This window comes from Monodelphis domestica, chromosome 1 (genome assembly GCF_027887165.1).
Source record: "Monodelphis domestica isolate mMonDom1 chromosome 1, mMonDom1.pri, whole genome shotgun sequence".
NCBI classification, from domain to species: domain Eukaryota; kingdom Metazoa; phylum Chordata; class Mammalia; order Didelphimorphia; family Didelphidae; genus Monodelphis; species Monodelphis domestica.
The window spans coordinates 596,049,858-596,194,036 of record NC_077227.1 but is presented as its reverse complement, the minus strand read 5'-3'; the positions used below and the strand labels follow the sequence as shown (position 1 = coordinate 596,194,036).

Sequence of the window (144,179 nt, the reverse complement as noted above, 5' to 3'; positions counted from 1 at the left end):
CTGAGTCTGAGACATTAAGTGACTTGACCAGGGTAGCAAAGCTAATATTTGAGGCAGGATTTGAACTCAGATTATTTTCTATGCTAGGTCCCCCAGCTCGTGTTCTTGAGACCTCTAAAGTCTATGGCCACAGTTCTTCATTACCTCCACAGCTCCAATAATCTTCTTGTTGGGAACCTTAGTGGTGGCAGGTCTATCACAAAACTGGATGCCTTCACTGGATCTGTTTTCCAACCCAGATTTCTAGCCCACAAGCTCCTGCTCCAACATGTCTTCAAATGCCCCTGGTCTCCTACTTTCCCTCCGCTGCCCATAGGAATTTTAAAGAGGTGCTCTCTGACATTGACCCAAAGGGACTCTTTCTTTAGGGTTCCAAAAGAACAAAGGATTCCGAGCAAATTCAGATTGCCCCATGGACCAAGGAAACTCCTGCTTCATTGGGGTCCTCCATTGGTAAAGTGGTTTTTGAAATCTAGAGAGTTTTACAGTCATGGGGGAGGGGGTGGTACTCCTGAAGGGGGAGATGCTTTGATTATATTTTGGTCATCTCCCTGTTTCCTGCTCCAAGTCTGAGCCTGGGGACAGAGGCAGGAGCTGGGTGGAGGGAGGGAAGCTTGGGAGCAGCCACACTATCTGGAGCTGTTATTTTTCTCCTTAGCTGGCCCCTTCCCTCAGAACAGCTCTCCCCTTGAAGGTAGGCTCTGAGACCATAGATCCAGCGGGAGGGGCTGCCTTATCAGGCAGGAAACACTAGGCTCTGGACACATCCTGCCCCTCTCCAAAGTAGCTCCCATCAGCAGGCCCCAGCAGGAAAACACTCAGCAGCTTGTCTCAATCCTCCACCCTCTCTGCCTCCCCCCTCCTCCACTCCTTCAAAACCTAGGAGGGCGGAGAGGGCCCCACACTAAAACAGGTCCACCTTTGGTCCATTCTGGAGTGGCAAAGGTCCAGTGTGCTCCCTGCACCTCTGTTTTAGTCACTCTTGTTTCCTCTTTGTCTCTGCCCTCCCTTAACCACCAATCAATCAAAAAAACATGTATTAAGTGCCTACTGTATGCTAGGCACTGTTCTGAGGATCTCCAAAACTATCAGTTGTCTCAGGTCTGTCTCCTATTTTTCCTCTATGCCTCTTAGATGCCCTCTTTGGCCCTGCTCATAAATGGAGTCTGACCCTCCCTTGTTTCCTGAGGGAAAGGGGTATGCCAGGTTTGGCAGGAACATGAGACAAAAGGCATTTACTCCATAGGCTTCCTCTGTGAATAAATCTTGCTCAGAGGGTCTAGATGCCCCCTCTAAAGAATGTGTTCCAAATTTTAATCAGAGTCCCCTTTTTGCCACTGGGCTGACCCCTGGGCAGGGTTTGGTGGCAGGAAGGGAAGAGGGAACAGGAGAGGAGGATGGAAGAGAAGGAAGAGACAGCCTTTCCTGCTTACTGGAGGCTATGACTGACCACAGAGGCTCCAACTAATTGGTGCCATCCTGAAGAAAGTCACCACCTGTTCCCTAAAGCCATGAGGAAATGGAGTCTCCTGGGAGCATATCTAGCTTCCAGACCAAAATTCAAAGCCATCTGGGAAGGGTGAGGTAACCATTATTCAATGGACATGGTATTTCAAAATGGTGTCATTATATTTAGGAAGCCATCTCTGCCTCACCTCCCATAAGGCATAGTGGCTATCATCCAACTGAGACAAGCTAACACCTTGTGGTCCCTTGAGGAAGAATAAAAGAGCTTCATTTGTCCAAAAGGGTCCATTGATTTAGTTAGCTGTTGTCTACAGAACCCCAGGTGATTCCTTTTCAGCCCTTCCTTCCTCAATCAGTCCATTACCTGGTTCATAATTTTTCTCTCCTTTTAACTCCTGCCCTCATACCAAGGGACTTCAACATGCATATTGACTATCCCTCAAATACCCTAACACTCAGTTCCTTAATCTATTCACTTCCCATGAGCTAAGTCTTCACTCCACTTCAGCAATATACAAAGAGTACCCCACTCACATTCACGAATCTTGAACTCCCCTTGTCTTATTATAATCTATTGACTTTTCACCTCTCCCTCTTCTTTCCCTTAAAAAAACCTACTCTTCATCCACATGGGGACCTCTAGTCCCTGGACCCTTCCATTCTCTCTCAAATCATCTCCCCTAAGTAACCATTCTCTTTTCTTTCCCCCTTCTTGATTCCTTGGCCAACAAACTGACTCATTGATGAATGGGAGAGAAGTACTCATTCTCTTATCATTTCACTAGTTATAAGCCGCAGTCTCTCACCATTAGCTTCCTTCACTCCCACACATGCTACTGAATGAAATCACTTAAACATTCTGATTGGGTCCACTACAAATTTATGTTACATAATCTCAACTGGGCCCTCACAGCTGCTAGGCAATAGCAATCCTACTATAACTCCCTTATCAGCTACTCTCCCCAACAGCTTCTACAAACCCTTTCCATCCTTCCTCAAATCACCCATGCTCTCCTTGCCCAACTCCACTCTCTTAGAACTTACTTCAGAATTTAAAGAAGAAATTGATGCAATTCTTGGTGAGCTCCCTCTTTTCCTCCTCTTATATCACCCAGATGCCTTTTGTCTCTAACTCTTCCTTCATCCCTATATCACAGGATGACGTGGCCTAAATCTTTATCAAGGCGAGCCCTTTGACCTGCTCAAGTGATCCCATTATATCTCACCTCCTTTAACATATTGCTACTTCTGTCATTCTCATTCTATCACTTATTTCCAATCTCTATAAATCTCCTAGATCCTTCTCTTCTCTCTGAAAATATGTCCAGGTCTCCCTCACCCTCAAAAAACTCATGGCTTGATCCTTCCATTTCCACTATTGTCCTATATCTCTTCAATACTTTATAGCTAAAGTCCTCAAAAAGTCCATCTAAGAAAGGCACTATAATTTTTTCTCCTCTCTCTTACAATCTAGCTTCTAACATTATCATTCCACCAAAACTGCACTCTCCAAAGTTACCAATGATCTCTAAGTCGCCAAATCCAATGATCTTTTCTCAATCTTCATTCTCCTAAACTTTTCTGCAGCCTTTGACACTGTTACTATGGTTACTTTCTCCTCCTTACAACTCTCTTCTCTAGTTTTTTGGGACACTATTCTTCCCTGGTTCTCCTCCTACCCATTTTATCACTCTTCAGTCTCCTTTGCTGGATCCTCTTCCAAGTCACATCCTCTAATTGTAGGTATCCCAGAGTTCTGCCCTGGACCATCTTCTCTTTTCCTTCTATACTACTTCACTTGGTGAACTTATCAACACACATAGATTTAATTACCATCTCTCTGCTAATGACTCAAAGTTTCCTTTCCTGCCCCAAGCTGTCTGCTAACCTCTAGTCTCACATCTCCAAATGCTTTTCAGACATCTGGAACTGGATGTCCAGGAAACACATTAAGTTAGAGATATCCAAAATGAAACTATCTTTCCCCCTAATCCAGAGAGGGCAGCACCCTCCTCCCAGTTCCCAGACTCCCAAGTCCTCATTATCTCTCACCCTCCCCCTGCCCCATATCCAATCTACTGCCAAGATGTATCCATCTTACCTTTGCAACATTTCTTGAATATGCCTCATCTCTTCTGACAGTGCCACCACTCTGGTGCAGTCCCTCATGGTTGGACTTTTGTAAACAGCCTGCTGGTGAGTCTCTTTGCTTCAAATCTCTTCCCACTCCAATCCATCCTCCATTCAGTCACTAACATGATTTTCCTAACCATGCCACCCTCCTGCTCAATAAATTCTAGTGGTTCCCTATTGCTTCTAGGATCAAATACAAAATTCTCTTTTTAGCAGGCAGGTCCTTTATAATCTAACCTCCTCTTACTTTTCCATTCCTCTTTCACCTTACACTCCTCCAAGCAAGATACTTAATTTCTCTATTCTGGCCATTTTCTCTATCTGTCACCCATGCCTGGAATACTCTTCCTCCTCAGCTCCATCTTTAAGTCCTAACTGAAAAAGACTTTTAGAGGAAATCTTTCCCATACCCTACTAATTCTTAATTAAGAGGCTTTATTCAGTTCTTAATTCCGTGTTTATCCAATATATTGCTTGTTTGTACATAAATGTCTTCATGCTGTCTCCCCTATTAAATTTTGAGCTCCTTCAGGGCAGGGACTGTCTTTTGCCTCTTTCTGTATCCCTAGCACTTGGCACAGAGTTTAGAACATAGTAGATACTTAATAAATGTTTACTGACTTATTATTATCTATTCTACAGGTAGTGGGGATCAAATGAGACCAAATATGTGAGAGCCCCTAGATACCAGAAGTACAAAACCCATAGGATCAATTTTGTTTAAAGAGAGGCCAGCTGGCATAGTGCCAAGAGTGCTGAACATAGAGTCAGAAAGACCTGAATTCAAATCTTACCTTGAATACTTACTAGCTGTCTGATTATGAGTACTTCAGGTCTCCAAGCTTTTTTTTGTTCATCTATTATATGGGAATAGCACGTAGTAGGTGCTTAACAAATGCTTATCGACCTGACTGACATTTTTTGGAGAGAATGTAAGCTCCCTGAGGGCAGAGAATATTTTCCTTTTATGTCCATGTCTCCAACACCCAGACACACACATAGTAGGTACGTAATAAATGCATGTTGTTTGAGGGCTGAATGAGAAAATGTATGTAAAGTACCATATAAATGTCAATGATTACTCTAACCCATTGAGGTTCCCTGTCCAATCAATTTAATTTTGGGAAAAAATCCTTTCTTGAATCAGCACCCTACAACTTTTCCCCTTTTGACCCAACTTGTCGATCATGACTAGGCTCTAGATGTACAATGAGTCACTTTTTGGAAGCTCCTACAATCTCCTTTTCCAGCATCTCTCAACTAAATCTCTTGTTGCCAGAGCCAAAGCAAGAGTATCATGAGCCCTGATATTGAAAATGGGTCTCATGATTCATATATGGCTTAGACTAGAGGGTCCCTGATGGCCTATCCATCTCAGATTCTAAGATTCTATGATGGCTATCCCAGGAGTGCTTTGGCTCGCTGTAGCTTTTCATTTTCAGGAATCACAGGTATGTATAGTTTCTGGCCAATTTGCCTAAGAAGAAGAAAATATTTGCCAGGGCTACAAGGTCCTCGCCGAGGGATCCATACCAACTTGTACTGTCCAGAAAGCAATGCAGAAAGAGAGGAAAATATTCTGCCACTGACACTCTAACTCCTAAGTAAATTAGTCACATTTAACAGAATATACCCTTTAATAAGGAGTTCATTACCATTCTCTTACAGAGCTTTATGCAACAAGCATTTGTATGAGTTCTGAAGAACCAAGGGTTTGAAAACTTAGAAGTATATTATATCTAGAAAAGTTGGGGAGAAATAAAGACAATCCACTGCTAAATTTTTTTTCAAATGGAGAAATAGAAACACAGAAAAATTAAATGACTTTAACATCATCAAAGGCTGACAAAACCAGAACTGGCACATAATTCTCATCTAAGATCTTCCACTTAGTTATCTTGGACAAGACATTTACCCTCTCTGTATCTCAGCTTCTTTACTTGTAAAATAGAAATGATTTTACCTGCCCCACCTCACAGGGATGCTAGAAAGCTGAAATTAGAAAAAATGGATGCACAGGTACTAGGTATAATGATGATGGTGCTGGTGATGGTGGCAACAATGATGGTAGGGTAGTGTTGATGAGGTGATGGTGATAGAGATGTTGGTGAAGTGGCATTAATGGCAACTAATTGATGGGAGAGATGATGATAAGGTGGTGAGGGTAGTAGAGATAATATTAGTAGGGTAGTGTCAGTGGTGATGTTGGGAGGGTAGTAACGGTGGTGATGATGGGATATCATAGTGGTATTCGTGGTGATGGTGAGAGTGATGGTAAGAGTGTTAGGAGTAGCAGTGATGATTGTGATGAGGGCAGTGATACTGATGATAATGATGATGATGATAAGGGTGATGGTTATGATACTGAGAAAGAAGAGAATGAGGATAATGGTGAGGACAATGACAATAAAGAGGAGGAAGATGGTAATAATGATGATAATGATGAAGAATAGGAAAAGGATAATGGTGGTAGTGGTGATAATCATTATGATAATGATTTGTTTAGTTGTTTTTTACTTTGTAATCCCATTTTGAGTTTTCTTCATAGAGAGATGAGTGGTTTGCCATTTCCTTCTTCAATTAATTTTTACAGTTGAGGAAACTGAGGCAAACACAATTAGGTGATTTACCCAGGGTCACACAAATGAGTGTCTGAGGCTGGATTTGAACTCAGGTCTTCCTGACTTCCATACATGGTGTGCAATCCACTGCATTACCTAGCTGCTTCAAATAATGAAGATATCTATTGCCTATATATTCCCTCAGGAGAAAGTAACTACTATTTCAATTCAATTCTCTCATAAACAAATGCTCAAGTTACAATTGCCTCTCTTCTCCAAATATCTTGAAAATCTGCATTTTACAATCTGCCTTCTTTGTCACTCCATTTTATTTTTCTAATTTTTTATCTTTTTTTAAATTTTATTTAATTGATTAATTTAGAGCATTTCCCCAGGATTACAATACAATACAATACAATACAAAATCATGGTCTTTCCCTCCCCTCCCTCCAACCCCCTCCCATATCCAACGCACAATTCCACTGGGTTTTACATGTGTCTTTGGTCAAGACCTATTTCCACAGTATTAATATTTGCACTAGGGTGACACTCCATTTTAAAGAGATAATAGAAAGGACTTGGAGAGAGTCCCAAGAAGAATCACCATAACAGGATTAAATGATCATTCCAGGGACTTGGAGCTTTGTGAGAAACTCCCGCCATAGAGGCAGGCTGCAATGGGTCCATCACGTATCATCTTAAAGGGTTAACTGAGTCTGAGGGAGGTCAAGTGGCTTTTGCTCGTGGTAAGTGTCCGAGGAGGGATTTAACACAGGACTTCCTGACTTCAAGTCCAGCATTTTAGGCAAGTCTAAAAGGCCCGGGATGCAATATAAATAAGGAAAGGGGGTAAAAGACCAAAAATGACAGTCTGGCAGACAGATGCTAAGAACTGACGAGACTCCAACTGCGTAAGAGAGAGAATGTGGAGTCCTGGTTTCCCCATCTCCAATGAGGATGGAACAAGAAGAAACAGGCTTATACTGTGGCAAAAAGGATTAATACTAGCTAAAAGGCAGAACTTCTTGACAATGGGACCCATTAAGCATTAATCTATCTTACTGAGGGAAAGCTTCCTTCCCTGGAGGCTTTAAAAAGTAAAATGGAAAGCAACCCATCTGCCCGGAATGGCTTCTAAGTAGCAAGATGGATTAGAGAGGGGAAAATCAGGTAGTTCAGTAGACAGAGAGCCAGGCCTGGAATTGGGAGGACCTGGGTTCAAATCTTGCCTCAGACCCTTCCTAGCTGTGTGACTTTGGGCAAGTCACTTAACCCCCATTTGCCTAGCCCTTACCCCACTCTTCTGCCTTGGAACCAATATTTAGTGTTGATTCTACGGCAGAAGATAAGAGTTTGGAGATGGAATTGCCTGCCAGAACTAGGACAAGGGAGATAAGTTGGATCATATAACTTAGTTAAACTTGTGTGGAAATTTATTACAAGGAATTGGTAAAAAAAAAAATTTTTTTAAGAAAGTAAGGGTTTTAAAAAAATGATTGAATGACTCTTTGAGGACTCTTTCAGACCTAGAATTCTAGAAATCTACTTTTTTCCTGTCAATCGGTCAATAAAGCATTTGTTAAGCATCTCTCTTTTATGCCAGGAAGTGTGCTAAGGCAGAACAGCAAGAAAAGTCCCTGCTCTCAAGGAGCTCTCCATCTAATAGGGGATACAATTACGTCAAAACAACTAGCTACAGAATAAATAGGAAATCATCCACAGAGGGAAGGCACTAGAGTGAGCAGAAACTGGTAAAAAGCTTCCTGAACAAGGTAGGATTTTGGCTGAGACTTGAAGGAAGTCAGGAAGTGGAGATGAAGGAAGGAGAGCATTCCAGAGGGAGAGCATTTGGGGGGGGGGGGGCGAGTTGTAAGAGGACTGGAAGGGAAGGGGAACGGGGCAGAGGTGCACTAGGCTTTGAGTGCCCTTTATATTTGTATAGAGTTTTGTATTGGATCCTGGAGGTGACAGGGAGCCACTGTAGCAGTAGCACCCAGTAGCAGGTGGCATGATTGGACCTGCCCCTTACGATAATCACTTTGTTAGTGGAATAGAGAGGATAGACTGGAGTGGGGAGACACTTCTGCCAGGCAGATCTCCCAGAAGACTATTATTGTGGTGTCAGGGCCAGCCTGCAGTGGTAGCAGCAGCACAGGAAAGAAGGGGACATATTTGAGAAATGTTGCAAAAAAGGGTACATTGAGACTTTGTTCAGTGGCTGAAGTCCCATTTTACAGAAGATCAAACTTGCATTTAGTCAGCTGGCATTATCACACAGAGCTGCTCTCTCACCATATTTTATTCATGGCAGAGTAACCCTCTATTTTGTGATAGATTATGGGAGCAATCTGAAGAAACTTGTGGACCCATTCTGGGAAATGAAGACTCCAGCTGATGTCCAGGAGGAAGAGCAGGGACATGCCACCCAGTGGGGGAGGTACGACTGGGAGCAGACACGGAGAAAACAAAGGGAAGGCATCCCTCTCTAGAAGACATTGGCAGCCCAGGGCACTAGAGGTCTGCCTTATCCCCTCCACACATGGGCCCTGGTCACATAGGTTCCTCCACACTCATCCCCATAAACATATTACCTGCACGAATGTCCCTCTTGCAGGATCTTTACTTGAGTCTGCTCTTTCCACGGATAGTTCACATATTTGCAAGAGAGCCCATTTTAGATTCTATGGCTACTCTTCTTCCTGCTCTTGTTCATTTGATGCCTTTGCATCCAATGGTGTCCTCTGACTAATAAAACTAACAAAATTAGTGTGAGCTCATGAACTCTACTGCTGAGGGGATGCACAGCCCCTGAATTCACTGAAATTGGGGTGATTTTTCTAGGTGACCTATGTGAAAGACAGAGATGACCCTGGGGACACAATATCTCTTCATTATTCCTAGTTTTTTCTTCAGGTTACAAACAGAACAAGTCTAATCTCTCTTCTAGGTACTGAGATAGGGATACAGCTAGGGGGGCTAAGTGTATTGAGAGCCAGGTCTAGAGAAGGGGGTCCTGGGTTCATATCTGACCTCAGACACTTCCTAGCTTGACTCTAGGGGAGTCACTTAACCTCCATATTGTCTAGCCCTTACTATTCTTCTGCCTTGGAACCAATACACAGTATTGATTCTGAGATGAAAGGTAAGGGTTTAAAAGGGGGGGGGGGGGGGCTCGAGCCAGCAATCCTATCCTTCTTGTTTGTTACACCCAGGCTAAACATCCATTGTAAATCAAGTTCCTTCTTCAGCTGATCTGCTTATGGTACAGTCTCCATGCCCTCAACACTCTCTGGTTGTCCTCTGATGAATGCCACCTAGTTTGTCACTGTCCTTCCTAAAGCATGGCATCTAGATTGAAACACAATGACACTAGATGAAATGTGAGCAGGGCAGACTACAGTGAAAACATTACATCCTTGTTCCTTGAAGCTATCTATACCTCTCTTACGCAATCTAAGATGGCATCAACTTCCCTGGCTGCTGGGTCATACTGTTGTCACATATTGAATTCAGTCCACCGAAAGTCCCCGTTCTTTTTCAGACAAACTGCTGTCCAATCACGTCCTGTCACACTTCCTCCATCTTCTGCTTAAAAGATAATTTTTTAAAACCCAAATGCCAGACTTTACCTTTAGCTCTATTACATGCCCTCGGATTTGATTCAGCCCTTTAACTTTTGGAATCCCAACTGTCTTAACTGTCCTCGAGTCCTTCCTAGCTTTGCGTCCTATTATAAACTTGATGAGCAACCATCTATCCACTTAACCAAGCTGATGATAAAGATGTTAAACAGCACAGGGTCAAACAGAGATCTCTGAAGCCAGAGGGTCTCTACTAGAGGCCTCCCATCCAGTTGTATGGAATCATTAAATGACTATTCTTTATGCCTAGGCACTTACCCATTTCTGAAGTTATTTGATTATACTATAATTTAGTCCACACAACTCTCTTTTGCACAAGAATCTCGTGAATTTGCCAAATATTTTCTTTTGGTTTTATGCCACCTTCAGTTCCCAAAATATCCCTCTCTCTTATTATAACAAAAAAAAATTAATAGTTTAGCAAAACTAGCTAGCACACTGAGAACAGCAACAGGAATGAACTTCTATGTATCATCTACTATGTGCTTTATAAAATATTCTTTCATTTTATCCTCACGAAACCTTAGAAAGTAGATTGTTATGATTACCCCCATTTTGCAGATAAGGAAACTGGGGCACACAGGGTTTCATCTTGCCCAAAGTCACAAAGCTAGTCAGTGTATGAGGTCAGATTTGAATCTTCCTGACTTCTAGACCCAGAGTTCTATCCACTGAGCAACCTAGCTGCCCCTCACCAAACCCAGCACTGTAGACAGTATTCTAAGCCCATGGTTCCCCGAGCTCTGCAAGGTGGGGAAGCGACACCTTCTCATAGCTCTTCTTTGGGGAACTGTCCAAGGGTTCCTATTGCTCCTTCCACCTTGCCCATCACCAGCAGAGTACAGTGAGCATCCTCACAAGGCGTGGATGCATTAGCCCATTATACACTGTTGTAATCATTGTGTATATTATGTTTCTGGTTCTGTTTACCCCACCATATAGTTGTATACCTGATTAATAGCTTTGAAACCACTTCAACAGTCAGTGAGTATCTCATCTGATCCTCGGTCATCTTAGGAAGAGGGCAGACATATCATTATTTTTTCCCATTTTAGAGATGAGAAAACTGAGGCCCAAAAAGATCAAGCAATTTGCTCAAAAATCAAACAAATGATTCAGTGGCAAGGTCCGCATTAGAACTTTCCATTTTCCTGGCCCTCTTGTACATGACCATTTTCTGCAGGATGTTTCTTAAATAAACATACGAATTCTAATCATTATAAAATAGCCCACCAGTCACTCAAGCCATGAGCTTCTGTGGTGAAAGGCTTGGACTCCCTGCCATTGGACAAGGTACAGCGATGACACTGGCCACTGCAAGGAAGGCTGGGGAGATCTGGCCAGCCCAATTAGCTGTTTTGCAACCTGGGAGCCGGCTGAACTTCCTTCTGAGGTTGGTGCTGGGCGGAAATGTAAAGAATATGCACGAGCAGACACACACGTGCGTGTGCGCGCACACACACACACACACAATTAGCTAAGAATAGTCAGTAAAGATTAGAAAGGAAGTTGAACAGAGCAACAGAATATTAATTACATTAATCACATATAAAAGAAAAAGGACCCTCCGGAGTTGGTCATAGAAACAAGCAGGGAAAACTCAATCATCCTTCACAGAAAGGCAGGATTCAGTGAAAACCAGAGAGAGCTGTTCAAATCTGACCAGCTTTAGGAAAGAATCCAATCCTAGCAAGGGAGGCCACCTCAGAGGTCCCCCAAGCACGTTCTCCTCACTGAACAGATGGGGAAACTGAGGTCCAGACAGCATCGGTGGCTTCCCTAAGTCCTTACATTTATACAGAATTTGAAAGATTTTAAAGCACTTTCACAGATATCTAAGTTTACCCGGACAGCAACCTAATGAATAATAACAAATAATTATAACAACTGGCATTTATATGGTTCATGAAGCAGTTTGCCAATGTGATCTCATGTTTTCCTCACAATGACCCCAGAAGGGGAGTGTTTTTATTGCCTCCACTGTACAGATAAGGAAACTGAGGCAGGCAGAGGTTAAATGGCTTGTTTCTTTTCCCTTGGCATCTGCTTAAGTGTCAGTGTTAGTATTGGAGCTCAGGTCTCCTTGACTCCAGGACCACAACTCTATCCACTAAGCAGGGATGATATTATTGTACCGATGGGGAAAATATAGTCCTCTAGCACTGAAATGACTCTCTGATGGTTATCTGTGCAACTAATCAGTAGCAGGATCCCAACCTGAACCATGGGCCCTGGCTCACGCTCTTTCCTCTGAATCTGGCCTCCTCACGAGGGATTCTGTTGGCTTTATCCTCTCTCTTCAAGTCCAGAGACCTCCTGGAAGAGGAGGGCAGGAAGGCAGATGTCTCCTCTATTGCTTAAAATGAGTAGTTGACAGAGATGCCTTTTTTTTTTTTTAAATAAAAATACTAACTTCCATCTTGGAATCAATACTGTGTATTGGTTCCAAGGCAGAAGAGTGGTGAGGATTAGGAAATGGGGGTCAAGTGACTTGCCCAGGGTCACACAGCTGGGAAGCATCTGAGGTCAAATTTGAACCCAGGACTTCCTGCCTCTGGATCTGGCTCTCAATCCACTGAGCTACCCAGCTGCCCCCCAGAGATGCCTTCTTAACAACCCTAACAGACTAACAAGAATCTGCTCCCTCCCACTGGAGGAGGCTGTTACCCTCCAGGTCCTCCAGAGACAAAACAAGGGAAGACCTTCTGGAGAAGGGCACTTTCCCTTCAACCTCCCCCCTCCTCAACTTCATTACACACAGCTGGACCCTGCTCTGGTGCCTGGAGGGACTTGAGAAATTGGGAAGAGGGATCCTCCTTTGAGATGTTGTCTTCCCCCATCATGGAAGCAGCCAGGTGATGCAGCAGCTAGAGCACAGGGCTTGCAATCAGGAAGACCCATCTTCATGAGTTCAAATCCATCCTCAGACACTAACTGTGTGACCTCCCAGGCAAGTCACTTAATACTAGTTTCCTCAATGAACTGAATGAAATGAACTGAAGAAGGGAATGGCAAACCAGCCCAGTATCTTTGCAAGCAAAATAACAACAACCCTGAGAGCAGAAACTATCTTTGTGCTTGAACTTGAATTCCCAGTTCCTGGCACATGGGAAGCATTTAATAAATGCTGATTGACTAATTGATTGACTGACACCACATCAGGAACCCGCCCCAAGGCGGCTAGGAGTTCAGACTGGTACATAACTAGTTCCTTCTTGATTATTCAAAGGCCAAGAAATGAGACATTTTTTCCCTTGTGGAAATTGGGTCAAATAAAGCTACCAAGGGATGCTTCAGTGAGAAGGGATCTACGCCAAGAGATGGGGCCTCAGACGCTTGCTCTCTGGGTGACTTCGGGCAAGTCACTTAACCTCTTTTAGCCCCAGTTTCCTCATCTGTAATAGAGGAATAAGAAAGACTACAGTTCTTATCTCTCAGATGAGATAATCTCTATTAAAATGCCACATAAATGTCAGCTATTATAATCCAGAATAGGTTCCTATTCCTTAAAAGGCTCCCCAAACCAATTGAGTCTGTACAGGACACAATCTGTGTTTAGTGACTGCACACATATGAAGCCCAAATGAATCTTCTGCAGTAACACAGGAGAATGTGTTATTGGACCAAGACTCTTCCTAGGATCACCTCTCACTAGAGGCCTCGGTGCTCCTGACCCTCCCAAAGCGTTGTTACAAAGGGAGAGAAGACTGCAGTGGGGCTCCAACACCTAGGAAAGCCTTGGGAGGGCTGAGAGGAGTGGCCTGGGAGGCTGCCTTGAGAGGGTTCTATTGTGCCCTGGCTCCTGGGGGCCACCTGCCTTCAAGTGAGTCCTGGGAGAGCTCTGACCCCTTGGCAAGCAGCCCTGGAAGCAGCAGCCAGCTGAGTCTGTCAAAGATCCAAGAGCTATCCATCTGACCCAGCAAACAGTGGATTGTCCCATCCACTAGGATTGTCCCATCCACTAAGACACAAGGAGCTAGCCCAGGAACTAGCCCTGACTGAAAAAGCCAGAAGCAAATAAGCTGCAGATTCTAAAAAGAGAGAAAAGAAGGCGCCCCTCTATCCCCTCTTTACTCCCACGTGTACGGCTGCCTCACTACCTTCATAACTTGAGTTTGAGCTACTCTCCCCAAGAATCCTATGGGGATCCAAGAGACACTTTGCCCCCAAGGTTGGGGGAAGGAAGAGTTATTTTTATAACTATCATTCTTTCGATAAATTCCTGTGTGTAAAAATTAATTGATGTCAACTGATTGGTGGATGTTGGAGAAAACACCAAATGGAGACATGGGAACAACTGCCTTAGAACATTTGCTCAGAAGAATGCTATCCACCTCTAGAGAAAGAACTAGCACTTGTTTAGTTGGGTATATGACTTGGGGGTTTGGAACAAATGTGGTAATAAGTTTTGTGTGTTAATATGCTTTTAACCCAGATTGAATTGCTCATCAACTCTGGGAGTGGGGAGGGAAGGAGGGAAGGAGACAATATAGATCATATAACTTTGGAAAACTTAAGTGGAAATTTGTTATTCAAATAAAATAAAGATAAAAAAATTTTTAAGAAAAAAAAAGAAACATTAGCTTCTTGGGGCCTTCTCTACAACCCTGAAATTTTTTTTTCTAATTTGTATAATATAGTGGCAATATAAAGTCAAATATGTAGTTCATATTATAAATTTCATATTTTAGTGCTTTTGATTCTATGTCATTTGTCATACTCCAGAAAATTGATGTGTATATAGGATATGAAATTCAACACAATTCACTTTCTAATACAAATTCTGATGAGACAATCACTGAATTGGCTTTATTATGAAAATCCTGCCAGCAAAACATGTCTAAAGTGTATTTTTATAACTAAATAAATAGCAGCATGTGTTTTATTTTCAATCTAAAAATCATGAGACCCAAGATGGGGGGAAAAAAGACACTATAAAAGAACACATAAACCAAATACACTCATTCTTCTCTGGGAACCAAAGCTGCTAGTCCAGAGTAAGTCCAGAAGGTGTGCTGCATAACAATCATACACAAACACAAACATTTCAACAAACAAAGAAAAAGAAAGAGGATTGTGTCTCCTTTGATCAGTTTCCTCATCTGTAAAGGGGGGATGATAACAGCACCTACCTCCCAGGGTTGTTGTGAGGATCAATTTAGATCATTGTAAATTGATGAACGCAGTGCCTGGCACACAGTAGATGCTCTATAAATACTAGCTATTTTTGTTGTTGTTATTTAAGAAACCGCAGACTTCTGTTAGATACAATTTATTTTTCCAGAAGTACATATATAGATCTATAATACACATACAGGATGTCCCAAAGGCCTGCACTAAGATCTTTGGGGCATCTTGTCCTTCTGTATATACGTGTGTGTCATTTAATAAAGTAATTAAAAATTGTCCTATTCATGTTCCCTTCTGTGATCCCTTTTTGTTTTCCTCTGTACATTGGAAATGTTTATGGATGGTGATTTTTCCTGGATGTAATACTATATTCATCTTTCTGAGAATTGATGGAAGGGGAAGGAGGACCAGGAAAGGAAGGGTGGAAGAACAAAAAGAGAAGAATAGTCTGATTGTCCCCCATTACCTCCAGTCTACCCTATGATTTCCCTGAGGAGCAAAAGAACAATGCAATGGCGACCACCATCATTAATATCATCAACCCCACGGGGAGCCCCCAGATCAGAATAGATTTATCTGGAGAAGGAATAACTTCTAAATGAACAAAATATTTCAATATCCTTTCATCTGTCTTTCCCGACCTCCCACTACCACCCTAGACCTTGACTGAAAGCATGAACTGCATGAAGTGGACATTCAAAAGCTCTTCTAGCCAGCAGGTGGTGCTGTAATTTATCCCTGTTGGCCAAGGGGGCACCTAATAATGACATTAATTCATTTGATTAGAGTTATAGGTTTAGAGCCAGAAGGGCTATCTAATCCAACCTTCTCATTCCAAAGATGGAGAACGAAAAGGTCTAGAGGTGAGGAGTGATTTATTTATGGTCACACAGAGGCAGAATTGGAACCCAGATCCTCTGCCTCCCAAACCACTGCTTTTTCTCCAGTGCCATGATGCTTCAGAAAGAGAACACTTTAAATTCAGTAAAATGCTTTGCCTTCAACAAGCCTTTGTGGCAGGCATTATTGTCACCCCTTATTATTGTCTTCATTATTTTTATCATCATTCCCACTTGGCAGAAATGAGAACAACAAAAAAAAAAAGGGCATGAACAGAGCTAAGAAGTGTTGGGGTCCAACCCATGTTGTTGGATCTCAAAATCATAAATTTAGAGAAAGAAGAGATCTCAGAGGCCATTGAATCAAATCCAATGTCCCCATTCTAAGGATGAGGAAAGGGACTCCATCTTCAGTGATCTTTCGACTCTATGCCACCTCTCTTCCCAATTGTTTGCTAACTGACTTGATTTACACTTTAATTTTAGAGCCCTCATTTCCTACTTATTCTCCCTTGCTTTCCTTTTAGCTCGATTTTTAATTGTGCGTTCCACTAGGCAGTCCTATACAGCCATAAAGTGCTCTGTAGAAATCCTAAGCCAGGACTGGCTGATCTCCACAACAGACAAGCCTAGTTTTGAGTTCTAATTCTGGCTGACTCATTACGTGACCCAAAGTTGGCCACTTCCCTTCCCTAAGTCCCAACAGGATGGAAGAATGATTGATTTCCTCCTGGGGCTGTGGGCAAGAAATGCCCTATAAAAATGTCTGCGGAGCTCCTGGAAGCCATAAAGGGCTATTAAAACGATGAATGATTATCATAATTGAATCCTAAGCACAATGCCAGTTTGGGCCCTCCCAGGACTTAGCTCTTAGCGCAGCAGGGCCTGAGGAAAACAAGTTACTGAGTTCAAGTAGGTGACATCTAAGTCACTAATCTGTGGAAGAGAAAGACTCAAGGCCTCACCTAGTTGGATTGGGTCATAATTTCCCCCAAGAACTCTTCTCCAGATAATACGCACTTCTTAACAATTGGAGTAAGATGGGGCAAGAGGAGACGATTTCCCAGGCTAAAAATACTTTCAACTGATCATTTCAATCAAGATGACTTGTAGTTTGTTTTATGTAGAATTCAATTCACTCTGAATGTACAAACTCCCTCTCAGACCTTACAGGAAAGTTTCTTCCCATGTGTTACTCAATATTCCTGTATTTCCAGCTTATGACTAAAACCGTTCTTTCTGGGAGAATGTGCTGGGATTTCTAGTTTTCCCTGGCCTTGTAAAATACCACAGCAGTTGTAAATATATCCACAAATAGTTTATTTTTTGAAAAGTTAACGTAGAAAAGATTTTGACTAATATTACATACAAAAGTTGCACATATAGATACAATAAATGTTTCTCTCATGAAAACCTTTTTCTTTTTGCATTTTGGAGAGCAAAATTATGATTCAAATGATACAATCATCATGGTAAAAAAAATGTTTATTTAAATTAAATATTTTAAACAAACTCATATCTACACAGCTGTTCCAAAGCAAACATTTCCCTTATAAAAGATGGAACATTTTAGCTTAATAACTGTAGTGTTTGACAAGATAATTAATACACATTCAAGATTGCACATCAGTCAATCATAACTACAACTATTTATTATTTATTATCAAATTTCATATGCAGTAATAACATGAAGATTAATCATGTTTTTATATTTGATTTACAATAAAACTTTTCATGGAAGGAAAAATGAGAAATTTTAACAATACAAAATACAGGGAGAAATGGGGGAAGAATATATAATCAGTTTACAGGTTCCTGATAAGCAATAATACACTGAAATTGAAAGACAGTCAGTGGTCTTGTTGCTCAGGGTTGAGTATATTCCTTCAAAAGCTTTGGAGAAGGCTGGAAATGTCTATAGGATGGGAGCGGGGCTCATAAAATCTTTCAGGGTGAGTGTCTATATTTCTTTGAGAGACAAAAGGAAGGACAGAAGTAGAGAAATAAGGAGAAAAAAGCAAGACAGGAGCAGAGGCGGAGATAAGGGACGAAGGAGGAACCTTCCTATAGAGCGAGGGCTACAACAAAATATGGTACATAGATCCAAAAAGCCCCAGTATTGGAATAGAGTGAGTCTGTTTGGTCCTAACCTGCTTCAGGGCCCTTCTGGTTAAGAGAAACTTTGGGGTTTGGTGGGAATATTCCAGAATAGTCCTGTATATATATGGATGGATGGATGTATATGAAACAATTCAAGTGTATCTTCAGATATAGAAGTGATTACAGTTGTTTTCGTGTATTTTTGACTAGAAGTTTGTAAAAATGTCTTTAGTTATCTTCCTTTCACCTCTACATTCTTATTTTCCATAACCCTTAAACTAAAAATTTCCCAAATCATGGGAGTGGTTGTTTTAATTTGGTTTCTCTTACAGATTTTTTTTTTTAAAGCAGCAATTAAAAAGGAAAAAAATTGGCAGAATGCAGAGAGCACTATTGAAAGCATAATCAATTTTTGTTTCCCAAGAGGATGGAGGGAACTTTAGAGACCACCTAGATTAATGGCCTTGTTTGACAGAAGAGGAAACTGAGGCCTGGAGATGATCAATGCCATCCTGTGTCACATAGCTTGTCTGGGAGCAGGACTTTTCCTGACTCCCTGTCCCCAGCTCTTTCCACTAGGCTGACCCAGCAATCCAAGCTTTTTGTGCCAACTTCTGCAAGCTCGTGCCTGGGGCATGCAGGAAAAGAGTACAACAGAAGGACTCCCAAAGATGGAGTAAGAGCAATTATATTTCATAGGATGAGGAGAGTCTAGAGGAAAGTCAGAGGGAAAAAAAATTCAGTCTTAAATGGCAGGAGGAGACTTCCATTGACATGTCCACCTCGTAGAGAGAATTAGGAAGCGAGATTCTCAGAGAACAGGTTGAAGGGAAGTGGCACTAGTTGTCAAGAAGGGAGCGTGGGTCCACCAAAGTCCATTTATTTGTCAGATGAAGTAGATCCCAATCCGCCTGCTTGGACTCTGACACGTTCTGGGGAGCGCTCAGGGGCATCGTGTCGAGCAAAGCCAGCGGTAATACTGTTTCGTCTCTCCGCTGAGTTCGGAGGACCCGGAGGAGAAGGAGGAGGGTGTCCGGAGGCCTAGGAGACACTATAGCTGTTGTAGTAGGTGGCGGTGGCATCGGCCAGCACCGAGATGAGGCTGGTCTCCGGGGGCCCCCCCGGTGTCCCCTGGGAGGCTGGGGCATGTCCACTGAGAGTGACCGTAGAGTCTGGATGGCCCGGAGTGTTCAAATACTGGTCAAATTCATTCCGGTCCATGTCCCCCAAGAGTTCCACCTGGCTCAGTTGATCCAGGGCATCAAAAGCTGGGTGCTCAGGGGGAGGGGAGAGCTGGCCCAAGTGGGCCTGAAGGTTGGGGTGGAGAGCATGGAAGGCAGGGGGAGAATAGTATGCTGGGGAAGGCGAGCAGCTGGTCACCGAGGGGATCATGGAGACGCCTGGGGATTGGGTGAGGGCGATGGAGCCCAATGGGTGATTACAGTGGAGGGGGCTGGGCATGTATTCTGGAGAGTACGTGGCTCCTGGCATGGGTGGGAGACGGTGGGAATGAGGGTGCTCTTCCTGGCAGGAGGAAGAGAAGAAGGTCTGCTCAGGTTCCAGGACATCCAATGGAGACATTTCTGGTGGGGTGGGCAACCCATACGGGTAGGCATCCACGCTGCTAGTGGAGCTGCTGCCACTGGCACAGCTGCCATTGGGCACCTCCTGGTAGCAGCCCCGGAGGCTGGGAAGGGCTGTAGCTGGGGAGTACTCACCATGTTCCTCCTTCTCCCCCACAGAAACCCTGCTGCCACACCTCTTGTCCGGGAGGGAGTTCTGGTCCCGAGACAGGCTGCTCAGCAGGAAACCTGGGTCCACCCGTTTGCAGATGCGCTTGAGTTGCTTCTTTCGACGAGGGCGGTACTTATAGTTGGGGTAGTCCTGCATATGTTGCACCCGGAGCCTCTCGGCTTCATCCACATAGGGTCTCTTCTGGGAGAGGGTCAGAGCTTTCCAGGACTTTCCTGCTCACACAGGGGAGAAAAGGCCACTTTTAGAGTCCTTCCCAGGGCCGGAGGGCTGGTCGGATCCTGGACAATCCCACTCCCACACAGTTTGCACCAGAAAACTCCCATGAGCCCTCCAGTGCATCACCACCCAGGACTCAGTCACACCAGGCTCACACAACACAGAAACACAAACAACGCGCTTCACATGCCCTTCCCAGATGCCCTACGCACACTTCCCACCTCAAATTCTTCACCTGCAACTACAGAACCTTTTATACACTCTTCCTCCCACAAACACTCCACTGCAAATGGTGGATGTGCACGCACACTGCCTTACACATCATCCCATATGCAAATGTAGAGGGAGTACCACGCTTTGGTGCTTAAAGACCAGCTGAAACGTCTGCAGAAGAAATTATTCTTATAGTTCATTTCATTATGGTCTTGCTTATGTTCAAGCATCAATTCTCAACCCTTGAGACTCTAAATGAAAATCACCTCCTGTCTTCATGATGAAATGTCAGTGACTGTGTGCTTAGATTTCCATCAAAATATAGAAATATCAGGAAATTGCCAACATTCTACAAACAGGAATTAAAAACTCAGTCAAGGCAGAGTCCTCCTTAAGTAAGAGGACTTTTCTTCAGGACTCCACTGGATCTGAGAATCTCATTAAAGTGGGCACTTCCTCCCAATAATATACCTCCTGAAAACTCCTCCATGCCACCTTGAATGTAATAAATTCTTGTTTCACGGTTGAAAGATAAACAGGATCCTCATTCACGAATGTGCTTGGTCATTCTTCCCAAACAGATTAGGTTCTGTCTAGTCATCAACCATGACCTATATGAAGACTGCAACCTGCACTCCAACCTTCGAGATTGCCCTTAATGTGTGGGCTCAGGTAGCTGAATTGGGGACACATTAATTCCATAACCTACTCCACAAGTAGCTAGATAGTTGGCTAATAAGCAGTCGTTTCATCTCCCTGGGTTGACTTCCCTCGCTATAAAAATTGAGCTACTGAAATAACATCCAGTTCAAAAATACACTTCTTGCAAGAATGCTTCCCTGATTAACCTGACCCCACCCGGTCCAATCATCTGATCTAATCTCCTAATTTTACGGATGAGACCAAGTTCCAGAAGAAATTAAGTGACTTGCTCGATCGAGATCACACAGTTGGTTGACAACTCTGTAAGGAAACAGATTGGGTATTGACATTGGCAGGCAGAGTCTGACCAGGAAAAAGTCTTAGGAGAAACATGACCTGCAAAAGTCAATCAATAAATATTTATTAAGATCCTGCTCTGTGCCAAGCACTGGGCTAAGTGCTGGGATTTCTTTGCATGAGATTGGCAAAAGACAACCTCTGCTCTCAAGGTACTCATAATCTAATGAAAAGAACCCCATGTCTCAGATTGCAGCAAGCCCCTCTCTGCCCATCAAAGAGCAAACTGCTCATTTTTCTAGTCCCTCCTCCTGCTCCTGCCTGGCAGAAATTAGGTTTGTGGTGGAGGGCACCATCAGAAAATCTCATCTTCAGATACAATAGTTTTGTTTTTAGAGGTCTGAGCCCTGGGCAAAGGCATGCGGTTTATTGTAAATATGGTCTGGTACAGTGATTTTATTGGCAGAGGAGGGGAAATCTCACAGTGAAGAAGAAACGCCCTCTACCAATGAAAATTGACAATTTCTGCAATTTATAGTTGCAGAGTTGCCTGTGACAGACACTGAGAACTTGTGATTTATCCCAGGATAGCCTTCCCAAATCTGGTGTCAGCTCCAAATACAGTCTGAACCATATTAAAATGGAATTAGGAAGTAATTAAAATAAATGAAAATACTATAAAACATAGATAATATTACATTTTAAAGTTAATATGTAATTCACAGAGATCCATATGCACTGATTAGTGAACTCCATTTCTATCTTAGTTGACGCCATTGCTTCTAATTGTAAACATAATTACTAAAACAAAGATACTGAGTCCTATTTAATAAGGAGGAGGTAGTGTTGTATGGATATGAGAGCCCTGGTATGGTAGAAAGAGCTCTGGACCTGGAGATGAGAAGTAGATATTTGCCTATCACTCCTAGCTCTATCTCTAGCTAGGTATATGATATAAACAAGGTATTTGATCTCTCTGAGACTCAGTTTCTTCAAATGCAAAATAAGATGATCTTTAAGATCTCTTTGAACCCTAAAATTCTGTTTCTAAAATAGCATTTTTATTCTATTGAATGACACTGCTTTGATTCAAAATTCTGTGAATTCTGCTATTCAAAGAATACTTACTGATGAAGCGTTTTTTCAGCTAACCTGTTAAAAACATTTTAATCATTTGAGGGTCTCTATAATGGTGGTGGCAAAAATACAGAATGCCAGACAAACCAGAATACTTTTTCCCAGCCATCTAGTGTCTACCTAGCACTGTACTTTGCATTTAATAAACATTTGTAGAATTGATAAGATGAATTATACACACACTGTACTGGACATTATCTGGAAACTACTAAAGAAGAGAGAAGTGGTTTTCATAAGATTTCCTCCTCTAGTTCTGATTCAACCATTCCAAGTCATTGATTGAAATTATGCCTGAAATTTCATTATGTTACAGGATCTCTGCTCTCAGTCATTTTTCTCTAAGTCCACTCATTCTGGGCCTAACCAAGGACAGGGATGATTGGAAGCCCAGAGAAGAGTCTCCAGGGCTAGCAAGTGGGTCGTAGTTCAATTAGCACCTCTGAGCAAGAATTTATTTGTCCTCCCTTCCACTAAAATCTAGAAATGGGACTCAGGAAGCACATCTTGACAACTGGGTTTAGCCAGCAAAGATGAGGGTTTTTACTCTTCCAACTTCTATCATACTCAAAGGGAAAAAAGAAGCTGACCTGTCTACAGGGTCCATACCAGACATGGAAAGAGATGTATTATCTTTACATTTTAACCACTAAAATAAAACTTCAATTTTGAAAAGTCCTGGTCCAAGATTTAGAGGCAGGGAACCATAGAACATGCACAGAATTGAAAGGAAACTCCAGTCTTTGACTTGAATTAAATAGATATTAAAATGAAGAGCTGCAAAAGGAAAATGAGAGAATCTCCTTCCCCAGAAATAGAAATATTTGATCACAGTCCATAAAAGAGGGAAGCCCCTTATTCTTTTAAATATAAAAAAGAAAGAAAAACAAAGGAAATAAAACTCCACTTTTACATCAAAGCTCAAAGCAGGGCTCCTTAACCTGGGGTTAAGATCTTGTTTTAAAATATTTTGATGATTATGTTCTAGAATAATTGGTTTCCTTTGCTAGCCTTTGTATTTTATTTTATGCCCTTAAGTATATTATTCTGAGAAGGGTTCCATAGGCTTCACCAGATTGCCAAAGGGATGGTCCTGACACACACACACAAAGGTCTAGAAGTTTTGATCTAAACAAACCAAGTCTTTTATTAAGGAAGGAGCAGTCTCTTCCCGCCCTGTACTTCCTCTTCCCTTCACTCTGGTATCTTCAACACGGAGCTTCCCTCGGTCTCCCCACAGCAAATCCCCCAGCATCACAGGTTACCCTCCAGCCCACACGCTCCCGGAATTCTACACAACCTTTGAATGAAATCCCGCAATAGCCCTGGGGTCTCTTGCCCTGCGTCCTTGCTAATCGCCCCCACGCACACTGCGCCCTAACCCTCACAGCTGGAGAGATTCCAGAACCGCTTGAGAGAGTCCAAATTGAATCTGCGAAGCGGGGTCCACACCCCTACTCTAATCGTCAAATTCGGATAACGAATCTTGCCAGATTTTCTATAGTTCCTTTCCCGTTGTATGAATATTTTTATGCGATTAGTAATTTATAACAATTGTTTACCCTAGGTGTTTCTCCATGGCCAAAAATGATTGTTTTTATTCAAACTATAACAATACTGCAAATAATGAGGGAGGAATAATTACTTTTCAGCCTCTTGCGTAGCTGCCAATCATTTAGATTGACAGCGATCCGATCCCCTCCGTGTTTCGGTTACAAGCCTTTTCTATCATTCCTGTGAGTTCATTAGTGTTTGTATTAATAAAGCGACTTCAGTTTCTAGCCTTACTTCGGAGTAGTATGGCAGACTTTGCAAAAAAAATAACTGTCCCGCGATCCTGGCGGGATGCATAGCCCGTTTTAGTCGGCGATTTGCCGGAGTTTGTTAATTAACATCAAGCACCGCTTGGCCCTCCAGAGCCCTCTGGCTGGGAAGTGAAAGCCAAAGACCCCGGGAGACAACAGCTCCTGTACTCTGCACCCTCAACTTTTAGACCAGGCATGAACGTACAGTTGTTCTCATTACTCCCCTTTTAGGACATCCCTTTCTTTCCAGAGCTTACTTAGCACTTTGCCAGACAAATAGTAATTGCTTAAAATGTGTTTGAGTATTAGGGCCCGCAGTTTTATCCCGACCCCAAAACTGAAGCCTTTAGTTCCTGAAGTCTAGACTAAGCTATATTGGGGCTTCTTTCCTCCTCTTCCAGTATCAGTCCTTTCTTCCTCCAATCGAGTCCCCCCCCCCCCGCTCCCTAATATTCCCTCTGCCTCTACCCTCCCTCACCTCTGCTCCCCCATCTACCAGAAAACACCAGCTCCTGCTCCGCTTTCAAATACCTCTGTTCTCATCGTGGTTCTTACGTAAGTTCACTTTAATTTTAAACATTCACACAATAATTTTAATTCCCCCGTATATTTTCCCCAAACTTATAGATACAATAACTATTCTTACATTCCCCAAATATGCAGACTCTTAGGACTCATAAACACACACACGCAGGCACAGAGCTGACTTTTGCCAGCTTTAACACAGAAGCCCTACCTAGAGCGTGCTCACCTTCTTAGAAACATCTGTCTCACCACTTCCGCCCAATATACCCACCTACTATATATCCTACCTACTGCAATCTCAGTCTAACGCCGCACGTAAACTAATTCTCTGTCACACACACACACACACACACACACACACACACACACACACACACACACACACACACGCACGCAGCAGGAATTGGGCAAGGGGGTTGGCGGACTAGCCCTTGTTCTTACCCAGCATCTTGCTGAGCTCCGCATTGTGTAAATCGGGGTTTTGCACTGCCAGTCGCTTCCTCTCGTCCTTGGCCCATACCATGAAGGCGTTCATGGGCCGGCGGATGCGACTCTCCGCGCCCTTATCCCCCGGGGTACGATGGGATGCGGGCGAGGCCAGCCCGTCAGAGAGCTCCCCATCCAAAGCCTGGCACTCTAACCCGTCCGGCCAGGGGTAGGCGCCCAGCAGCGTGGCCATGGTCGCCCAGACTACTCGCCTCACCCTGACCTTCTTGGCTGGGGTCGGCCTAGGCTCTGACCCTCCGGCGCCAGCAGCCCAGCTCGCCAGCTGATTCACGCGGGTCAGGTCGGGGGCGCCCCACAATCGACTGCGGCGGCGGCCTGCCCTCTATATATCAGCTCCTGGGCTGTCGCTTCCTCCAATGATACTTAAAGGTGCAGCGGCTCCTCCTTCCATTCCGGCTAACTATGCCCCCTCCCAAAGGGCCAGGGCCAGTGGAAGGCTGCTCCGACCTGCCAAGGACGGGGGAGGTGGAGAAAAAGAGTACGGACACACCCCCAAGACTAGGCAGTTCACCGCACCCGCCCCCCACCCCTGCCCCACCCCCTCCAGGGCAGTCCCGCTTCTCTAGGCTGAAGCTCCGAGGTGAATCTGCTTGGTGAGTTTCTCTACCTCGTGGAGAGTACAGCGCGTCTGGAGTGTTAACTCTTAGAAACAAACTTTTTTCCCCCCTTTTGGCCAGTACTTTTTGACTCTCCTTACCCTTATCCTACTGAAAGGCTCGAGGACTAGAGGGCAGGAGAATAAAATTCAAGTCTTTGCTGCTTACTTCTGGTCTGACCGTGAGGCTCTCTGAACCTCGGTTTCCTCGTCTGTGAAACGGGGATACTGACACCTGCACTGTCTTCTTCCCTGGATTATGTGAATGAATGAATGAATGAATGAGCAAAATAATCAACGTTCATTTATTAATCTACATACAAGTAATTGTGCTAAGCGTTGGAGACACAGAACCAAGTACAAGAAGTGGCTCATAACCACAAAGCTATTATTTTTTTCCACCCAGAAGTGTGGGTGGTAGAACCCACTAAAATTGTTTAAAGCGGCTACTAAGCGCTAGAGGACTTTTTCTGAAATAGTTCCTTCAGACTCACCCCTATAGGTGGGCTAAAAGAAGAGAAACAGATCAGAGCCTCTGGAACATTTTTCTTCCCTCCCCTCCCCTTCCCCCTTCCCCCAGTCTTCTCCCACTAGTGCCCTGGAACTGAGCATCTTCATTTCGTTTCCGGAGACTTAGGTTCTGACTCCGAAGTGCATTACCACAAATAAGACATTAACAAACTCCGCCTGATATTGGAAACTCGGGGGGTGGGGTGGGGGGAGCATTCTGGCCTATTCCAGTCAGCCACTGACTCAACCAAATGCAGTACACGCCAGAATCCTAGAATTCAGCCCAGCCAGATCCCTATCGACCCACAAAAAGTTCCTTTGCCTTATCCCCCCTTCCCTCCCCTCCCCACTAGTAAACTGAACCTGGTTCTTCGAGTTAAAACAAATCAATGATAACATTGAAAAAGAATAAGGCTCACCGAAAAATATTAGAACCAGAGCAGAAGTTGTTTATTTTTTTTCTTCAAAAGAACAAACTGGGCAGTACAAAACTAGTTTTCGAACCAAGTCTGAAGAGAACCCACAATTTCTTTGGTACAGCCAGTCTTTCTTGTAGTTAGGAGTCAAGGGTCCCCAAATAACCCTTACTTCACTTATTCTACTCTTTCAGCCCTTCCGTTGTCGGGACTCGAGGAGGGATTCTACCCCATAGTGGTGCCAGAGGGCTCAGGGGGCCCAGAGAGCCTCACCATTCCCTATTCTCCAGTCAGGTGCTCATACTAGAGAGGAGACAGGGATCTTGGAATCCTCCATCTGGATTCCATACTATGTAGGAAGGGTGTTGATACAGGAGACCCTACCGTCACTTGTCTGTGAGGAAGAATTCCTGGAGGAAATGAGATGAAGGTAAGGAAGTAGGTTTCAGTGATTCTCTTTCTCTCTCATTTCCTTTTCTTCCTGCTTCTTCTAGCTTTCTTTCTGGGGAGATTCCAATCCCTTCCCCCTCCATCCTCCACCCCACTTCTGTTCTCTCAATGAGAAGTCTGACTTTTCCTCTCTAAACCCACTCTCCCAACCCTCTGCTAGTCACACCCTTCCAGTCAGCAATGGAGGTCATCCTTGCCTCTCCTATGCCTGAGGGCACCTTAAAACCCTTAGAGCAGAGAACTGGCCTGGTGGAAGCAGCTTCTATGCACAGATACAGTACAGATATAAAGAATACAGATGTGACTCTACTTCCTGAGCCAAATGCCAATTACATGTCCAAAGCAGGAGAGGGCAGGAAACTGATTTGAGGTTGATTCTAATCCTTCGCTCCTTACAGCTCCATATCCAAGAATCTTAAGCATGTTAGAACTTATGAATTAAGGCAGCTTTGTGAGGGATAAACTGCTATACCTATGAAAAGTGTTATTAGTAGTAAGATTTTAATTACCAAATCCATTTTATGCAGCTACAGGGGCATAGAAAACCTACATATTCAAGATATTGTATGAATTCTTTATGTAGTTTTAAAAATATCTGCAAGGGGTGAATGATGTGTAGGAAATGGACTTCAATGCAGTTCTAGCAAAGGTGGCATATAACCCCACAGGATTTTCATTATATTTACAGGATGCTCTGTATATAACAGCATGTCCAAACTATGGTGAATATATAAAGAAATTGCATGTTCCATTGCTAAAGATCCATATTTTTTTTTAATTTTTGCATGGTCTTAGATACAACAGAAGCTAGAGATTGGGGAGACCTATTTCAGGCTGTCATCAATTCATTTAAGCAACATCAGACCAGTCTCTTCTTTCTATGACTGGATCTCAGGTTTGTCATCCATGGAGGAGTAGAGTTAGAAGAGAAAGATAGAAGAGAGGAGGAGTGGGGAGGAGGGGAAAAGGAAGAGGGGAGGAGGAGGAAAGAAGGAGAAGGCAAGAGGATGGAGAAGAAAGGGGGAAGAGAGGGAAAGAAAGCTCTTTTAAGGAGTTAACTAATAGCTTGACAATGTATAAAGGACCTATGTTGGAGCTGGGAGATCTGAGTTCAAACCTTGATTCAGAAACCTGGAGTCAGTCACTTAACCTCTCAGCACTTTAGCCAACTATAAATTATGAACACATCGATGCTTTGCATTTAATAAGAAATTCCTAAACTCTACACCAGTGAAATCAGTGATCTGGAGCTCCACTACTATAAAGCTTTCAGCTGTACAAAGCACTTTGTATACATTATTTCATCTGGATCTCACAAAAACTTTTTGAGGGTAGGTACTATTAACCCTATTTAACAGAGGTGGAAACTGAGGCTGAGAAGTTAGCTACTTTGCTCAGTGTCACACAGCCAGTACCTATGGGGGGCAGGATTTGAACTCAAGTCTGCCAGATTCTAGGATCTATTTAACACCTGAGATTCCTTTCAGCTCTAAAGTTTTAGTATTCTATAATTACAATCTTCAATTCAGACTGTCAAATGGACAAAGGATTAGATTTAATCTGAGTTTTCCCCGAGGACAATAAGAACCAATGGAAGGAAATTACCCGGAGACAGAGTTAGGTTTAGTTTAAGGAGAACTTTTTAACAGTTTGGAGATGTTTAAAACTGGAATGGATTCTCTTGTAAGGTAGTGATTTTCCAGTCCCTAGAAATGTTTCATTAAGAGATGGATTAATGGGTCAGCCATGTTTAGAGGAAATTTCTGCCTTGAATATGAGGTTTAGATGAACTGATCTCTTAAATTTACTCCCAAGAATCTATGAAACTATGACTATCTCTGGATAATTCTAATCTGTCTCCTATCTCAAAAAAAAAAAAATCGGATTGTCCCTATCCGCACTCCAGTTGACCTCATTTTCTCCAGCTCATATCCTGTTCAAACAGAGGCTGCATGGCCCCTTGACCAGGATGTCGTAGAAGGGGGATTCCTGCCTGAGGTAGGAAACTTCGCTTCTCTTGCAGCTCTGAAATTTGAAGATTTTACAACTGAGTCCTCAGACAACTTAGTTCTCCCTTACCAGAATCGGCACCTTTACCTTGCATAGGACTCTTATGGATGCCTCAGCCTGAGCTGAATTCTGGAGCAAGAGAAGTGCTCATAGATATAATCTGCAAGAGCAGAGGAGACAAAGAGGTCGGGTAGGAGAAAAATTCATAGCCCAGGTACCTCGGAGGCTACAAAGAGGTGTAGTGCATTCCTGAACCCAATGCAATCAATCCATCATTGGCAGATTCCCTTCAGATGGAGGAGAGACGCACTCTCTGTCTGTCTCTGTCTCTCTCATATGTTGCGGGAAAGAGCTGGAAGAAGGTATCCTAAACCACATTCCAAAATCTCATCTCGACTCCTCAAAAAAAAAAAAAAAAAAAAAGGAAACGTTGAGTTCTTGGCTGGCGGAGAGGAAGGAGGGGTGAGGAAGCAGCAGCGTTCAATCTCAGTTTAGGGGGTGAGGTAGTGCATGACATTACTCAGGTCCAACCTCCAGACCGTAAACCCAGTTTTGATTCCTGCAAACTCTCTCCTCAGCTCGGGAATTTGTCGAGATGTTAGGGAAGTGAGACAGGGAATGCTTGGGGCAAGCTTAATTTTTTGGTGCTGCGCACTGCATACCAAGCTAAATGTAAAGAAGAGAATCAATTCTCCCATAAATAAAAAGAAAGTCCGGTTCCTGGCGGCTCCCTAGGCTCTTCCTGCGGAGCCCCGCCCTGGAAAAGTTAGAACAAGCTCCAGGAAATTGCAGGACTTTATAGACTGGATTCCCCGCTCCCTAGCTGGAAGGAGGGTCCCTAGGATCTCTGTCCCAGAGCTGGAGGAACACTTTCTACTAAGAACAAAGGAGAACCCTGGTAATTCTTTAAGAAGAGTAAAATGCTGGAATGCACCCAAGACCTTAAATAAAAGAAATACATCTAATCATAACTGGGAGAGGGAGAGAATGTATAGGGAGTGAGGTAGGGGGTGGAAAAAGACACAAGAGTGAGGATGGGGAGAGATGGATGGAGAGATGGTGAGCTAGGGAAAGAGATAGAAGAAAGAAAAAAGATAGAAGGAAATATAAAAAGAGGAAAAGAAATGAGAAAGAAAGAGAAATAAAAGGCTAATGAAAACGTAAACATGAAAGAAAAGGGAAAGAACGAAATTAAAAGGGCAAAGGAAAATTTTTTGAAGCGAATAAAAGTAAAAAGAAAGATGAGAAATAAAACGAGGAAAAGAGAAAGAACTAGAAAGAAACAGAAAGAGGATAAATTATTGAGTGAATGCGGTAATAGTGAGGATTCTTTTTCTATCTCTGAAATGGCCTGAATTTCAGCCACACTCGTGAGGAAGGCAGGTGCGTGACAAACACAAGACGAACGAGGAACCCTTTATACTGATGGGTTTGTACTCAATTTGGATCCCTCCAGGTCCTGGACAACTCTGGCAGCTACCAGTCAAGTTCTGGACAGTCTCCAAGGGCGTCGTCTAGTTCCGCAGATCAGGGGACCTTTCTGACCTGGTCACTCAGCTTTCGTACTGACTCTTGCCTCCCGCCTCCCGCCTCTTCTCTGGACTTGATGACAGCATCTCAGTGAGAAACGGCGGCCAAACCTCAAGTTCAGCTCGTACGCAAACTCATTCCACATCCCGAAGCCCTCGCCCCGCCTCTTTCTTTCAGTTCCAGGAGAAAGCCCTGGGGAAGTTAGGCGCTGGCCTCCCTTGACTCAGAGCTGAGCCTCGGCTTCCCGGAGGACACACACCTTACTGAGAAGAATGGGGCGCCCTGGAGAGCGCTTTCCTCTCCTAAACCCCGACCTCTCCAGTCCCCTTCCCTCCCCCACCCCCATTCTTAATCCGCTCTGATCGATAGGAGGTGGGAGAGAGGGGAGCGGGGAGAGGGGCGGTGGGAGTGGGGTGTCTTAGAACTATGGGGGGTCGGATGAAAGGACATATAACTCCACATTTTAAAATTAAGGGAATAGAATCCACGTCTCTGGTCTCCCTATCTACTTTTTTTTTTAATCCTTTGCGTGTCAAGGGGTGGGGGTGGGAAGGAGAGGAAGGAGGGGTTCTTTGCCCTTTTGGGCCCCACCCAGGCGTGAGACAAACGTGTTCACTGCCCAGGTAATGTATGTAATGTACAAACAATTCTGTGGCAAGCTCCTTGCCCCAGCAGAGCATATTTCTATTCCCTAGGCAGCAGCATCTGATACTCTGGGATCAGGTGGGCATTTTCTCTGCTCCACACTCTTCTAAGACTATGCCCTATTCCCCAAAGCCCGCCCCCAGCAGCTTTGGCTGGGGGGGGGGGGGAAGGAGGGGGGAGAAAGGGGGAACCGGCACACTTAAATCTGTCTGTTTTCATCACCTGTCTGGAATGACTCTACCTACCTCATCTCGGGAACTAAAGAGTTCACTGAGGCTGTTGCAGTTTTTCAGAGCTAAGGACTGGGGGCAGGTGCTTGTGTATGTGGGTGTGAGCTCCTCTTTCTCTAAAATAGAGAGTTCATTGGAGATGCTTTGCGGGAGGGGGCGAGGGCGAGGGCTCGCAACTTTTAAACTTAACATTCTTCCTCTCTTTTGTAGGATGCTGGCAGATAGGTGGCGTAGTGTATACCGCTCAGGAAGACCTGAGTTCAAATGTGACCTCGGACCTTCCTTAGTGGTGTGACCCAGGGCAAAGCAGTCTGCCTCAGTTTCCTCAGCTGTAAAATGGGATTAAAAATAGCACCTACCTGGTAGAGTTGTGAAGATCAAATGAGATATCTGTAAAGCACTTAACCCAGTGTCGGGCACATAGTAGCTGTTAAATACATATTTTCCCCTCTGTATCCTTCATAATACAGAACAGAGGGCTGGCCAGTGTTCATAGAGAGGTTGTAATAGGAATGGAGGCAGTGGGGGAGGGGAGGATGACCCTGTACTGAGGTCTGATACAGTGTCTGGCACAGAGTAGAATTTTATACATGCTTGTAGACTTGGCAAGAGACCAGTTGCAACAGGACAAAAGAGTAAGGAATTCAAGAATATAGGGCAGGAAACAGTTGAAACGGTCAAGACTAGGAAGGGAGAAAAGACCAAGACAAAAGTAGATGGACAAGAGGTTATAATGAAGTCAAAGAAGAGTCCAAGAAAATGATGTCTCAAAGAGAAATCTGGATGACTCAGTTTACCTCTTCCCTTTGAGAAACCTCAGAACCAAGCACTTCTGTTTTGGGTTGAACTATGGACTTTAGAGTTGTTTGGGAACTTTAGTGTAGGTGGGATTTGTGGACATAACCAATGTTAAGTACCTTTTATTTGTTTTGAAGGCTTCCCTTACTGTGTTAAGTCTCCTCTCAGGCACCCAGCTCCTGAGTTTGACCCTTGCCTTTGATGTGTTATGGCTGACCCCTAGGTGATACCCCTGAAGCTGCTGCAAAGAGGTTTGTAACCTGTTTGTGATTTGTCTCTGCAGGCTTACTGTAGTAAATTCTCCAGAGGGTATAAGAGACCCCCCTCAAGTTCCATTTCTCTTCGAAGTTGGCAATTAGCATGGTGTTTTCTCCCAGAGTGGAGTAGGCATCAGAGCTGGACTTTAGTGTGATGCCTTCTCCCAAGGATACAGTTCTCAGAGTCCCCAGGGTTCATGCCCTGTGTGGTAGTTGGCCCTGGGCTCTGTGTGGTGGCTGGAGTATGAACCTATCCCTATTCCTGATTAAAGAGTGGTTTTTCTGACTACTTTGGTAGTTCTGTGTTATTTCCAAGTCAACAGATGCTATATGAATTTTAAAAAATCCTTGCCTTTAGTCTTAGTATCAATTCTAAGAAGAACAAGGGTTAGGAAATTAGGGCTAAATGACTTGCCCAGGATCACAAATCTAGGAAGTGTCTCAGGCCAGATTTAAACCTAGGTCCTCCTGACTCCAGGCACCAAGCCACCTAGCTGCCTCTCTCTGTCTCTCTGACTCTGTTTTTGTCTCTGTCTCTGTCTCTCTCTTTATATATACATACACTTCCTGTACATAATAGAGAAAATCATGATTTCATCTGAAATAATTTCTTTTCTGTATAAATGTTTATATATTTATTTGCTGGTATTTGTTAAGTTCACAGGTTGGACCTGTGTTTTCACTGTTATCTGGAACTTCTAGGTAAGGAACTACCATTTCACCTTCTCAGCAATTTATTGTCTTAGAGAATTGTTTAGATGACCACTGAGAAATAAAGTAACTTGCCCAAAGTCCCACAGACAACATGTGTCAGAAGCAGGACTTGAACCCAGACATATTTGTCTCTAAGACCAGCTCTCTACCCACTAAACTACACTTCTCCAAGTTAATAATAAAAAAATTAAAAGTCTTAAGAGGAATGAAATAGAGGGAGAATTAGGACAGTATATTATGATTCGAGAGGAAATTCAGAGTGCAAAATCATAGAAATGGTACCATTATATGTCTGGTCATTATCACATAGTCTAGGACAGTGATGGCGAACCCCCCCCCAGAGCAAGTTCTGTGCCCCTCCCCTCCACCACATGCTGACTACACCCTGCCTCCCCCCCCCTCCCCGTGACTACACCTTTACCCCACACTGGAGAGGGAGAAAGCACTCTCACTAGGTTGCTCAGTGGAGGGGCAGGTGATATGAAAAAAATCTCATCAGGCACAGTGGAGAGGGAGAAGGGAGCAGCTTTGCCCAAGTCCCTCTGCTTTCCTAGTAAGGAACTCCGTGGGGTAGGGGAGGGAGGGTGGCCATGTGCCCACAGAGAACACTCTGTGTGCCATCTTTGGCACCTTTGCCATAGATTTGCTATCACCAGTCTGGGATATAACCAGTGCTAGGGCAGCCAGGTGTCTGGTTCAGTTTGCTGCTCTTCTGGCTTAGAATTGGTTCTAAGAGAGAAGAGAAGTGTACTATATTATAAGAATGATATATACTATCGTTCAAAATATTTCCATTATTCATTTTTGTAAGAGAATAATCATATACAACTAAAACCCAAATTGTGTACCTAAATAAATAAATCATAAATCATGTTTTCATCTTCATTTTTATTCCAATAGTTCTTTCTCTAAATGTGGAGAGCATTCTTTTTCATAAGTCCCTCAAAATTGTCCTGGATCATTGTATTGCTATTAGTAACAAAGTCCATCACATTTGATCATTCCACAATATTTCAGTTACTATGTGTAATGTTTTCCTGGTTCTGCTTATTTCACTCTGCATCAGTTCAAGTAGGTCTTTCAGCTTTCTGTATATAGTGTATATATGTATATTAGCAGTTCACAAATATTTATGCTATACTATTTGATTTATAACTTTATATGTCATTAAAAATCCATGCCCAACAGAAAAAAAGAGAAACTCAATATTTATTTGTTCCTCCCTACTTTCTCACTTGATGACCTCCTTAGCCCTCTTGAATTCAGGTATCATATTTATGCAAATGAATCCCATATATTTCTAGTTTCTTTTCTGAGCTCCTAGTGGGCATTTTCAAATGTTATGTCCTACAGGCATCTGGATATGTCCAAAATGGAACTCGTATTTCCCCCCAAACCCTTCCTTCTTCCAAATGTCCTTATTACTATTGAGGTCACTATTATCCTCCCACTAATCTAGGCTCACAACCTTAAATGTTCTTGTCCTCTCACTCACTTCACATATCCAGTTTTGTCCCTTCACAACATCTCTCATGTATGTCTCTGTTATTCCTCTCCTGCGGCCATCACCATAGTTCAGGCCTTCATTACCTTGTCTTGACGATTGCAATTGCTTTCTTCTTGGTTTTCCTGCTTTGGGTGGCTCTCCACACTCCAATCCATCTTTTCATTTTTAATTATTTTTTTTCAATTGTCAAGCATTCATTTTTTCCTTCCTCTCAGTCTCACCCATGAACCACCATTGGAGAATAAAAAGCAAAACCCTTGGAACAAATATGCACAGTCAAGCAAACAAATTCCCATGTTGGCTATGTCAAACAATGTGTTTTGCATTCTGCATATTAGTGCACCACCTCCCTCCCAGGAAGTGGGTAATATTCTTCATCATCAGTCTTCTGGCATTATGGAGCCAAACAGATTAAGTCTAATTCATCTTCCATGTGACAGCCTTTCAAGTATTTGACATTTATCATGTTCCCCAGTCCCTTCCCTCCTCCCCTCCCCAAGCCTCTTCTTCCTCAGGCTAAACCAGTTCTATCAATCAGTCCTAATAAGTATGGACTCAAGGCCCTTCACCATTATGGTTGTCTTTTTCTGGATACTGTCCAGCTTACCAATATCCTTATAAAATTTGCTAGTCTACCTCAAAATATTACTGTATTAATTACTATATTAACAAGCCCAATGTACTTATTAAGTGCATAACACTTAAAAATGTTTATTGAATAGCTGAAATCTTGTTCTGCTACATATATAGCTTAGTATTCTGTGCAGTATATCTACATACATATACATATATGTATGCATGAAAATCAATACATGCTTACAATATCTTATTCCAGCTTGTACTATTCTCAAATGGTGCCAACTCTGCCCTACTCAGTAATAATCTTGCCTTCAATCTCATATGCTACTGTACTTCTCCCTTAACCCTATCCTTTTACCACTTATTAAGCAAATATATTTCCTTATTAATTTATTATTTGATTAAAGCTATTTGTGTATGTTTCATAGCACCCTATCAGACCATAACCTCTGTAAGCATTCTTGGGTAAACTCCCTCAGCACCTAGGACAGTGCTCAGTGAACAATAGGCATAGTTGAAATTGTTTGAACAAAATTGAAGGGAAGCAACAAGAATAACGTACTGGAAATCAGAGTATGTGGGTTTGTTCTGCTCTTGAGCTATGTTATTAAGTGAATGAACTGCCAATCAAACTACCTTACTCAATATTTCCTGTACTAATGGAATCCATTCCCCATGCTTTTCCTTTTCCAGGCTTCTTCAAGTCATTTAGTAGGCATAGAATGCTTTTCATCCCCACTAACCCACCCTTTCTTCCCCCACAACCTCTAACAACTCACCCCAAATCTTAGTTGAATTTCATGTCGCTCTTCCAAGACCTAGTTCAAATGTTATCTCTTTCTTATAAATTTCCATAATTTCTTCTTCCAGAAGGAATATTTAAGGATAATGAAGTGTTTTTTTTTCTATTCCAGCTCAATGAAATGGAGAGTACATGAAATATTATCCAAATTTTACAGATGAAAAATCCGACTTTGAGAGAAGTGAAGTGATTAGTCTACCATCATATAACTAATGAATGTTTAAAGTAGGATTGAAACCTAGGCTTCCTAACTTCAAATCCAGCACCCCTCTCAGTATAGTACACTGTCTTAAGAGATTCCTCTTTATATGCTTTACATTCTTTTAAAAATGTTTCATTGATGCCTTTTTTAAAAAAAAATGTCATTTTCAAAGAAATTCTTCTTCCAACAGAATACTGCCTATATTACACACACATATATGTATAAAATCTTTCACTGTCATCAACCTTCTTGAATGACATGACCAGTAGTGGTATCCCAGAGCCAAAGTTTACACACAAACAGTTCATTCACTTTTTTTTTAAAAAGCTCCAAAAATTTAAATTTAATTAAATTTAATTTTTTGAAAGTTTTATTTAGTCAACTTAGAATATTTTTCTTTGGTTACAAGAATCATGTTGTTTCCCTCCCCTCTCCCTACCCCTTCCACTGGGTTTTACATGTGTCCTTGATCAAAACCTATTTCCAGGAAGGGAAAGACTTTAAAACCAAGCAAGACATAGAAAGAGTCACAAAATGTAAAATAAATAATTTTGATTACATCAAATTAAAAAGTTTTTGTACAAACAAAACCAATGTAACCAAAATTAGAAGGGAAGCAACAAATTGTGAAACACTCTTCATAACAAAAACCTCTGACAAAGGTCTAATTACTCAAATCTATAAAGAACTAAATCAATTGTACAAAAAATCAAGCCATTCTCCAATTGAAAAATGGGCAAGGGACATGAATAGGCAGTTTTCAGCCAAAGAAATCAAAACTATTAATAAGCACATGAAAAAGTGTTCTAAATCTCTGATAATCAGAGAGATGCAAATCAAAACACACTGTCTTCCAGTTTTCCCAACAGTTTTTGTCAAATAGTGGGTTTTTGTCCCAGAAGCTGGGTTCTTGGGTTTGTCATATACTACCTTACTGCGGTCACTTACCCCAAGTCTATTCCACTGATCCTCCTTTCTGTCTCTTAGCCAGTACCAAATTGTTTTGATGACCATTGTTTTATAGTATAGTTTGAGATCTGGTACTGCAAGGTGCCTTTCCTTTGCATTTTTTTTTTCATGATTTCCCTGGATATCCTTGATATTTTGTTCTTCCAAATGAACTTTGTTATGGTTTTTTCTAATTCAGTAAAAAAGTTTTTTGGTAATTCAATGGGTATGGCACTGAATAAGTAAATAAGTTTGGGTAGGATTGTCATTTTTATTATGTTAGCTCATCCTACCCATGAGCAGTTAATGTTTTTCCAATTGTTTAGATCTAGTTTTAATCGTATGGAAAGTGTTTTGTAGTTGTGTTCATATATTTCCTGTGTTTGTCTCAGCAGATAGATTCCTAAGTATTTTATATTGTCTAGGGTGATTTTAAATGGAATTTCTCTTTCTAATTATTGCTGCTGAAATGTGTTGGAGATATATAGAAATGCTGACGACTTATGTGGGTTTATTTTGTATCCTACAACTTTGCTAAAGTTGTTGATTATTTCAACTAGCTTTTTAGTTGATTCTCTAGGATTCTTTAAGTAGACCATCATATCATCTGCAAAGAGTGATAGCTTGGTCTCCTCTTTGCCTATTTTGATGCCTTCAATTTCTTTTTCTTCTCTAATTGCTACTGCTAGTGTTTCTAGTACAATGTTAAATAATAGAGATGATAATCGGCATCCTTGTTTCACTCCTGACCTTATTGGGAATGTATCTAGTTTATCCCCATTGCAGATGATGTTTACTAATGATTTTAGATATATGCTGTTCATTATTTTTAGGAAAAGCTCTTCTATTCCTATAGTTTCTAGTGTTTTCAATATGAATGAGTGTTATATTGTGTCAAAGACTTTTTCTGCATCTATTGAGATAATCATGTGATTTTTTGTTGGTTTGCTTGTTGATGTGGTCAATTATGTGGATGGTTTTCCTAATATTGAACCATCCTTGCATTCCTGGTATATATCCCACTTGATCATAGTGAATAACCCTCATGATGACTTTGCTAAAGTCTTTTTTGCTGGTATTCTATTTAAGATTTTTTTATTCATGTTCATTAAGGAGATTGGTCTATAGTTTTCTTTCTCTGTTTTTGACCTGCCTGGCTTTGGAATCAGTACCATATTTGTTTCATAAAAGGAATTTGGTAGAACTCCCTATTTGCTTATTATGTCAAGTAGTTTGTATAATATTGGGATTAGTTGTTCTTTGAATGTTTGATAGAATTCACTTGTGAATCCATCAGGTCCTGGTGATTTTTTCTTAGGGAGTTCTTTAATGGCTTGTTCAATTTCTTTTTCTGATATGGGATTATTTAAGAATTCTGTTTCTTTTTCTGTTAATCTAGGCAATTTATATTTTTGTAAATATTCATCCATATCACCTATATTGTCATATTTATTGCCATGTAATTGGGCAAAATATTTTTTAATGATTGCCTTAATTTCCTCTTCATTAGAGGTGAGGTCTCCTTTTTCATCTTAGATACTGTCAATTTGGTTTTCTTCTTTCCTTTTTTTATTAGATTGACCAATATATTGTCTATTTTGTTTGTTTATTCAAAATACCAGCTTCTAGTCGTATTTATTAATTCAATAGTTCTTTCACTTTTGATTTTATTAATTTATCCTTTAATTTTTAGGATCTCTAATTTAGTTTTCATCTGGGGATTTTTATTTTTTTGCTTTGTAGTTTTTTGATTTGCATGGCCAATTTATTGACCTCTGCCCTCCCTAATTTGTTAATATATGAACTCAAGGATATAAATTTCCTCCTGGGAACTGCTTTGGCTGTCTCCCATAGATTTTGAAATTATGTCTCATCATTGTCATTTTCTTCTATGAAATTATTGTTTCTATGATTTGTTCTTTAACCAATTTTGGAGGATCATATTATTTAATTTCCAATTAATTTTTTATTTATTGCACTATGATCTGAAAAGGTTGCATTTATTACTTCTGCTTTTTTTCACTTGTTTGCCATGTTTTATGCCCTAATACATGGTCAGACTTTGTGAATGTATTATGTGCTGCTGAAAAGGTGTATTCCTTTTTGTCCCCTAAGATTTCATTCACATCTCTTACCTCTTTCTTATTTATTTTTTGGTTTGATTTATCTAGATTTGATAGAGGAAAGTTCAGGTCTCCCACTAGTATTGTTTTACTAACTGTTTCCTCCTTCAACTCCACTAGTTTCTCCTTTAGAAATTTGGATGCTATACCATTTGGTGCATACATGATTACTGATATTTCCTCATTGTCTATACTGCCTTTTATCAGGATGTAATTACCTTCCCTCTCTCTTTTAATCAGATCTATTTTTACTTTGGCTTTGTGTCATGATTGCAACTCCTGCCTTCTCTTTCTCAGTTGAGACCCAATAGATTTTGCTCCAGCCTTTAATTCTTACTCTGTGAGTGTCTACCTCCCTCATGTGGGTTTCTTGTAGACAACATATGGTACGATTTTGGTTTCTAATCCACTCTGCTCTTTACTTTTGCTTTATTGGTGAGTTCATTTCATTCACGTTCAGAGTTATAATTGCCACTTGTGTATTCCCAAACATTTTGCTATCCTCTCCTAGTTCTGCCCTTTTTTCTTTCACTATATCCTTTTAAACTAGTGGTTTGCTTTTAGCCAGTCCCCCTAATCCCCACCCTTATTATACTTCCCTTTCTGCCCCCTCCATTTTTGTTCCTGTCTTCTTATTTTTTTAGGATCTATTAAGTTCCCTCCCCTCTCTCTTTCCCTCCTTTTTTGTACTCCCTTCCCCCCTGCCCCCCTTAGTTTTCCCTTCTTACTTTCCCTGTAGTGTAAGATAGAATTCGATACCTCAAAGGATCTAGATGCTTTTCCCTCTCAGAATTGATTTCTCTGAGAGTAAGGTTTAAGTATTACTTATTAGCACTCTCTTTCTCTCCTTCTTATAATAGTATTCTTCCCCTCCCTTTCCCATTTGCCTCTTTGTGTGACATAGATTATCCTTTTTATCTTATTCCTTCAAGTTTTTCTTGGTGCAATTTTCTATTCCCCACTCCCCCCTTTTTTTGCATATCATCTTAGATCACTTATTACCTCAATCTCTACCTATGAATGATTCTTCTAATTACTATAATAGTGAATATAATTTTTGAGAGTTACAAATAACACTTCCATACATTAATACAAACAATTTGATCATATTGAAGCCCTTAAAGAAGAAAATTTAAGTAAAAAAAAATTTATTTCCTTTCCCCCCATCTTTCTTATTTACCTTTTTCATGTTTCTCTTGATTTTTGTGTTTGGATATAACTTTCCACTTTGTTCTGGTCTTTTCTTTACAAATATTTGGAAATCTTCTATTTTTTTGAATGCCCATACTTTCCCCCAGAAGCATATAATCAGTTTGGATGGGTAGGTGATCCTTGATTGATGACCCAGTTCTCTTATCTTTCTGAATATCATATTCCAAACCTTGTGGTCCTTTAGTGTGGAAGTTGCCAGATCTCGTGTAATCCTGAATGGTACTCCTTGATATCTGAATTGTCTCTTTTTGGCTTCTTGTAAAATTTTCTCCTTAGCTTGGAAGTTCTTGAATTTGGCAATTACATTCCTGGGGGTTGTCTTTTGAGGATTTAGTGTAGAGGGTCTTCTATGAACTCTTTCAACGTCTATTTTGCCTTCTTGCTCAAGAACATCAGGGCAGTTTTTTTGGATAATTTCTTGTAGTATGATGTCAATATTTCTGTTTATTTCTGGGTTTTCAGGTAGACCAATGATACTCAAATTGTCTCTTTGAGACGGGTTTTCATGGTCTGTCATCTTGTCAGTGCAATATTTTATGTTTTCTTCTATTTTTGTCAGTCTTTTGACTTTGGATTATTAATTCTTGCTGTTTTGCAAGATCATTGGCTTCCAATTGCCCAGTTCTGGTCTTTAAGGACTGGTTTTCCTTTATAACCTTTTGATTTTCTGCTATAATCTTTTGGTTTTCCTTTTTGATTTGGTTTTTTCATGCTTTTCATGACTTCCAGCTGTTTAATTTTGGTCTCCAATTGGGAGTTCCTGTCCTTTATACTGGTATTTTATTTTTTAACTGTTTCCCACTTTTCCTCCCAAAATTCTTGCATCTTTTTCATAAGCTCTAATTTAAATTCTTCAAGAGCTGGTGGCCAATTTCCATTTTTGGGGGGGAAGGTTTGGATACATTAATATGTATGTCCTCTTCTGCTATTTTTTATGTAGTCTGGATTTTTCCTCCATAAAAATAATCTAGGGTCAATGCCTACTTTTTGTTCTTCTTGGTGTTGGGAAGTTGTTTTTCCTGGGAATTTCTGGCCACCACTGTGCTGGTTTTCCCTTCCCTTTCCAGTCAGAAGTTTGAGTGAGGAAGGCAGGCTCTCTGTGTATGGAACTAAGGAGTGTGTTTTTTGCCTGAGGCCACCTCTCAAGTCTCCACAGCTTCTACTGTTTGCCTCCCTTGTCTGCACTATCTCCTCGCCCAAGGTCTGCACTCTTCAGCCTGCTGGGGTCTCAAGGTTAGCTGCTCTTAAGGGTAGGTTTTTAGTGGTCTTAGTCAGCTGCCAAAGACCTAGAGGTGTCCCTCTCTCACTCACTCACTGATTCTAGCACACTGGCTCCATGTGTGAGAGGTGGGGAAGGGTTGATCAGCTCGCATTTTGGTGGAATTTATTTCACCCCCTTATAGTGCGAAAATGCCCAAATCCTACATACTTTCAATGTTGCGCCCTACTGTGGAGTCCCTTCATTCATATGAATTTGGGTATTTTTGGACTTTTGAGGTAGCATATATCGGTAGGCGATGAGGAGAGGAGGAGTCCTACATCTACACTGCTGTCATGTTTACCTGGAAGTCCCAAACTTTTTTAAGATGCTTGCAAGGATCTATTTACTACTAAGCAATAGTATATTTGTATAGCCAGTGGTGTGCTGGAGAGAGCTCATACTGAAACTAAAAAGTTGACTGTTAAATTTTCAGTGTGAGTATTTATACCTTGGGAAATCTACAAATGCTATAAATCAGAACTTGATTTATTGTTTTGTTGATTGGCTAGAAATAAGAAAGTGATGAAGAAAACATGAATAATGCAGATTAACCTTAAAAGAATGTGATCTATTAATATGCCATATATTAATTTTTCTGGAGAACTAGTTATTAAACATTTACAGCCACCACTGAATATATGTCTTCTCATAGACTTCTCAACATTCATTGTTTCAGCCTTTTGTCATCTTTGCAATTCGCAAGGTGAGAGGTGAAGTTATTGTTTTAATTTGAATTTCTGTTATTAGTGATTTGGAATACTTTTATTTATTTGTTTGTTTGTTTTAAAAAAACAAACAACCTTACCTTCTGTCTTGGAACCAATACTGTATATTGGTTCCAAGGCAGAAGAGTGGTAAGGGCTAGGCAATGGGGGTCAAGTGAGTTGCCCAGGGTCATACAGCTGGGAAGTGTGGAATACTTTTAAATGGTTGTTTATTATATTTCTTTTGAAAACTACTTATGTCCTTTAACTTTTTATCTACTAGTCTTATACAGTTGTATCAATTCCAATGATATCTTGGAAATTAGACCTTTCTCAAAGAAATTGGCCCTCCTTTAAATTCTCAGGACATATACCTCTCAGGTAGGCACACTGTCTACCTTGTATTTCAATTGTGCCTAGGCTGTAAGGTTTTTGAGTGGATAGAGTACTGGGCCTGAAGTCAGGAAGAGTCAAGTTCAAGTATACATACTAGTTTTATGACCTTAGGCAAGTCACTTAATCTGTTTGCCTCAGTTTCCTCAACTGTAAAGTGAAGATAATAAAAGAACCTACTTTGTAGTATATTATGAGATTTAAATAATGTTATCTGCAAAGTGCCTAGCATAGCGCTTGACATATAATGTTTATTCTCTTCCCCTCCTTTTAATCTCTGGCGGTTTGGCACTTAGGATTTTATCAGAAAATAGGGTGTAGTATAAAGAGCACTGGCTCTGGGATCAAATTATACTTCTGAAGTTTATTACCTATGACCAAGGGCAAGTGACTTCACCTTAGCTCAGGCTTCTCATCTGTAAAATCAGGGTGTTGGACTAAAGGTGCCTTCAAGCTCTAGATCTGTGATCCTATGATTTGGTTTTTCAGTAACTAGCCCTATCTTTGCCTTACATCTAGGATTCAAATACTCAGGTGAATAACCTCAGTGATCTTGAGGTTCCTTCTAACAATGTCAAGCTAGACCCATCTATATCTGCTTATAACTTTTGTGTATGATCTTCCATAAGTTCAGTGCAGAGGTCTCTCCTAATGTATGGGAGCCATAAGTGTCTGAGGTCAGCTTTGAACCCAGAGCCTCCCATCTGCCCTTCTGATACTCTATCCTTTAAGCCATCTAGAAGCCCCCCCCCCTTTTTTTTTTTTTAAGAATGAGTGCTGTACCTTATCAAGGCTTTTTCTGCATCTCTTGATATAACATGGCTTTCCATTTAACATGATTATTATTTTCCTGATGTAGAATCATCCTTATATCCCTTGTATCAAAAAATTCAATTTGGCAATAACGAATGAATTAATAATGTGACAGGATTACAGGACTGTATTTAGAATGTCTAACTGGTATTCACTAATACTATTGGTAAAGTTCTCCTGTACTTATCCTTCCTTAGTTTATGTATTATGATATTGCATTTTGCAACTTACTGCACTCACTTTGTGTTTCTTTGACTTCTCCATCATGCTCTACCCTCTTTCAGCTTTCTTTTGTATCCTGCCTTTCCCTATTAGATTGTAAGCTCCTCAAAGGAGCTTTCTTTTTCCTATTTGTATCTCCAGCTCTTAGAGCAGTGCCTGGCACACATGGTAGGTACTTAATGTTTATTGACTACATACCATATTTATTTCATAAAAGGGTTCCGATAAAGGGCTTTCTCAATTTGTTGAGAATACTTGTGTGTTGATACTAATTGTTCTTTAAAGGTTTGATAGAATTCTCCTATGAATCCATTCAAACTGGGAGTTTCCCCCTTAATACCTCCCTATCCTGCACTTTGATACTTCCTTTACAGTTAGTTCTATCTCTTTTTTTCTGTGATTGAATTTAGATACTGATTTGGTCTCCTGCTAGTTTGGGTATTTTATATTTTTGAAAGGATTTCCCCATTTCTTTTGTGTCCTCAATTTTGTTAGTATATACAACTATGCATAGTAGGTTTCTGATCATTCTTACTTCTTTTGGTTTCTTTATGATTTCACCTCATTTAATTGCTACTTTGTTGATTTTATTTTCTGCCTTTTTTATATGGGATTAGCTGAAGGTTTATAGAATTAGCTGTCTTTAAAGAAATAGCTTTTAGGGTTTTGGGGTAGTTTTTTAGTTTTCAGTTTGCCTATTTCTCCTTTAATTTTCTTTGTCAGGAAGATCTGAATTCAAATTCTGACACAAAAACGTAAGTTCTGTGACCCAAGACAAGTTATTTAACCTTCTCAGTCTGTTTCCTTGCTTGTAAAATGGGATTAACAGCACCTACCTCAGAGTTCTTGTGAGGATTAGATAACCTGTAAAAACCTTTCCAAACCATAAAGCATTCTATAAATGCTATTCCAATTGTTGGCTTCTCTTCTATTTTAAAATCCAGTGTTCTTTCTTGTACTTATGGGTTTTGTTTCCTCCCAAAGATCTTCCATAAACAAGAAGGGAAGGCTCTCACAGCTATATTGTAACCACTTCCTTGAACTAAAATGTCACAATTTTCATATACATATACAGTAACTGATCGTCAGCTTGTGTAGAATTCTCCACTTATAACCACCCTTTAGGGGCTGCTGGACACAAACCCTTCATTGTTCTACTTCCAAAATCAACCCCTTCTAAAAAGGGTTTTCATTCTGCCTGTCCAAACTAACTAGAAGGCTACTATTCCCACCTGGTATGCCTTTTAGTTTACTGATGAGTCACACGTTGGCTCCTGTGAAGGCACACCTTAGATCCAGAGATTTTTCTTTAAAAGGCTGAAAATGGGAGAAAACCAGACTTTAGCAGGAGATTCAAATGGGGTCTCTGGTGAGGAAAGAGCATCCCAGGCCACCTTCAGGGCTGCAGCTAAGCTGAGCAAGTTGGCCAGCCTCAGACTGGCGGTGACCTCCCTCCAGTACACCGGCATGTTGTAATTCCTCCAGGTTAATTGCAGTAACTTGTCCTACTTGGTCCTGCCTGGGAGTCCCGCAGGAGGGTGGCTGCGGCTGGGGCAGGATCTCGCAGTCCATCACCTGAGCAGGTGAGTCAACATGACCACACCTCACCCCTCTGGCTGCGGGGCCTCTTCACAGGTTACCACCTCCAGTGTGGAGCTTAAATCCTTCCTGGGACCCAGGTGTCTTCCCCATGACCTGACCACACCTTCACTGTCATCCTTCAATCTCATGGAAGATGAATGTGAAAGAAGGCCAAGGTACACGGGTGACACCGCCTTAGAACTCTCAGGTGCATTTTTCCCTCACTGGTGGCATAGACCCATCTTTCTGGAATGGGGAAAGCACCATCCTAGCTCAGTGGGGCAGATGATCCTTAGAGCCCCCTTCCTGATCTAGGCTCTGTGACAAGGGTTCACAATCTTTAGCTGAGGGGATGCCCTTTATTTTTCCCAGGCTCGAATTTCCAAGATCTGTACTTGTGTTTTGGGGTGGGAATGGGGAGACAGGAGGGAAGAGGCATAGGGGGTACAGGGGTCTTAATGCACCAGAAAAGCAAAATCAGAGAAAGGACAACAATGGGGTCTGATAGAAATTCCAGCAAATCAGGGATGGTACTGGGGAGATAAGAAAGTGTTTGGAGTTTACTGGTACTTTCAAATTTATTGTACGGGATCTCAGCTTTTGACTTACCTATGCCTTATTGGTATTGTTTACAGAGGTCTGGGAAGAAGTCTTTTACTTGGACAGAGTATTTAATTCACAGTGGTTGAGAGAGGGAAAAAGAATACTCCTACGTTATATAGCTTTGTGGTACTAACCTTATTTTCCCAAAGTTTTGAAAATCAAAATTAGTCAATTTAACGATTTCTCTTGTCTACTGTCAGTGAGAATGGAAATATAACTGACTCTTTGAGAAACAATGAGGTTTTTTTTCCTATCAGTTGGTCAGATCTTTTTAGAAAGACTTAGGAAGAAACCAGGACAGGAATGGTAAAAAATTCATATCTTGCTACTCACCTAAGGGACAAAGGAATGATGAATTGAGGGTTAAAATAACTGCTAGACAGACTTGCTTCTAGGTTGTCAATCTTGGGTCACAGAATCAAAAGCTGGAAGGAACCTTAGTGATACAACCCCTTTGTTTTACAGATGAGGAAACTAAGGCTTGAGTTCAAGTGTCTTCCCCAAGGCCATACCTTATTTAAACATCAGAAATGAGATGAAAACCCTGGTCTTGGGCCTCCAAAGCAATTTTCCTTTTCACTATAGCATGCCACCTTTCTTGCTGAGTTACAAGATTCCAAGGATTATGCATGATCCATGGTAGGGTTATCCTAAAGTTTTAGGATCATTTTAGGATATGCCTCTTGAATATTGGATTGAATTGTGCGTGTGTGAATGTTTTAAAATGAGCTCAGCTTAGGTTTAGGGTCACATGGGATACAATATCCTCCCTGTTTCTAGAATGAGCTCCATCCTGCCTAGCCTACTAGAGTCCTATATATCCTTTAAAGTCCACCTTAAATTCCTTCCTCATTGTGGACTCCTCCAATCGGTAATCTCCCTCCACAGACACAGAGCACTTCACGATACCCCTCTTATTATCTTGTATCATATCCTATCAGATCGGTGGTTCCCAAAGTGTGGTCTAGAGACCCCCAAAGGTCTCCAAGGCCCTTTCTGGGGGCTCTTGAAATGAAAACTATTTTCATAATCATACTATGGCATTTTAATTACTAATGAAATAATTTATTGATAGATATAACCCATATAACAAGTTCTTTTGAGGGAGAGATGTTTTTAAGAATGTAAAAGGGAGTTAAACCAGTTGTACAAAAACAATCAAGCCATTCCCCTATTGATAAAAGGGCAAGGGACATGAATAGGCAGTTTTCAGTTAAAGAAATCAAAATTATTAATAAGCACATGAAAAAGTGTTCTAAATCTCTTATAATCAGAGAGATGCAAATCAAAACAACTCTGAGGTATCACCTCACACCTAGCAGATTGGCTAACATGACAGCTATGGAAAGTAATGAATGTTGGAGGGGATGTGTCAAAGTCAGGACATTAATTCATTGCTGGTGGAGTTGTGAATTGATCCAACCATTCTGGAGGGCAATTTGGAACTGTGCCCAAAGGGTGATAAAAGAATGTCTGCCCTTTGATCCAGCCATAGCACTGCTGGGTTTGTACCCCAAAGAGATAATAAGGAAAAAGACATGTACAAGAATACTCATAGCTGCGCTCTTTGTGGTGGCCAAAAACTGGAAAATGAGGGGATGCCCTTCAATTGGGGAATGGCTGAACAAATTGTGGTATATGTTGGTGATGGAATACTATTGTGCTCAAAGGAATAATGAACTGGAGGAATTCCATGGAGACTGGAATGACCTCCAGGAAGTGATGCAGAGCGAGAGGAGCAGAACCAGGAAAACATTGTACACAGAGACTGATACACTGTGGTACAATCAAACGTAATGGACTTCTCCATTAGTGTCAATGCAGTGATCCTGAACAACCTGCAGGGATCTGAGAAAAAACACTATCCTCAAGCAGAGGACAAACTGTGGAGGTAAAAACACCAAGGAAAGGCAACAACTTGACTACAGGGGTGGAGGGGATATGACTGAGGAGAGACTCCAAATGAACACTCTAATGCAAATACCAACAACATGGAAATGAGTTCGGACTGAGGACACATGTGATACCCAGTGGAATCGCGCGTCGGCTAGAGGAGGGGTGGCGGGAGGGGGTGGGGAGGAAAAGAAAATGATCTTTGTTTCCAGTGAATAATGTATGAAAATGACCAAATAAAATACTGTTTAAAAACTAAAAAAAAAATGTAAAAGGGTTCCAAGGCTAAAAATTTAAGAATTGATAATGTCGTGAAGGCATCTCATTCCTTCTCTAGTACTAAGCATAATGTTCACTACCCAACAGGTGCTTAATAAATGGCTGGTTGCCTGAATGAGTAAAAAGATCCGGCCTAGTGAAAGGCCAAAAGATGAATTCCATCAAGGGCCATCCCCTAAACAAGTTAGCAATAGACTTTAAGAAAGCCAAATGAACAAAATATGTACTTGTTAAAAAATAATTCTTCCTTTTAAAAAAAGGGTTCACTGCAGGGCTCCTTTAAATAGTGAACAACCATGGTGCATTAGTGATGATTTGATTTATAAACAAGAATTGCATGCAGCATCATATCACACCCCCATATGGATTTTGACAGAACAGAGGCTTGCTTATGTGCAAGATTTCATTGTACGTGCCCATATTAAAAACTGTGTTGCTCCTATTCTTACTAGGCTGGCGACACAAATATAGTCTAAAATGTAATCTCCTTACCTCATTTTGCACACCAACGTTCCCTCTTCCTGAATTTTTGATGCCATTTTAAATCTGTTGTTTCCAGAAACATGCCATTTTAGTTGATTTTCAAGAGCACTTTCATTTTAAAACCTTTTGCCAATTTGTTTATCTTATTCATTAGGATGTGATTCTAATTAGTTAGTCATTAATCTGGCATTATAAATGTACACTATCAGAGTACTAAATCTGACCTCCCAAGGACTGCTGGGCCAGCACAACAGGCTCCAAAATGCAGTGGCTGCAGAAGCCCTCAAGACAAACAGGAGGGTGGTGATGGGGAAGCTCTTACTCAAATAGAAATACAACAAACAGATGCTTGGTGATCCAGAAGCTGAGATCATCGAAGTCGATTGCACTGAAACATTTTTCAGATTTTTTTTTTAAAACACAGGTATCAGCTTGTTCTTATTGGAGTCTAAGAACAGGTGAAGTTGAGAAGCCACAATTTGGTCCATGGCTGGTGCAAAAGGAAATACTCACATTGGCCCTGTTCTTAAAAGAATCCTCTCGGTACCCCTCTCCATACATTTGGGTTATAGATGGAATTACAGAAATAAATCGTTTCATAGGCTTAGAAACAGGCTTCATAGGCCTCTTTGAGGTCATGGGACTTAACCATTTCCACAATAGTTATTGAAAAAGATTGAAAAAAAAATGGACCTCAAATTTCAGAATTCATAAATTTTCACTTGATATGAATAAAAAAATCATATCTTCCTTGGGAGTAAAGTGTAAACTTTATTATCGAACAGTTCCAAGTATTTTCTTGATTGTTTTAAGTACCCTGTAGATCTTGAGGGGGGGGGGGTTACAAGACTGGAGCATAGTTTTTTTAGGGATGAATGAAAATTTGATAATTTTCTAAAGAAAATTAAAACACCAAATACTCACTAAGCATAAGCTTTCCTTATAACCAAAATGGATCTTAAGTATATATATGGAAAGTAAGATCTGAAATGTAAACTCTCCAGTTTTCACCTGAATTATACCAGTAACTAACTGTAGGCCTTCACTTTCTATTTTTTTTTTATAAATGACAATAGAATCCACCTTTCCTAGTATTATACTTTTTTTCCCCCATTCTTTCTTTCTAAACCTTTGCCTTCTGTCTTAGAAGAAAGAAGAGTGGCAAGGGCTAGGCAATTGGGGTTAAATGACTTGCCCTGGGTCACACAGCTTAGGAAGCGTCTGAGACAATTGAACCCAGGACCTCCTGCCTCCAGGCCTGGCTTTTTATCTGTTGGTCCATCTAGCTGCCCCATTTCCATTCTTTCTGGTCAACTATGAATTCATAAAAGGGAAAAAGCCCATGTAGAATTTGGTTATGAAGATATTTGAATGTAAATGAACTGTCTGGGATGGCAGAAGCATATACTAAGATAATCTATGAAAGAAAAATTAGATTATTGTCTTTTGGGAGCAAACTAGCTCTTTAGAACTGTTCTCTCAGGCTTTGAGAAAGAATGCTATCCACAGCTAAAGAAAGGCCTGTTGGAGTAGAAATGCAGAAGAAAACATGATTCATCACTTGTTTATATGGGTATGGGATTTGGGGTTTTGGTTTTAAAAGATTACTCTATTACAAAAATGAACAATATGGAAACAGGTTTTGAGTGATAATACATGTAATTGCTTGTCAACTCCAGGAGAGGGGAGGAAAGAGGAGAAAGAGACAACATGAATCATGTAACCATGGGAAAAAAAAATATTAAAAAAAGAACTGTTCTCTCAGGAAGGTGGGGGGCGGCACAGACCTCTTTCAAGATCCTGTGCTCCTATCGAAGTCATAAACTTTAGAGTCACTTTTCTTTTGCTTTTTAAAAAAACTGCATTCAATTAAGTTCTCTTTTTCCAAACTACCCAATCAATCTTCTGACACACCTATCTCTACAATAATTCCAACTTCTTGAAAAATGATTCCTCTAGCCTTCTGAAATAAAAACTTTTCACTTTAAGACCCAGTCTCAATGATCAAAAAACCATATCCAAAAATATACTTTATCTGCATCTAGGGCACAGACTAGAACATCTATCCTGTTGATTTTCCTGTTGCTGCATTTCAATTGATTCTGCCTAGTAAAATGAAAAGTATAAAAGAAAAATGAGCCTGCTTTCTGATTTTAAATATTCATATTCTCTCCTCATACACTAGTTTTATATACAAGACAGAACAAGTAAAGATAAATTGGTCAAATGTTGTCTCTGATGAAAAGCGACTTAAGCCAATTTTTTTAAGATCAGACAATGGTTCACACTTGATTTAGGAGACTTAGTCTTTTTTGATTTCCAAATTCATAAGAATTATATGTATGTAATAGTCTTTGTACGGAACTGATTCTAGTCAGAAATCCCAGGTTCAAATCTTTTCTCTGATGTTCACTATATGTGTAACCTTGGGTATTAATCTTTCTGATCCTCAGTTTCTACATCCATTTAAAAAAAAGTGGAGGTGGGGGAACTGGATTAGATGACTTTAGAAAGGTCCTTTCAAGCTCTAAGTCCATGATCCTATGGTTCATGTATTCTGAAAGATTTTCGTAAGTATTTCTTACATACTTTCTCAGATTGAAGATTCTTGGAACAATGTTTTTTCTAAGGTGAACCAAGTAAAGGCCAAAAGGTCATCCAATTGTGAGTTATGGTTCTTATTAGCCAGCATCAATCCATAAATCAAATGAAGAGAGCAATGATCTGCCTGCACCACCCTGTGTCACACACCTTCAGTCTCAGCACCAGGGATACTAGAGGTTGGGATTCACTGGGGAGGGGGAGGAGGGAGCTAGTGAGAGGCATGAGGAAGGGGGAGAGAGAAGGGGGGGATGTGAATGGATGAAACAGAAGGGGGGAAGAAAAGAGATGGAGAGAGGAAGAGAAAAAAGGAAGAGGGAGATAAAAGGAGAGGATAAATAAAAAGAGAGGGCCTCAGCACCTGGCCTGAACTTCTTAATGTTACAGTATGTTTAATATTTTGGTTTGGGTACTATAAATGTGCAAAGGTGACTTCTTGGTCATCTGTGTAAATCAATAGTGGGGAGAGATTAACCAACATAAAGCAAAACATACCATAGGGTGTGACATGCTGTAAAATCCAATGAAGCAATACCATTTGGATTAAGCAAGGCTGAAATGGAGAAAATGTTTAAATGTTTAATTTGGTAACTTCCCCTTAGCAGTGACTTGAGATATAATCCAAAGAATGAATTCAGTTTTAATATGAAATTAATAATTTGAAGATTTTTAGCTTTCCATTTTTATTTTATTTTGGTCAAGTTTTGCATATTTGATCATTGTAATTGGGGCAGGGCTGTCCTGGCAATGTTATTCCAGGGCTATTGCTAATCTGGCATCAGGTACAACCAAATACATGCAAATAGCTCCAAAAGGGCAAAATTCAATGTAGGCACCAAAAAATCTCTTATAACACTTATTAGCCCAAAACTACATAAAATTCAGTGAAAACAGTGTGAAGTCATCTAGAATCTTTGGAATGCTTGAGAGCCACTGATCAGTGGGAGAGAAGCAACAGAAATGTCCATACAGAAAGCCAATGAGGGCAAAAAAAAAAAGAAATCATATAATTCCTACTTGGCACAAATGTATTGGTTGGCTAGAAAACAATAGGAACTATTTGATTATAGTCTCTGGCATCGACTCATAATCCTTTAATTAGAGCAAATCTTTCAAAAGGAAGAATAATTTATTATTGCCAAAGGAAGTAGTGGAAAATTCAGATATGTGTGTATGCATATGCACAGGCATATATACCTCATGTACGTTTCTCCCTCCTCTACTCTTCCCCGCCACCCCCAACTTCCAGATAATATAAACAATGCCGGATCCAGGGTCTTTAAAATAATCTTGCTTCAGAGGGACATGATTTGGATTGTTTTTCAAGTTCTTCTGGGAATTTTTTTCATTGGGAAAAATGTGATAAGAGGGCGAGACCCAGCAATCCATGGGCATGTCAAAAGATGTGAACAAAATCATATTGGGTAAACTCTGCTCTGACTTTAGGCCAAGGCTTTTTTATTTGTGTATTTTTTTTTTTTGCATAGAGCTGCACTGAGTATTATGACATTCAAATGATCTAAAAGTCCAAGCGAGAGAATCTATTTATTCAAGGCTTTTCTTCTTCTTCTTTTTCTTTTTCCTCCTCTCTAATGTTTGATCTTGGGCAGATGCCATGTCCATTTCCTCTTTCTTTTTCTTTTTCTTCTTTTTTGGTTCTGTGACAGAGGTTCCTGTACTAGGCTTTTGCTCATCACAAACTAGTCTCTTGTGTGGAGAAGCCTTCAGACACTGCTCATAACCAGGGTCACCAGCCTGGTTCTCAGCAAGGGTTGTTTTCTTTGACTTATGGTCAGGGCGACATCCCTCTTCCTCCTCCAGACTCTCTTTTTTGGGACGCTTGGTCTTGGGTTTGTCCCAGGCCCCAGCTTCTTGTCTTTTCTTCTTGTCTTTTTTCTGTTTAGCTCTTTTATCTTCAAAAGGCTTGGTTTGATCAGAATCTGTATGTATAGCTGCTGACTTGTTCTTTAGTTCCAACATTCGTTTGGCAAAATATTCCTGTACAGTCAGGTTACTGGTCACTGTGGGAGTGGCTTTTTCTTCACTTTCAGCACTAAAATTTTGATCTTCCTAGAAAATAGGGAGAAATGGTTAAAACATAAAAGTTATATTTTGAAAATGAAAGGATATCAAGGAAATACTTTTGATAAAAATTTTAAATAGTCCAGTTTCTCACAATTTAACTGGAAGCCTCTGCCTATACTCATCTATGCTGTGACTATTAGAAAAATTAAGGTAAGGCTCTTTTTTTCTGGCTTTTTTTTTTTTAACTAAACCTTAGATTTATCAGATCTCTGCAGTAGAGAAAAGATAATTTTTCTTTTTGGTGAAAGTAAAAATGGGGAAATGGGCATCCAACTAACATTAACTTGTGTTTGAAAAGTTGGTTTATAAATCATTTATTTGGAACTCAAGAACACTGGGAATATTCCACTCCAAACCCAACCCTAGCTAGTCCTATTTCAATAATAATGAGATTGCTTTTAATTCTGTAAAGAAAGCTCCCCACTCGCAATTATCCATATACATATGATATCAGCAAGAATTCCAAAGTCAGGGAATCTCAGAATATTCACACTGATTGATCATCCTTGAAAATGGGTGGAATATATGCTTTGATATGAAATGTGTACATATGCTCAGAAGGTTTTGGAGGTTAGATAAAATTATGGAAGCTTAATTAAACTGAAATATAACACGACAGAATCACATATGGGTATTGGTTATTGGATGACAATGTGATGAAAATGTGTAAAGAAGGAGGAAGTAATTTATAATACATGAAATCAACAGTAGAATCAAGATCTAGGGAACATTGTTTGTATAAGGGATTTAAAAAAAGATAATCAAATAATAAATAATGGTTGGCTTATCCATTAGATCAGTGATTCTCAAAGTTGGTCCAGGGGTCCCTAAGACCCTTATGGGGGTCAAGCAAGGATTTCATAATAGCACAAAAGCATTTTAATTTTTAATACAGCAAATACTGATAGACATAACCCACATAAACAAAAGCTCTTTGGTGTCCTTAACAATTTTTTAAAATATAAAGTGATTGAGCCCAAAAAGTTTGATAATCAATATTTTAGAAAACCACTCAATTTATTTTCCTCCCCTTTTATTTTCACAGTGAAGAAGAGTTATTTGATTCTTTCAGAATGCTGGGTCTGGAGTCAGTAAGACATGAGTTCAGATATGGCCTCAGATACTTACTAGCTATTAGAACCTGGACAAGTACCTTAACTTCTGTTTGCCTTTGTTTCCTTATCTGGAAAATGGGGATAATAATAACACCTAACTGCCATGATAGTTGTGAGGATCAACTGAAATGATAACTATAAAAGTGCTTAACAGTGTCTGGCACTTTGTAAGTGCTATATAAATGTTAGCTATTAGCTGTTATTATTAGGTTAACAGGAAGCTCGGGAAAAAGTTCTGAGTAAATGTGTCCTCAAATCAAGATACTAATATGCTATAACATTCTAATAAATTAATATCCAATATATTAATAGGCATGTCTCCCCTATTAGAATATAAGCTCCCCAAGGGAAGAGATTATTTCATGTTTGCCTTTATACCCACAGCAGTTGGCACAGTGCTTGGCATAGAGTAAGCACTTAATGTTCATCGACTGAAACTTGCATTTGGGTTTCTGGGACTAGAGACAAAATGGCAGAGAAAACACTTCTCTGAGTTCTCCCAATATTTCCCTTCAGAAAACTTTAAAATGAGGTCTCAAGTCTAATTCTGGAGTGGCAGAGTCAACAAAAGGTCAGAATGAGACATTGTTATAGTCCAAGACAACTCTGGGGTTTGGAAAGAGATTTGGAAACTGGGAAGGAGGCTGGCCTGGAGTCCACACGGATCAAACATTTGGGGGTGGGAGGGCACGATTAGGTGGCATCAACAGAAAGAACAGTAGCTTCAAGAGCTTGCAAGCCAGAGCTAGTAAGGGGGCCTGGGAACTAGTCAGAAAGAGACTACAGGGTACCCTGTGCTAGCACGGTACACAGGATCTGACTGCTGCCATCTCCAATGGCTCTAGCCACTTCTGGGTCACAGTTTAAAGGAGGGAAAAAGCACTTCTGGTTAAGAGAGAGCAGAAGCTCTGAGGAGGAGCATTGATTCGATTCCCAGGGCACAAGGGCCCTGAAGAGCCGTATCAACTTCAATCCCAAAGGACTAGGAACTCTTCCTGGTTAAGAACCAGATTGGAAAACAGGGGAAAGCAATGGACAGAAGTATTTATACCAGTTCTTTTCTTTTCTTTCTTTCCTTCTTTTCTTTCCTTCTTTTCCTTCCTTCCTTCCTTCCTTCCTTCCTTCCTTCCTTCCTTCCTTCCTTCCTTCCTTCCTTCCTTCCTTCCTTCCTTCCTTCCTTCCTTCCTTCCTTCCTTCCTTCCTTCCTTCCTTCCTTCCTTCCTTCCTTCCTTCCTTCCTTCCTTCCAAACCCTCACCTTCCATCTAAGAATCAGTATTGTATATTGGTTCCAAGGCAGAAGAGCACTAAGGGTTAGGCAATGGGGGTACAGTGACTTGCCCAGGGTCACACAGCTAGGAAGTGTCTGAGGTCAAATTTGAACCTAGGGACCTCTCATTTCTCGGCCTGGTTCCCATTCCACTGAACCGCACAGCTGTTCCTATATATCAACTCTTTTTTTGGGGGCAAAGAATTGGAAATTAAGGGGATGACCAGTAATTGGAATGACTGTACAGGTGTGGTATATGACTGTGATAGATCACTACTGTGCTATAAGAAATGGCAAGCAGTGTTGGCTCTGGAAGGGAAGAGGGAAGAGTAGAGGGAAAGAAAATGAATCATATAAACTGGAAAAATATTTTAAAATAAAATATAATAAAAATGAGTAAATAAATTATTTTTTAAAAAAGAAATGACAAGCAGGATCGTTTCAGAAGAATCTGGGAAGACATAGGAAGTCATGCAAAATGAAGTGAGCAGAACCAGGAGAACATTGTAAACAGTAATAGCAATATTATAAGGACGATTAACTATGAAAGGCATAGTTACTCTAATTAAGATAATGATGCGATACATTTCCAAAGGAAAGGAACCATGATGAAAAAATGATATCCACCCTCTAGAGAGAGCTGATGAATTCTGAATGCAGACTGACGCAGATTTTTAAAATTTCTCTTTTATTTCTTTGTGTTTGCATTTTCTTTTGTAACATAGCTAATATGAAATGTATATTGTAAGACAGTCACATATAGAATTGACATCAAATTGCTCACCTTTTCAAGGAGGAGGGAAGGGAAAATGGGAAGTAATTTGGAAATCAAAAAAAAATTTTTTACAATTTTACAAGGAATTTGGAAATATTTAATGAAATAAAGATATATTAAAAATAAAATAAAAATGAATGATCCTCCACTGCCCAAATAAACTAGCATTTGGTTAGTTGATATTTCACTTGTATATACAACTTAACCAGGAAATCAACATATACAAATCATTCTGGGTAATTTTCTGGAAACAATGGCATGCCACAAAATTATACTAGTGGACTGAAAATAATGTCATACTCAGAAAGTCAATGCCAGTTATATAAGAACCATGTATATTAGAATGGGTGCATTTTTTTATTCTTTTAATGTTGTTGTATGTTGTTTAATGTTGTTTAATGTTAATGTATGTTGTTACCTACATGCCAGTTTTTCTTGAGATATCAAGGCAGAGTGCACAGGATTAATTAATGAAACCTATAAGAGAAAGCTTTCAGTTTGTCTAGCTAGTTTAAATTTTTTTTTTTATTTCCAAGTCATTAAAAAAAAGTCAAAAATAGCTAACCCAGGGGGACTTGAAGCTACTTTTCTTTTCCAAAGGATGAAAAAGTTTTAGAATTTTATTGGAATAACAAATCTGTTGTTCTCTTGGTACAAACAACTCAATATAAGTGCTAGAGTAATTTAACACAATAACTTTGTTTAAGGCATGCACAAAACTTAAGTTAGAAAATGGGTCTTAGGGTGATAAAAATTAAATATTTGATTTTTCAAGTGGGCCAACTCTAGAAGGAATGCATATAATGTCCCAAGCACCCTAACATTAGGTATTTTATATCATTCCTCAACTCAATGTTCACTTTTTTCTTTCTGTGAATTCTATTTCTAATAGCTTAATCATTGGAACCAAATGTGAGAGTTAATGAAAATATTTTTTTAAAAAATCAGGAAAAACAATACTATTTTTGATTCACTTAATGAGTTTGGAGGGCTTCCATGACCACACAGAACAACTCTGCCAGTGACCAGTTTCTAAAGCGATAAGGATTTTAATAATCACGGGCCACTGCTCAACAAACTCAGCAGGGCATGGAGACAGGCAAGGAAAGTACCAGCACTCAAAATCCTATTCATCTTGGGAAATATTTATACAATGCAATAAATCAGTGGGGTGGTCTATGGCTTTAAGGCCAGCTCTGGCCATTTCTGCTCTAGAGGAATGTGAGTACTTAAATATCCAAGGAGGACTCTAATCATCAATGATTTCCAGATCTCTAAGTTAGCCCTAGCTTCTTTCTCCTGAGCTCTGCTCTAGCATCATGACTTGCTTATGGAAAACTTAAACTAAGTATGTATCAACCCTTCACTTTCACTCATCTCATATCCAATTAGTTACAAGTCTTTTCATTTCTATATTCACAATATCTCTCCTCCATGAACCAGTCTCTCTACATGGTTATATCACATTACTTAAAGCCTCTATCATGAATACTGAAACAATCTATTAATTGACTTCCCTAATTCATCACTCCCCATTCTATTCCATCCTCCACAGAGCTGCCAAAGTGGTTTTCCTCAAGCACAGGTCTGGCCATGCCACCCCCCTCACCTCATCCAATGAACTCAAAGTAATTCCCCATTATCCTTACAATTAACCGCAAATTTATTTGCTTGGCATTTAAAGCTCTTCATAACCTGACTCCTCCCTCTCTTTCCAAGATTCTTACATATTACTGCTCCTCCATATACTTCATTACTGGTTAGCATTACATCCTATCTGTTTTCCTTCACACAAGATGATCCATCTTCATCTATGACCTTGTACTAGCTATCCCACCTTGCTCAGAATGGACTTCCTCCTCACTTCCACTTCTTGGTATTCTAGCTTCCTTCAATATTCGGCTCAAGAACTAGACTCTGAAAGTCTCTTCCTCCTCCCTCCTTCCCCCATCAATAGTGCCTTCCACTGTTGTATGTACTGTGTATGTGTCTTGTATACACCTCTACAGGGACATGCTGTATTCCCTGTTAGAATGTAAGCTCACTGAGGACACAGGCCACTTTTTGTCTTTGCATCCCCAGTACAGTAGCTGGCAAATAGTATGTGCTTAATAAATGTTTATTGATTGATTAGAAGTGATATAGCAAAGCCCCCTCCAGAAAAAACCACAGTGTACCATTTTTCCAGCCCATTTCAGCAGAGGGAGACAGAGAAGACTGTGAACCTGGGTCAGGGTTGGGACAGGAACACACCACTTGGAATACTCTAGAGCCTCACAAGAGACATGCACCATGGGAAGAAAAAGTCCCAGAGCCACACTGGGACAGGGTCCAGCTGGTAGCTTTGTGGTGTACTAACTAGGTTAGGGTTGCAGATCCAGGATGGTTTGATAAAAGGACAGACAGGGACATGGGAGTTGTGTTTCCAAGTAAAAAATCCTGGGTCTGGTGCTGAGAATGGAGAAAGTTCAGAAACAAGCAGCAGCTGTGTGGCTCAGACCCCTGAAGCAGAGTGAAGTCCAGTTGCAGCATTTAGCTCACCTGCTGAGAATAACCAAGGAAGTAATTCCAGACCAAAACAGAGCCTACAATTTTTGTCACTGTGAGCCAGCAGAGCTTTCCAGAGGGTTGATAGGGCCTGAGTCCAGTAGCATCTACTAGTTACTCAGATTGAAATACAAGTCAGAGACTTGCAGAGCTTGGACCAGTGAGGTAATATGCTGTATCCTGGATCAGACCACGTTGGAAGCACAGAAAACTTGTAGATCCTCACCCTGTACTGAGACTCTGGAATGAAACAACTCTCAATATCTCAAGAAAGCAGGACTACCTCAGACCTTCCTTCCAGAAATGCAGCAGAAGGTAATCTTAACATCAAATCTGAAGTCAGGAAGAAGGCTAGAAGGATGAGGAAACAAACAAAAAAAAATCCAACATAAAGCAATAATATGACAGGACACAACTATGGCACAAATTCATAGAAAAGATGAAGCACAAGCACAACTTTCTGAAAGAAACCCCAAAGTAAAACTCCAGGAACAGAATAGCCAAATTTTAGTTTCCAGGTCAAAGAAAAAGTGCAAGTAGCCAGAGAAAGTCAAGTACTGAAAAATTATGGTCAAGATTCCATATCACTAACTAAAGTGGAGAATTTAGAATACAATATTCCAGAAGGGAAAGGATATATAACCTTATAGCCAAGAATAACTTACCCAGCAAAACTGATATAATGCTACAGGGGAAAATATAGATATTTTAATAAAATAAAGGATTTCCAAGCATGGTAGCTTGGTATAAACTTAGAAGTGCAAATAAAGGAATCCGGAGAACTATAAAAAGGCAAACAATGAATAACAATAAAGGACTAAATAAACAACAATCCTGAAGGGTCATTGTGAGGATCCAATGAGAGAATATTTGTAACAAACCACTTGGCTCAATGCATGCCACATAGCAGGTGCTGAATGAATGTTTGCTGAATCAAAAATAAAGATAAACTCCTTATATTCTGATAGACAGAATTCCCTTCTGAACTTTAATATTATCAGGGATCGGGGAAAGTTTAATTAGACGACATGGGAGTTGTTCCATTAGGTCCTCATCATCTTAAAAGAAGAATGGAAAGAGAGGGAAGAGGAAATGGGGGAGGGAAATTATCTATCTAATCAGGGTGTGAAAGTATACATCTATATAAACAAGGGAGACAGAGGCTGACAACAGAAACTCACTCTTACCTGAAATGGTTACATACATACACATTGGATACAGAAATATACTTCACTCAATAAGTAGATAAGAGGGAAAGGGGCAAAATGGGGAGGAAGAATTAAAAGGAGGAGATATAGGATAAAGGAAGGATTAGTCCCAATTAAAACAAAAACTATGGATGTGCAAAAATATATTTCTTTTTGAACTGGCAGAGAATGACAGTCTGAGGAAAAGTCATAAATTGAAGAACAGATGAACAAGTTATGGTATATAAATAAGAGAATATAACTGAGGTATAAGAAATGATGGAGAGGATTTCAGAGAAACCTGGAATAAAGACTTACATGAACTGTTGTTGCAGAATGAAGTGAACAGAACCAAGAGAATAACAATATGCTACAAACTACTTTGAAAGAATTTGGAACCCTTATCAGTGTAATAACCAACCATGAGTCCAGAAGACTAATAATGAAACATGCTACCCATCCTTTCTTAGAGATGAAAGACTCAGAATATAGAAAGAGACATATATATGTATATACAAAATTGTTTTTTAGTCAGTCATTTGAAACTTGTTTAATACATTATTTGTAATGGCTTTCATTTTTTTCCCTTGTTCTCAAATGAGGGTGGGTAATAATGATTGGGGGTAGGAATGTGAGGATGTATAATTTTGCTGACTGGAAAAATAAAATACTTAAAAAAACAATATATAGAAACAGCTTTACAACCCTTAAACCATATTTTATTGTTACTGATATTTTCCATCTTTGGACTAAGTTCAAAGGTGAAATTTTATGTTTTAAAAAAAAAAGGCAACTTGATTTCATTTTAGTGGCTTAAAATACAGAACTCTTTCCTTCCTACAAATTCCATCAAATACATAATGTATAATTGGAAATCTGTTACCCTAAAAACTGCATTTCCCAGGAGGCCACTGACTTCCTGTCATTACAAGTCAGTAGGCTCCTGGGAAATGCAGTTTTTAGTATAACAGATTTCCAATTATACAATATTCTGTGTATATTTATTTGTGCGTGTTTGAGAAAGAGGAGGGAAAGACATAAGAATGCCTCAATTAAAATGAGAATGACATTATAGCTGATCCTCTTCGGGTATTTTGGTCCTCTTGACTCTCTTGGCCAAGGTATAGACAGAAAAATCCCCTTTTTGTCCTGCTTTAGCTACAATTTAAAAAATCGGGATTTTTCAAGGGAGACTTTATTAGATAAGTAAAGGAAATTAAAACAAAACAATATAAAGGCAAAGAATTGAGAAACTTATGAAACATGGAAAATATCCTACAAATTCCTGACCTAAATCCTGTTTCTCCAAAGGAGGAAAATACTTCCCTCACTGTGTACCTTCAGAGATCCTTCCCCTGAACTTCAAGCTGCTCTGTAGTAACCAGGAATTCATCTCCATTATGTATCCCACTGAAATTTTCAGTCTTGTGAGTCTTTTGTTACTCTACAGTGGACCTGGCTACTTTACCTCTTTACTCTAAGGTGGTACCCAGGGCCTCAAAACAATTAGGTTCTTTGGGGGTAGTTCTTCTAACAGCTTTCTCAAAGTGTCAGGAACAGTAGTATCTCTTCCTATTTCAAAGTCTATGTATTTGATCTAAGAGATGGCTTTAATTCTAAGATGATTTGCCGAGCTGAGATGTCTAGAGGATATAGGGAGCCACTGGAATTTACTGAGAAGTGAGGTGAGAGAATGAAACCTACAGTTTAGCATCCCGGTGAATGATGGGTTGGTGTAAGTAGAAAACCAACCAGAAGGTTACTTCTTGAGTCCAAATGTGAGGTGATAAGGGACTGTCCCCCCATGGTAGGAGCCACACTCAACCACGAAGTTATTCAGGCAGAAACAGGAGTTAACAACAGATTGGATATCTGAATTGAGACTGAGGCAAAGAAAATGACACCAAGATTTAGAGCCTGAGTGACTGGAAGGATGGATGACGGTACATTGGGTAGTTTAGATATTTTGTCAGCCCAAAGTATAGTTAGAGATACACTTCCTATAGATAGGAAATATAATTCTAAAATACAACAACCACACTTGTTAAAACCTATTCCTATCTCTTGCTGGGTATTTGATATTTATCTCCATATCCAAAAGGAGGCTAAATAATACTAAGGTTAGGGTTAGCAATTATTCTGTAATTATAATCTTTTGGTTTGTCAGAGGGAAGCAAAAAGCAGTCCTATTTAAAGCAAAGTAAAACTGATGGGAAAGAGTTGAGGGAAAGAATAGGTACCACACAACAAGGCTACAAATATATAAGATCATTGTGTTGAATGTCAAAGTGTCACAGTCTAAAAAAGTACAAAGCCATAGAGAAGGAGCAACTATTCCACAAATGACCCAATGCCATAGTACCAACCATATCCCACTAAATTAGCAACATCAATGACCTAAATCAGGAAAAATCCTTAAATCTCACACTAAAGAGATAAAAGATAACCCTTATTCCATATTCACTTAACAAATAATCATATTTTTTTACTTATGATCTTTTATGGTTACAGTGTTAATATATACCATCTTAAATGATTCTTATAATAACTGTATCAGGTAAACAATACAAATCTTATCCTCATTTACCCAAAGGTAAATGATTTGTCCAAGGTCATATAGTTGTTATACCTTACATCAAGGATCATGATTTTGCTGCTCTGGCTATTCACTGATATAAAACAACTTTTTTTTTTTAAACCCTTACCTTCCATCTTAGAATCAATACTATGTATTGGTTCTAAGGCAAAAGAGCAGTAATGGCTAGGCAGTGGGGGCTGTGATTTGCCCAGGAAGGGTCTGAGGCTAGATTTAAATGAGGCCAGATTTAAACTCAGGACGTCCCATCTCCAGGCCTGGCTTTCAATCCACTGAGCCACCCAGCTCCCCAAAAACAACTTAAAAAACCCTGAACAAACCAGTTTATTAAGATGCTATGGCCAAACAATCATGTAACTAAACTTGTAGTAAAGGCATGGCCAGTGTGTGATACTGGCCTCCTGACTATTTCTCAAAAATACTTCATTGTGAGTCTGAACCTCTTCCCCCTTCTCATCTCTATCTCCTGGCTTCCTTCAAGCCTCAAATAAAGTCCTATATTCAGTAAGAAGTTTTTCCCAGTACTCTTTAATCTCAGTTCCTTTACTCTAAGACTAACCCCAGTTTATCAGTTTGTACATAGCTGTCTGCATACTGTCCCACTATTTCCTACACTTATTAGATTGTGAGCTCCTTAAGAGCAGGGATGTCCTCCCCTGGACTTTAGCAGAGTACTTGGAACATAGTAAACAATAAATACTTGTTGACTAATGCTATGATACTTTAAAAATACATTATTTAATTTCAATGTTGCTTTTATTCTCTGTCACTCTCTTTTCCCACCCACAGAGAAGGCAAGCAATGTTCTATCAATTATATATATGAAATCATGCAAAACATATTTCCATATTAGACATGCTGCAAAAAGAAAATAAATAAAAATAAAGGAAGTGAAAAAAATTATGCTTCAATCTGCAGAGTTTGTTCTCTCTCTGAAGGTGGAGAGCATTTTTAATCATGAGGTCTTCAGAACTGTCTTAGATTACTGGACTGATAAGAGCAGCTAAATCTTTCATAGCTGATCATATAGTGGGCTTTCTGAAACTTAGCTAGACTGGCTAAGACATCCCTTATTTGAAGCCTTTTTAGTTTGATGGGAAATGAATTTGTGAATAACACATACAGCATTCAAGAATACAGGTTCATTGTTGCAATATAAAGTAGCACTGGAGGGAGAACTCTTGGGGAGAAATCACTGCTACCTAACCAAAGAGCCACTTTAATCTTCTGACTATCATATAGGAATAGCCTTTTCACACTGGAAGATTCTTCTATCACTGCAGCCCCTTTCTCTGATTGGACAGGTCCTCTAAAAATCTCCATTTTAAAGAAGAGCCCAGGCTGGCCACATTCACTTCTTCATTTCTCTTCACTCCTTGTATTGTCTTTCCTCAATAGAATGGAAGTTCCGTGGGGACAGGAACTGTCTTTTTGCTTCTATTTCTAATTTCAATACTCTGCACAGTGGCTTCCATCACATATTAAGCAATTGATAAATGTTGACTCTCTACACCTGCATTTTAAAAACTTTAAGTCTATAGTCCATTTCAATTCCTCATACCAGGTTTGTACCGCACCAATGGAAATCTTCCTGGGGGTAGGAAAATGGGCAGTCTGTGGAATTTCTCCTTTGTGTGGCAGGGTAAAGAAAATAAGTAAATAAATGATTCTTACTGTAGGTTCAATAACAATTTTTACCAAAGTAAGATGGATTTTCTGTCACTGAAAAACTATAGGTCAGGAGCCAAAACTGAATCAGGCTGGTGATGGTTATGGCCATTTGTTAAAATATTAGGAACAAAATATTCAGTTTACAAAAAAGATGATTAATCATGAAGTAACCATAGAACTCTGTAAATAACACAGGCTGGTAAGCACAATCTTTTCTAGGTAGCGAATTAATCTTCACCTTCTGGAACCAAAAGGCTCCCTCTTTGATCACTAGTCTAAGACCACTAGAATCCACTGAAAAGCATTTTGTATTTATCTTACCTTTCTACTTCCTCATAACTTTGAGTGGTTTTAATTATTACTCAAATAAACTCTGCATTTAAGAGGTCAGTAATGGACATATTAAACATAACATAATTAAAAAAAGAAAATGTGATATAAGAAGGCATAGATTCTAAATAAAGCCTGGGAGTTTAGGAGCTGAAACTCTAATTTCAGAGTCCTTTTGATTCCTGGAAATTTTAAGCCCAGGGAAGATTTGTCATTACTACCACCCCAATGAGAGATAGCCTAATGATTTCTAGTATGAGGAATAATTTTAACCCTGTTTCTTAGAAGCACAGATTTAACTCAAAATTAATAATCACTGCCTTAATTAATTTTCACTCTATACAATGTATTAAATCTTTTGAGTAAGTCCCTTGCTAAATTATTAGAAGGTAGGAAACATGTCGAGGGAGAAGAGAATAGGACAGAGCCTTGTTCATATCATTTCATATTCATATCATATAACCAAATAGCAAAAAGCAGGTGGTAATGACCAGGTTGGAGAAAGCATGGTTTGAGACCCAAGTTGTTAAATGATTTCAAGATTCTCTCTTGAACTATTTTATAGGTGTAGATTATTTATAGGTGTAGAAATGGAAGGATACAAAATGGAATCAATTTTCTAATGTATCTGATGGTAATATTTTCACTGATAATATTGGAACTTCCATAATTGAACTGCAACATCTCCATACCCATTGCTACAGAGAAAGGGGGAAAAAAAGGAAGGAAAAACAAAACAAAACCCAAGGCTCTGTCCTATTTAATTTGATCTCATCAGCTCCCTTGGATTCAATAATCATGTTGATGATTCTCAAATTTATTCATCTAGCCCTAATCTCTCTCTCTTTCCTAGTCAAACATCTACAACTGCCTATTAGATATCTCAAACTAGATGTCACATGTTGTTCAGTTTTTTCACTCTTGGTGACCCTATTTGAGGTTTTCTTGGCAAAAATACTGGAGTGGTTTGCCATTTTCTTCTACAGCTCATTTGACCCATGAGGCAAACAGGATTAAGTGACTTGCCCAGGTCACTCAGCTAATAAGTGACTGAGGCCAGATTTGAACTCAGAAAGTTAGCCAGATCTAGCACTCTATCTATCCATTGTGCCTTCTGACTGCTCCATAGAAATCGCAAACTCAACATGTCCAAAACCGAACTCATTATCCATCCCCCCAACCCCCCCCCCCCCCGTTTCCTTGTTTCTTAATTTCCCTATTAATGCTGAGGGTACCATAATCCTCCCAGGAACCTAGTTTTGCATCTTCGGTGACATTCCTGACTCATTTTCTCTACCTCTCATATCTAATCAGTTGTCAACTTCTGTCATTTCTCCCTTCATAACACCTCTTGCATACTTCCTCTTCTTTCTTCTATCACTGCCACCATTCTGCTACAGGGCCTCATCACCTCAAGCCTGGTCTATTGCAACAGTCTTTTACTTGATGTCCCTGCATCAAGTCTATCCCAGCTCTTCTCCACTATTTTTTAAAAAATTTAAACCCTTGATGTGGCAAAGTCGGGACATTAATTCATTGCTGGTGGAGTTGTGAATTGATTCAACCATTCTGAAGGGCAATTTGGAACTATGCCCAAAGAGCGATAAAAGAAAGTCTAACCTTTGATCCAGCCATAGCACTGCTGGGTTTGTACCCCAAAGAGATAATAAGGGAAAAGACTCATACAAAAATATTCATAGCTGCATTCTGTGTGTTGGCAAAAAAATTGGAAAATGGCTGAACAAATTGTGGTATATGTTGGTGATGGAATTCTATCATGCTCAAAGGAATAATAAAGTGGAGGAATTCCATGGAGACTGGAACAACCTCCAGGAATTGATGCAGAGCCAGGAGAACATTGTACACAGAGACTGACACACTGTGGTACAATTGAATGTAATGGACTTCTCCATTAGTGGCAATGCAGTGTCCCTGAACAACTTGGAGAAATCTACGAGAAAAATCACTATTCACATTCAGAGGAAACACTGGGAGTAAAAACACAGAAAAAAAAACCAACTGCTTGAATACATGGGTTGAAGGAATATGATTGGGGATATAGACTTGAAATGAACATCCTAATGCAAAGAACAACATGGAAATAGGTTCTGATCAAGGACACAAGTAATACCCAATGAAATTTCGCATTGGCTGTGGGAAGGGTAGGTGGAGGGAAGGGAGGGAAATAAAGTGAGTATTGTGACCAAAAATAAATAAATAAATAAATAAATTTAAGCCCTTACCTTCCATCTTGGAATCAATACTGTGTATTGGCTCCAAGGCAGAAGAGTGGTAAGGGCTAGGCAATGGGGTTTAAGTGACTTGCCCAGGGTCACACAGCTGGGGAGTGTCTGAGGCCAGATTTGAACCTAGGACCTCCCGTCTCTAGTCCTGGCTCTCAATTCACTGAGCTACTCAGTTGCCCCCGATTTCACTTTTAAGACATCAAGTATACCCCCTTCTTTCATCCAACGCTGCCAGCAATGGGGTGTAGGGCCTCATCACCTCATGCCTAGATTCCTGAGTGTTCTGGTGCCCTGTGACCTAGCCCTGCCACCCCTTCCTCCCTTACTCCTCCCTGCTATGCATTCTGTGATCCAGTAACACTGGCCTCCTAGCTGCTCCACAATTAAAACACTTCATCTGGGGCTCCAGGCATTTTCTCTGGTTGTCCCCCAGGCCTGGAATATTCTCCCTCCTTAATCTCACCTACTGACTTGCCTGGTTTCCTTTAAATCCTAACCTTTCCCAGGAAGTCTTTCTTAATCCCTCTTAATTCTAGTATCTTCTTATTTCCTATTTATCCTGCCTAAAGCTTCTTTGCACATATTTGTTTATATGTTGTCTCTACCATTAGATTGATGAGCTCCATGAGAACAGGAACTGTCTTTGGCCCTTTGTTGTATCCCCACCGTCTAGCACATAGGAGGTACTTAATAAATGTTTACTGATTGACTAAATGATCACTCAGCTAAAACTGTTCTATATACTTACTAATAACCTCAAATATTAAATTAATTCATCTTTCCTCAAGATTCATCATTCTTGACTTCTCAACAGTATTTTCAATTGCTGACCATCCTTTCTTCCTGGATAGTCTTACTTCTCTGGATTTTTGTGACATTGCTTTCTTTGGATTTCTCTCATCATCCACATCCTTCTTCCTAACATAGATGTCCTTCTAAGGCATTGTCTGGAGATCTCCTCCCTCCCTCTCTCTCAGAGATCTTATTAGTTTTCATGAGTTCACTTTGCAGATGCATTCTAAATCTATAAATCCAGCTCTATTTTCTCCCTTGAGCTCAAGTCCTTTATCACTCCCTGCCTATTGAATACTTCCAAATGGATATCAATCCCACAGCCACCTGAAAAGTGAACAAATCCCAAAAGGAACTTATATTTTATTCCATGACCACCTCAATCCCTCTTCAAGGACACCACCATTTCCTTCTCCTGCCCCCAACTCAATCCAGGGGTAACCAGGTGGCAATAATGACACACAGCCACTAGAATCCTTCTGGTTAGATGAAGGATCATGAAGTCTTACCAATAACACCTCCCAAATATCTATTGTTGAACTACTGGATTAGATTACTCTCACTGACTTTACAATTACCTGCCTCAATAAGCTGTGATAAATATAGCAAATATCCACTTTTTGATGAAATTATAAAATTAATATGAATATTCATCAAAATTAATAACTTACACAAAGGTAAACCTTTTATTTTCTAAAGATGAAATCTGCATGAGGGAGGCAAAGGACTACAGTAGAAAGACTGAAAGTCAGGAAAGGGCAAGTTGCCCAAGATAAATTCTGATGGAGGCAGTTGGGTGGTTCAATGGATAGAGAGTCAAACCTGGAGGTAGACAGAAAAGTCCTGGGTCCAAATCTGTCCTCACACTTCCTACCTGTATGACCTTGGGCAAATCACTTAAGGCCAAATGCCCAGCCCTTACTATTTTTCTGCCTTAGAAACCAATACTTAATCAGAATTCCAAGATAGAAGGTATAGGTTTAAAAGAAAAAAAAATTTCTGATGACAAGAGATAGAACTAGAACCTAGATCTTCTTTCAAGACACTTCTTTCATACCATTGTCCTCTTTTACTAATTCTCTTTAACTCGTCTCTGAAGCTTCTCCAAGTTCATGGAGTGATGATATAATTAAAAGAGACTTAGACTAGTAGCCAGAAGACCTGGGTCTGGTCACTTACCACCTTGGCTATGGCCTTAGGGAAGTCATTTAGCCTGTTTGGGCTTCCTTTTTGTTAATCTATAATGAAAGATCCAAGATTGTACAATATATTGGCTAAGTTCCCTTCTAGTTATAAAACTGTGTAATTCTGTGATTGAGTTATAAACATACAGATATCTATATATAAGAATTAACTTTTTTTGTAGAAAATTGAAACAAAAATCAAGTCTTCCTGACTAGTCAAATCAAATATACTCTATTTTTCCTTTCAACGCCATGACCTTGCCTTTAACTCCAATTGAACTAATCAGTCCAGACACTATTGATATAGATAGGTACCACATGTTACAACATGTAATTAACAACTGTGCTGAAGATAAACTAATTGTGTAACTCCTAACTTCTATCTTGGAAATCAGAGTTTAGGTTGTTTTCTGGTAGCAGTAATGAAGACTAGGGAAACTGAGCCTTCCTTTCTTCAAAGTCAGGATAGATTCCTATGAGGCATTAGTGCACACCCAGAAGAAATACAAGTAGAATCCCAATTTAAAGAATACCATAAAAAAACTCAGACCCCTGGAAAGATGCTATCTCATGTTACTAGCACACATGATGGGGATACAACAAAGTTTTCTTAAAAAGGAACTTTCAGTACATCAGATCCCTTTACAAATCCCTCCTCATTTAGCAGTTAATCCAATTAATGAAGATATCATGTTCTGAATTAGGCATTTATGTACTATGGTTGTATTTAAATTCCCACATGATGGCAAGTATTATTTAGTGGTATTCTTTAAAAAACAGTATTGCTGGCTTTTTGAGGGTATTAAATTGTTAGGTACAGGAAGAGGGTAAAAGAATTAAAGAGTGTTTTCTTTGGGGAAAGGATGGACTTCTGTTGTCTTTAAAAAATGGGTCCCATTTTAAGTGACACAGTACCTGCCTTAGTAAATTTTTCAAAGGACCTATGGCAGGGCAGTTAACTATTGGCTCTAAAGTAACACAGAATGATGGAGGTAATATTTAGTAAGCAGATAATTCAATACAAAGAGAGCTGGAAAAAATTCACAACAAATGTCCAGTTATGATTTTTTGGCAATTATTTAAAATAATAACGATTCTCTTTCTCCCTGTCTCTGTCTCTTTTCCCTTTACTTTCCGTCTTAGTATCAATACTAAGACAAAACAGTGGCAAAGGCTAGCAACTGGGGTTAAGTGACTTGCCTAGTCACACAGCTAGTAAGTATCTATGATCAAATTTGAACCCAGGACCTCCCAACTCCAAGCCTAATGTTCTTATCCACTACTACCTAGCTCCTCCCAGATTAGATTCTAATTAGGACTCTCAAACCCAGGAAAACAAATTGGCCCCTGTAAGAAGCCAAGTAACTAAAACTTGATTAGGAGGACAATCTTATTTTTTGCTGGCTAAGGAAAGTTATGGCAAATCTGTAACACAAAGATTGATGCTAATATATTGTTGATTTTTTTCCCTGGCTAGCCAGCAGTTCTACTTACTTAAATCCATTTGGAAAAGACAACATCAACATCTTTTGAAAGAATAGTTCACTATGGCAACAACTTCTCAAGTAACTAAGGTAAGGATTACTGACAATAGTCATGTAGCCTCTAGTGAGAAAGGGGAAAAAAAAAGAGGAGCAGACTTCCTGCCTATTTTAAATGTCCTAAGGCTTGGAAAAATGCACCCATGTAACAATAGCTCGAAGCACACTGGTCACTAAAAGATAAATGAGAGCCTTTCTATAAACAGAAGTGAACTATGCGCCTTTCAGTTAAATCCAGAAATATTCCAATCTGGGTGTAAATGTACAATTCTGTTCCAAAGGAGCAGGACAAATAAACTTTTCTGAATCCTCAAAATAGCTAGTCAGGGGAAGGACAGAAAACGTGTCTAAGAATCATAACAACCTACAGTTGGATTGCCTGTCAGGAAATAAAATGGGCAGCATTTCCTTCGGCACTAGGAGACCTGAATACTTTGAAGGTTTCCTTTTGCCAGAAACAGTGTGTGATATGCAGGGTCAAGTAAACTTACAGGTACATCATGGCAAATTAATTGGGCCTAGTGAGGAACCTAAGAGCTCCTTTTATGCAACTTATCTCATTTTATAAGTCAGGAAATTGAGATTGAGAATTAATAGCTTGCATTTAAATAATCCTTTAGAGGCTACCTGGCCCTTTCCTCTCAATAACCCTGTAAGAAGGGTGATACAAATATTATAGCCATCTTACAGAGAAAACTGAGGCTTAGAAGTTGACTCACTTCCTCAAGGTCTTAAAAAATAGTGTCAAACCCAGATTAGAATCTTCATTTTGTGACTGACAGTTTGATATGCCTTTCATTGCCTCTAATAAATAAGCTCTTAGTTATTGCACAAGGCAGCAAGTTATCACTGTGGAAACAGGACTGAGTCAGGAGACAGGAAGATCTGCATTCAAATCCAGGTTCAGACGTACTTACTAGCTGTGTGACTCTGGGCAAGTCTTTTACCCTCCGTGTGACTCAGTTTCCTCATCTGTAAAATAAAGATCCTAATAGTACCTACTTCACCAGATTGTTGTGAAGATCAAATGAGATATTTGAAAAACACTTAGCCCAGTGCTTGACATATAGCTGATATTTAATAAATGTTTATTTATTCCACTCAAGTTTGACACATTTTAGTATTTTCACATATTAAATCATTCAGTCATTTTTTAGTCATATCCTCCTCACCATGATCTTATTTGGGGGTTTCTTGGCAAAGACACTGGAGTGGTTTACCATTTACTTCTCCAGCTCATTTTCCAGATGAGGAAACTAAGGCAAACAGGGTTAAATGACCTGCCTAAGGTCACACAGGGAGCAAGGGTCTGCAGCCAGATTTGAACTCAGGAAGATAAGTCTTCTTGATTCTAGAGGCCCAGAACTCTATTCATGGAGCAACTAGCAGCCCCATTTTCACTACCAGAAACTTTTATAAAGTCAGCATAGATAGTTGCAGGACAATAATAAGATTTTATAAGCTGGTCTGCATCTCAAGTGGATTTAATGTCAATAAAGCAATATAACTTCTAAATTTAGAATATCAATGTAAGTCAATTTAAAAAATATTTTGAGTGTTTGGTAGTTATAATTAAAAGTGGATGACCTAAAATAAAAGAGCATCTTTTAGAAGCAACAAAAGAAAAAAAATTACTATCTATGAAGACAGTGAGCCAATAGAACCTTAATAAATATTAGCATTGCTATAATAAATATTACTATTACTATAATTAAATTCTATAGTGAATTATTTTACATTGTGCTCATTTACTCAGTTAAAACAACAACAATTAATGACATAATGCTGTAAATATCACAAGCAAAGTTGAAGAAAGGAACTAAGAATTATTGACTTATTTTGACATTAAAAAAGGTTCAAATTCCTTGGCTCTTATATCTGATTACAAGAAAAAAATAACTTTCAGCACAGCATATTTGGGTGAGGAAGAAAGAATACTAGGAAAAAAGAAGTGTTTGGAAAGATGCTTTCTTCTTATATGTTGAAAGAACAACAAAAGGGATACTTTTCCTCTCAGCCATTCCCTATTTTCTATCCTAAACAAAGATCCCCATCAGTCCAATATTGATGCTAAGGAGTATGAAACTGGATGAATCATAATCCCTTAGAACTATTTGCTATACCTATCTTTCACATTCATACACAAGCTAATCTTGTTATTAATTGCATATTAAATGCATTTGGCTAAATTGAATTAACTAAACAAAGTAGTCCTGTGATTTAGGACTTTTAGATTTAATTCAGAGATTTGTTTTTATTTTGGGGGTTGATTTCTTCACTGATTTAGCATTCTGCATAACTTTTAAAGGGTGTAAGAGTTTTCAAAATGGTAGTGACCTATTTTCTCCTCTCTTCTGAAGAAGCCCCCAAACTTCATCTGAAGTCCTTACTGTCAAGAGATGGTCAGTTTATGTCTCCTATCCTAGGACAGGAAAAGGATGCACTCTCGGCACCATGTGCTTCAGAGCGATAAGACTAGAGATTTCTGTTCTCTCCACCTTATCAGCTTTTCCTGCTACTCTCCAGAACAGACAGCATCAGGGCTGGCAGTAAACTAGCCTAGCTCATGAGGGGGCTCTGTGCTTATAGAGGTTGGAGTTGGGGGGAAGGAGGGTCAGAAGGATGAAAAGAGAAAGGGCTCCAATGTCTTATAATAGTCTGTTCTAAATGGAATAAACTTTAAAAAACCCTTTAAAGTCTTTCATTTGTTAAGACAGCAACAGGATTGCTATGGTAACTTCCTTTTGGGGCAGGAATGCCCTGCTCATTCTCTAGCTTTGAGCTGCCATCCTCTGGGCATGGAGTGAAGGGCCAGATGTGCTATCAAATCCCTTAAAAGGTATAAACAAAGACAGGAGAGGGAATATTTTTTTCGCTTTGAGATTTAATTTTTTTTAAACCTTCCCTTCCCTCTCAGAATGGCAATGGGGATTAAGTGACTTGCCCAGGGTCAAACAGCTGTATCTGAGGCCAGATTTGAGCCCAGGACCTCCCATCTCTAGGCCTGGCTCTCCATCCACTGAGCCACCCAACAGCCCAAGATTTAATTTCAATCACCATTTTAAACCACCACTGATCCTAGAGAGAAGGCATACTTTTGGTGGTTGGAGTACCATGAAATCACTCAGTAGTTGAGCCTGTATTTGAGTTCTGTTTATAAGACAAGATTCTAAGCAATGCTGACAGATACTCCTTCATGTGCTGGGAAAGTCACTGCTAACCTGATATGTGTTGTGGGAAAGCCATGACTGACTTAGAGGAATAATATACTTTGCAGTCTATGGAAAAAAGCAGCTCTATGCACTGATTTCACCACATAATTAAGGACAATTGGCAAAAAATATACAAAAGTTCTAAAATAAAAGATTATGTCCCCAAATTATAAACCTTACAGACATGCAGGGTATTGACAGTATATGTATATATGCACGTATTTATGTATTTATATATACACACATGCATATATTACATATATATATATACACAGACAAATACGATCTTTGAACCACATAGTTCAGAAATAGAATTCTCTTGAAATACAGTTATACTACTTATTAACTGTGTGACTCTAGTCAAGTCATAGCCTCTAAGACACTCATTTTTCTCATCCATAGTGTCCTTCCCAACTCTAAGTCTATAAATTTGTGAGCTTGCTTCCACAAGTTCCCCTTTTAAATAATCCCACAAAATTCAGCTATGGGATAAGATTCACTACAAGAAAAGCAATTTAAATTAAATTAAAAGTAGTAAGTCAAACAAGGTCCCTGCCCTCACTGAGTTTCTAGTCAAAAGAGGAATAACTGAAACAGAACAGAGTAAATATGCTAGTGAGATGAACACAAAAGGAGGCTATAAAGAGAAAGGAAAGTCACTTCTTTCTGAGAGAAGCAGAGAAGGCTTAATGAACAAACTGGTCCTTAAGGATATGTAAAATTTCAACAGACCAAGATGTGGAAGAGACAATTCTAGGTGTGGAAAAAGTATGAGTAAAGGCACATTATAAAATAAGGCTAGAAAAGCATGAAGAAATGAAATTTTGGAGGGTTTTACATGTTAAGCTAATGAGTTTGGGCTTTACCTGGTAGGTAACGGGGAGCTCATAAAAGGTTCTGTTCAGAAGAGTTACTTGATCAACCTTTAGACAAAGAAGTTCTCACAGGATTGTGAAAGATGAATGGGAGGAGGCAAAGAGCAGAGCTGGAAGACCTGTTAGGGAAGTACTGCAATTGTACAGCCAGATGGTAATGAAGCCTGAAGAGGTAGCCAGTGTCACCAAATTAGGCAACCTCATTTTACAAAGGATGTAAATGAATCATGGCTAAATGTATACTACTGAAATACATTATAGATCTATTAAAAGAATGTTTGGCCTTAGCTACTCTCAGAAATACAACCATCCAGGACAATTCTGCAAAGAATTGAATGAAATGAATGAAAGAATGCTATCCACTTCCAGGGAAAGAACTGTAGGAATTGGAAGGCAGATCAAAGCATACAATTTTTCACTTTAGAGTTTATTTGTGTTTTTATTTTGGGGTTCTGGTTTTATATAAGTATTCTCTTACAGCAATACATTATGGAATTGCTTTGCATGCTAATGCATGTATAACCCAAATCAAACTGCTTACCATCTCTGGGAGGGATGAGGGAAAGGAAGAAGGAAAACAATTTGGACCATATATCTTCAGAAAATGTATTTAAAAAATTATCTTTTTTTTTTTTTTAAAGGGGATATCTGGCAAAAAGGAGAGGTCTATCCTAATGGACATGATTAATTGGGCAAAAATCATACAAGTCCCATGTTGGGAAATAAAAGGAGAATCAGAAGGAGAATTTTATTTCTAAATCCATTACTAATTTGCTGGATGACTTTAGAAAATTCCACCAATAGTTTTTTGGTGGATACCAAGCAAAAAGGGGTATGCAACTACTTACAAACTATATTCAAGATAAATTGGAGATAACAAAGAGAAAAAAATAGCAAGATACAAAATAAAACCAACAGTTTTTATATAGCAATAACAAAATCTAGGAACGAATAGACAGAAAGATCTTATTCAAAATAACCAAGACACATATGAAAGCACATTCAATATCCACATTGCTATGACTATAAAATTCTCCTAAAAATGAAGAACTTAAATAACTGGGGGAGATATTTGATACTCATAACTAGGATATATTAATATGACAAAATTATAATATTAAACTAAAATAATTTACAAGTGCTCTAGCAATCAAACTACAAAAGAGGAAAAAGAACTAGAATATCAAAAGAAACAAAGTAAAAAGTAGGGATTAATAGGGAATAGCTTCAAACTTCCAATTGTATTATCAAGCAGTAATCATTAAAACTATACTGTTAAGAAGTAGAAAAGTACATCAGTGAAAAAGATGACAAAAAAGAACCAGAAATAAGTAAACTTACTAACCTAGTGATATATAAACCTGAAAATATAAATCACCTGGAATGCAACCTATCTATAAATCACCTGAATGCAACCTATCTGACAAGAATTGCTGGAAAATGAAAGCACATGGGGTCGATTTTTAACCAAAAAAGAGAGAAGGGCAATCTATCACCAAAAAGAAAATATTTAATTTTGATTACCTGAAATTGAAAAACTTTTTTGCAAGAAGAAAATGCACTATGAAAGGAAATGGTCAACTGGGAAACAAGTAACATATTTCTGCTAAGGGTTTGATAACCAAGACAAATAGGAGAAATATATAAACAAAGGTCATTTCATCAATAGAAAAGTAGTCACAGACGAACTGCAAACTATTAACAATCATATGGACAAAAATTCCAAGTCATTAATAACAGAAATAAATTCCACATTCAAAATTAAACAAAGATAACTAAAAAATAGAAATAATCAAAATCTGAGATGATTTATGAAAAAAGAGCATGCTAATATTGCATTGTTAATGGAACCATGAATTGGGCTAACCATTTTGGAAAGCAAGTTGTTATTAAATTAAGGAAGTAACTAAAATGCCCATATCCGCTGATTCAGAAATTTATCTGTAGGGAAGAATCCATAATAAAAAGAAAGACCCTACATATACTAAAATATTCATAATAGCAATTTTTGTAATAGCAAAGAACTAGAAAAAAGAGAGACATTGATCAGGGAATGTTAAGTGAGTTGTGGCACACAAATCTAATGGAATATACTGGTGCTGTAAGAAATAATGAAAATGAGGAATAAATACAATTGTATGGATTAATGCAAAATAACGAGAACAAGGAAAATCATATGTATGGAAATGATGTACTGAGTGAAAGTGAATGCCATGACACTGTAATGACCAAACTTAGTCAACACAGAAGCATGAAAACTAATCTCCATCTCTTTTCAAAAATTTTAAGGCTATTTTCTGTTACTTAAATCATCATAGTACTCCATGTAAACTTTTGCAGCCTTACTAGATAACTGACTTATACAATGAAAAAGTCTGAAAATGCATTCAATGTGTGATACCTGTGGACCTCCTGCCTCCACAAAGTGATGGGTGGGTTGGGGGCATCTTCTCATATCTCTTCATTTGATCTTTATAACTTTGTTACAATCACTTTAAAATTTTTGGTATGTCATCTTTCTTTCCATTTATACTACTGTAGTATTCATATATATATTTATTATACTACTGGTAGCCTTCTTGGCTCTGCTTACTTCACTCTTTCCAAGTTTCTGGGTATTCATCACAACTATCATTTCTTATAGAACTGTAACAGTACATTACATTCATATACCACAATTTGCTTAGCCATTCCCCAGCTGAGGGGCATCTCCTTAGTTTATAATGTTATCACAAAAAGTGCTGATAAAAATATTTTGGAATATATGGGGATTTTCTTAGCCATGACTTCCTTGGGGTAAGCCCAGTAACAAGAGCCTCTGGTTCAAAGAGTATGGACATTTTGATCACTTTTTTTTTTTGCATAATTACAAACTGCTTTCCAAAATGGTTGTACTGTTTCACAGTTCCACCAACAATGTATTCATGTAAACATCTCTTCTTTAAGAATGGTGTACTATGGGTGTGGAATGCTGATCTTTCCAATGTGTTGGTTTTGCTGGACTCTTGTCCACATGATTTCTGTAATACACATTGTTGGAGATCCTTTAATTCATCGTGTTGACATATCAAGTAATTTGACAATAATAAGTACAGTTGATTCTTTTACTTTCTATCATTTTCATTCTTTCATGTAACTAAATGTGGTTTAGTGTAGAGTTCATTTACAGAAGTCTGTTTGCTCTCACATTTCATTAAGCATTCACCCAATATCTACACAGAACTTCCTCAACAATTTTAGAGAAATATTAAGTAGAAATAAATAATATGGCTAGTAGTTACTGTCTCCATATTGAACCCTTTTATCTAGTAATAAAAGCAGCAGTGAACTTTTGCCTATTTTGGAAAATATGCCTCTGGGAATTATCTTGAAAGTTAATCACTGAAGACTTATAAAAAGTGAGGCAAGCTAAACCAGGAAAACTAGATACACAATGACTAAAACAATGTGAATGGAAAGAACAACTTAAGTTGAACATTATGTAAGTAAAATTATCAAGTTTGGAGAGAGAAGACAAAATGCACCTCTTTCCTCTTGCAGAAATTAGGGGGGCACTATGGGTCTGCAGCATGCCTATATGCCAGATATGGATGATATGCTGGCTAGTTTTGCAGAACTATTATTTTCACTATTTTCTTTTTACAATGGATGATACCTTTGCTGAGGTAAGGTGGGAAGAATATATTTGTAAATCAGTATGACATAGAAGCAAAACACACCATTAAAAATCAGAAAAGAATAAAATCTCTAATAGGACTACGATTGATGCCTTCACTTCTTTTCCACACTATCTCAGTAACTTTTTCCAGTTCTGGCTTCTGATCTCATCATTCAGTTTCAATAGCTTTCTACAAAGTTATCTCTTATATGGCCTATCTAATGGCCTTTGCTTAAGCCTTAATCTTTCTGACCACTGTGTAGCCATTTATACCATTAACCATTCTTTTCATTGATACTCTCTTGTTTAGGTTTTCATGAAACTGCTCTCTCTTGGTTCTCTTCCTATCTGTGTGACTGTTCCTTTTCACAGCTTCCTCAGGGAAGTCTACCCAGGCTATATCTGCTAACTAGGGGTACCCCAAACCTGTCTGGGTCCTCTTCATTTCTCCCTTTATACTCTTTATACTGTAAATATCATCTCTATGCAGATGATCCTCAAATCTATTTCACTAACCCTAACCTCTCTTTTTACCTGTATGCTCACATCTCTACTGGATGACCCATTAGGCATCTTAACCTCAACAGGTCTAAAACTGGACTAATTATCCTTCCCTTCTCTGTCTAACTTCCCTTTTACTATTAGAGGTAAGACTACCCTTCTAGTCACCCAGGTGTCTAACCAAGTTGTCATGCTCAGCTTCCTCATTCTCTTTCACCCCCCAACACCCAGGAATTTGCCAAGTCTTAAACCCCCCTCTCTCCTCTGACACTGTTACCACCCTGGAATATTACCTCATGCTTGGACTACTGGCCTTCTGGTGGGTCTTCTTGACTCCAGAGTTTTCCTACCCAGGCCATTCTGCACCCAGCTGTTAAAGTGATCTTCCTAAAGCATAGGTGTTACCATATCATCCTATTCACTCCATTGGCCCTTATTCCCTCCAGGATCAAATATATAATCTTCTATTTGACATTCAAAGTCCTTGATTACCTGACTCCTGCCTAGCTTTCTAGTATTCTTCAGGTATACTAAACCCATCAACACTGGCCTCCTGCCGGTTTCTCTCAGGGTACTCCGTTTGTCAGGAAACATTTATTAAACTCCTACTACTTGTCAAGCACTGTGCTAAGTGCTAGAAAAACAAAGAAACATAGAAGTCAATCCCTGCTCTCAATGATCCCAGTCTAATGGGAAGAAAGTGCAGGAGTAAGCCAAAACAGGATACGTTGGAATGATTAACAGAGGGAAGGCACTAGGAAGTTTGAGAAAGGTGAGTCTGTAATTGGAATTTGAGGAAAGTCAGAGGATGGCAATGAGGAAGGTGCACATCTCCAACATGGGGCCAGTCAATGAAAATTCCCAGAGCTGGGAGATGATGTTTTGTTCAAGGAACAGTCAGAGTTCTTGGATCACAATGGTGTAGGAAGGGAGAAAGTAAGGTATAAAAACTGGAGAAATCAGATGAAGCAACAGAAGATTCTATATTTGATAATGGAGGTGATAGGAAGCTACTGGAATTTCCTGGGGTTTGTGCATGTATGTGATATGGTCAGATCTATGCTTGAAGAAAATCACTTCAGTGAATGGTGGGTACAATGTAATAGGGAGACCAACCAAGAGGCTGTTGCAATAGTCTAGGAGCAAGGTGATGAAGATCTATACCAGGATGGTGGCAGTGGCAATGGAAGGGGGCATATTTGAGAAATTTAGATGATGATTTCAGTTTTTGACGTGCTAAGTTTAGGATGTTTATAGGACATCTGATTCAAGATGTCTGACAGGCAATTGGAAATAGGAGACTTGGGGTCAGGAGAGAGGTTAGATCTAGATACATAGATTTAAGAATTAATTAGCATAGAGATTAAATGAAGGCATGGGAGGTGTTCAGATTACCAGATGAAACAGTATAGAGCAGTGTTGGCAAAGATTTTCAAGTTTGTGCATTCAAACTGCAACTTTAAGCTGCCTGTGAACCCCTGCATTATCAGAGAGAGTCTAGAGAGGAAGTGCTCCCTTTGGGAAGCTGGACAGAGGGGCGGGGCATGCAAAAGATGTCCTCAGGCACTGGGAAGAAGGGGGATGAGCAGCAACCCCATGTTGGCTGGGCACTTGATTATTTGATTATTTTGTAGTCGTTGCTCTTTCCATTTAAATTTCTGTAGTCAAGGGCAGCTAGGAAGCTTAGTGGATAGAGAGCCAGACATGGAGATGACAGGGGGTTGGTTCTAGGTTCAAATTTGACCTCAGACATCTCCTTAGCTGTGTGCCCCTGGGCAAGTCACCCACTGCCTAACCCTTACTTCCTCTTCTGTCTTGGAATAGATACTCAGTATTGATTCTAAGGCAGAAGATAAGGATTTTAAAACATGTTTTTTTTGTAGTTGTTTTCTTGGCTTGTTTACTTGATGGTATAGGAATTCATGTAAATCTTTCCATGTTTCTCTGCATTTATTATATTTATCATTTCTTGCAGTTAAGACTCAACTAAGAAGCATTTACTTCATTTATAACTCTTGGCTACTATAAAAAGTGCTGCACTATTTCTTCCCTCTTTAAATCCATTACTCTCTCTTGAAATGCAAAGTGATTGCCCAGGGATGAAGATCATTTTGTATTTTATCTGCTTCACAGGTTGCCATGACCAATGAAATCATTATTTAGTGACTAACATATTTCCTTAGACTGGTTCTCTTATAGAAATCATGGTATGGCGATGGGCCAGTCTGATACTGGAAGCAATTCTAGCCTATTAGAATATGCCAGAGTGTAACTCTACTGACATCCTTTGAGAATTCAATTTTGTAACTGGATGAGCCTCTGGAGTTCATATGTGGCCTTGACACTAATTTTTTAGGTTATTTTCTATATGTATCTATTGTCTTTCTGAAGCTGGCACCCTTTGTGAATTCAAGTTAAGTTTAACACCCTTTTAACCCTTCCTTCAATCTTTGATTTTCCTTTCCTTGACCCTGAGAACTTAACTCCTAGTACTTTACAAAGAAGATAAATTTGTCTATTTCCAACAAAAAGATTCACTTCAGGGTTCCTTTAAATCCTGGGTTTATAGGGTACTCCTAGTGTACTTAATATTATATGAATTAAAAATTATTTTCCTGGAGAACAGAGACTATTCTAAACATATAAAACTAGTAAATATAAGCAATCACAAAATAAATGGAATAAGAAGATTCTGGAAAAATTGTACTAAAAATAGCAAACAATGTATATATATGAGAAGAAAAAAAGGCTGAAGAGAATCTGATTAAGGCCGAGTCAAATAGGAAAAGAAAAGTTTGTAAAGTGCTGTATTTCCCATATGAGGTAATGTACTGGACACCAACTACCACTACTAATGTTAGAACAGGGTTTTTCCCTGAAAGAGTCATAATTCCTTTCTCCGGCAAAACAGGAACTGATCATAACAGGAATATTATGTAATTGCAGGGAACAGAGAAGACTGGGGAAATTAAGATAGGAGGCAAGAGTGACAGGATAAAGGTGGAGGCAGGGAATGGAAAAGCAGTCAGGGACCATTAAGAGAGTCAACAAAGGACAAATTCCTTCTTGTTTCACTGTCTCAATGGTCCATTCTTTCTCCCCACCCTCCTTTTTTTTTTTTAAACTCTCTTGAGTTATGGATTGGGGCACTGGGTCTAGACTTTAATAACAGAAAGATTTCTGGAAGTGATAGGTTTAATGGAGGTTATTCCTTTATCTTAGACAAAATATAAGGAAGAAAAGTTGATTAAAATAGAAGGAAAGAATCCTAAATGATTTTTATTGATGAGAGGGTCAAAAAATTGTAGGTTAACTTTTTATATAAACTTTATAAAGGGTTGGCTTGTTAGAGACAGGATAGGTAAATTGAGTATTAAGGGTCTAACTATAGACTTTAGAACAGAAATGGCAAACCTCTTAGAGACTGAGTGCCCAAACTGCAACCCTCATGCTGCATGTGAGCCTCCCATCTTAACCCAGATAGGGGTGGGAGGAAGCAATCCCACTGGGCTGCTGGGCAGAGGGGCTGGTAATGGGAGAAATGTCTTCAGGCACAGTGGAGAGGGGGAGGGAAACAGCCTCTTCCAGCATGCATGCCACAGGTTTGCCAACATGGTTTTGGAGGGTAGGCCGTTTTCTACAAGTGGACATTTTGAATTTGAATCCAATTAAGTGTTTTATACTTCTAAGTTAATTTTACACTCTAGGTTGCCTAATTCAGACTTAGTTCAACATAAATGAGTTAACAATGATTTCTTTTTGAAACCCTCCAATAATTGCTAGATGCTCTCCTATGCCTTGGAATGACCTCTTTCCTCATTTCAGACACTGAGTCTCTGGCTACCTTCAAGACTCCACTAAGAATTACTTTCTGCATCCACTGGGCTTAGCACTATCCCCGGCACATAGAAACTGCTAAATAAATAAATAAATGCTTGTTGATTTGAGTTATTCATCTTGAATTCTACTCCTTTTTATTTTCAATCTCAGTCTGGGTTTCTCCAGTTGGCCTCAAGACTTCAACTCTGTGAGTAAAAATGAGCTTGCATTCAAGGCCTATTGCTTTGCATTGGTAAATTCAATGCCAAATGAAGATGACTCACAGTGATCAAGGAGCTGATAGGAGTTCTAAATATGTAATATGTTATATCTTTCCAAATATATTACCATAGTGAATAATATGCCCATCCAAATGGCTTAGGACTAGGAAAAGGTCCAAAATATATATCATTTCTTCCATGAAGCCGTCCCTCACCCACTCAACTGAAAATAGTTTTTTATTGGGTCAAATTTCCCATAGAAAAATAGCAATGTAGTAATAGATAGAAAATAGGTCTCTGAAATCAGCAAGTCAAAGGTTCAAGTCTTACTTCTTGGACCATGGGCATGTTACAGAGCATTTAAGGACTCCAGGCAACACTCTTAAGTTGTATAAAGGGACCAGTCTGCCTTAGTAGAGGGAGTTCCTTAATTGGAGAGTTCTTTTTTTTATCAATAAATCATGGGTCCTTCAATTCTGAGGGATGAGAAAGAATGTTATCCACATCAGGAACCATGGGAGTAGAAACACAGAAGAAAAATATTTCCTTGATCACATGATTTGATGGGGATATGACTGGGGATGTAGACTCTAAATGATCACTACTGCAAATATTAAGAATGTAGAAATAGGTTGTGATCAATGATACATGCAAAACCCAGTGGAATTGCTCATTGGCTTCGGGGCGGGGAGGAGGAAGGGGAGGGAAAGAACACAAATCATTTAACCATAGAAAAACATTCTTAATTAATTTTTCTAGAAAAGAAAGGAAAAAATTAATCATGGATTCTTGTCCTTATTCTAGATTTCTCATAGCACCATGTCTGCTCTTTTTCATTATCTCATTCTTCTTTATCCAGTTTAACTACTACCTAAGTCATGAAAGATTTCCCCAATCCCCCCTTCCCCATCAAAAAAAAAAAAAGTGATCCCCCCCCCCCCTCCTAGAATTCCTTATTTAAAGGCCTGGACCACTCCTATGCATTTCACAAAATCACATATATCAGCTGTCATTTGTCATCTTTTAATTTAAAAAACAAATAATTTCTTTCCTAGTAACAACTTTGAAACAGAAGGGCAAGGGCTAGGCAACTGAGGTTAAGTGACTTGCCCGGGGTCACACAGCTAGGAAAATGTGTGAAGACAGATTTGAACCCCAGTTCTCTCAACTCTAGGCCTAGGAATCTTTCCACTGTGCCACCACAGAAATTATAAATTTTGTTACGGTTATTTGGTATTTACCTAATCTTCATGGTTAATATGTGCCTCTTAGGGATAGAAATTTTTACTGCCTTGTTTTTAAATTATTAGCTCTTAGCCCAAAGTACTACAACACACATAGTCACTTAAATTAAATGGGACCTCTCATAACTTAATTTACCTCTCTAAGAAATGGAAATATAGGGGGCAGCTGGGTAGTTTAGTGGATTGAGAGCCAGGGAGGTCCTAGGTTCAAATCTGGCCTCAGATACTTCCCAGCTGTCTGACCCTGGGCAAGTCATTTGACTCCCATTGCCTAGCCCTTACCCCTCTTCTGCTTTGGAGCCAATATACAGTATTGACTCTAAGACGGAAGGTAAGGGTTTAAAAAAAAAATGAAAATATATTGCAAAGTAGAGGTATTTCAAGAAGTAGTTCGCCAGATGCTTCAAGGCACAATGTTTTAAACACAGGTACTATCATTCCTATTGTTACTAAGTAAAGTAATTTAGCATTTATTATACATGATTTTATTAATATATAGAGAGAACAGCTCACACACAGAAACTATCCACTTGGGAATAATGCTACAAAGTAAAAAACTTCAAGCTTTGCCTATTGCGATTCCCATATGAACCATGAAGATATGATGTAAGCTCAAATTAAAGTTCTGTGTCTTTAAACAAAAATTGTAGTGCTTATGTTTTTAAAAGTAATACTGTGGGCTACTGGTATGAAATTTAAGAGATGTCCCAAATTCTTTTTAAGAAAAGAAAGACCATTTATCTACTGTATTTATTCAGGGCAAACTTCCTTGCTCATGTCAGATTGGTAAATTCAATACTTCTGAAGATGACTGGCAGTGATAAATGCTTTTTCAAATATATTGCTATAGTGAATATGTCCATCCAAAGAGTTAAATGGATACTTAAGAGTTGTATACCTTGGAAGGCAGGAACTAGTCTTAAAATAAGTCATGAGTAAAGCTTGGGAATGGCAAAGAATGCATCAGTGAAGGAACTTTTAAAAAATCCCAAATTAAAGAAAGTCATTAAATTTAGAAGACTAACAGTTATCATGGTTCCTTTTGCATGACCAAACTTCAGCTAAATCATTTTATACAAACTTCTATGATTTGTCTAAGAATTTGGCAATGTTACTTATATCTGGGTTATTTTAGCTGGTGAAACAAATGTGGCGAAGAAGACTCACTTTATGTGAAAATGTCATAATTAAAGTAATCTTAATTGAAATGGAAAATGTATTTCTTTTAGAACTTCATGGATTGACCTCAGTAAGACTACTGTTAAGAGGAATTTGAAAAACAAATTCATCTAAATAAATGACTTTGAATTGAAAGCAATTTTACTCTTTGTTAATTTTTTTCCATTTTTTATTTGGAATTTGATGAAGAGGCACATTTCCCCATGTGATAAGGAAAAAAAGAAAATCACACATGAAAACCATGACTTTTTACAATATGTAACTTGTTTTTCTTAAAAATGTATTCTCAAATTTAACATCTTGGTTTCTGGACTCACCCTACTTGTTTGTATCCCTTTCTGCCTTTGTTTTTATCCTCTTCTGTATATTTTTAAATTTTCTGTTCATGCTATTTCTTTTATCTTTTTGGTATTACTACCATTACTCCCAACTCAATAAATTTTCTCTTATAACAAACAGCCAGGCAAAACAAATCCACATATTATCTGGGTCTGAAAATGTATCTTATTCTATGCTTCTAGAGGGAAATATAAAAAGAGGGAAACATAATCCATTAACAGTTTTTCTGGCATTGTAACTGGCCATTGTATTGATCACAGCTCTAAAGTTTTTCATAGTTGTTTTTCTTTATTATGATATTATATTGTTCTGGTTCTAGCAGTTTCATTTTGCATCTGTTTATATAAATCTTCCCAGGTTTCTCTGAATCTGCCCTCTTTTGTTATTTCCTACAGTGCATACTAATATTCCATTATATTCACATATCTTAATTTGTTCAGCTATTCCCCAATTGATGGGCACCCATTTTGTTTCTAATGCTTTGCTACAACAAAAAAGTAATGTTACAAATATTGTTGTATATAAAGTCCTTTTCTATAATCTTAATTTTCAAAAATAAATTTTAATTATTAAAATATTCTACCTCAAAACAAAAATTACTTATGAGCATTACATATTACCAATGGACAAAAACCTCTTATTTATAGATGTAGTCTTGATTCCTTTCATTTTCCTTCTTGATAGCACCTAAATCTGCCTCATTTTCTCTTTAACACCTATTTTTCCTTAAATGGAAAATTTTTAATGTTGAAATGGGACAAACAAGGAAGTTGTATTCTGATGTCTTACAATGTAAAAGTGGGCTCTTGGAAGTGATGCTAGAAAGCAGAGGTTCCATTAACTAATCTGTAAAGGATGAGAAAATGGGTTCAATGCTGGACTGCCTATTTGTTGGGTTAAAACTTGAGCAGTCAAATTCAGAGGGATGGCTACAAGCTGATGAAATTTGCTGACCATGACAACTAAGGGAAATTCTTAATTCCAAAATGCCTGTACAGCTGATATAATGTGTTTTTTTAAGTATTCAAGAAGAGAACTAGAGAGAATATCAAAGCAGATTATATGAAAAGAATGAAGATGCTTCCTCAAAGAGCTAATTCCCTATTCTCCTCCATACACATGCAATGAACAATCAGAATGGCCACAAAGATGAGAAGACTGTCAAGAAGTCAAGAAATTGCATTCCTGGGAGGATGCTGACTAGTGACAATATTGGGAACCGACTGGCTGAAGAGAAATAACATCAAGGATAATATGATAAAGATTTGGCAAGAGTAGATGATGGCTAGAGGGAAACACCAGTAACCACTACAGGGCTGAAAGCAGACTGTGTGCTCATACATAAGTATAGATCAGGTTAGGGAATTTCTATGAGTAAAAGCCAAAATTCAGGACCAATCTGGGATTTAGGGGTTTCAAGGAATAGTGACACAGAATCAATTCATATTAAAGCCTTACCTTCTGACCCACTGAGTAATGTAAAACTATACAAGTAAAATTACCTAAACTATATGCAATTTAAGGTTTGTCTTTTCTTTGCCCTCTAAACTGGTGGTCGCATGAATGAAACTATAAGGAACAAGGTTAGGTAACAGAGAAACAAAAGGGGACAAGCTATAAGTCCAAAAGGCATCATCTGAGAAAGATGATTCTCTTTTAAACTCCAGTGTCACACAGAAGGGAAAACTGCATAGTCTAAAATGGTTTTTTCTTTGGAGAAAAAAAAATCCCCAGATACTTTCATTTTATATTCAAGTCAATATCATCATATAATTAGTAAGCTATTGATTCAATCTAAGAGCAAGTAAGGAAGAATCATTTCAGCACCCTCACCGATTCATCTAGCTTATGATTTGCCAATGCCAATCCCTGGTCTATTTAACTAAGGGATGAAATACGTTACAGAATAAAAATATTTATTTCCTAATATGCATATCTTAGGGAATCAACAAATTTTCAATTGCAGGCAAAGTATAGCAATTCATTTACTTGCCTACATTTTTATTAGCTCTTTCCTCATGTATCAAAGCCATAGCAATGATGCAAAAGATGATAGAAAGCACAAATAGCCCAAAAAAGAAGACAGAGTACAAAAGCTATTTTTGCCTGAGGCCTGTCCCAATTTCCTTTCCCTGATTTCAAACTAGAAGCTCATGTCAGGATATATGGCTGAATCACTAATAGTATAGTCTAAAATTATCAACCTGATTTTTGATAGTTGAAGAAGAGATATGGATTCCAAAGATACAGACTTCTCCCTAGGAAAATACTTTGCCTTTGATCCGAACCTATTTATCAAAATAGGTATCTATAAGCAAGAGGGCCCTAGTTAATTTCAACTGTAACGATGAACACATATTTATGTGGAACAATAACATATACATACTTTGTATGTCAGGCAGTATTGATAATTTATTTCCATTAAGATTTATTTTTAAAAATCAAGGACTTTTAGAGATGATCAGAATAATAAAAGATCTTGCTGAATATGAAAGGAAAGACCATCACCAAGTATTAAAAATTCTGATATTCTAAATTGTAATATTTTGTTTTATTGCTAAAAAGACTAAAAAACCTATCTTTGGAAATGACCAAATAAAAGGCAAAAAAGAAGAAATAACAGCATGGTCTGGATCTTTAGGAGAAATCCATAATAATCTCCTAAGACTTCTGGTAAATAGGAATTACCTACTCTTTGGGATGAGCTTATAATAGCTGGCAAGAAGAGACCTGAATTAACAAATCAATGTAAGAAAAAAATCAGCAACCCTAATCACCATTAGGATTGTAGGTAATCCTAACATTCTAAATACTACTTGACCAATGAACAACAAAAAAATTAATAATTTAATGCTTCCACAAATAAAACCTTTTGAGTTGCATAATACTTTACAAAGGTCAAATGAATATCCCACATAATAAATTTCATATATACAATTTGCTACACATCTATAATTTAAGGTAAAAAGCTTAAAACAAATAATCAATTAAAACATTATAACAAATAAAAAAATTAAAACAAATAAAACAAATTTGTGCTCACAGAAGAGCCCTAAATCAATCTCTCTCTGTCTCCCCTACCCTACCCCTGCACAAACTTGTGAGGAAGTGAATTATGGCAGGTTACTGGGGCTTTACTCAATCAACATTTCCAAGTCCTCAGAACAATAACACAATGTTTTCTGAATAAAGTGGAAGTAGTTAAGTTTCAGTTATAAGAGAAAGTACAGACTTTAAAACCAAGGAAGAGCTAGGAAAAAATCACAAAATTTAAAATCAATAATTTTGATTACATCAAATTAAAAAGTTTTATACAAACAAAACTAATGCACCCAAAATTAGAAGGGAAGCAACAAATTGGGAAACAATCTTTATAACAAAAACCTCTGACAAAGGTCTAATTACTCAAATTTATAAAGAACTAAACCAATTGTACAAAAAAATCAAGCCATTCTCCAATTGATAAATGGGCAATGGACATGAATAGGCAGTTTTCAGCCAAAGAAATCAAAACTAAAAAAAAAAAAAGCACATGAAAAAGTGTTCTAAATCTCTTATAATCAGAGAGATGCAAATCAAAACAACTCTGAGATATCACCTCACACCTAGCAGATTGGCTAACATGACAGCAAAGGAAAAGAAATGAATGCTGGAGGGAATGTGGCAAAGTCAGGACATTAATGCATTTCTGGTGGAATTGTGAATTGATCCAATCATTCTGGAGGGCAATTTGGAACTATGCCCAAAGGGCACTAAAAGACTATCTGCCCTTTGATCCAGCCATAGCACTGCTGGGTTTGTACCCCAAAGAGATAATAAGGAAAAAGACTTGTACAAGAATATTCATAGCTGCACTCTTTGTGGTGGCCAAAAATTGGAAAATGAAGGGATGCCCTTCCATTGGGGAATGGCTGAACAAATTGTGGTATATGTTGGTGATGGAATACTATTGTGCTCAAAGGAATAATAAAGTGGAGGAATTCCATGTGAACTGGAACAATCTCCAAGAATTGATGCAGAGTGAAAGGAGAAGAACCAGGAGAACATTGTACACAGAGACTGATACACTGTGGTACAATTGAATGTAATGGACTTCTCCATTAGTGGCAATGTATTGATCCTGAACAACTTGTAGGAATCTATGAGAAAAAACACTATCCACATTGAGAGGAAAAACTGTGGGAGTAGAAACACAGAAGAAAAACAACCGCTTGAATACATGGCTTGAGGGATATGGCTGGGGATGTAGACTCTAAATGAACATCCTAGTGTAAACAACAACATGGAAATAGGTTCTGATCAAGGACACAAGTAATACCCAATGAAATTGCTCATTGGTTGCGGGAAGGGTGGGTGGAGGGGAGAGAGAGAAATAATGTAATTATTGTAACCAAGGAATGTTCTAAATTGACTAAATAAATTAATTCAAATTAAAAAATAAAAAACAAGTACAAAAGAAGTTGACCATCAGAGCATCCTGATAGTTCTAAGTTATCCTAAAAATCTGGAGCACCAGATCTGTGCCTCTATCCTTTTAATGCTGAGAAGAGCATTTAGAATATTGTGTTAGTTTAGGACTGAAGGCCTGATTAGATTAAGAACCAACTAAAAACTTTAATGGTTAGTAGAAAAAGGATATAATTATATATAGACATCTAGACTGATTTAACTATTTTCTATTATGTATAATTTTTCAATAAATAATAGACTGATTTAACTTCCCCCAAATATGCATGATTTTCAATTGATTTAGAGACACAGAATATGGCATTTATAGGCAAAGTATAATTAAAAATGAAAACAAGCTAGAATTTTTGACTCAGTGAACTATATTCTGGGTAAGATTAATTTCAAATTAAAAAATCATAATTTAAGCATCACTCTCTACCTGGTATAAATATATTAAAATAAGAAGCATAGTGTCTCACAGTAGGGTGGTTTGTAGGAAATAAAGTTTCTTAAGTATTAGCCTTAAAATTAAAACTTACCAAGTTTGAACAGTCAAATAATACAATGGTCTTGAGACAGGATAGACAATTTATCCCAGTTATAAGAGCATTACACCCAGAAACTTATTCCAAGCTTCTTCACCCTGAAAATCATTTCCCTTTATAGGACAAGACCCAACTTCATCATTTCACACCTCAAATAGATGAATTTATCCCATCTGCCATCTCATCACTCCCCACAGGAATGCCTTTTATATTCTAAGAATCTTTTTCCTTCACTGGTCTATAATGTGGCCTTCTTGAATTTAACACATTTATCAAATATCTATTCTACTGAGTTTGTTGAATTAAGACATACACTAGTGAAAACTGACTAATGACATAGGACAATATAAGAGTCAAACATGCTAAAATTTGGACTTCACCTGATGAGTAACTGGAAGTCTCTGAGGATTGTTGAGCAAGTAAATGATTCAATTAAAGTAGTGTTTTAAGAAGATTAAGATAGCGGTGTGGAGCAGGATGGATCAGAGGGGTGAGGCATCATAGTTAGAGTCTATTTTCTCTTTTTAGATACAAATCTAACAAGCTTAGTTTATGAAATGATAATAGGAGTCTTCAAAGGTTTAGTTAATAAAAAACGGTTGATGCCTTTCTTCCCAATATTGCTGACTGCTTCATAATATTCTCACACAATGTTTTCACATTCACACTTTTTTGTCATTTCATTTTTGCTGTTTTTTTTTGTTTTATTGATAGCTTTTGTTTTTATAGCAGATATTTCTTTTCAGTCCCTATTTCCACTGACCCCTCAATTTTAAAAAAGAAAAATCATTTAACACAAACCAACAAACAATTAAATCTCATCTAACAGGATATAGCATAATCCATGTTCAGAATCTCTAACCACTTTGCTGGGAGAAGAAGATTGGGGGAGGGGGAAGAAGAAATATCTATTTATCCCTGGTTCTCTGGGACAGTGACTGGTCACTACAATTAATGAAAATTTGGCTGCTTTTGCCCACTTCACTCTGTATTAGTCTGTACAAAATCTGTCATGTTTCTCTTAATTCGTAATATTCACATATTTCATTATTTTTTCTTTAACTCATTCCCTAACCAATGGGCACTCACTTTTTTTTTTAAATGACAAAAGATGCTGCCATGAATGTTTTGGCATGAGTAGAACTTTAAATTTTTGGACTCTTTGGGATATATGTCCAATAGTAGGACTGCTGGATCAATCATAATATTTTATGGCATATTACATATTCTCATATTATATAAATGTCTTTGTTTCTCTTAGTACAAAACATGGGCCTGAAACATAGAAGGTACGTAAGGAATATTTGTTAATTGGTTGATATCTCAAGAAACTTTTGCAAAAATTTGTACAATCTGTTTAAAGTCATATTATAATTTATACAGAGTTAGAACAAGTACTTTAGACATGCAGTACAATGCCTAAAAATAGCATTTATGTGGCATTTTAATGTTTTCAAAGTACATTACAAAAATCATCTCATTTTACCCATTTTATAGATCACAAAACCAAGGCAAATAGAGTTCAAGTGACTTGCCCAGAGTCACTTAGCTAGTAAGAACCTGAGGCTAGATTTGAACTTGAGGATTTCCTGATTCTAGGTCCAGGGCTCTATCTACTGTGCAGCTATGGCCATTCAAATTCATTTTCAGAGATATATGTGGATGTCTGAGGAAACAGAGAGATAAAAGCAATACAATATGGAAGTAAGGTTAGAATCAGACTGTGAACACCAAAAGGGGCATGCTAGAAATAGCCTAGCCCTAACTGTACAAATTGGGAAACTGAGGCCCAGAGAAGAAAAATAACTTGGCCCTTTTAAAGACATGAAGTGAATAAGTGATAGTCAGGACTGGCACCCAGTTAGTTCCCCATTTCTTCATGTGTGTGTTTTCCCACTTTATCATGTCTTACCTTGAGAAGGATCATTTTCCTTTCATTTTACTGTCAGCATCATTTTTTATTCTCAATGTCTGCTTCTTTCCTAAAAGTACCTCATTTAGACAGACAGACTAAATAGAAAGTGCCAATGTGAACAAAGTGACAATGTGAATAAAGAAAGTCCAAGTAAATGCCAGGACTTAAAACCCATAAATTTGCACTTTAAAATTCTATTCTTAAATTATAGTATGTGAGGGTAGGGGGGAAGGTTAGAGAGGAAACAGCTGAAAATGGCTTGAGATTATGCTACCATATCCATCATCAAATATTTATAGAGCACCCACTTTATGCTGCTATACTATAGGCATTATCCAATTTGAAGAATGAGGGGTAACAGTCTTTTATCTTCAATGAGACTATTATGAAGCACTTAACAATTCAGCCTTTTTCCCCCAAAGGCAAAATTGTGTTGACTTTCCCCAATCTTTGAAGACATTGTCAATAACTCATATATAGAAATTCAGGGAAAGGCTACAATCACAAGCTATCTAGGAAGAAGTTATCTTGCTTAGATCTGCCGATAACTTATAGAATCAAAGCTAATAGACAAGAAGAAGTAGAATGTATTTTCTTTTCCCTCCTAAATATATTTTTCTATCAACTAAAGGAAGAGTTTAAAAAGCAAGAGCAGCAGAAAAAAAAAGTTGAAAAAACTGGAGTCACACAAACTGTAGTTAAAAAATGACTAAGTTTACTTGATATATGAATTTGTTGGAAAACCATTTATCAATGGCCTGTTTCTCTCTAGCAGAGTCCCTCAAGCCGAGAGCCATGTCATTCCCCTTTGACTGATTAATTAGCCAATCAGGGGACATTTTTCATCGTGAGGCATGATGGTTTATTTCAGCTAATGTTTGGTCTCTAATGGCGACACATTAAAGCCAACTCGGCTCTTTTAGCCCAGTGGAGTGACCAAAAGGAAAGGAGAGAAGATAAATCAAAAGCGCTCCCTTCAGTTTCCCTTCAGTCCCTAACAAAACCCCCAAGGAACAAATGGCTAGAGTAAAGATTCTCCACCAATGAAGGGGAAAAATAAAAGAAAGCTACAAATACCTTCAAGGTAAGGGGTGTCTTATTCTCTGTTTTTGAATAGCAGTAATTTATCCTCAGTTGATTAACACAGACCACTGATAGAATAGGCAACAAAAAGTCAATATCTAGCTCTTCTTCCTTTTATTAAAAGCCCTGCTCAATAGAAAATCTCTCTCTGCAATGTTTCTTCCTCATGTGGAATGACTTTACTTCTACTCACTGGATTTGAGGAGACCCGTGTATAACTGTCTTAAGAAGTTAAAGATATTGCTCTCAATACAATAGTTTCCCCCAGTTCTATGTGATCTGAAAGCTTCTGTCCATCTTATGTTAGGGAGAGGGAGGAAGAAAGGATACACAAGAATCCTTAAACATTCTGAAACATTTAACTTAGATTATCTGAATCACCTAAGTTTCACACATTTCTCTGGAAGCAGCCATGTTCCCTGACTTATGGATAAATGAGTAAATTTATGAACATGTGAACTTGGAATTAAGAGATAAGAGGGACCCTAAAGAATAGTTCAACCCTAGAATTGTGAAGTGACTTCTCTGAAATCATTTTTCTGCTGAAATGTTTCAGAGATTCTAAAAATACCAAGATAGATAACAGTTTGATATTCTCTTTGATTAGAACATTTCTGGTGATGAGTCAGTTCATAAACTTTCCTTCAAGCTCTGGAGTAGGGTGACTTGGATTCCAATCTCAACCATAGAACTATTATTTATGAGGCCTTAGGGAATTCACTTAATATGTTTTGTTCTCTGTGTTCTCATCTGTAAATTGAGGGAAATGGACAAGAGTATGCCTAATTTTCTCTCTCCCCACATTAGGATTATCTAAAAAATTACCCTTAATGATTCTATATGTATCCTTGACTTGGACCAGCTATTCACCTTCTTTAGTGACATTTTTATTTTCTAATATAGCACAATAGGGACTGAGATGCTTAGGAGTCCAAAGGAGGTGATGCCCCTGGGCCAGGTAATAAAAACAGTGACAAAACTGCTGCCCATTCTGGTCTATCTTGGAACTTTTTGTTGTCCTCCTTCCAGTTTCATGTATTAATGTTCTTATAGTGGTCTCATTTAGTTGGGGTTCTCTCAAAGTTTTCAAGATTCCTTTCCCTCTCATTGCTCTTGTTGCTTTATGTGACTATGTTGCTCATCATCTTTTGTTATCCCTCCCTCGTAATGTTTTAAAAATAAGTTTATATTCCAAACTTGTGATGCTTTTGGTTTCCATGCTATGCTTTTTGGCCAAGGAGGGGAAGTATTTGCTGACCAGAGCAGTTTTTGAACTCTTCTGGTCTCTTCACTCTGGCAATAGTTTTTGATTAGTAATATATCTGTAAGAATGTCTTTTCATTTAATTTCTTTTCCATTTGTCTTTGTCAATATATTTTTGAATACACCTGACTAAATTGTCACAATTGTACAAAACTGCTTCTTTTTAGTTTTCTAATTCAATGCTGATTTTGTTCTTAGTTTTAATAAATCAATGGCCAGAAGGTCCACAGAAAACTAACTTTGAAATAATTTCAACATCAGTAAGAAGCCAATTCCTGCTAAGAAGTAGTCTAATTTCTTTTCCTTTTTTCTTTCTTTTTTTTAAACTGTGACTTGATGGTCACCATATTCTATGTGGTCTGATTCTTTTAGAAGAAACTATTACATGATATTCAACCATATAGCTCTGAATAGTATAAATACTTTAAATACTTTTCATTTCTTTTTTAATAATAAAGTAACAATTTAATATTGATGTAGCACTTAAAGGTTTCTAAAATACTTTACATATATCACTTCAGTCAATCCTCATCACAGCATTGTGTATATATTATGCCCATTTTATAATGAAGGAAACTGAATCTCAAAAGAGGTTAAAGAACTTGACTATCCATGGTCAGATGGGTGATATAATAAGTGGAGTGCTGGATTTAAATGCCAGAAAAACCTACACTTGAATCTGATCTCAGACATTTACTAGTCATGAGACCCTGAGCAAAATGCCTACCTTCTCGCAGCTTTGGTTTCTTCAGCTGTAAAACGGGAATATTCTTCATGGATCCAGGGTTGGATGGGACTTCTAGAGGCCATCTGGTCCAATTCCCTCATTTTACAGATCAAGGTATAGAGAAGAGTTGGTTGCTCAGGACATACAGGTAGTAAACACCAGAGATGAGAATGGAACAGACTGGTGATTCTAGCCATTCATCTCTTTTCCAGGACCCTTAAGATAACACTGGCATACTTCAGGGAAATCAGATGGATTTGGAAGGTGCTTTGCAAACCTGAGAATATGATGTGGAGATGTTCTTCAATCATTCTTCCTGCTACCCTATGAGACATATCCTGAATCGATGGTCCAACATGTCTTGAGATTGTCCTCCATGACACTTTTGCACTGAAGTCAGTGGATGCTAGTACAAGTTCACTCAGTATGGAAGGTTCTATTGAACTCTATCTCTTTAATTTTTACAAGATACTGATATAGTTACAGTATTGCAAGGTGAGATGATCCAGTGTCTTATGATGGCTGTTCTTAAAGTCTTGGGGCACAAGCGAAAAAAATCAACTTCATCAACTCTTTATACAAGAGAAAGGCACCATGATGTAGCTGATTGAGTATCAAAACCTTCTTCAATGATAGCTTACTTAACTGTGTAACAATGAGCAACTTACTTAACCTCTCTGATTTTAAATTTCCTCATCTCTAAAATAGGAATAATAATACATATAGTATCTCCTTCATAGGATTGCTATGAGGTTCAAAGAAATAATGTATATAAAACACTTTAAAAATCTTAAAGGCAGGAGGGCAATCATTGAAAAATGTTCAGTTAGCAGGTGGTGCCTCTTCCAAGAGACGGCAAAGATGCCAGTGGCACTAGATCAGAGTACATGCTGGGGTAGGGGAGCATGTAAGGTGTAAAAAGGTTGGAAGAAAGGAGAAAGAAGTGTCAGATTATGAAAGACTTTTGGTATCAATCAGAAGGTTTTGTATTTGATCTTCAAGGTATTAAAGCTACTAGAATTTGATGAGTTGGAGAGAATAATATGATCACATATGTGTCTAGATGGTGCAGAAACTGTGATTCTTAGCATCCTCTGTTCCTATCAATGTAGAAATAAAAGGGGGAGGGGGGCAGCTCAGTGGATTTGAGAGCCAGGCCTAAAGATGGGAGAGGTCCTAGGTTCAAATCTGACCTCAGACACTTCCCAGTTGTGTGACCCTGGGCAAGTCACTTGACCCCCATTGCCTAGCCCTTACCACTCTTCTGCCTTGGAGCCAATGCACAGTATTGACTCCAAGATGGAAGGGTTAAAAAAAAAAAGAAATAAGAAATAAAAGGGGGTTGCAAAGGGCTGAAGGCTTTTTAAAATCTTTTCTTTGTTTGACTACTCATAGATAAAGATTTCATCACATAAATTAACTCATTGTTGGTACTAAGCCTCTCCATATCTGATGTGCTGGTAAGCGGATATAACCTCAAGAATTATACATGAAGCTGCATAATCCGGTGAAGACTGTCAGAGAATGCCCCCGATGATAACCTCTACACTACTACAAGACATTACTAGAATAGAACTTTGGTGGAGATTACATAAAGTAAGCCTTTAACAAAGACACACTTATATTTCAAATTCAGTATGAAAGAAATTGCTATCTTTAATTTTCAGATCTCTGTAATCGAGTGGAAAAAAAAATTCTCCCAGCAAGTAACTCAAGATTCACTGGCATAGTTTTTCATTATGTATATATTGGTCATGGAAAATGACTTATTTCACAAAAATATCTCAAGAAGAGTCAATTAACAAAAGACAAGAAAAGAGAAAATTTTGTCTTAAGGATAAGTTTTCTAATTTGAGTGATAGTCAAAAATGACAAAAGTGACAAAAAAGGAAAAATAATTAAGAGAAACTAATGAATTAGCATGTATTTTAAAGTAAATTACAACTATGGAATTGGTAGTTTGTGGACAAACAAATGACCTACTTATGAGGATAATTTCAAGAATTTAGGGAAAGAGATTATTAATTGGATATCCTGAGAGATAATAAGAAATTGCTCATATTTAACTAAGTCTAAGTGTTACTTTAACAAAAAAAGCCATTTTCTTTTCTTGGTCAGGAACTAATATAAGAAGCATGTTGTTCAGAGTAAAGGAGACTGTTGGTAATTCATTTGCAATCCTAGGTCTAGTTTAGAAGTATTTTCTCCAGTGATAAGACTGGATCAGGAAACACAGCTGGATAGAGGAAGGAAATTAGGGGGAGGGGGGGGGAGGAATGAGAGAGAAAGAAAAAAAAAACAGTGAGGTTTTCAGGAAGTTCAACCAGATAGGAACTAATGGAATTTGTTTTTTAGTCTCTCTACTTCCAAGTTACAAATTAAGTGAGAAAAGATACATACACAGAAAAGTGAAACACCCTTCTGGTAGGCATAGGGCAGTTCAGATACCTGCTGCAGGTCTCAGGGGACACCAGTAATTTCAGTTCAATATTTTCGATCATTTCTTTGTCTCTCTGAGAAAGTGCAAACATTTCTAATTCAGGTTCGCTCCTACCCCAAAGTCATTGTTTTCCAATTAATATAAGGCAGAAAGAGGATAAGAAAAAGAAGAAATGAGGGGGTATCACCAGTCCTTAAATGGAACCATTAATTGAATGTTTTTAATGTACATTAATACTAACTCTTAAACAAGTAATAGTTGTTTAAATAAAATTAGAGTAAAAGTATATCCGTGACTGTCCCTTTTACTGGTAAGATCTTAAAGAATCTAAAAGGGTATATGACAGAAAGTACAACATATATATAAAGGAATTTAATGTGCTTTACTTTGGCCCAGCAGTGAATAAAGTTCAGACTGAAGAAAACTATTTTGGAATGAAATTTCACAACCATATTTCTCAAAACAATTTATTATAACCCAATTAATTATATATCCAATAATCTAATTATCTAAAAGAGAGCATATATCATGCAGTAGACAGAGTGCCAGACCTGGAGTCAAGAAGATTCATCTTCCTGAGTTCAAATCTGGCCTTAGAGCTTTCTCTGGGCAAGTCCCTACACCCTGTTTGCCTCAGTTTCCCCATCTGTAAAATGAGCTGGAGAAGGAAATGGCAGAACACTCCAGTATCTTTGCCAAAAAAACAACAAACAGGGCCACAAGGTGTCAGACACAACTGAAAAGATGGAACAACAAAAGAACAGAAAACATCATCAGAAAGAAAAAAAAATTAGATTATAAAGGACAAGTGTAAAGCCACATAAGAATATACTTTCTGTAAAACTTCCAACAATTTTAGGGGAAAACTGTATAAATTTAAATTTCATAACAATGATTTATCTAGCCTTATTGCTTATGACTCTCTCCCCAACATACTCTATGCTCTAGACAAATGAGACTATTTAACATCCCCAGCACAAGCACTATATTTGTGTGACTCTATATGATATTATTTATGTCTGAAATTCCCTAATGCCATCTCCACCTCCTGGAATCACAAAAACATTTCAAGAATCCTGTTCAGCTGCTACTGCCTTGCCTGATCCGTCTTGTCAAAAATGACTTTTTTACCTTAAGATCCTGAATGATACATTCCTGGTATTCCATTGTTTCCAACTCTGTGCCCCTGCTTGGGATTTTCTTGGCAAAGATACTGAAGTGGTTTGTCATTCCTTCTCCAGGTCATTTTACAGATGAGGAAACTAAGGCAAGCAAGGCAAGGTAATACCCTCCCCCTTCCCCCCCCCCCCCCCCCCCCCCGGATCACACAGCTAATAAGTGTCTAAGGCCAGATTTGAACTCAGGGAGATGCTTCTTCCTGATTCTAACCCTCAAGCTTTGTGCATTATGGTACCACTTAGCGACCCTGAATAATATTTCAGTTATACCATGCTATGAACTTATTTTTGCAGTAGATATCTGTGTATGCGTTACACTATTCCCACTAAGCTATAAATTTCACAAGAGCAGAGAACATTTCTTCTTTATCTTTTAAAAATCCACTAGCACCTAACACAGTACTATGGATATGGAAAATTCTTGCTAAATCTTTGTCAAATTCCTAAAAATGGCAAGATTCATAATTCATCTCAATTGAGAGGTCAGGACTCTGTAGAAAGACAAGGACTGGGATTCCATATGGATTTTCCTAAGCATCTATTTCTTATGAAATGGGAAGGTCACTAACATACTACTCAATTATTCTGAGGTCTACAAAAATATGTACCTATTGCAACTTTATTAATCTTTCTTTTTTGTCTCAGTCACTTTAGGTTCTCATCATATGTGGATAAAAGGGAGAATGCATACAGGTGAATGAAGTAAGGAAGCAGTTCACAGAGCATTTGATCACTATTGGTTTAAGAAGAATTGGAATTAATATTTAAAAGTTAAGTATCGTCAAAACTAAAAAATTCCATAGCAGCAACAAATATATCTGATAGCTACAGGGAATTGGTATAGAAACTTTTATATGGGACTCCTCAAATGTTTTATTATTTTTATCATGATAAGATGTAACCCTGTTAAAAATTCATTTCCATATTCTCCTCTAACCTTTACTAGAACTGATACCAAAAATTTAAATTGACTTTTACCTCTTCTTCTAACCACTGCACACCCTCTGGTGGAGATAACAGGAACTTATATGGTGGAAGAGAAACAAAAGGAATCGGTATTGCTCAGAAACCTGATAAATCAGTAATTAATAACAGAAAAGAATCAAAGAATGTCAGCATTAAGTCAAGACCTAACAACAAAAAATGACACCGATAGATAGTAATACAAATTTGAAAGAGAACAAATGAATGAGTGACTTCTTTAAGATCAGAATATGTCATAAAGCTGGTAATAGAATCCACTTATTCCTAATTCTCATGTTTTCTGCATCTATAATAACACATTTAGCACACATCAATTGTCCTAACCCTGTATATTTGAAAATAATTACATCTAATACAAATGCTAACCCTATTCAGATCTTTAATTTTAAGGTTCAAAGAGAACCAGAAAATAACCTATTCTTCCTGGTATAGCTGTTCCAAGACTATATAGCCTCTCAGTATAACCTTGTAGTTCTTTGGTTTAGTGCCTAAAAGTGATTCAGTACTTTTCTCCATCCCCTCCAACTTTTGTCATTTTGTCCTTTTGATATTTTAGCCAGTCTGATGTTTGAGGTGATATATGAGTTGTTTTGGTTTGCATTTCTCTAATCAGTAGTGATTTAGAGCATGTTTTCATATACTTACATGTGGCTTTGATTGCTTCATCTGAAAATTGTCTATTCACATCTCCTGCCCATTTATCAACTGGAGGATGGTTCTTATTCTTATAAATTTGACAACATTCTCTATTTTAGATATGAGAATTCTGAGAGGCTATCTATAAAAGCCCTCCCACCCACCCATTTTCTGCTTTCCTTCTAATCTTGGCAGACTTTGTTTCACTTGTACAAAATCTTTTCAATTTAAAGTATTCAAAATTATCCATTGTACATTTTATAATACTCTCCATCTTTTACTGACTCATGAATTTCCTCTCCTAGCCATAAATCTGAGAGGTATGTTCCCTATTCTAATTTACTTATATCTCCTTTATGTAGATATCATGTATCTATTTTGATCTATCTTAGTAGATGGTGTAAGATATTGGCCTATACTTAGTTTCTGCCAAACTAGTCTCCAGTTGTCCCAGCAATTTTTGCCAAGTAGATTTCTTCTCCTAAAAACCTATATCTGTGATTTTGCCATATATAAGAATACTATAAAATTTTAGTGCTGTTTGTTGTATGTCTATTCTGTCCCATATTTCTTAGTCAGTACCAAATATTTTAAAAATTATTACTTTATAATACAATTTAAAATCTGGTACTGTTATACCTCCTTCCTTTATGGCTTTTAAAAATATTAATTCTTTTGATCTTCTTGATTTTTTATTCTTCCAAGTAAAATTTTAATTTATTTTTTTCTAACTCAATTTTTCAATAATTTAATTGGGATAACATTGAATAAGTAGATTAGTTTAGATGGATTGTATTTTTAATATATTACTGGTGGATCTGTGAACTGATCCAACCATTTTGGAGAGCAATTTGGAATTACAGCCATAGAGTTATAAATGTCTATACTCATTGCTGGTCTATTTCCCAAGTAAATTAGGGAAAGAGGAAAAGAGCCCATATGTTCCAAAACATTTAAAGCACCTCTTTTTGTGGTGGCAAAGAACCAGAAATTGAGGGGATATCTATCAATTGGGAAATAACTAAACAAATTACAGCATATGATTATGATGGAATACTACTGTACCATAAGAAATGATGAGCAGACTGACTTTTTTTAAAAACTTAGAACCAGATGAGATAATGAACAATAAAATGAGTAGAACCAGAGCACTATACATAGTAACAGAATTAATTCTGGAAGAATAAACTGTGAATGTTACCTCCAGAAACGTGAAACACAAAAAACTTAATTTATATGTACATGTCTGTCTCTCAGATGACATCTTTTGTTAAGTATTAAGGTTGAGGAAGGACTGGGACATTTGTAAATGGGATTTACTATGTGGATACAGAGAAAGGCAAGCTAAACATATAGGAGATTTGTCATTTAATTTGTGTACTATCTTCTTTTTCTTTGTATATAGAAATGCTTGTTTCATTTGGTTTTATAAAATCTGGAAAAAAATTTTAATTTAAATTTAAAAATCTAAAAAAAAATAACTGATTCTATAGTATTTGTGGTTTTAATGGAGTTTAGTTTTGGGGCATGATTTAAGAAAGGTGCTTAATGTACTGAGCCACAAGTCATCTGTCAGCAAAAAAGAGCCACATTTTACCTCAAGGATATAAGAAAGCATAATTTGTCTCAAAGAAAGCTGCTTGTGACTAATTACCTAAATAGCAAAATTATGGCACCTCATGACTCAGAAGAGATCTTGGAGGGGGAAGCTGGGTAGCTCAGTGGATTAAGAGTCAGACCTAGAGATGGGAAGTTTTGGGTTCAAATTTGGCCTCAGATACTTCCTAGCTGTGTGACCCTGGGCAAGCCATTTAACTCCCATGGCCTAGCCCTTACCTTCTTCTGCCTTAGAACCACACATAGAATTGATCCTAAAGGGAAAGATGAGGGGGAGAGGGAGAGAGGGGGAGAGGAGAGAGGGGGGGGGAGAGAGAGAGAGACACACACACACACACACACAGAGACAGAGAGAGACAGAGAGAGAGATCTTGGTGGGCATTTAGTTCAACCATACCTGAATATCTGCTAAATGATCATTCATTCTTTATTTCAAAATCTCTTATTATTAAAGACACAGTTTCATGGGAAGCATTCACTTTTTGATAGCTTTAAATGTTTAAATTCCCTTACATCAAATCTACATGTGCCTTTGAAACTTCTTAGTTCTGTGGCAAGAAGATCATTTTTGATACTTCTTCCATATGACAGTCTTTGAATACCTGAATGGAGATATCACCATCATTAAACCTCTTCACACCCCCAATCTGCTTTGGACTAAAAATTTCCCAGGTCCATTGACCTTACATAGCATGCTCTTGAGACTCTTCACCATCTTGGATCTACATCTCTGGATAGTCTCTAGTTTATCAATGTACCTCCTTAAAATATGGTGCCTACATGTGAATCAGATGTGGTCTAACAGGGACAGACTGCAAGAGGTCAATCACTTCTCTAGTGTTGGTTGGTATTTACCTCTTTATTGTATTAGTTTTGGGGGCCTCAAATGATTCATTCAAACTAAATTGGTGATCCACAAAAATCTCTAGATAATTTTTCTGGATGAACTTTCTTTCCTATCTTATACTCCTCTTTGGGTTTGATCATTTAAATCCTTCTAAGAGTATGAATGGTTAGCTGATGTCTCACCTTCTTGTCCATAAGAAAGTACCGAAGACTGTCAAGTGCTTTGCTAAAAATCTAAATAAACTATAAGGGACAGCTAAGCGGTACAGTGGATAAAGCTTCAGGTCTAAAGTAAGAAGGACTTGGGTTCAAATCTGATCTCAGATACTTCCTAGCTATGTGACCCTGGTCACTTAACCCCATATGCCTAGCCCTTGCCCTTCTGTCTTAACCCCATATGCCTAGCCCTTGCCCTTCTGTCTTAACCCCATATGCCTAGCCCTTGCCCTTCTGTCTTAACCCCATATGCCTAGCCCTTGCCCTTCTGTCTTAACCCCATATGCCTAGCCCTTAGTTGTTACAGAAAGTAAGGACTTAAAAAAAAACAAAATACAACTATAGTTATAACAAAGCTCCGATCTAATAGAACAAGTCCAAAAAAATAAATGGAGTTAGTCTGGCCTGACCTGATCCTGATAAAGCTCTGTAGGCTCTTTCTTGGTGACTGCTATTTTCCTTTTCTAGCTATTTCCTAAACATGCCTTTAATTATACATTCCAGAATTTTGCTAAAAATCAATGAAGTTAACTGACCTATAGTTTGTAGATTTCAATATCTTTGCTTTTTTTGAAATTTAAGGGATCTGTCCTTTTGTAGTCCTACAGTAATTCTCCCATTCTTCAAATTCTTTAAAAAATCACAAATAGTCGTTTAGCAATCATTCACCAGTTCTTTTAAATTCACTTAAGCCATGTGACCTGAAATCCAAAAGGACAGCTAGCTGTTCTTTTTAACTATTTATCATTATGCTGCAATCAGTTCCCTAGTTAGCTATCATTCCAAAGATCAGTTTTCTCGCAAGAGAAAATATTAAAAAAAAATGAGTACAACATGAATACCAGTGAACACAAAACACATACAAAATAAGGAGAGTGTGCTAACAGCTGGGAAGAATATCAAATGAGACTGTGATGGTATGTGGGAGCCATATGGGCCATAAACATCAGACTAAGACTGGAGAAAGGATGAATAATTAAGAGGCTATAGCAATAGTTAAGGTGAGACACAAAAAGGGTCTAATGGAGTAAAGGGGAAGATGTAAGGAATATAGAGGAAGAATTACAAGACTTAGCAGCCAAATGAATATAAGGGTTGGAAGAAACCAAAGATTCAAGGAGATCCCCAAGGTTGCTAACCGTAGTGACGTTAGGAGGGTGGTATCATCAATAGAAATGAGGATGCCTAGAGGAATTATGGATTTTGTAGAAAATGAGTTCAGTTTTGGTATATACTGAATTTGAAATGCCTATGAGATATCCAGAGGGTAAAGTCTAATAGGCACTTGATAAATAAAAGATTAAAGATCAAGAGAAGAAAATCACATCACTTTCCTCTTGCTGGGAATCAAATCTAGAACAAAAGCTCTTTCTGTTGGTTCCTCCACCTTTTGAAGGATTACATTTTTATTAAGGCTGAGTGATCCAAAAGCTGAGATGATTTAAGTCCCCTTTCACTATGAGAACATGTCTCCATGACAGGTTTATGATCTGTTTCCCAGATGCCTATTTCTTATTTCTGTTCAGGTGGTCCAAACTGCTCTGGTGTCAGCATGGCTTCTGACTTGGCCTCCATTGATCTTCATCCAAATATTTTCCACTAAGCAAGCCTCCTCAAGTACGAACTTTCTTTGCTTGAGTCTAACTTCTTAATCTACCATGTTATGTTATCCTTTCCCCTACCTTTTGTATTATATTCCTTTTGAATGAGGTATAGCATTCCATTTGTATATTCTAGTCCTGGGTCTAGACAGTGACACATGTCAAATTTGCACCATTGAAATAGGATCTCCAATTCATCTTGCTTGTTACCCATTCTTTATGCATCTGTTTATAGATATAAGGCCACAGGTTTTAATAGTAGATACTTTCTTGGTTTCCATTTTATGTGTTTCTGGGTACCTCTGCCCCAAGAGATTATAGTTATTTCTTTAAACCCAGTTAGATATATTTAGATTCCATTTATATTGCACTTTTCTGTAACATAGTCTACCTAATGCAAGATACAATGAAGGAATGCGTATAGCTTAGATCTTTTCTTACTGATCTTTTTGCATTGTTGTTACTCTCTAATGATATCTAAATTGATAGATATATGGAATTGTCTTCCTAGATTTCTCCCCAATTTTTCAAGTTAAAATCCTTCTGATTATGCTTGCAATACTCCAGGCAAATACATTCTTATGAGTCCTTGTTAGGCATATTGTATCCCTGACCAGGAGTTTTTCCTGCTTATATTTTACATTGCAGTTCAGAAATCCAAATCCTGTTCCTGGACAGCATTTTTGTAACCAGCTATTCACTTTCTATGTGCCTTACTTCTGATACACTTGCCTCCAGTCAGCAGCCATGATTAAAATATGAGCATATGCACCTAAGGTCTTTATTTTCTCATATAAGGCTTTATAGATTCCTTCTGCTATTATCATTTGTGCACAAGTGAACAATGGAAGTGGGCAACAGCTATCAAATTTGACAATTCTTGGGAGGTTCTTTGTCAAGTCCCAGATCTGTGCCAGGGGAAGAGATCAAATCTCGACTGCTATTATCAGGTCAGCAAATGTCTGCTTCCATATCTCTCAGTTGGGAGATATGGTTTTCAAAATACTTGCTTATTCTGATATAGTATCTGATGAACTTAATTCATTTCAATGTGCCATGTTAGCACATCTGAAAAGCAGAAACACATTCAGAGGCTGTGGAACTAAGCAGCAAGTAGCTAAACATGAAAGAAGAGTTTTAGCCAAGAAACAAATGCAATCAACTTCCAAAGCTTCTTAAAAACCAGATGTAGATGATAGTCAATAACAAAAGCAACCTTAACTACAGAGGCACCCACAGGTGTTGCTGTTTCAACATCCTAGACTCCCACAGTTTCTGAAATTCTTAAGACATGAAATCACTTGACTGCTAGCAGTAAACTCTACCTTGGCAATGAGAAAAGTAATGTCAATTCAGGCCAGCATCCACTATCATTACTATGAGCAATGTGCAGGAAAGCTTGGAAGGATTTCAATGTTGCTATGAGAGGTCAAGGGAATATAAAAGCCAAGTCATATCCTTTCCAATAGAGAATAGGAGCCAAGAGAGTTTCTTTCAAATTAATCTATTTTAAAGAACTACTTCCCTTGGCTATAAAGACTTGCTGTAACTAATATGAAAGGTTTCTGAAGAACAATTATCTTAGGGAATTTTATAGGTAGACCTCAATTTAAGAAAACCCTACATATGAAAAATTCAGACTTATACAAGATAAATTAGAAAGTGGCTTTGCTTTCAAAAGGATTCTTTGTTTTACAGAAGGATTTATTGTAGGATTTCTTTAAACATGGTTAGATTTATAGAAATTCAATTTATATGTTACTTTTCAGGAACACATCCACTGCTTAAAGCAAGATACAGTGAAGGACTGCCTATAGCTTGGATCTTTTATCATTCTTATGAATACTGCCTACTGTCAATATAATAGCATTGTTTCAATGCTTCCAATGCAATGGTTTCTAGAATAAACAAACAGCAGCAAGGCAATATGTAATCAAGTGCTAACTGGTGCAGCATGGATAATAAATGCTGTAGGAATCAGAAGGGAAAGATGAATGGGTGCCAGAGTAGGAGAGAATGGCTTCATGGAGAGAATCATAACATTTTAGAGCCACAAGGAATTATAAAAGATAGGCTTTAATACAGACTTTTAAGAACAATAAGAATCTAGAAGATGAGAGGGTATATCGGGACAAAGGGGGGACACAACTTTGTGTTTTCCCAAAGGAAAGACCCTGTTTTAAGGATGCTCAGATACCCAAATCATAACCATTTCCCAACTATACACATATATAGGGATATATTTGCTGATACTTGGCAAGCCAGCTAAACAAAAATCAATGGAATCTGTGGGCATCTTTTCACTCTATTATTTTGCCTTAGTCATTCAGATATCATTTATTAAAATTCTTGAAGAACAATTTTCCTAAAAAGGACCACTTATATACAGAAAAAATGTTTTCTCTAAAGGAATATTATAATAATCAAGTAATTAAAAAAAACAACAACAAGGGAATACAAACCAAAAGTAATACATGCAACAAATAAACAAATAAAAGTCTTATTTTTTTAACCTTTATTTTCTATCTTAGAATTGATACCAATTATTGGTTGCAAAGCAGAAGAGCAGTAAAGGCTAGGCAACTGGGGTGAAATGACTTGCCCAGGGTCACACAGCTAGGGCATGTCTAAAGGTGACATATGAACCCAGGCACCTGAATCCAGACCAGGATATCTATCCACTGAGCCACCTAGCTTCCCCTATGGCCTTGTTTCATGCACAATGAAATAAAAGTCTAAGAAAGAGAGAAGGTGAGGAGAACTGGAAGAGGAAAGAGAGAATGATAGTAGTGAGAACATAAGAAAAGATGCCTAAGAAAGAGAGCTAAGAAGAATGAAAATATTTAAGGGGAGGGAAATGGATAAAAAGGAAAACAAAGAGTCCAAAAGGAAAAAGTAGTTATGAGGTAAATGCAGTAGTCAAGTTAAACTACCTTAGTCAAACTATCTTTGCCAGACTCACCTGCATTGGTATTCAGTCAATTCTCATTATTTTTGAAGCTACAAATGGCTTTTTGTTTCTCACTCTAGTTCCTTCCCAAGACCCTTCTTCCTTCCCCAAAAAACTTCTTTTGTAACAAAAATAGTAACAACTGATAAAGAGATTACAACGGAGAGTGTAGAGAACACTAAGCACTCCCCAGACTCATTACAGTTGCAGTAGATATACAAGTTATCTTCCTTCTAGGGAACATTCCCCCAAAATGATAAAACAAGTGGAACTACTACTGCAGGATTATTCCACATAATATTGTAGCATTGTGCGTACTTCCTATTCTGACTATGTCAACAGTAAGAATTCCTCCATGGGTTTCAATGAGCCAGTCAAAATGGAGAGAATCACCTTCCATTGAATATTTTGAGGAAGACAACATATACCTACCAAAGGGGAAGATGATGAATAACAAATAACATTTGGATAGAACCTTTTCTAAAAAAGAGGTTTTATAAAACTTTCCTTACCCATCTAGGTGTCCAGATCAGGAATAAAAAGAGAGATCACATGTACAGGAAAGGCTGAGAATCAAATCTTGGGGGACAAGACACAGACTATCCAATTACCTTGGAAATCTTACTCTTTTGCCTTTTCCCAAAAATGCAATCCAGATCTGTTTTACTCCGAGAAGAAAGATCCTTCCCTAAAAAAAAGCAACATAATTAATGGATCTCATTTTTTAAACCAATCAGCACATTATGAAACTCCTAAAATAAAGATGGTTTGTGGAAAGATGAAAACAAAACAATATTGAAGGTTTACCTTCCCCTTTCACAGAAAAAGATATTTAAAAACAACAAAAATTAATTTACCAAGAATTGGTAAATTCAGAGAAACATGGATAGACATCTATGAACTGACAGAGGGAAGTGATAAGCAAAAGTAGGTAAACAATAACTCATGCCCACAATAATGTAAAAATAAAGAACAAAATGAAACTAAACCTGGCTGAAGGTTAAGAAAATGTACTTCCATTTACTGGAGAGAAGGAAAACTTTAGGAATATGATATTTTAAATGATGTCATACTGCTGATACACTAGTCAATTACATTGAACTTTTTTCTCTTTCTGTAAAAATTTTTGTTACAATGGATACCTTGCAGATGAGATAGAAGATATTTTCAGAAATGTGACATACATTTTCAAAAATTAAATAAGCATGTTAGTCTTAGAGATGACAATAATTGCCTCTAAGCACAGTGGAAGCAGTAGTAATGAAATAAGCACAGAACGAAGAGAAAGAATTCTTAATTTTGAATGCAGAGAAGCAATTCATTAGTTTTAAATTTTTTATATTCTGAACTTATTAACCAACCCAAAAAGACTATTTCCATACATATGATCAGAACACAAAAAGATGACTGTGTGTGAAACTGAAAATCACCATTTCATTAAATTTGTCTTTTTAAAAAAGTACCTAATTCCACTTACTACTTTCAAAACTGTCCTACTTGTCTATGTTCTGTTTTCTTTTATACATTAAAAAAATGTTTTGGTAGCTCTTTTGGGGATTCATTACTGCTAACCACTTTACCCCCTGCCATTCTCCAATTAACAAGAGAAAGGAAAAAATAACATATATCAAATAAGTGTATTGAAGCAAAATAAACCTATTTATTGGCTATGTACAAAGTATGTGTCTTTATGTACCCTGAATCTATCACCTCTCTGTGAGGAAGTGGATAACATGCTTCATCACAGGTCCTCTGGAGACATGGCTGATCAATGCATTGGTCAAGAGTTTAAATCTTTCATTTTTCTTTACATGTTGCTGTGCTTGTAGAAAGTTTTCCCAGTTTCACTCACTCCAATTTGTATCAGTTCATATTACCCCAGGATTCTCTGAAATTATTTTCCATTATTTCTTTCAGTATCATATTGTATCACATTCAGATGCATGTTCTTATGTTTTCAACCTCCTCTATTTTAAATGAGTGAGGTTTATTCTTCCCACCCTCCTTCATGTTTGTATACTTTTCTAGTGCATCCCAATTAGAGAAATACCAAGTTCTATATCTCCTTCTTTCTCCTTTCTACACTAGTTTGCTCCTCCTTTTATTTTGTCTTCTTTTTCCTTTCTTCAACACACTTTCAGGGCAGAACCAATCTATCCTCAGGTTCTCTTTTTCTTATTTAACTCTCTCAATAAGGGAAGACGTTTGAAGATATTAAGGTTCTAAAAGGACACATTTTTTATTCTATTATTATTAATGACTATCATTTACATAGCATTTAATGGTTTGCAAAGCACTTTACAAATATCTTATTTTATTCTCACAACAACCCTGGGAGGCAGGAATTATTATCACCCCTATTTCGCAGATGAGGAAACTGAGGCAGGTTAAATGACTTTCCCAGGGTCTTGCAACTAATAAGAGATTGAAGCCCAATTTGAATGTTAATACTACATCATTATATAACCTCTTCCAACTAATCAAAAAAAAATTCATGTTTCTAGACTTCTTTGAGTCTTGTGTTTGTATTTCCAAGTTTGTATTTAGCTCTAGTCTTTTCATGAGAAATGTTTTCAAATCCTATATTCCATTAAAAGTTCATTCCCTGCCCCCCCCAATCAGATTTTCCTTGGTCTTGCACAGTATTCTTGGTTGTAAGTGTGTCTCTTTTGTTTTATGCAATATTGTATTCCAAGATCCTTAATTTAAAATAGAAACATACAAGTATGATTCAATTGTTGTTGTCCTTTTAAGTGTTTCTTTCTGGATGCCTTTATTACCTTTCTTTTTTCTTTTAAATGTGAGAACTCTAAATATTTCTATAGCTTTTCCTTTAGGTTTTTCTTTTCAAAAGTTGATTAGTGGATCAATTAATTGATTTATTAAATACTTCCAAGTTAAGTGGGTTCTAGGTTTTGATTTTCCTTAGCTTCTTCATATGTCAACATGAAAAATCTTCATTTCTTAGTAAGATCTACCTCTAGTTCTCAGGAAATTACAAAGACCTCTTAAGCTAATAAATTATATTACGTAATTTAAAATTTATAATATAAGTGCAATTCATCTACAGTCTACTGTTTCAAATAAGCCCAAAAAGTATGACAAAAAGGCATTTAAAAATTAAGGATTACTAACTATACCTACACATATATATATATATGGGAAACCAATTTGCTATGGCAAAACAGCATAAAGGTTTTGTTAAGAGTTTTTTCACTATTCATACAGTCTTCCTGTCTTTTGCTTGTTTATTTATCTATGAAGTGGAGATAACTACCATTAATCTTTTTTTATTTAAACCCAAACTACACATTGGTTCCAAGGCAAAATAACAGTAAGGGCTAGGAAATTGTGGTTAAGTGGCTTGCCCAGGGTCACAAAGCTAGGAAATGTCTGAAGTCATATTTGAACCCAGGACCTCAGTCCTGACTCTCAAGCCATTGATGTCCCATGATATTGATTTTTGATGTTGAAACATTTGACAATTTGAAGGACTCTGAGGGGAAAGAATGTTCTTTTTAGGTCCTCAGTAGCTGTGGCTTTGGAACCTACAGGAGTAGGTGTCAGGCTAAGTCTCCATAAGGATGGCTTCCCAGGACACTGGTGAAGGGCACTGGGACAGAAGTATTGTTTTTCCAAGCCTCCTGGGCTAATTCCATCAGCACCTGAGGGGAGATGGTGGTGGTGGTGGTGGTGGTGGTGGTTGTGGCAGTGGCAGTGGCTCAATCCACTTGATCCGTGCTGGGTGCCCCTGCTTCAGCCAGGAAGGTCTGTCTGTCCTCTGGGTGGCAGACGGCTGGCTGTGGTTAAATGGCTGGTCCCTTCTCTAAAGGAGTTGCTTCCTGAGGTATCACATAAAGGAAATGTTATTGGCAGCCTCTACTTCTCAGTCTCTCCTTAACCAATGGTGCTTTTCTGCCTGTATGTTATCACTTGATCACATTTCAGCAGTTTGCTTCAACTTCTGGGAGTTCGGCATCTGCTACACATAAAGCCAGGGGATTTTAACTTTTTGATATGGGTCTACCACCTAGTGGTGAAGTAAAGTATTATAGGAATACATGGGGGAAAAAAAAGATGGTATTTTTCATTACTGTGTACTGGAATGTCATGATTCTCCAAAACATACTGTGGTAAAAGACAGAGAATGCCTTTATTAGCACTATGTGAAACTGTGAAGTTAATTAAAATACTACTAGGGTTTATAAGAAGATGAACTATTTTCATCATAATAGAAAATTATCTAAGACATTACTTAAAATTAAGAAATGATTCATCAAGAATTATTATACATGTAAAGAAAATAGAATGAGGAAGAACCTTGACAGACAAGAAAATTTAAAAGGAAAGTGAATGCTGCAAAATTCAAAATTATAATGACCAAGCTTGGTCTCAAAGAAGAGATATAGAAGATATGTCCTCTTCTCTCCTTTGCAGAGGTGAATGACCATGGTTACGTGATATACTGTATATAACATCAGACTTTTTTGAAATATTTTGTTAGTTTCATAGAACATTTTTCCTTTCTTCTTTTCAAAATTATTTTTTATAATGAATGGCTCTTTGGGAGGGATGAGGAAAGGATATAGTGAGAAATATAAGTGATATAAAAATAAAAGAAACCAATAAAAACACATATTAAAAAAATTTTTTTTAATTAAATAAGAGGTGGAGTCACGATGTTGTAGGAGAAGCAACAATCCAGCTGAACTCTCCCAACATTCCACTCTAACCAACTTTAAAATGCTGGCTTTTAACATAAGATACATACTTATATTTATGGAGGAACACTCTCTCTATTTTAGTATTTTTTATAAAAAATGTAATCTTTTGGCAATTATTGATATCTTTTTAAAAAAGATTTTGGATATACGTGTTTTTTGGGTCAACAGTCTCTTTAATGCTGAACAGCCCTTATAGGTCTAATAGAAACTTTTTTGTTTCATGATGAATGATTTTTCTCATGATATTATTGCTTTATTCTTACTGAAAATCTTATTTAATATTTTTGCATCTACATTCGTCAACAAAATTGGTCTACAATTTTTGTTTTTAGTGTTATCTTTACTTAATTTTGCAATTGATATCATATTTGACTCATAAAAAGTATTGTGTAATTCTAATATTTATTAATATTATGAATAATCTACGTGTGGAACATAGATTCTTTAATAATCCATGTGTGGAACATAGGAATTCTTTGAATGTTTGAAAGAATTCCACTGTAAAACAATCTAGACTAAATCTTCTCCTTCCTAGATCATTTTTTGATAGCTTATCTTGTTTGTTCCTAAGATTGAGCTAATAAAATTATTAATTTCCAAAAGTTAAATAAAATAAAATAGGAAGTTTAGAGTTTTCATCTTCAAATATTTTTTGACCTCTGTGAACCAGATCACTTACTAGAATCAACAGAATAAAACAAAAACTTTTAAATTCTATCAGAATCATAGAAAGGACGTCAGAAGTTATCTAGTTCCAACCTGAGCAGAACAGAAATAGTATCTGCAACAGCCCTAATACTGAGCTTCTACTCAAAGCTCTCCATCAATGGGGAATCCACTATCTTCCAAAGAAGTTCAATTTTAATCATTTTAGGAATATTTTCTTTATGTAGTTAAAACCTAGCTCTCCTACAACTTCTTACTGTTTTTATGTTCATTCTCTGGGCCCAAAAGAAAAGCTTAACCTCACTTTCAGAAGAGATCCCTTCAAAGACTTAAAATAGCTTTCTACCTCTCACTTCCTTAAGTCTCTTTTCTAAGCTACCAGTTCCTTTGACAGATGCTTCTAATATGGCATGGTTTCTAGTCTTCTCACTATCCTGGGTGCCCTCCACTGGACTATTTCAGTATATCAATATCTTTTCCCAAAAAGTAGACCCTGAACTATATAACTCACTTGGCCATAGACTTTCCAAGCTATCTATAACAATCCTATTATGTTCACCAATGAAACAAGATATTTATTCTTACCTTTTGTAAATTTTGTATAGTGAACACGTCTTTTTGATGACTTGGACTTCTCTTCAAGGCTAAATGATTTTTTCTCCTTGTCTGAGAAATCTAAAATAAAGATAGAAAAGTTCAATGAGCATCATTATATAAGTTGTGTGATCTTTTGTTCATATAAAATGCTTAAGAGCATTCTAATTTATAAGTGCTATTATATTATCATTAATTATTATTGGTAGTTTGTAATATATCATGTAAAGAAAATATTTAAGTCAGTCTTTGTCCTTTAGAAATTTACAGTTATAGTGGAATGCATAATTAAGCCTTAAAAAAAAATAGTGAAATATGGCTAAGGAAAGTGTTTGTTCCTTGTCCAGAGTTCCAAAGCAAATTGCTGGCAAATCTAGTATCAAAAATCATTAGCTCCTACCATTCCTGGGATATTCACTTACTGTAAAAGCTACTCTTTATATGTTAAATTACAAAGTTAGATCTTGGATAAATCCTACAGATGACTAATCATTTTATAATTTTTATACTTCAGTTGTAAACTGTGATCTTACAACTTCATTCAAAAACAACCTTGGTCTGATGGTTAGATAGTATAATTACCAAGAAATACAAAGTCTCAGAAAGTTTATTATGAAAATTAGCTAGCAGAAAATAATTATCTATCTATTCTGAACAAGACTGAGATTTCTTAAATTTTGCCTCAAGAAATATAGATCTGGGGTTAGAAGAGAGGAGAAAAGAGAGAGAGGTAAGGCTCCTTTACTCAGGAACCTACATGCAATAAGCTAGTTTCAAAAATCATGAAGGTAGACAAATATTAAGAGTCAAAAAGCTAAGTTATAGTTCCTTAAAATGCATTTAACAAGTTTCATCTAGTAACCTGGAAATTTTCTACATCTAGTTTCCAGGAATAATTACCACGAAATTTACAATTTGTGAATTTTTTATTACTTATTTTTTTGGTCAAAGAAATAATCTCATTGAAGCACTGCCTTTACTGGCACACTAGGTTTCAAAAACCGAATTAATATATCAATGTATTAATTATCAAGAAGCTATTCAGTTTTTTTGATCTTCAAGTTGACTAGTGATTTCCAATTCAGAGGCCAGGATATATTTTTGCTATATGGACTGTATTCAATCCTAGTTCCTAGTAAAATTCCAGGTATCAGAAACATATTTTAAAATGGGAGTAAACAAGACTACAATGTCTTCTGTCACACACAATCAGTAGAGAGGCACTGTGATCCTCAAGGGGCCTTTACCACTAGCCTCAGAACGGATTTCCTTTTAACCCTATATATTCAATACTTAGCCCAACCTGTTGCTTTTTTTTAATTGCCCAATGTTACTCAATAGACACACCTCTTGCCTTCAGTTAGGTTTCTGTTTCAGAAATAGGTAGTACCATTACTTCATTTGTCTTCCATAGACAGGGACAGTTACAGAGGCTGGCAGCCTAAAGCCAGTTATCTTGGTAGAATCAGAGGGAAAATGTGCCTCCTGCTATTAAGCTGGCTTACCACAACATGCTGGGGAGAGCATTATATGATTAGAAGAATAATTCAGTTTTATGGGCAGAAGCTGCAAAGGCCTTTTTACATTGTCCTCTAACTCTAGAACCAGGATATTTCTTCTGCCATGTTGTTCTTTCAACCCCAATCATTCTATCAAACTATTTTGCTTAAAAAAATTTTTTTTTATGCAAACTATTTCATAAGATTGCTTTTTCAACCTATTTTTTGACCTCCTCTGAGGTTTCTTCCAGCTTTAAATACATGATCCCATTAGACTGCTGGCAACATAGCATGAGTGCCCTCTTGTGGTACTGACACAGGACCTGATGTTCTAGGTAAAGATAGCCACCAAGCTGATATTTTTTTTGATTAAAAAAAAAAAAAAAGACAACAGGACAAACAAGGAATATTTACTCCAATGAATAGAAAGCAGAATATCAATCTGATGTGAGGTAAATATAACCACAATTGCTCCATAAAAGAAGGGACTGTTTTTTGTCTTTACATTCTGTTAGATTTAAATTAATATCTTCAAGTTCTTATTTTCCCCATAAGGTTTATTAATAATCACTTGAAATAGAAAAGGTAGATAAGCATAGATTTTAAAGTCCCTTTCTTACTCTAAGTCTGACCACATGTAGCTCATCCTGCAAGATCCTCCGTCCCTCACCTGCCCACTCAGGGAAGTAGTTGGCCCATGGGCTCCACCCACCCCTTTTATTTATGTTCATGGATGTGGCGCTGGCATGTGAAAAATGGGATGAACCAGGTCAGCAATCCAGGAGGGGTAGCAGATGAAATTCCCTTTACACAATCCTTAGCACTTAGCCGTGTACTTTACTCACAGTAGGGATTTCAGAAATATTTATTAAATTGAACATGCATCTACTCTGATATACTGTTAACATTTGCTACATCTATGTTCTGGCATAGGAAAGAGAATCTTGAAGCTTGAAAGATGCTACATAGCATCTCTTCCCCTCTACCTTTCCGAGGGTCCTCAAGAGCAGACCTACTTTTAGACAAGAGGATATTCTTGTTTTATCTCAGTCCAAATAAACACCTCTCATCTAGGAGGCACCAGGAGGTAATCAAGGAGAATACAGGCTATGTCAACCGCTTGTATTTTTGTAACACTAATATAATTAGTAAACATCTTCAAATATGAACAAACGTCTTGTTAAAGGAAAATATTTAAGGCTTTATTTTGCTCCCCTGACGTCTTTTTTTTAATAGTCAACAAACATTAAGTATGGTGGGACTGGTATTCTCTGCATTTTTCTATCGATTGTTTAACTGCTAAAATATAGTCTTACTCAGGGCAAAGGTCAGGAGAAAGGGCCAGTCTCTCCTAATGGCTGTTTTCTTCTTTCTGTTGTATAATTTTCATAAAATCCAAGACTTAAAATTTTTTTGAGAAAAATTTCAGGAAAAGAAGCTTGCTAACTCCTCAAATCAAGAAAGTGAACTATTTGAAGAAAGTGCCATAAAGAAACCTACACTGCATAAGAAGATCCAGAATGAACTTTGGGATGTAATTGGTTGAACTGAAGGAGGTTGAACACATTTACTCTGAATGTAAACTCTTATGCCAAAAGGGACTACCCCCGAATTGGCTTTTTGTCAGTATACCTAGCAAACATTGGTTTTGCTCTCTTTTATTTCCGTCTTTTCTCCAACTATTGTAACTTCCTCTTAGAAAGTACAAAATTGTATGCACCTTTAGCTAGAAGATCTTTAGGGGTATAAGCTGGTTATGTTAAGTGATTCACTGGGAAGACTAGTCTCCCAAAGAATCACAGGGTCTACTTAATATTTTGTAAAATAATGACTAAAAAATATTCTTAGTTACTTTAATAAAAAAAATTTTAAGGAAAAGCAAAGCACATTCTTTGACTCCATTATCTGCCTATAGGAAAGTAAGGATTTAGCAAGGAGTTTACCAAAATGTTTACTGTTTATCCAGGGGTTGTATAGCAAATTCTTGAGTTAGATTTGCAAATCAAAACCTAAAAAGTGATTGGCAAAAGCCATATGAATCACATTTATACTTTTTTACAGTTTTTATACTTATTAGTGTAAACAGAGGACTTCTCTAAATCCTTATTCCATCAGGTAAGGGATAATGAGTTTTATCATGTGAATAAATTCACACTTTGTATTATTCAGTAAGGAACCATTCCCAGAAAATAATATCAAAAGAGGATATTTCTTAATAAGGCAAAAATAATTTCTTAAGCCAACAATTAACTAGTCTTCATCACATGACAACAAAGAGTACTGAGATTAATGCATTTTAATAGGTGTCTAAGAATATCTATCCAAGTAGGTCTCTGTTTTAACAAATATACAAATTCAAATCTACATACTTACATCTGATTTCTATGAAATCTATCCACTCCAAAACCTAAGCTGTTCCTGAAAATGCAAAGGCAGTTGTTCTCCTCCTACTTGTAGCTTCCCTTTCACACAAAGCATTGTAATCAATCTTCCTGTGGTTAAATTTAGTGCTATAATTGTACCCAATAATTACAAGCATATCCCAGCCTAACTTTTGTTGACATCCAATGAAGTCCTTTCCCTTTAAAAAACAAACCACAAACTCTTATAATGGAACATAACATCTAAGACTCTAGTTAGGAGCCAGCAAGCCTAGAGTCTAGACCAGGTCCTGTCACTTGGACAAATTCTTTACTTTCTGTGAGCTGTAGTTTCCTCATTTATAAAATCAGGGTATTTCCACCTATCCTTCTTACAAGATTATAAAAAAAAACAAACAAGATCATTTTGTTAAAAACATTCTGTTAACTGATAGAGCCAATACAAATTTGAGGAAGGTGCCTGGTGTGTGAGTATTTGGATTTGGAAGATTGGGTCTTTTCTTTAGTATCTAATAAGTTTCAAAACTAAACAAAATGGAGTAAGGGTTGATTAGATCAGTGGCATGAAACTCAAATAGCACTGAGGAACCCCCAAACAGATGAGGATCTCTGTAAGCCACATATCAACTTAGAAAACCACATGTGAATACCATCTATGTTCTACTATATTTTTATTTGTTTTGTTAAATACTTCCCAATTATATTTAATCTCGTTTTGGCAGCACTTGGGAGGGTTGCAACAGCATGTCTGACACTTTTGGACTTAGACCTCTGCAGTCTTGTATAGATCTGAATTTCTATGATCCTATGTTGTGACAGAGTGGCATCAATAGAATCAAACATGAGGCACTTGATTCATCAAGTCAGAAGACCCTAAAGCTAGTATCTTAACTGAATTCTTCAGATTGCTAAACTGAATTTTAGATATACTCTATGGCTATCCAATGGTAGGAAAGTCATATAACTGAATAGAAGGAAAAGGTTGATAGGGAGGGCCTAAGTGCTTTGTGATTATTCACCATGAAATTTCCTTTCAGCTGTGGTTACACTTGCTATCCAAATAGTCCCACCAGAAGCACTCAGCTAAATTCCCAAATTACCCCAATCAAAATCCAAACAATACACAAATGATCCAAAGATTCTGTGGAAAACAATGCTAGTTGGCATGCTTTTTCTTGCTGGGCATTAGATTAATTCTTTCTCACTAACTAATTAACAAGGCAGAGAATCCATGTAAGCTCTCATTCATCTCTAAGTTTTATAGTTCTTGTAACTAGAAAATATGTCTTAACAATGGAGTCACTACAATGAAATTCTACTATACCATAATAATTTGACTCCCAATGAAAAACTTATTTTCACCTTATATTACAAATCATTGAGTCAACAAGTATTTATTAAGCAGATGCTTATGTGTACAAGGCACTGTGCTAGGTGCTAGGAATATGAAACAATTCTTAATCTCCAAGGATTGAGACTGCCAAGTTTTGTTTTAACATCAATCATTTCAATAAGATAGTCCCACACATTCCACCCCCAAGATGATCCTCTGTCACAACAAAGAACTGTTAAATGAAATCAACCCAGTGTCAACTGATGGTTTATGTAACATCTTTCACCCACAGTCCCCTATCTCTCCATCTCATGTTTAATCATCTCAAATACTTTTCTACGAATTTTTACTAGCTACAGCTTATGATGCCAATTTCTATTTTCTGTTTTGTTTGTGTGGGTTTTTTTAAACATCTCTTTTTTTGGTCATACTCTGCTTTCATTAGAAAAACAAGTTTATTACTTCAGAGTGATCTCCCTTCTAAAGGAGATTCTACGTTTTGTAAATCTGTTTGAAAATCTAGATTTATTTATCTGCACTATTATGTGGAAAACTCTGTGTTTAAACAAAGGCTTATTCTCAGGTACGGAAGAACTAAAATAATTCTCCCTGCCCCCACCACTATTTTTTTAATGTTTCATTTCTTTTCTAAAAAATATTTGTAATTAGTTCAATAAATATTTCCCAATTTCATATAAAAAATGTTAATTCATTTTTTAAAAATTCTGAGTTCTAATTTCTCTTCCTTTCATCTCTCCCCCACCTCTTTAAGAAGATAAATGATATATCAGTTATACATGTGAAGTCACGTAAAATATTTCCATATCAGTCACACTGCAAAAGAAAACATACACAAGAACAAAAAAATAAAATGTTTTAAAAGTATGCTTCAATCTGTAGTCTGACTTCATCAAGGAACTATAATATTTCTAAGAAAAACCATCATTAGAATTAATTTGTAATAATAGCAAATAGAAATATTATAAATACCAATAGAATTAAGAGAGAACTCCTCTTACAAATTCAGTGTCTAGAGATAGTCTCCATACCTTTTACTTCCTGTCCATGGCAACTATTCAATTCAGCAAGAAGCTGATTAAATTCCTCTTGGGGAGCAAGCCAGTCATCCTGTAAACATAACAACATGTAAGAGATGATCTTTTTCAATAGACATCTCACCATGCTATTATTCTAAAGCCAGTTGATAAATATGAATGATGATGACGACAATGATATAACAATAGCTAACATTCAGTGCTTGATTGTATATGAAATGTTTATATCTACTATCTTATCTGATCTTCATAAGAAACCTTTGAGAAAAGTAATGCAAGAAATCATCCTCATTTTGTTCATTAGGAAATAAAGGCACTGACTTGTTTATGGTCACAAATGCTCTAAAGTCATTAACTTATGTTAATTTAGGTGGAATGAGAGGAGCAAGGTGTCTATTCTTATATACAGAAAGTTGATCCTGGATGACTAAAGTTTTATATACGGAAAGTTGATCCTGGATGACTAAAGTCTTCAGTTACGATAAACTCTGTCTCAGTTTTTCTGCTCTGGTCCAATCATATTGTCATAACTAATATAAGGAACCAATGTGAGGCATTTAGCCTATCTCCAGAAATGTTCATAAAAACTTCCCAGCAAATGTCACTGACTGCCAAATTTAAGATGGAAGACTAACTGGTGGAGAGCAATGAAAACAGCAACGAATGTGGAGGCACAAGACTTGGGCTCAAATCTGCATCTGCTACCTACCGGGTGAGGAGCCCCTTGCCCAAGCGACCTAGCACCTTTCTGAGCCTCAGGTTCTTCATCTGTAAAATGAAATGGTTGAATTAGATGACCTTCACAGGCCCTTTCTGCTCTATAGCTATTCAGCTATGATATTTGGATACCTCCCCAATCACAATGAAGACAGCAAGGAAAAGTCACATCCTGTTTTCCAGCAGTTAACTAGTTTACAGTTTTTATCTTGTAAAACTATAAGATCTCCTCAAAAAGCTTCCTCAGACACAGAAGCTGAATTTCCAGAGTGGTCAAAGAAGAGATGCACTGGCCAAGTGGCCACACACCCAGGACTAGCACCAGTTTAGATAAGCTCAATAGGCAGCCACACTGATTTCAGTGTCCTGACAATGAAAAAGGCCAATTTTCAATTATCGGGCTGAAGAGTAAAAACATGGGTAACAGAACCAGAATAATTTACCAGTAATAGCAATAACAGATGACTTTTATATATAGTGCTTTAAGTTTTGCAAAGTAATGTACATGCATCATCTCAATATTCCCAACAACCCTTGTAAAGTAGGAACTAAAAGTATTATTCATCCTCGTTTTACAGATGAAGAAATCGAGGCTCACAGAAGTCAATGACTTACCCAGGATCATTAGCTAGTAAGTTTTATATAGATAACAACTGAACCCAGACCTTTCTGAATAATAACTCTAGTACTCTATCTTTTGCACCAATAATTATAATACTCTATCTTCTATATCATACTAATTCTTGCCTTAGAATGAGTTTTTTTTCCTCTAGAAAAAAGATACAATTCTATTTTAATTTAATATTAAATTTAGCTTATTATTAAGATTAGTTTCCATTGATTCTGTATCAAACAGGGTTGTAGGTCAATTAAAGGAAGGTTATGCAGAAGATCTTGGGTGACAAAGAACCTAGGATTCAAAATGAGTCGCAGTTAATGCACAAAATGAATAGAAGATAATCCTGTGACAGTCAGTAACTGCCTAAGCAATCAAAGGAAAGGCTTTAGAATGACCACATGAGGAACACTGCTCACCTCATGACTGGCTGAGGCTCCCAGCCCAAGCTGGTTGTTTTTAACTTGAACTTTAATATGCTCTGTAGCCCCTTGCTCCTGAGCCCCTAGGCCCTGTAAAGACAGAAAATAAAGAGGATTTACATTGTATATAGACAGTGATGAATAATCACAGCTGAAGATGCTCTGAATGACTGATGATTCACTTATAAGACAACTGTCTAGCCTGAGGATACCCTTTATAAACTTATAAATACCTTTTTTTTTTTAAATAATCAGATCAATGGTTTCATTGATAAAGCAAACTCCTGGTAAGAAAACTCTCTCTACCAATATGGATCGGTAACTTCTAGGCAACTGACAGTCCAAACAGGGAAGTGCCTCACCGAGGGTCACACAGCCTGCATGTACAAGGCACTCCTCCTGCCTGAAGCTGACTTTCTATCCACAATGGCCTCTCTACATAATGAAAAGAAAAACAATGCTGATAAATGACAGCTGATGATTAGGTAGCACTTTAAATAAAGTCTGCAAAGACTTTATGTACAGCATCTCATTTATGCTTTAGACCACCTCTCAGAGGCAGATCCTACAGATATAATCCCCATTATACAGACAAGGAAACAGATGCTCAGAGGGGAAGTGACCTCTGTTAATGGTCACACAATTAATATACATTAGGGGCACAATTTTAACTGACATCTCCCTCTGACTCCACAGTTTCATAGTTGATGGCTTTTTTTCCCACTAAAATACCTTTCCTTTGGACCATCCCATTTTCTCCAGCATTTTCTGGCCAAACTTGGAATCATCATTACTCCATGCAGTGTTCCTGGGATCCACAGACCACTTCTGCTTCCGCCGAGCTGTAAGCAAAATGGAAAAGCACCTCTTTAGCAATTTAATCTCTAAATAAATCCATGCCAAGTGAGATACATAAATACATACAGTATAAAGTTTGAAAATATATAAATCTTTCTGGCACAGGGCAGATGTCAACATTATTGGATTGTCAAAAGAGCTGATTTAGGCCTAGTTTCACAAACAAAAGTTTCACAAAATAGTTTCACAAAAAAAGTCAAATACATTGCCAACAAATTGGGAAGATGAGACACATGCAGTGGAACATTCTGGCTCTCAGCACTTATAATTCACCAGCTACTGTTAGGTACAGCTGCTAAGATTATGGGGGAGGGGGGGAGGGTCCTGGGGGAGAGGAAGTGATAATTCTCTTGGTGAATAAAGGTCAGAACCTTAATTCTTTAAAAAGAAAAAGGTCATCAAGTTATAGGATTACAGACTTAGAATCAAAAGGGGCCTCAGATATGATCTAGTCCAACCCTCTTCCTTGCAAAAGTCAGTTTTCAATGCTAAGATCTGCATTGTTGTTATCTTTTGTTTCTTATATTCACTTCAGGGACACAGCCATGGCTAGACAACAATTCTTGTTAAAAAAAAAAAAAGATTTGGAGCTACAAGTTCAATATGAATTAAGAGAATGACAAGGGGGACTTCCGGGTAAGCATGGCTGCAGAGTAGACGTGGCTTGCTTCCTCTCCTCAGACCCTACGACACAGACAACCTCAAAAGACCCTCCCAAAATAAAAAACAACCATCCTGAGAAGAACGGAAAGACCCCACAACAAGGCAAAGCTCTGAAGGTAGGTGGGATTCCGGCATCTCCACAATATAAGGGAACGAAAAGCTGACCCACCCTCCCCTTCCCCACCAAACAGCAGGAGCCAGAGTTAAAATCAGCACTGGCCAGAATCAACAAGTGAGGGAAGGGCACCCCAGGACTGAACAATGGGTAGCCCCAGGTCTTGGGACCTGAATAAGATCACCAAGGTCCTTCTCCTGAGATTACTAACACCCAAAACCCTGGCAGGTGGGCTAAGGGAGCACATATCTCGGACGCCCAGAGCTAGCATGCTATAATAATCGAGTGCGTGAAGGGACCCCCTGACGTGAGCAAGGAGCACCTACAGGTCTTGGGAGTTAGCTAAGACCACCAAAGACTTTCACCTGAGAGCACTAACTCCCAAAATGCCGGCAGGCAGGGGAGGGAAGTCCCTGGGCCTCCCCAGGAAGACAGCACAGCTGCAGAGAACCTAGAATTAGCCTGAGACTAAAGCCTTGAACATTAGACCCTTATACTGAGAGCAAGTACTACTCATTCAGATTTCTGACTGGAAAGGGGAGGAAGAAAAACAAACAAACAAACAAACAAAACAGAGAGATGGCAAACTGTACCCAAGAACCCCAACACCCCAACACCAAGAAAAGCAAGAAGAAGGGGGTGACTTTGGATACATATTGTGGAGGGAAAACACAAAAAAAGAGGAAATAGCAGAAGAAGAAGAGCAAACAAATGCTCCAAAACCTTCCAAAAGAAACGGAAATTGTCCACAAGCTCTTGAAGAATTTAAATTGGAAGTTATCAAAAAGATGGAAGCCTTCTGGCAGGAAAAATGGGAAATAATGCAAAAGGAACTCAGCAATCCTTAACACACACACACACAAAAACAAAACAAAACAAAACAAAAAACGCAACTACAGAAACAGCTTGAAGCTTCAAATACCAGGATAGACCAAACTGAAAAGGAAAACCAGGCTTTAAAGGTCAGAATCAGGCAACTGGAAGACAATGATCTTGCAAAAGAGCAAGAATTAATAATGCAAAGCCAAAAGACTAAGAAATTAGAAGGTAACACAAAATATCTCAATGACAAGGTGACAGAACCTGGAAAATTGAGGAAGGAGAGACAACCTGAGAATAATTGGCCTACCAGAAAAGCCAGATATAACTAGTAATCTCAACATCATAATACAAGATATCATCAAAGAAAACTGCCCAGAGATTCTAGAACAAGGGGGCAATACAGGCATTGAAAGAGTTCACTGAACACCCTCTACACTAAATCCCCAAAAGACAACTCCCAGGAATGTAATTGCCAAATTCCAAAGCTTTCAAGCAAAAGAAAAAATCTTACAAGAAGCCAGAAAAAGACAATTTAGATATAAAGGAATGCCAATCAGGGTCACACAAGACCTTGCAATTTCTACTCTGAACGACCTTAAGGCATGGAACATGATTTTCAGAAAGGCAAGAGAGCTGGGTCTTCAACCAAGAATCAGCTATCCATCAAAACTGACTATATACTTCCAGAGGAAAGTATGGGCATTCAACAAAATAGAAGATTTCCAAGTTTTTTTAAAGAAAAGACCAGAGCTCTGTGGAAAGTTCGATATTCAAACACAAAGATCAAGGAAAACTTGTACAGGTTGTAAATCTTGAAATTTCTCAGACTTGTGAATGTTAAAAATTTCCCCTATCGGGGAATTCTCAATTGGAACAATTCCCTACTGGGAACATTCCCCATTTTGACAGTGAGAACTCTATTTAAATTAGAAATGGGAAGACCTCTACTCCACCCGTACTTAAGGACTGCTTTAGGGGAAAAAACTCCTTGCTAAACAATGAGGGTACTTGGGCCCATAATTATAGTGAGGCAAAAAGTTTTTTTAAGCCATGCCTATTTTTAGAAGTAATACAAAGGGGTGCTAAGTACCTATTAAAGGTCAGGCAACCTGTAAACTTGCCAGGAGCAAAGAGGTGAAAACTTATTCAGAAGTTTTTCTGGTTCAACCGTACTAAAGGGATTAGTAGACCCAGCAGTGTTTTTTCTGATTCAAACTTACTAAAGGGATTAGTCGACCCAGCAGTAATGGGTTGTCCTTTGGAAAACGTCTACTGTGATTGGTAGATGGAAGAACTTAGGGGAGGTGACATAGGAGAAAACCCCCTATATAAGAAAAAGCAGAATCTCTTGAAAATCAATCCTTTTAGATGATCTCTTGAGAGAGGTCTGGAGAAGGGAAGCTCTTGGAGGACAAACTCTAAGGAGGTCTCGCTGGAGCTCCTCTGAGGGGACTCTGTCCCTCTGGAGGCTCTTGAGAGAGGCCCTTTGAAACAGTCTCTGGCTGGAAGGCTCTTTAAGGAGGACTCTGGCTGGAACTCTCTCTGAGGAGACTCTGTCACTAGAATCCTTGCTTAGACAGACCTTGTGGTGAGTGATAAAAGACTGACTGACTGATCTCTCTCTTAAGACTCAGGTCTAGGCCATATTGGCTTGAGGCCCTTCATACTTATTCCTTTCTTACTCTCCTTCTCTCTTTCTTTAATTCCTCATTGTATTATTAATTAAAATCTCTATAAAACCCAGTTGACTTGGGTATATTCATAATTGGGAATATTTCCCTGGTGACCACCTTATATATTGATTTAAAAACAAGACACTGTGGTGAAAACATATTTCCTGCAGTCACAATTTACTCACCCACTCTTATACCTACTATAATTTATATCTTCCACTATTTTATTCACTACAGTTTACAACCTCAACCATTTTAAATATTACAGTTTATGGCATCCACTCTTTTAACTGCCACAGTTTATGGCTTTAACCATTTTAATTATAACAAGGTAAATATGAAGGAAAGGGAAAAGGAGAAAAATGCTATCTTTTTCTTTTATTCAAACTCTTTTCTATAAGGACTACACTTATATCAAATTATATATATTAATATGCGGGGAAATTGTAATCTGTAACTCTCAAAAATTGTATGCATCATTAGAGTAGTAAGAAGAACCACGCATAGGGAATGATTGGGGCATTAAGACAATATGGAGAAAGGGGGATTGAAAGAAAGAAAAAGGGAGGGGGTGAATCATTGATGGTACTAAGATACACTTCAAGAAATAGAAAAAAAAAAACTAAATAGAATAATCTTTCTCACACAAAGATACACATGGGAAGGAGAAGGGAAGGAATTTCCAATAGGGAGCAGAGGAAGAAAGTGCTAATTGGTATTTGAATATTTACAAAAATATAAATTGCCTAGACTAATAGAAGAAGAAATAGAATTCTTAAATAATCCCATATCAGGAAAAGAAATCCAACAGGCCATCAAAGAACTCCCTAAGAAAAAATCTCCAGGGCCTGATGGATTCACAAGTGAATTCTATCAAACATTCACAGAACAGCTAATCCCAATATTATACAAACTATTTGACATAATAAGCAAAGAGGGAGTTCTACCAAATTCCTTTTATGACACAAACATGGTACTGATTCCAAAGCCAGGCAGGTCAAAAATGGAGAAAGAAAACTATAGCCCAATCTCCCTAATGAATATAGATGCAAAAATCTTAAATAGGACACTAGCAAAAAGACTCCAGCAAGTGATCAGGAGGATCATTCACTATGATCAAGTAGGCAATTATAACAGGAATGCAAAGATGGTTCAATATTAGGAAAACCATCCGCATAATTGACCATATCAACAAACAGACAAAAATCACATGATTATCTCAATAGATGCAGAAAAAGCCTTTGACAAAATACAACACCCATTCCTATTAAAAACATTAGAAAGCATAGGAATAGAAGGGTCGTTCCTAAAAATAATATATCTAAATATATCTAAAACTATCAACTTACATCATGTGCAATGGGGATAAACTAGATGCATTCACAATAAGATCAGGAGTGAAACAAGGATGCCCATTATCACCTCTATTATTTGACATTGTACTAGAAACACTAGCAGTAGCAATTAGAGAAGAAAAAGAAATTGAAGGCATCAAAATAGGCAAGGAGGAGAACAAGCTAGCCCTCTTTGCGGATGATATGATGGTCTACTTAAAGAATCCTAGAGAATCAACCAAAAAGTTAGTCAAAATAATCAACAACTTTAGCAAAGTTGCAGGTTACAAAATAAACCCCCATAAGTCATCAGCATTTCTATATATTTCCAACACAGCTCAGTGGCAAGAATTAGAAAGAGAAATCCCATTCAAAATCACCTTAGACAAAATCTATCTCCCGAGACAAACACAGGAACTATATGAACACAACTACAAAATACTCTCCACGCAACTAAAACTAGACTTGAGCAATTGGAAAAATATTAACTGTTCATGGGTAGGACAAGCCAATATAATAAAAATGAACATCCTACCCAAACTTATTTATCTATTTAGTGCCATACCCATTGAACTTCCAAAAAATTTCTTCACTGATTTAGAAAAAAACATAACAAAGTTCATTTGGAAGAACAAAGGATCAAGGATATCCAGGGAAATAAAAAAAATAAAATAAAAAGGAAGGGGGCCTTGCAGTCCCAGATCTCAAACTCTATTATAAAGCAGTGGTCATCAAAACAATTTGGTACTGGCTAAGAGACAGAAAGGAGGATAAGTGGAATAGACTTGGGGTAAGTGACCCCAGCAAGACAGTATATGACAAACCCAAAGATCCCAGCTTCTGGGACAAAAACCCATTATTTGCCAAAAACTGCTGGGAAAACTGGAAGACAGTGTGGGAGAGATTAGGTTTGAATCAACACCTCACACCCTACACCAAGATAAACTCAGAATGGGTGAATGACTTAAACATTAAGAAGGAAACTATAAGTAAATTAGGTGAACACAGAATAATATACATGTCAGACCTTTGGGAAGGGAAAGACTTTAAAACCAAGCAAGACATAGAAAGAGGCACAAAATGTAAAATAAACAATTTTGATTACATCAAATTAAAAAGGGTTTGTACAAACAGAACCAATGTAACCAAATTGAGAAGGGAAGCAACAAATTGGGAAACAATTTTCATAACAAAATCCTCTGACAAAGGTCTAATTACTCAAATTTATAAAGAGCTAAATCAATTGTACAAAAAATCAAGCCATTCTCCAATTGATAAATGGGCAAGGGACATGAACAGGCAGTTTTCAGCCAAAGAAATCAATAATATTAATAAGCACATGAAAAAGTGCTCTAAATCTCTTATAATCAGAGAGATGCAAATCAAAACAACTCTGAGGTATCACCTCACACCTAGCAGATCGGCTAATATAACAGCAAAGGAGAATAATGAATGCTGGGGGGGGGGGGGATGTGGCAAAGTGGGGACACTAATTCATTGCTGGTGGAGTTGTGAATTGATCCAACCATTCTGGAGGGCAATTTAGAACTATGTCCAAAGGGTGATAAAAGAATGTCTGCCCTTTGATCCAGCCATAGCACTGTTGGGATTGTACTCCAAAGAGATAATAAGGAAAAAGACTTGTACAAGAATATTCATAGCTGTGCTCTTTGTGGTGGCCAAAAATTGGAAAATGAAGGGATGCCCTTCAATTGGGGAATGGCTGAACAAATTGTGGTATATGTTGGTGATGGAATACTATTGTGCTAAAAGGAATAATAAAGTGGAGGAATTCCATGGAGACTAGAACGACCTCCAGGAAGTGATGCAGAGTGAGAGGAGCAGAACCAGGAGAACATTGTACACAGAGACTGATACACTGTGGTACAAGAGAATGTAATGGACTTCTCCATTAGTGTCAATACAACGTCCCTGAACATTCTGCAGGGATCCAGGAGAAAAAAACACTATCCACAAGCAAAGGACAAACGGTGGGAGTAAAAACACCGAAGATAAGCAACTGCTTGACTACAAGGGTGGAAGGGACATGAATGAGGAGAGACTCTAAATAAACACCCTAATACAAATACCAACAACATGGAAATGGGTTTGAATCAAGGACACATGTGATACCCAGTGGAATCGTGCGTTGGCTAGGGGAGGGATGGTGGGAGGGGGGGAGGAAAAGAAAAGGATCTTTGTTTCCAAGGAATATTGTTTGAAAATGACCAAATAAAATAATGTTTAAATTGGGGGGAAAAAAGAATGACAAGGGAGTCAAAATCTTAAAGGCTATTTCTAAAATGCCCTAGGAGAGGCAGCATGAGGAATGAAGGCCCTAACAGTTCTGCTCTGGTCAGGCTCTATCTGAATATACTTTTCCATTCTGAGCAGGAAGGGCCTCTACAAACTGGAGAATGTTTAGAAAAGGATTTTTTAAAGAGAGGGTGGAAGGAATGGAGAAGATTCTACACAAGGATTATTTGAAGACACTAAGGATGTGTACTTGGAAGCAAGAAGACTTACAAACGGCATGATAATCTTTGAATATTTTGAAGGGCTAAAATAAAGAGATTTGTTATACTTTGACCCCAGAGAACAGAACTAGGATCTCTGAGTAAGTTATAGAAGTTACAGAAAAGTAGATGATTCTTAAAGGAAATCTTCCTAACAATTAGAGATCTCTAAAATAGAGTGGCCAACCTCTGGAAGCAATGGGTGTCTTTAGCTGGAGATCATCAAGAAAGGCTGGGTGACTGTTGGAGAGAAGTGGTAGAAGAGATGGTAGACCGTCTTGGACTGGATGGACAGAGGTTCCATCTTAGTTTAATACTGTTATCTTGCATTGTATAATTAGAATCTGGTCCCCAGAACCCTCTCTGCCAGCATCCCACTTTCGTTCTCATGTAAGGTCCTAATGTTTTGGAGATAAAGTTTTGTGCCCTGCTCTCTTCCACCATCACACCTTCCCCTGCTGCCCCTGTGAACCAGGTTGGGAAAACTTTTCTTTACTAGGTTTAAAAGAAATAAAAAGAACAAAGGTAAAATCCTGAGTAAAGAAAAGTTTTCCCAACCAAGTTTGGGGGGGGGAGGTGAAATCACACTTTATCTCCAAAACGTAAGGACATTACGTGAGAACAAAAGTGGGATGTTGGCAGAGAGAGTTCTGGGGATCAGATTCTAATTATACATCAGGATTAATATGAAAATGAAATATTGCACAGGAATTTTTTTAAACCCTTACCTTCCATCTTAGAATCAATACTGTGTATTGGCTGTGATATAGAAGAGTGGTAAAGACAAGGCAATGGGGATTAAGTGACCTGCCGAGGGTAACACAGCTAGGAAGTGTTTGAAGCCAGATTTGAACCTAGACCTGGCTCTCAATCCAGGAGCCTTCCATCTGCCCTCTACACAGGAATATTTTAAAGTTCCTCATATGAGAGGCACATAAAAACCACACAGCATTACAATTTAACAGGATCAGTATGATATTTGTTTCTTTTAAAAAGATGCCCAAAAAATGTTACCTTAAGAAACTCACTAATAGTCCCTATGATATCCCTACAATGATTAGTATAGTGGGTGAGGACAGCATTGTTTTTTAAAACTCCTACCTTCCATCTTAGAATGTATACTATGTATGGGTTCCAAGACAGAAGAGCAGTAAAGGCAAGGCAATGGGAGTTAAGTGACCTGCCCAGGATCTAGGACAGCAGTCCACTGCAGATTTTAGAAAAATCCATGATATCAAGCATCCATAGCAGAAAAAAATCAAGGAGATAAGAAACATAAGTTGGTGATGAATTAGTTTAATGGTTATCACCTATTTTGATGTACAAATATACTGCTAATTAGCCAAATTATGTTAATTCAATGCAAGAGTGGTACAAGCTGGGGGCAGCTGGGTAGCTCAGTGGATTGAGAGCCAGGCCTAGAGACAGGAGGTCCTGGATCCAAATCTGGCCTCAGACACTTCCCAGCTGTGTGACCCTGGGCAAGTCACTTGACCCCCATTGCCTAGCCCTTACCACCCTTCTGCCTTAGAGCCAATACACAGTATTGACTCCAAGATGGAAGGCAAGGGTTTAAAACAAAAGAGTAGTACAAGCTACATAATAAATCTATTTGAGAATCAAATCAAGCTACATAATAAATCTATTTGAGAATCTATTTGAGAATCAGTAAAAAGGTGTATAATAATACTCTGGTTATTCAGGAATTCTTAGGGAATAAGTAATTCTGAAGAGTCAAATTTTCCCCAGATTGCTGAAGGCATACTATTTTAAACACCAAAACTGTTTATATTTTGCTTTGGGCAGAAAATTTCTTCTAAAATGTTAACATTTTTTCCTCCTTTACCAAGAGCTACTGAACACAATTTAACATTTTCTTGAAGACCATAGGTCATCATTTATTTTACAGCGATGTAGCTGCAAGGTTGCGGGGCTCAAAAGACACTTTTGGTTCAATACCAAATGATTCCAGGTTGCAGTGTTTATTGAATTTCTCCCTCTTAGTTTTCTTCTTTGCTTCCTTCCTTGCTGTCATATATGGTTTCCTGCTACTGTCAGTCTGTCTCCTTTCCCTTTCTAATTTGGTTGTTCTAACCTATTGTGAGCTTGGAAATCAAATAACTAAACTTGTAAAACCTAGGTTTAAAATAAAAGTAAGTTCTGAATAAAGGTTTGAGGCATTCCCCTATAAATAAAGTACTTAAGCTTTAGTGCATGAACTTTTTCAACATCAACTACAGACCAAAGGACTTTTTCGTACACTTCCCATTTCTTGTCTGTTTTTTTGATTAGGAGGGGTTGCCAAATGGCTCTTCTGGATGGATTGGTTGCTATTTGGCCACCAAAAATGGTACTAAAAAAATATTAAATGTTAGAAAAACCCAGATTTATTTTTGCTAATTATAAATCACCTAATTTTACTATGCCAAGGCCAGAACAATTTAAAATAACAAAAACAAAACACATTTCTAACAGTGACTATCAAGTAAAAGTTATGTGTAAGGGTGATCCCAGCAGTCTGCTAGAAAGTTTCAGAACACTTGACCATTATTTCTAGCTTCACAGCAGCTGGTTGAAGCTGTTTCAGTTTTCTATGTATAAAGCAATGTTAATATCAGCCCTGTCTGGCACATAAGGATATCTCAAACACAAAATAACTAGAATCTAAAGGAACACCTTTAAACATAAAATCATAATGCAGCATGCTGTAGTGATAGTCAAGAAGCCTGGGGTTCAGATTCTTCCTCTGAAACTAACATGGATGAACATGAACAAGTCTCTGAGACTTGGTTTCCAAGTAAAAATGATAATAATACCTGTGGTACCTAATTCACTGCCCTGCTGTGAAATGAGTGTCTGAAGTCCTTTAAAAATCTTCAGGTACTATAAAAATATCACTAGTAACAGTTGGGGGCAGCTAAGTGGTTCAGGGGTTCCAGAGCCTGGCCTAGAGATTTGGCTTCAGACACTTCCTAGTTTTATGACCCTGAGCAAGTCACTTAACCCCCATTGCCTAGCCCTTACCACTTTTCTGCCTTGGAACCAAAACACAGTATTGATTACAAAAGGAAGGTGAGGGTTTTTAATTTTTTTCCCTTAAGTAACTTTAATTATGTTATTATTTATATTTATTTATATTATGTTATGTAAATGTCAAATACTATTATAAAAAATCTTTCCAATGCAAGCCATTTGGCAGAAAGCCCAATATTCTAGCTAAGCATTCAGTGAAGTAGTACAAGTGAAATGATGAAAAATTATTAAGTTAAGATGTAGTCACAAAGAAACAAGTTCCCTAAGTTGTTTGCTTTTCCTTAAAAGCTTATTCTAGGCACAGCAAAGTAGCTCAGTGGATAAAGCCAGGACTGGAGACAGGAGGTCCTACATTCAAATCTCAGACACTTAGTATTTGTGTGAACCCCACTGGGCAAGTCAGTACTTTGCTCTTTTCACTCTTCTAACTTGGAACCAATACATACTACTAATTATAAGATGGAAAGTAGGGGTAAAAAAAAAAGCTTATTGTACACATGTCATCTTAAAATGGTGTCATTAAATAACACCTATAGTCTCCCTCATTTTCTGGCCTATCATTCCTCATTTTTGTTTTTTAAACCCTTATCTTCCATCTTAGAACAAGAGTGGTGAGGGCTAGGCAATGGGGGTAAGTAACTTTCCCAGGGTTACACAGCTGGGAAGTGTCTGAGGCCAGATTTGAATCCAGGGCTTCCTATCTCTAGGCTCGGTTCTCAACCCACTGAGCTACCCAGCTGCCCCCTTCTTATATTCTAAATTCAGAACTATTTTCTAAGTTTTCTAAATCTTCCCCATACCCATCCCAGTGTCTTTCTGCAAATGGAACAAGAAAAGACTTTTGTAATATCCATTTGTCTTTGTTCATCCTCTTGGTTGTTTTTTTCTTTCTTTTTTTTTAAAGATAACACTTAGAGAAAATGTCCATCAATTGGGGAATGGCTGAATAAGTTGTGGTATATGATTGTAATGGAAAATTATTGTTATAAGAAATGATGAGAAAGATGATTTCAGAAAAACCAGGAAAGACCTACATGAGCTGAAGCAAAATGAAGTGAACAGGCCAAGGAGAACACACTGTAGACAGTAATAGCAATACTGAATGATGAACAATTGAGAAAGACTTAGCTCTTCTCGGCAATCCAGTGATCCAAGACAATTCTTAAGGACTCATGATGAAAAATGCCATCAACTTCCAGAGCAAGAACTTTTAAGGGTCTGAATGCAGACTTTCACTTTTTCTTCATTTTTTTGTTAGTTCTCTTCCACACAACAACTAATATGGAAGAATGTTTCATATTATTTCACATGTAAGCTCAATATCAGATTGTTTACCATCTTTACCAGGGAAGGGGATAATTTGGTTAAAAGGCAATCCAAAGATTAAAAATTGTTTTACATGTAATTGAGGAAAACAAAATAATATTTTATTTTTCTCTTTTCTTTATTTTATTTCAGTAACAAATTTACACAAAAGTTTTCCAAGGTTATATGACTCATGTTTTCTCTCTCCACTCCTGGAGTTGACAAGTAATTCCAGTGGGTTATACATGTATTATCACTCAAAATCTATTTCCATGTAAGAAAATAATCTTGTAAGACCAAAACCCCAAATCATATACCCAAGTAAACAAGTGATAGATCATATGTTTTCTTCTGCAATTCTACCTCAACAGTTCTTTCTCTAGATGTAGATAGAATTCTTTTCATGTCCCTCAGAATTGTCCTAGATCATTATATTGCTGTTAGTAGCAAATTCTATTACCTTTGATTGTCCTACCACGTTTCGGTTATTGTGTATAATATTCTTCTGGTCCTGCTTATTTCACTCTGCGTCAGTTCATGTAGATCTTTCCAGTTCTTTCTGAAATTATCCTGTCCATCATTCCTTAGAGCACAATAGTATCCCATCATCATAAAATACCATAATTTGTTCAGCCATTCTCCAATCGAGGGACATCCCCTCATTTTTCCAATTTTTTGCCATCACAAAAAGTCAGCTATAAATATTATTGTACAAATAGGTCTGTCTCCGTTTTTAAAAATCTCCTTGGAATATAGGGATAGTGGTGGTATTGCTGGATCAAAAGGCACTCATTCTTTTAAAGCCCTTTGGGCATAATTCCAAATTGCCTTCCAAAATGGTTGGATCATTTTACAACTCCACCAGCAATGCATTAGTGTCCAAATTTTGCCAAATTCCAACATTTATTATTTTCCTTTACTGTCATATTGGCCAATCTGCTAGGTATAAGATGATATCTCAGCATTGTTTTGATTTGCATTTCTCTAATAAAGAGGGATTTAGAACATTTTTTCATATTACTGATAGATTTGACTTCTTCCTCTGAAAACTGCCTATTCATATTCCTTGACCAATAAAATGTTATTTTAAAAAGATGGTGGCTGATAAATGACATGTGTGTCATATATTATAGTACCTAATGCACTGGCAATAGTCAAATAAAAGTTCAAAGTTATTAAAAATTAGAAATTCAACTAGAAACTAAAATGTGATATTTGCAACTGTTTTAGAAATTTACACTGGTAATTTCAGCATTATAGTCTTCCACACTGTGCCTAGTCCACTGTAGGTTCTTAAATAAAAGCCTGCTAATTGATTTCAAGTGTCAAGTGGTATTGTGAGAATATTCTTTGTCATCACCAAAGCATCACTGCCACCTGGTGACAGTTTTCCTAAACTGCCAATCTTAGACCATTGTTTTCTAAACCTGGGTACCTCCTCCTCTCCCTCACTTTTTTTGCTCTCTTTACAGGTTATCTTCCCCCATTGGAAGGTAACAATTTTTTTTTTCAGTGTCTGGCACATAAGAATTGCTTAATAAATACTTCCTGATTGAAAACTTCCCCCCCCCCCAAAAAATTTTCAGAGTTAAGATACTTTATTATACAGTATTTGACACCATAGAGGCAGCATTGGATAGTGAATACAGAACAAGCCTTGGGAAAATCTTGGGTTCAATCCTTGTCTTTATCATATCCTGGCAGTTGACCCTACACAAGTCACTTACCCTCTAATTGCTCCCAGGCAATTAATTATCTTAAGAAGAAAAGGTTTGGAGAAGGTACTGACTTTTTTCATAGAGGAAATTTCTCACTGGGATTTTCCTTCTCCAATGAAATCACAGATCCAATTTAAAAAATCAATTAAACCCATTAAATGCTTGGAGTTATGATAAGAACTGAGGGTAAAAGTAGGAGTTTTGGCTCCCATATCTCACTGTTGACTTGTACTGAACTTGGAGCTAACCCATGATGCCCTAGGAGAGGCAGCATTCAGAATTCAGGAGTTAACAGTTCTGTTCTGTGAAGGTCAGGCTAAGGCTACTACATCTAGAATACTGGGTTACTTCCCCAACAAATCAAGAAATCCTGCCCTAAAGGAGCTTTCATGTGACAAGGGGATTCAACACATATACACAACAATGTCAAGTAATTTCAAGAGGAAGAGTGTTGACAACAAGGGAGATTAGAAAAAGCATAAATCATTAGAAGGTGGCACTGGAAAAAATGATAAATTGAGTATGACAGAAATATGCAATGTTATTAACCAGATCATTTATCATTTGTGTTATACTTTATAGTTTACAAAGAACTTTTCGCTCAAGGGATAGTACCATATGTAAAATAGGTAGCATTAATACCATTGCCTCATTTTACATAGTGGAAGACTAGCTCAGAGAATATGTGCTTTGCCTCTGGTCAAGGAGCTGATCTGCACATGGACTCTAGGAAGAGGTGTCCCCTCTTCAAGCCAAGGCTAATGCATCTTCATTTATAAGTGATCCCATTCCATTCCATTTCTCAAGATGTCCCCCTCTTCTATTCCTTCTCTTTCATTTATCTTCAGTCTCCTTTTGTCTACTGGCGGCTTCCCTATAAACATGCTCAAGTCTTCCTACCCTGAAAAAACTCTCATTTGATTAATCTATTCTTACTAGTTATCATTCCATATCTCTCTTTTTTGTGGCTAAATTCTTTGAGGTCATCTACAATAACTACTTCTACATCCTTTTCTCTCACTTTCTTCCTGTCTATAGTCTGACTTCTGCCCTCATCATTCAAGTAAAATTGCTCTCTCCAAAGTTATTCATGATCTCTTGATTGTCAAATCCAATAGCCTCATCTTTCTTGACCTCTTGGTAGCTCTTAACATTGTAGATTATCACTGTCTTCTCCTTGACACTCTTTCCCTTACATTTTCATGACACTAGCCTCTCCTGGTTCTTCTGACAGCTCCCTATCAGTCTCCTTAGATGGATTTTCATAAAAGTCATCATTGCCCCTACTCCACTCCCATTTATCAGGAGCCCTTTTCTCTTTTCCTTCAATATTATTTCATTTGGTGATTTCAAGAAATCCCAAGAATTCAATTATTATTTCTATGCTGATGAAATTTCAAATCTATTTATTCAGCCCTAACTTCTTTGCTGACCTCTATCAAGTTCTGCATTTCCAACTGCCTTTCAGACATCTCTAACTAGATGTCCAGTTGAAATCTTAAACATTTCATTTCCAAAACTAAACTAATTTTCTTTCCCTTCTCCCCTCTAACTTCTCTGTTACTACCATCTTCCTACTCACTTGGACTCACATCCTAGATGTCACCATCAACTTCTCTGTCTCCCTCCCATCCTATACCCAATTTGTTGCCAAGGCTTATTGATTTCATCTTCCTAATATCTTTCATAAATGCCTCCTTCTCTCCTGGCATTGCCACCACTGGTAGAAGCCCCCATCATCTCACACCAAAATTCCTGCAATAACCTGCAGATGGGTCTCCTTGCCACAAGTCTCTCCAGACTCTTGTCCATTTCCACTTAGCTGTCAAAGTGATCTTCCTAAAACACAGGTCCAAATATTTCATCCTCTTACTCCATAAACATCAATGGTTCTTTATTACCTCCACGATTAAATATAAAGCCCTCTTTTTGGTGTTCAAAACCTTTGCCAGCACAGTTCCCCAAGCACATCAATTCAGTGACACTGGCTCTTTTACTGTCCCTTGAAGAGAACATCTCCCAACTCTGGACATTTTCATTGGCTAACCCCCATGTGTGGGATGCTTTATCTCCTCATTTCCATCTCCTGGCTTCCTTCAAGTACAACCTAAAATCTCACCTAAAGGAAACCTTTCTGATTCACATTAATTCTAGTACATTCCTTTTGTTGATCATCTCCAATTTATACTAACTGAACATAGTTCATTGCATGTTGTCTGCCCCATGAGTATGTGAGGTCCTTAGGTCCACGGACTGTCTTTTGCCCGTCTTTGTATCTTAGCAGTGTCTGGCACATAAAAGCAGCCAAAGAAATATTACCAAGTAAATGGCGAGGGCCAGATTTAAGACTTAAACCCGGATATTCCGCCTCCAAATCCACTGCTTTCCCTGTATTACCAGGGTCATGATTAAAGCTGGCATTAATATAGTGCTCCTGAGGTTTGGAAAACACTTTGCTTTTTCACAATAGCACTGGGAGAGAGGTGCTATTATTCTTCCCATTTTGCAGATGAGAGAATTGACTTTCCAAGATTCACACGATTGGTAAGTGTGAGTCAGTATTGAAAACAGGTCACCCTGACCCTGGGTCCAGCGCTCTATCCAATATGTGCTTCAAACGACATACTGGCTGACTTTTTTTTTTTTAACTTAAAAAGCTCGCAGCACGGAAAGGCCCAGATGCCATAGAGGAGGCAGAGACGTTCACTAAGCACAAGAAAGTGTCGTGACCACTGCTGAGCTGGGGTGCACAAGGGAGCCTTCCAAGGGTGCCCAGGCTTGGACACCAGGACCTCTGCGCGACCACGAGCCCGCGTCCGTTCAGCCCCAGGGGCGCCCCCAAAATAGAGGGAACTCACGTTCAGCCAGCATCGCCATTCTGGAGGAGCCCAAAAGCCACAGGCGCCGGCCCTGGACCACAAAGTCCTACGACAGACTGGCTAAAACCCGTCTGATTGCCGGAGCCAGGCTGACTCGAAAATCCCGGCACTGCACGTGGGCTCCGAGGTAACTCCGGTAGCAGCTGCGCGATCCGATGACGACACAGGCACGCGACGACATCGCGCTAGCGTCAACGGTGGGGCGGGGCCAGAGGAAAGGAGGAGGGCGGGGCCGGAGAGGAGGAGGAGGGAGAGGAAAGCTGTGGGAAGAGAAGGAAGCTTTTTACCAGCCAAGATTTAGATCTGGGAGAGGCTTTATAGGTCATCGAGTCCAATCCGTCCTCTCTCATTTTACAGATGGTGGAATTGAGATTAAAGATTTGCCCAAGATTGCAACAACGAATAATGAGATGTAATATATATATATATATATATATATATAGTGCTTTACAAATATTTTATTTTATCCTCATAACAGCCCAATGAAGGAGATGGTATTATTGTCCCCCTTTTACAGATAAATAAAAAAAGGCAGATTAAACTTGACCAGTCATGCTGCTGAGGCGAGTTTGAGCCCAGTCAATATATATTAAGGCACTAGATTCAAATCTAGTGCCTTAATATATATCTACCACTATGCTATTAATGCTAATAATAACTTTTTAAATTTTATTTAAGATTTTCAAAGTTTTTAGGTGTGTTATCTAAAAACCCTATTTGAAAATGTACTTCACGATAATCCTAGAGTAAGTGCTATTTTTATCTTCATCTTACAGATGAAAAAACAGGCATACAAAGAAAGCCATCTAGTGGACAACAGCTGATATTTCACTCCCTGGCTAAATTATCAATAGAATTATAAATTGCTTTCTCTAGGCTTAAATACAACAGATCATGAGCAGATATGGTTTACTAATGCAGTGCCACCAAGTGGCTCATAGTTTATATATACAACCCTGTTATAAAGTCCACAAGTTTCACACTAGCTAAAGTTCAGCTATCTAAAGAAGACCTTAAGTGACCTTAATGACAATATTAATTCCAAGCTGATCAGATGCTTTTGAACAAGCAGCCTTTCCATACCCATTAAGTTTTATCATGTGAGTCACTGGACTTTGCTAGCAACAACTAATTATTTATCATAGGAAAATGTGTCAGGACAAATATAGAGAGATAGGACAAACTATGCACTAATTTGTGCAAAACACTTTTTGTTCAAGAAAGATAACAAATATAGAGAGATAGGACAAACTAAAAGGTGCATATTCAATTCAGTCCAAGAAACATTTTATAAAGCATCTACTACTGCTTCACAATCCAGTAGACTGTGAGCTCTTTGAGGTCAGGGATTATTTTTTGCCTTTTCCCCCCCAGTGATTAACACAGTACCCAGCACATAGAAGGTAATTGGTAAATGTTGATTAATTGATTAATATTAGGTAAGTACAATGGGCTGTCAAAAGTGAAGCCAGTCTCTGCAGGAGGGCATGACATGTACATGAATATAACAGAAAGGAGACAAGTATATTTTCAAATGTGTAGGGAATTTTCTACCCCAGTATGAAAGTTCTCTCTACATTAACTTGTAATCTTATTGTATATACTAGGACCAGGATTTGAATCCATGTCTTCCTGCCTCTCAGGCCTGCCCTAGAACCATCATGCCATGATGCCTCTCAAAGCAAGGACACAGGCAAAGTCAATATTGTAGGCCTGAATGACGGTGGTAGCAGTGAAGCTGGAAAGGAGAGTAATGATGCAAGAGATAATACAGAAATTGAATGAATAAGACTTGGCATTTATTGCATGGAGGAGAAGAAAAAAAGAAGAAAATAAAGGATAATGCTGAAGTTTACAAATTTAGGTGACTAGACAGATGATGATCCAAACAACAGAAATGGAAAAGCTAGGGAGAGGGACAGGGTTTTTTGGTTGGGTAAGGAAGGAAAGATGAGTTTAGTTTTAGATATATTGAAAACTGCAAAAGTAGAATAGACCGACTCAGGAGAAAATAGGTTCCTGCTAATAAAAGTCTTCAGAACCAAACCTGAAAGATGATTTGTCAGATGTTGTAGCATGTATTCTTGTTCAGCAATGAGCTCAATTAGGGGGCCTCACAGGGTCCTTCTTACTCTGAGATTCCAGGACTTGATGGTCCCATTAAATTAGATTTGGAGTTATAGGTATTGGGAAATCCTTGTGTTTTTCTTGTTCAAAAAAGATAACTCCCCCCACCACCACCATATGTAAGATAAATGGAGAGATATGCGTACAAAGTGAAAACAACCACTACATACAAGGAACTAACATGATGAATAAGGAGAAAAGGCCCCTGTGTAAAATAGAGGAGGGTAAAATTAAACTAAAACAAAGCAGGTTAGCTCTCAATGGGATACTATTTAATCATTTTCCAGGTATTCTACCTTTGGAGTTGCTACTCTTAGTCAAGCTAAAAATCATTCAGCAGGGCTTTTCTTTGGTCAAAAATCTGCTAAGTATAATCCTTTTCAGTGAAAGTGGTCCTCCATACTTTTCAGTCTCCAGAGCACATCAATAATAAAAATTATATATATATACACATACATACACATATACATATATATGCATATACATACATACATGCATACATATATATATAGCTTGTGTGTTCTGGCCCATTATCCAAAAGCCCAACAGGCTACATCTCAGGGCTCTGCATCCCTTGAAGGGTTCGTGGGCATATCTTCTCTACTTCTTGAGGCAAAACCCACTTCTCCATTGTATTCTTCCTTCCCTTTCCTCACCATTGTTAGACATTAGTAAATAGTGCCCCAGTTCCACTTAAACATTTAACAACAATTAGCTTTTACAAAGAAATATTTATTTAGAAGGTATGGCAAAAGCCAACACTTTCCCTAGTTTAGGGAGATATCCTGTGTCCCTGCACCTCTTCAGTCTCAGAAGAGTAGGCTCAAATTTAGCTTAATTCCCTCATAACTTTGGTCCCACCATATTGGTGTGCAAATTGGGCAGCACTGCCAGATAATGCTTGTCTCAGTTGCTATGGGAGTGGGGTACTGAAGCACACTCTAGAATTTCAGGCCAGAATAGTGTCATGCTCCAGACCCCCTCAAACACTGAAGCTAAGAGCATAGGCCTGAAGCGGCCAGTCCTTTTTAAATGTCTCCTAGGCCCATCAAAAAGATTCTTCTTCTTCAGGGGATAAACTGGATGAAACTAATTATAAAATATCCTAACATACTCCACAGCCTCTCTCATGTACTTCATTTTTATATCACCATGACTCTCCTAGATACAGGAGGCAGGTTCCTCAGCAACCCCTCTTGGGGAAACAACTTTAGAGGCATTCAGAATATACTCTTCATAACACATGTATCAGGACTGCTAACAACTAGTTAACTGCAAAAAAAAAAAAAGAGTTGAATTTCTATTTTAGTGAATAATTATTATTTTGTGGCTGTTTAGTTTTGAAAGTATATTTGTAAAAAGAAAAATCACAGTTTTAAAATTATTTTCTCTTTTGAATTAGTCAAATCTTCTGTCCACTGATCCTGGAATATCAATAGTCTTGGTTACATTTTGAGAACCATTCAGTATTTTTCCACTGAAAGGATTCATGCAATATTAAGAAAACCTTTAGATGGCAGCCTCAAAGAACTCTTTTCAAAATTCTAAACTAAACCTGGAGAATCATTGATCTAGAAGGGACTTGTAAAGATCATCTGGTCTAGCCTCTCTCTCTTCATACTTTCAGGTAGGTGAAAATTGGACAGAGATCATTTGCTATAGACATATAAAAAAGAATTATTTTATATAGTATTGCACATTTACAACATTTCTAATATCGATAAATGCCAAATTCTGTCACATACCAGTTTCTTTGCAAAAAGTTTTTAAAATAAGGATTTTCATTCTTTTCTTTATTCCTCCACCCTATATATAGAGACAGAAAAATTGTCCCATTTGGGGATATCCATTCCCTTGAAGGAATTCCTCCTTATTCATCCTCAGTTCCATTATTTTTATGTACCATATGACTATTTCTGGGTCCACATTATTATAAAATTCCTACATATTTAGGTAGCTAGGTGGCACAATGGTTGCAGAGCTAAACTTAAAACTGATTTGAGTCACATCCTGTCTCAGACATTAACTAATTTCATGACGCTAGTCATGAAGTAAGTCATCTTAGTTTCAGTGTCCTCAACTGTAAAATAAAGACAATATTAGCACCTCCCTGCCAGGAAGGTTGTGAAAATCAACTTAAAGTGTTTTGTAAACCTTGAAGTGCTGTATAAATGCTAGCTATTATTGTTATTATTTTATGACCCATGTTAAAGGTAGTGCTAATTGACGTATGAGGGGAGCCTATAGGAAAGACCAGGAAAGAGACAAGAAGAGAGAGAAGAGGAGAGAGAAGAAAAGAAGGAGAGAAGGAATAAAAGAAGGAAGAAAGTCCTTGCCCTTTCTTATGGCTATTTAGACCTGCCATGCTCCTAGAAGCTATCATCATCATCATTCCACACCTGGTTTTATCTCCAAAACTTGGTCCTTATCTGGTTCACTATCTTCAATTGGCTACCAGAGTGCCCTGACTGTAATACAGCACCCACCACATACACTATACACACAAATAAATATATTTTTTCAATATACACATCCCTATACCTTCCCATTTCATCACTCTTTGCTTTTCTGACAAGGGTATATTGCTGCTTGTTCCTAGCTTTTCCTATTTTTTCCTCCCTATGGAAATTTACCCATTCATCCCTTTGATGCCTAGCTTTCAATTATTTCCAAATGACAGTTAAAGAAGGGTTTGATTATAGGACTTACCTCTCTTTAATATGCATGACTTTTTTTTGTTTAGTTGTTTTTCAGTCCTGACTGAATGCCACCATTTGGGATTTTCTTGGCAAAAATACTGGAGTGAATGGAAATTATCTTCTCTATCTCGTTTTATAGATGAGGAAAATGAGGCAAATCAATTTACATAACTTGTCTGGGGTCATAGTGCTGTTGTCTGAAGCCAAATTTGAGCTCAGGAAGATGAGTCTGACTCTTGAGTCCAGTGCTTTATCCACTGTGCCACTTA

General features: G+C 38.1%; 2 protein-coding genes across 2 annotated transcripts; both read right to left on the bottom strand.

The window, feature by feature from the left end:
• Nucleotides 1-17,070: 17,070 nt before the first annotated feature.
• On the bottom strand, nucleotides 17,071-25,423 carry SOX7 (SRY-box transcription factor 7). Its single transcript, XM_001373554.4, has 2 exons — nucleotides 24,900-25,423; nucleotides 17,071-19,838 (listed from the first exon to the last, which is right to left on the bottom strand). The coding sequence occupies exons 1-2, from the start codon at nucleotides 25,135-25,137 to the stop codon at nucleotides 18,913-18,915; spliced, it is 1,164 nt and encodes a 387-aa protein (XP_001373591.1). The 5' UTR covers nucleotides 25,138-25,423; the 3' UTR covers nucleotides 17,071-18,912.
• A 27,340-nt stretch (nucleotides 25,424-52,763) lies between these two features.
• On the bottom strand, nucleotides 52,764-139,257 carry PINX1 (PIN2 (TERF1) interacting telomerase inhibitor 1). The gene is made up of 7 exons (XM_007476493.2): nucleotides 139,064-139,257; nucleotides 122,901-123,010; nucleotides 122,166-122,258; nucleotides 120,408-120,486; nucleotides 114,137-114,226; nucleotides 108,773-108,849; nucleotides 52,764-53,396 (listed from the first exon to the last, which is right to left on the bottom strand). Exons 1-7 carry the CDS (start codon nucleotides 139,080-139,082, stop codon nucleotides 52,872-52,874), a joined length of 993 nt encoding a protein of 330 aa, XP_007476555.2. The 5' UTR covers nucleotides 139,083-139,257; the 3' UTR covers nucleotides 52,764-52,871.
• Nucleotides 139,258-144,179: the final 4,922 nt, after the last annotated feature.

Coding starts and splice junctions, on each gene's coding strand:
- SOX7 (XM_001373554.4), bottom strand. CDS start 25,137: ATGGCCACGCTGCTGGGCGCCTACCCCTGGCCGGACGGGTTAGAGTGC. Junction 19,839..24,899: donor GGAGCTCAGCAAGATGCTGG/GTAAGAACAAGG, acceptor CTGTGTGAGCAG/GAAAGTCCTGGAAAGCTCTG.
- PINX1 (XM_007476493.2), bottom strand. Junction 120,487..122,165: donor GAGCCTCAGCCAGTCATGAG/GTGAGCAGTGTT, acceptor TTATGTTTACAG/GATGACTGGCTTGCTCCCCA. Junction 108,850..114,136: donor CTATACAAAATTTACAAAAG/GTAAGAATAAAT, acceptor GCTTTTTTTTAG/GGAAGGATCTTTCTTCTCGG.